The sequence below is a fragment of the Stenella coeruleoalba genome (assembly GCF_951394435.1).
Source record: "Stenella coeruleoalba genome assembly, chromosome: 5".
Lineage (NCBI taxonomy): Eukaryota > Metazoa > Chordata > Mammalia > Artiodactyla > Delphinidae > Stenella > Stenella coeruleoalba.
In genome coordinates, this window is record NC_137150.1 from 44472231 (window position 1) to 44616409 (window position 144179).

Below are 144179 nucleotides of genomic sequence, written 5' to 3' on the forward strand. Positions count from 1 at the left end.
AGCTAAAATTATGCAGCACATTCTACATCACACTATTAAATGTTGGAACTAGAATTCAAACTCAAATCTGTTTGATGCCCGACTTTAGCTTATTGGGTAGCCAAGTGCATAAATCACATATACCAGAGCTAACATGGGTAATGTGAGAATGGGCTAGGGGACTTGGCCTGCTAAATCTCTCTTTTCGTTTATTTGGAGAAACCTCTACAGAAATGTTAGGGTTCTTTAGGGGACAACACTTCTAAACCTCTAGTCTATACTATTCTCTCTCTCTTTTTTTTTTTTTTTTTGCGGTACGCGGGCCTCTCACTGTCGTGGTCTCTCCCGCTGCGGAGCACAGGTTCTGGATGCGCAGGCTCAGTGGCCACGGCTCACGGGCCCAGCCGCTCCGCGGCATGTGGGATCCTCCCGGACCGGGGCACGAACCCGCGTCCCCTACATCGGCAGGCGGACTCTCAACCACTGCGCCACCAGGTAAGCCCCATATTCTCTCTTTTTTAAAAAAAATATTTATTTATTTATTTTAGAGAAACAGATGTAGAAAACAAATGTATGGCCACCAAGGGGGAAAAGTGGCGGGGGTGGTGGTGGTGGTGGGATGAATTGGGAGGTTGGAATTGACATGTATACACTAATATGTATAAAATATAACTCATAAGAGCCTGCTGTCTAAAACGATAAATAAAATAAAATTCAAAAATTAAACAAATAAAATAAAACAGAAAAAATTTGTTTTTTAATAGATCTTTATTGGAGTATAATTGCTTCACAATACTGTGTTAGTCTCTGTCGTACAACAAAGTGAATCAGCCACATGCACACATACATCTCTACATCCCCTCCCTGCCGTGAAACTCCCTCCCACCCTCCCCATCCCACCTCTCCAGGTCATCACAAAGCACCGAGCTGATCTCCTGTGCTATGCTGCTGCTTCACACTAGCTATTTTACATTTGGTAGTGTACAAATGTTGATGCTGCTCTCACTTCGCCCCAGCTTCCCCCTCCCACCCCGTGTACTCAAGTCTACTCTCTATGTCTATATCTTTATTCCTGCCCTGACACTAGGTTCCTCAGTACAATTTTTTTTTTTTTTTAGATTCCATATATATGTGTTAGCATATGGTATTTGTTTCTCTCTTTCTGACTTACTTCACTCTGTATGACAGACTCTAGGTCTATCCACCTCATTACAAATAGCTCAATTTCGTTTCTTTTTATGGCTGAGTAATATTCCATTGTATATATGTGCCACATCTTCTTTATCCATTCATCCAATGATGGACACTTAGGTTGTTTCCATCTCCTGGCTATTGTAAATAGAGCTGCAATGAACATTGTGGTACATGACTCTTTGAATTATGGTTTTCTCAGAGTATATGCCCAGTAGTGGAATTGCTGGGTCATATGGTAGTTCTATTTTTACTTTTTAAGGAACCTCCATTCTCTAACATACTGTATCACTGGCAAGAACATAAATCTCATAAAGTTATTTTGGGTAGATAAAGAATCATAATTTAAGCATATTACATATTTAGTGTAATAGTTTTTAATTGCAGAATACGTTTTTTTATGAAAGTGTAATTGTTGTGCAAAGTGATATTAGTTTCATTTTTACAACACAGTGATTCAATATTTTTATAGATTGCACTTCTTTTAGAGTTATTTAAATATTGGCTATATTCCCTGTGGTGTACAATATATGTTTGTTATCTTACCTATTTTATACATAGCCGTTTGTACCTCTTAATCCCCTAACCCTATCTTGCCCCTCCCCCCATCCCTACTCCCACTGGTAACCAGTAGTTTGTTCTGTGGTACCTATGAATCTGTTTTGTTATATTTATTTATTTATTTTTATTTTTTAGATTTCACATATAAGTGATAACATCCAGTATTTTTCTTTCTCTGTCTGACTTATTTCACTAAGCATAATACCCTCCAGGTCCATCCCTGTTGTTGCAAATGGCAAAATTTCATTCTTTTTTATGGCTGAGTAATATTTCATTGTAAATATATATACATCTTTTTTATTCAGTCATCTGTTGATAGACATTTGCCTAATACTCATTTTGAACTTTTTTTTTTTTTTTAGTATTGCTAATATAGGTTGGCTTTTTATGGAATGAGGGACTGATTGTCAGTTCATGCTAATCTTTTGTCTTCACCTGAAGTTTGGTTCCAAATGCCAATATGATGTCTTATACATCTTTGTGTGTAGTTAATACTCAGTAAATATTGTTAATTGATTATTATAGTGCTTGCCATGGTTTGTCAGGTACAGACATAATTGTCTTTGGTCTAGTGTTTTTAGAATCCTTGGTGGAGCCTTATTTCTGATAGTGAGTTATTTTATCTGTCTGATTGTGTTCTGTTTGGCACATGGGTAAGTTTGGGGATAGAACAGACAGAATTTAAGATGGCTTTCATCATCATCACCTCCTGGTGTTCATGCCTTTGTGTAATTTCTTCCCCTTGAGTGTGAATAGAACCTTTCAATTCCTTTAATAAATAGAATATGACAAGTTTGATGAGATATAACTCCCATGATTATGTTATGTTATACAATACTCTATCTTAGCAGTCCCCAAATTTTTGGCACCGGGGACTGGTTTCATGGAAGGCAATTTTTCCATGCACGGGGTGGAGGGGGTGGGGTGGGGATGGTTCAGGTGGTAATGAGAGCAATGGGGAGTGGCAGGGGGGAGCAGCAGATGAAGCTTCACTGGCTCTCCCGCCGCTCACCTCCTGCTGTGCAGCCCAATTCCTACCAATCTGTGGCTTGGGTGTTGGGGACCCTTGCTCTATTTTGTTAGCAGACTCACTCCAGAGATTCTTCTTGCTGCCTTGACTAAGTGCCATGTTAAGGAAACACACATGGCAAGGAACTATGGGTGGCCTCTAGGAGATGAGGGCAATATCTAGAAGTTGAGTGCAACCTGTAGCTGACAACCACCAAGAAGGCAGGTCCTCAGTCCTTCTAATGCAAGGAAATAAAGACTACCAACAATCTAAGAAAGTTTGGAAGTAAATTCTTCCCCAGTGTAGTCTCAAGATGATAACATAACTCAGTCAACTTTTTTTTTTTTTTTTTGTGGTACGCAGGCCTCTCACTGTTGTGGCCTCTCCCATTGTGGAGCACAGGCTCTGGACGCACAGGCTCAGCAGCCATGGCTCATGGGCACAGCCGCTCCGCGGCATGTGGGATCCTCCCAGACCGGGGCACGAACCCGTGTCCCCTGCATCGGCGGGCGGACTCTCAACCAATGTGCCACCAGGGAAGCCCAACCCAGTCAACTTTTGATTTCAGCCATTGAGACCCTGAGCAGAGCAGCCTGCTAAGCCATGACCCACCTCATAAATCTTGGAAACTGTGAAATAATGAATCTGAGTTGTTTTAAGCTGCTACATTTGTAATAATTTTTTAACACAGCAATAGGATTCTATTATAGGGGAAGTTGTTTTGATACCCTGAAGTTCCCTAAGGTAAGTCAGTTCTTCCTTGCCTGGAAAAGGCAAGGAAAAATTAGTGGGTCTATTAGAGATATTATAAAGAGAAATAGTGGTGGCATAGAACAAAGGCATAGACATCCTCAGGTTGTTTAGGAGACAAAGTATAGAAATGTCATTTTTATATGGATAGCTGCAAGTAACTTATCATTCCCTTTTAAAATGTATACCTAGACGCCTTCACACTCATATATAAAGTATGACATTGAAAACAAAATAACAATTGCTTTAGTAATAATCACATTGAACCAGTTAGGTGTATATTGAAAGCTGATATGTTTTTAACTAATATTTCATTATGAGGACCAAAATTTCTTTTTGCAAAGTGACTTAGGTCTCATATAGGATATTGTCATTAGGAGAACTACCAGGATAGACACTATCTCCACTTCTTTGATACCATAGTCAAAATTGATGCCTTTGTGTTAATTATTTTTTAAATTAATTTATTTTTCTGGAGGTGGAAGGAATGGAGTAGGACTAAAGCTGCAATTGATTAAAAAAAGCAAGTCACTCATATTAACTTAGAGAAGCAGGTGTTTGTTTGGTATTTTGTGGTGGAGAGTCTTTCTATTGTTTTCTGTTCTCAAAATGTTTATGGAGTGGTCTTTTTATTGTCTTGTTCCATTGTGGTTACAGATGAACTTGTCTGATGTAAGTGTTCTGTGAAAAATACTTATTTTCACAGAAAAACACCACAGCATAATCTTTAGGACCAAGCTAACTTTAAACTGACAGCAGTCATTTTTTTTTTTCTTTTTCATCAATAAGAGGTGAGTATGCTTGTACATACGTCTTTTTGCACATCTGTGAGAATATCTCAAGGTGGAACCCTGGGCCAAAGGGAAAATACAAACAACTTTACTGAATACAAATGACATTATTGCCCTCCAAAAATGGCTGCACTCATTTATAATCTCATCTGTAATGACTGGATTTCTTCTCAGCATCTGGTTTTTTAATTTATAATTTGCTTGTCAATTCCCCTTAATTGTTATAATATTTCTTGGAAGTAAACTTCATTATTATTACTATTGTCATTATCATTATTGTTTTTCCTGTTCTTTGTATTCTGAGTTACCATAGCGATATTCTAATTTTATTTATTTATTTATTTTTAATCTTTTGACTCTCTTTACCCATTTCTCCCATTCCCCAGCCCTGCTTCTGGCAACTACCAATCTGTTCTCTATATCAATGAGTTTTTTGTTTGCTTGTTTGCTTTTTGTTTGTTTTTGTTTTGGATTCCACATATAAGAGATATCATATGGTATTGTCTTTCTCTTTCTGACTTATTTCCCTTAGCATAATGCTTTCAAACTCCATCCGTGTTGTCAAAAATGGCAACATTTCATTATTTTTTATAGCTGAATAATATCCATTGTATATATGTATCACACCTTCTTTATCCATTCACCCATTGATGAACACTTAGGTTGTTTCCATATCTTGCCTATTGTAAATAGTGCTGCAATAAATATTGGTGACACATATATTTTTCTGAGTTAGTGTTTTCATTTTCTTCAGTCAAATCCCCAGAAATGGAATTGCTGGATCATATGGTAGTTTTATTTTTAATTTTTTGAGGAAACTCAAAACTGTTTTCTATAGTGGTGGCATCAATGTACATTGCCACCAACAGTCCTCAAGGGTTCCCTTTTATCCACAACCTCACCAACACTCGTTTCTTGTGTTTTTGATTATAGCCATCATTATCATTTTATTTTTCCCTGGTCCTTGTATTCTGAGTTATGAATTGTCTTAAATATTTCATTATAACAATATTCTAATATTCTAATTAGGAAAGAATTATATCAAGTTACAGATATTAGTTGATTAAGTAAATTCAAAGCAACCTAAGTGTTAAAAAAAAATCAACGATTACTATTTTAGGCCATGACTTAGTCCTCCAACCTTAATGAATGAGCTAAGATGATTTATTCAACTAACTAAATAGAATAGATAGTAATATTTTTTCTCCTATCCATAAAGCAAAGTTAGAAGAAGAAATTTGGACTTTGTTATGGACTGAAGTTTGTGTCCCCCTATCCCAAATTCATATGTCGAATATCTAATCACCAGTGTGATGGTATTTGGAGATGTGCCTTTGGTACATACACAGTCATGCATGTGGAGCCCTCATTAATGGAATTAGTGTCAGAAGAAGTGACATCAGAGAGCTTGCATCCTTTCTCTTTGTTTTGTGCCATGTGAGGACACAAGGAGAATTTGGCTGTCCATAAAGCAGAAAGAGGGACCTCACCAGCCACCAAATCTGCAGATACCCTGATCTCAAACTTCCCAGGCTCCACAACTGTGAGAAATATATATTTATTGTTTAAGCCATTCATTCTATGGTAAATTGTTATAGCAACCCAAACCAAGACAATTTTCTTTTGGAAAATTTTTTAAAATGTACACTGTATGTACTTATATATATTTTATTTTCTCTTTTCTAATTAAATGTACATACTAAGAAATAATTAAATCTGATGACAATTATTAGTACATAACTCAAATCTACTAAACACTGAAGAAAATATATAAAATTACATAAAACTTTTGCTTAATTTAAAAATCACCTATTTTAATTATATCTTAATTACACACACATATATATTTAGTAACTAGTATACAGTTTTAGCTGATACTTAGCAAGAGTAACTAGAACAATTGAATTCTTCTAAATAGTTAAAACATTGAATCAAAGCCACATTAATATTATAAAATCAGTATTAATATTGTACACTGTGCAATAACTTTAGATAGATGTTATGAAAATCACATTTTACACAATATAAGAAATAAATGAAGAGGGTAAATAATTAGGGTGAATAAGTAAATAAGTATGGTGAAACTTAAATCCAGATGTTAATTTCTCTTTGACAGCTGGGACTGATGGTGATCTTCATGACCAGTTGATTTCTATTGGCTCATCTAGAGTAACGTTATTCTGTCTTAGATCAATGTTTAATATCTAAAAAAAAATAAAATGGTAATTAATTGCTTAATCAGAACCGTTTTTTAAACAAAAACTAATTCCATAAATAAATGCTCTATTAGTAAACAGGTATAGCTTGTTTTTCTTTTCCATTTTGATTAATTTTTTTTTCAGAGAGTTCACAACCATTTCAGTAATAGTCTCACCCAACCCACCCATTATACAGATGATGAAAATAAGTCTCAGAGGGGGAGAATCGTTGTCAAAATACAACTAAAAACTGAGACTATTAACCAATTATCTTATTTCTACTACTTTACTCTTTCTCCATGACTCCTAAATATGCAGTTATTCATAACTGCACTACATAGATCTCTATGCATTCCGCCCTCAAATATTATCCAGTCATCTAGAGACAAAACTTAGATTTTAGAAATATGTTTTCTTTTACATCAATCTTAAAGGGCTTTAACATGCTGAATTTATTGCCAATGATTTCATTGTGCATGTTACTTTCTTTCACTGGAGAGAATCTCTGTCAGACCATATAGGGACTAAGTATGGAGGTGACCAATTAAGCCACTGTACTAGAGACATCTAGAGACAAAACTTAGATTTTAGAAATATGTTTTCTTTTACATCAATCTTAAAGGGCTTTAACATGCTGAATTTATTGCCAATGATTTCATTGTGCATGTTACTTTCTTTCACTGGAGAGAATCTCTGTCAGACCATATAGGGACTAAGTATGGAGGTGACCAATTAAGCCACTGTACTCAAACAATCATCTGTAATCTTTTTATAATATGTCGATTTCATTAGATTTTTCCATTGCTCCAATAGACTCACATGACTCTCAGTGCCTTAGCTCAGAAAGTTGAATTCAGTCATCAAATATGCAAGAGAAGAAGAAAACCAACATTTCTTTACTGCTAAACAAATACCAAACACTCACTGGGGAATTTATAAAATTTATTCTTCACTAAAGCACAGCGTCTTAGGATTTATTTCCCATGCTTCATAATAGAAGAGTTTGAAAGGTAAATAATTTTTTTTAGTATCTATTAGGTTTGAAACTGATCCATCTTACACCAAAACCTAACTTAGTTCCTTTATATCAAAAGTGAAAAACAAGCAGCACCTCACATAGATTTTAATACCTGTACAGATGGCAACTAGGCATAATTGCTGCTAGGAAAGTGTTTTAAAAATTCTATTGATAGAGCAATTAAATGTCCTTTGCATATAATTTCTACACTCATGGAAAGCGCAACCAAAATAGAGAAAGAATTTGACTACTCCCTCCTTTTCCCATATATCTATAAAAACTCAGAAAACAGTAGATGCTCATAAATATTTGTATTATTTAAATACACTTAGAAGGGACTACTCCTTTGTTAGTAAAGTTAATATCTTCTTTTGGAATCATTGAGATAATGAACCATGTAAAAATTTATTCTTAATATTTAAAATTCTTTGTGAATGTGTTTGAAAGCAGTGGAATGAACTTTTCTTTATAAGTGGTGTTTTTTATGCCAAGTATTTGGTCAAAATTATCTTGAAATAATACTTGATATGTTAAAATATCTTGTTTGACCTTGTTCAGCTGACTGTATTTAGTTTACTTTTATAGTAAAAATTGTGAGCTTTATTTTTCACCATTGTTGTAGTAAATAAGAACAAGAAAAAATGTAAGGAAAACCAGTGTTCTTTAATCTCATTGAACATTGGGCTGTTCAGAAAAACTGATTTCTAATTATGATTGATAATCATTGACTATTCCTGAGGAATTAATTTTCCGTTTTAAAGATTCCATTTCTTAGTTTGCCATATAAGACCACTGGACTAAATCATTGATTCCCTTACTTTGGAATTTTATAAACAGGTGAAATTTTAAAAGAAGAAAAATGGTGGTGAGGTGGTGGGTTATCAACTTTTATTTTACCATGGAGGATCATTAAATATATAAAACTCTAATTTTCCAACCTTGATAGAATTTAAAGAAATAGAAGTATTTTAATGCCAAAGTAGTAATTAAGAAATAGTTGCATATTAAAGGTGAAATTCTGATTGCCTACAGAACAGCAATAACAATAGGATAGATGCTAAATTTCAATTGGAAGAAACGGCTTCTCAGGTGCTGTTCAACTCTTACATCTTGTACAATTTATGAAAACCTAAAATTATGCCCAAGATACAGTTACTATTTTTTTAAGTTGTAGTCAGACAAACAACTAGCTATTTTGTAAGTTAAATTCATCCAAAGTGTTTAGTTGATAAAAAGCTAATTGTTTTTATTCAACTTTAAACACAAACAAGTATGTGTACACACAGTCAAAGTTTTAGCAGTGCAGATGTAGCCTTAAACTTGGATCAAAGACTTTAAACAGTTAGCTGGCTTCTAGAATATATGTTCTTTGAAATCTACTTTCACAGAATTTAAGACTGGAAGGAGTTTAAGAGGTTGTTTACTTGCATATTCTTACTGAACTGTAAGGAAAAAGAAGTCCTGAAATTATTTATTCAACATAAAAAGCTCGTTACTAGCAGCAAAGAGATTTTAACATAAGAATCCTGACTCCTTTGGGTAAATCATATGCTCACGCAGCTCTATGTCAAATTATTCATAGATGCTAATAGACAGTTCTATTAATTTTGCAAGGATTTTCAAGTATATTTTATCTAAGACATATTAAATGTTCAAATGTGAACATTTTGGTTTTGAAAGGTATTAGCTTTTTTTTTTTTTTTTTTGCAGTACACTGGCCTCTCACTGTTGTGGCCTCTCCCGTTGCGGAACACAGGCTCCGGACGCGCAGGCTCAGCGGCCATGGCTCACGGGACCGGCCGCCCTGCAGCATGTGGGATCCTCCAGGACCGGGGCACGAACCTGTGTCCCCTGCATCAGCAGGCGGACTCTCAACCACCACGCCACCAGGGAAGCCCCAGGTATTAGGTTTTGAGGGATGAAAATGATTTAAAGATTTAATGCAAATTTAACTTTGCTTTGATTATATCAGAACAATTATAAAATAGATGCCCTTAGGTTGATTTATATGTTACCAAGGATGATAATATGGAAATAGATATGGATGTTTAATGAAAATAAATAAACAAGGAAGCAATAGTTGACCCATAATTATGTTTCTTTAGGGCTAAAAAATACAAGACATTCATGTAGACGTTTTGAATAGCTCCATTTAAAAAAGAAACGTCTTCTTACATCACTTACCTCCAGGTCTGGGTTTTCAAAGTTAACAGACTCTTTATTTCCATTATATATGAGATTAACCTCACTAACAGGAGTCTTTTCTTTCCCCCATATATGTATGTATCCAAGCCGCATTTCATTTTTGCTTATGTAACTATTTTTCAGTATAGTGCTTGTTAAGATGGTCTATAAAGACAAAGAAAAAGAAATTAAACCCTTCATCTAGCAAAAGCAATTAAATCTTTAAAAAGCATATATCTGTTAACCAAAATGTATCTCATAGTATAGCAAATTGTTTATTCATATATTTGAAAAGAGGTATGTTATATAATATATAAAAAATATGTAAATATAAAATACAGCATAAAACTTCAAATATTATTTAACACAATTGCAAATAAATGATCTGTAGTGACTACATACCTTGTTTAAATTAAATTGTACAAAGAAATATAGGTCTCTTTCATAGGTGTCTATAGAGAAAAAAAAAAGAGTGATGTATTTATATTTCCAAAGAAGAGCAATAGTAAATACTAGTACTGTATATTTTGCTTTTCTTTCACAGTAAAAGGGTACCAAATACCATCAATGTATATTTAATCTTCTCTAAGTTTATATATCTTATTTGAACACAGTCCAAGGAGCACTGAAATATGAAGGATGAGTCACCAGAGAGGGTACTAGATGGATGGGTAAGTTGGTGTGTGCCTGTTTGTATGTAGGAGAGTAACACTAACGCAGTGGCACATGTAAAATCACTTTCACACAGCTCTGGGAGGGTGGAAGAAGTGTAAGAATAAAGAGAATTGGGTGTGATAGTCATGGACACCTACTGGCCACCTCAGTGACTGACAATAAAATAATATTATAAAGAAAAGAGAACATGATGGTAACTTATCCTAGTGGCATTTGAGAAAAATATTCAATTGTGAGAGATTATTTCAGGTCAGCTGAAATCAAACTGATAAAACACAGGCTTTATACCCAGCTCTTTAAATAAGATGTAATCTTGCCAAATTTAAAATCAGTTTAAAAAATAATCTTAGAACTAAAATTTATTATTTAGTATTTGTTATTCTAAGTACTTTATCACAATGCTGTAAGAGACATGTATTATTATTACTCTCACTGTATAAAAGAGGAAAAGAAAAAAATACATGGCCAAAAGTGAAACAACTAATTATTATCAAGTCTAGACTTATGTCCAGTTTTCTCTGACTTATATGATTGTGTCATATGTAAAACCAAACAAACGTGTAAGACAAAAAGGCAAAGGTAGAGTCAAATGCATGACTAAAACAAGTATTAGGATAACACTGAAAAAGCAACAAATTTTAATTCTCTTTTCCACTTATGCATGCCAGCATTATATTCATTAATTCTCGGGAAAAAATTGCTTAATTTGAGACTAATTGTGCCTATATTAAAATTAAATGATATTCTGCCCCAAACTTTCTCTGTGTATATTAATGTATACATCACTTATTTAATATACATTTTGAGGCAAAATTTTTAGTCTTAATTTTAAATATATAATTATAGCTTAAGTTTTTAAGAGCAATTTTAAAAGTACAAATCAATGAGAGAAAACAAAAGTGAAGCTATTAAGAGGATATGAACGGTTTTGCTGTTTTGCTGTTTTCAATGAATAAGAGAAAGATACCACATATGAACTTAGTCCAGAGTAGACATATGTCTATTTCACTAAGATGAGTAGGACAAATTAATATTTTACTAAGCTACAATTTCATTAGCTAGAACAGTCAAAATTTACTTAATGTATACACATTTCAAAATAAGTTTATTTTGCTTTATTTTTTTTTTGAGAAAAAATATGTCTACAAATAATAGTGATTGGGACAGAGTAAAGGGAGCAAGTAGGTGATTAAATAGTTAATTCCAGTAGGTGATTGTAAGTAAAGGAAAAAAACCTGTAAGTTAGTGATCACTCAAGAGAGTAGGTTTGCTTAACCACAAAATCAAGCAGGCTTGCTTAGCAACAAAACCATACAGCATAAGCATGAGACATGCCCCAAAACAATAAAACAATGGTGGAATGAGACCCACATCCTGCCCAGTGAGGTCAGTAAGTTAATGATTCCTAGGACATGCTTTTCTGACCACACTAAAACAAAAATATAAGGAAAAGGTGACATTATACTGAAACCTGAGATGATTTACCATATTTTAGTATATGTTACCGCCTTTTTGCTCATTTCCATTGTGCCATGACAGTCCCGGTTTGACCATGTAGGGACCAGAAAACTTCCCAGCCCCATGAAGGAAGCTTGACATCTATTCAAGAATGAGGAAGAAGGTGGTCTTCTCCCCCTCCCCATTTTTCCTTTGATTATAAAACTGTAGCCCACTAAGTTCCCTGCGTGGCACCCTCTTGCCTGCCTGCTTGTAAACCTCACAAGCATCCTATTCTAATGAATCATTTCTTATCTATCACTTTGCCTCTCGTTTAATACTTTCTGTCCTGAGACATAAAGAACTGGAGCTCCTTGGAGCCCACCAAGACGTATTTCTAAGATTTCAATAGTATTCCGTAAATTTTAAATGTACTTAAAAAAGGAAATCATTTAGATATCATCTAGTTTATCGAGTAGATTGGCAAGCTTGCTGTGAGAGAAGACTTCTTTGGAGATTCTGATCTAATAAATCCAGAGACTCCGAGCATTTGTTATGTATTGTTTTTGCTGTTCACTCAAGAAATTTCAGGGGATTAGTTGAGATCTTTATACTTAATTATAACAAATATACTGAGATTGTGAAATGGAACCAAAAAAGTAAATGTAATGGGCCAGAACAATTTTGTATGCTTTCATGAAGAGAACAGAGAGAAATATATGAATTATGTTCAGTTACTTTCCAGTGATAAAACAAAAAATCTGCCATGAATCTTCCATAGGGTAAAGGTTATACCAAGTTCTTTCATCTGCTATCTTAGTTTGATAGAAAGAGCTGGAAAAAAAAAATTCTAAGAGAAGCTTTGTCCCCATTACTGTTAAAACAAATTAACTTAATTTGTTAGAGAGTAAGATTCAAATATCCCAAGACAAGCATGCAAATTATGTATAACTCAACTTTGCATCCCTGGGAAATTGTAGGCAAATTCAAAGTGCCTCTTGCCGGGCCCAGTGAGGCAGAAAGGTTGCAAACTTTTTAGAACCTCCCTTAATGTATTAATGAAGTTCAGGGCTCTGAAAACATATGATTTTAACTAATAGCAGTTGAGTTCTTCACCTTCTAAATCACAAAATACTAGGAAGAGGTAATTTTATTTTTGAGTCTTGCTTATTATCATATGATTCTTATATCACTTTCTGATATGCTTTACTCACTAATAAATTCCTATTTATTATGTTTGCAGAATATTAACTATGATTTACCTGAAAAGATGAAAGATGTCTTTGCTATTAATGAAAAATCTCTCATCTATGGATAATTTATTTAAATTGCAGTGAACTGCCCTATAGCTCCACACAGATGTTAGTTTTTAAGACAAAGATTTGTGTCAAGAGAATGCTCAGAAGTCCCATCTAGCAGAGCTGGCACTACTAATGGCAGTCAGTAAACCTAATCCTCTAACAGTGTTTATTTAACAGCATAATAATGACCTGGGGGCATTTTACTCAAAGGCAGATTCCTGGGCCTCTCCCCAGATTAATGGAATTTAGATGGGTCCCAGAATATGCATTCTTTACAAACTATCCCAGGTAGCAGAGCACGCACTGCTAAAAGTTTAGTAGTTCAGTCTGATTTTGAGGAGTAGCCATGGAGTAAACAAAGATTTAAGTTTAAATCTTTAAGCTTTTCATGTAAAAAACTGCTGAATATTAAAACAAAAACAAAACAAGAGCTATAGCCATTAAGCACAGAGAACAAGTTTGAGTTTTGTTTCTGAACTCTCATGTTTTAGAAGCATCCTTTGTGCATCAATATGTGCGCATGGGAACATGGATTTTCAGCTCAGTTGACCTCACACATACTGAGTGCCTATTATGTGAACAGCACTGGGCTAACTTCTGGGACTACAAAGATGATCAATATATCAGCCCTGCCCACACAAAACTCTTAGTCATCTAGACACTGATCACAGGGATTAAATATATTTAGGATAAGAAGAAAGTCTTTAAATATGTAGAAGTCTATTTTTTAAGTTGATTCAACTATTTATTAAACTCTTTTAGCTTTGAATAATATTATTGGCTTTTTATTCAGCTTCCAAAGTACTATAATAGGTAACAAAAAAGTAATGTGAGATAATATGTATGTTACCAGTTATATTTATCTCCTAAATGGAACACTTACCTATAGTCTCTCCATCATCCCAAAAGAGAGATCCTTGTGCCATCTGATTATCATCTGCAGCAACAATGAGCTTCATGTAATTTTTTCGACTATAAGAAAGAAATACAATTTTACCAAGGTTTATAGAGTAGCATATTTCTTGTTATGATATGACATCCATGTAAGTGTCCAAAGGAACACAGACTGTTTTAGGCAAAGAAAATAGAAGGATTTTCCTTTTTTAATGAGTTAATGGAAATTATACAAACCATAAAATCCTTCATATTTAATAGAAAATATCATGCATTTCTTTTTTTTTTTTTTGCGGTACGTGGGCCTCCCATTGCTGCGGCCTCTCCTGTCGCAGAGCACAGACTCCGGAGGCGCAGGCCCAGCAGCCATGGCTCATGGGCCCAGCCGCTCCGCGGCATGTGGGATCTTCCCAGACCGGGGCACGAACCCGCGTCCCCTGCAACGGCAGGCGGACCCTCAACCACTGCGCCACCGGGGAAGCCCGTATCATGCATTTCTTTGACATCAAGGATTCACCTACTGTAACAAATCAGAAGTGGCCTCATTTATAATTAAAACCATATTAAGTTTATTGATATATTTATTTATTCTTCTCTCTGATAATACTGTCATTGACCATTAAACATAAAGCTGTTTCAATAGCATGTTTTAATCTCATATGACTTAAGCTTTCCTCACATTTACATATATAAATCACTTGATTATCATTGGCAATTGTTAATAAGAATGTGAAGAGTAGCCAGAATTGCAAGTCTTTTCCTTGGATTGGACAGTACTTCCGAAGCTTGTGCCTACCATAGGCCTGTCTATGAACTAAATATCTGCTTCCATGCTCAGTATGCAAACTTGGTTTGACAGCCTCATATTGCTATGGAAGGATTTCTCAGACAAATGATGCTTAGCTATCTGCCTTTTCCAATCACAAGTGTTGAAGGTTATACTGCTATGGAAGTCTTCTAAAATATCCAGAATATCTAGAGTTCAAATCTCCACAGCAACTTTATATTTTCCATGTACAGATATTGGCATGTCTTAACATGCATGTATATATGCATTTCAATTCATAGTCACTGAGGTAAAAGATAAGTAGATCTTATTAGAAATATTAAAATCTGGTTTAACTCACAATTTCCTAACGTACTTAAAATAAGATTAAAAGAGTTTCACAAATTTCATTCTACCTTGTATATACAGTTGACCAATGAACAATGTGTATCCAAGTATCCACAGTTCCTCTGCATCCACAGATTCAACCGACCATGGACTGAGTAGTACTGTACTATTTACTATTGAAAAATATCCATGTAAAAGTGGACCCATGTGATTCAAACTCATGCTGTTCAAAGGTCCACGGTATACCTAAACCCAATATCTTATTTACTTTACCCACCTACACACACACACACACCCAGAACACCCAGAATGGCCTCTCTACTTGTCTCTCATAACATAAGGATTCCTCAAGACACAACTTATGAATGGTCTCCTCCATGAAACTCTCATTTCTCAGGTATAATCATTTTTCTCCTCTTCAACTGACATCAGGGTAAAATATTGATAGAAATGGATCTGGGTAGCTCCAGAAGCTAGAAAGAGTCTACTCATGCCAACTGGGGCTGTCAGCATGTAGATCACCACAAGAGTGAGTACAGCCTGAGATGAGAAGAGGAACAGAACTGAGTCCTCTAGAATCTCAATGTTTAAGCCAGGAATTTAGTCAGGGGAAATAGACTCTATGACTGGTCTCAGAAATTTGCTCTTACATCAGTCACAGGAGACAGAATGGACCCATGATCCATGGAAATAGGACATGTTGTTGACTGTGAAGGAGAGAATATCACATAAGGGGTCTTAGCAGATGATCAGTTATAGATGATAATGGATAGAAAATCTGAGTTACCTTTCATTGTTAAATGGGACAAGGTTGCTACAAATAGGTCTGGTTCTTCTGCAGACAGCAGAGGACTTAAATAGCGTGAAGGAGTAGTGATCTTGTCAATGGATATCTACATTTCATAGACTAAAGTGGGTCTGGGTATGTGTCACAGGACTGATGGAGGTAGAAAAGGGGGAGCGGAAAAGATGGAAGGAAAGAGAAGCCCTCTGAGCCATGTTTGCTTAAAGCTCACAGAAAAGTTCACTTAAAAAACATATTTTCATAAAGTAAATAATATTTCTTTCCAAATAGACTCAGAAAAAATGATGAGGTCTCACGTGAGACTGGCATTTAAAATACAAGACATCCGTTTATCAATACCTTTGCATGTTTACACAGAGGACATGAAGTTTCCACTGGTATTTTGGTTGGGGAAACATTCTATCATGTTGGAGGACAATTTTCCATGAGTTTCTCAAGTTTCTACATATTTTGCATACAGAAGCAATGACAGTTTTTCTGCCTTCAAAGCAAAGAATGGATGCTTTTGCTTACAGCCTATTATAAAAGATTGAGTTTCCAAAGTGTTGCCTTCCTTAGCTGTGACATAAGCCTCCTGGGTGGGCAGTATCCACCTAGGCCACTTGATGTCACCCATATGAGACTTGGGGGAAAGGGGCAACTGGAGCAAACATGAAGCTCATATTTCTTGCTATGCCAAGAGTAAGAAAGAACTTTGTCTCAGACCCAGAATCCATGAAACTGTGGCAGGCTAACCTGTAAGCTTGGAAGTAGGATAAAATCTCAGACCTTTCCCGGTTCTTGACAATTCTAGCATGCTGTCTCTCAAAATCTAATCTGAGTTCTGTGAACACTTCACTTACCTGTAAAATGTGTTTTGAGCAGCCTCTTGACAAGGTAGAATATAACCACCACGGACATGTAGATTTATTTCATATAAAGGAGCTGCAAATGTATGAAATTTTTCTCTGACACCAATATCTTTGCCCTGGAAATGACAGCGTTGGACAAAAGAACAAAACAATAAGAAGCAGAATCACCAGCAATATTGGTACTTGAGGGGGCACATTTATAGAATCAAATAATATACTTTTTAATTTAAAAAATAATAAAACCACAAACATTTATTCAGGAGCTCATGTTGTTAAAGCATGTACTTATTCCTTAGTTTATTGATAGCTTTGAAAGTAATTTACCACCGCTTGTTTTTGTGGTGCTCACATGAAGAAAATATATGGTTCTTGATGGGTCACAAAAGTTATTTTTGATTTGTCATATACATTATTCTTTAAAGGACTGTATTACTTTTAATGATCTTTCTGCATACCTAATAAAGGGCAATGACCTTTTTGTGTATACTGTATAATTTCCACGTTTATTTGGTAAAATAAATCAATGACTACATAAGAAACTATGGCAGAATAAATTAACTGTTTCACTGTTTGTTAATTTGATTCTGATATAATTAGCAAGAAATATCTTGCTCTTTTTAAGTGGAAAGGAAAACAAGTACGTTGTTAATAAAAAGGCTATAACTAAGTTGTTACCCATTTCTGTTTAGTCAATCCCCCAGAATTCCTTAACTACTTACTGTATGGTAATCAAACCACCGAGCATTAGGGACATAGCCTTCTACAGTGTCAGCGTACTAGAATTTAAAGACATAGTCATTAAAAACATATAAACCATGGAAAAATTATTTTGTGAACAAAAATATGTTGTAGGACTTACAGCTTCCAATACAGGGGTAACCATAAATGCTGGACCCCACAGGAACTGTTTGAATATATCCCAGGTTGGCTTTTCATTAAAGAACCTGGACAAAATATTTACAAAATTAAATCAAAGAAATTTATCTCTTCTGAATACCATAAAATAATTATTAAAATCACATTTTGCAGTATGGACTTTTGTGGATTGAAATGAAAATCAAAACATAAAAAATCAAAAACAATTTTATCACTTGGAATTCAGTGTGCAGTGTACAATACTTTATAAGTAAATCTAGACCATGACTAAACCTTCCAACAAAGCACAGAGTTGCCATGGATGTGTAAGACCGAGTGAGAAATCTCCTTTGAAGAGAACTCACATAAATTCAAATATTAACTTTGTCTAGTAGAAGATCAACAAACCAGGAAGCAAGAATTATAAACACTCTGGAAGAAAAGTGTGAGACAAATGTGTTTTAAGAATCTTAATTTGGTAACTTTAAAAAGAGTTTGCACATCCTATGTAAATTAAGCTAACTGAATAGTGAATTTATAAATCCTTAAATGTTCTTCCATTTGTTAATATTTTTCTGAGTTTGAGATATAAATGGCTGAAAAAACAAAATCTGCTTTTTATAGTTTGAGAATTGCAACTATTAAATGTCCACATTTTTTCTTTAATTGAAATGGAAGTATACATTTTTAATTTTTGTTCTTTTGTTTGTGTTTTGTTTTACTCTAAACTGAGATTAATGCTAAATTGGACTGCTGGGTTCTTCCTCTATGTACTTCCTATGGGAACAAAAACCCAGAAGTTCTCAGCAGGACAAGAGTCTGCATAGTTAATAATAATGTTTCTGGCTGGGGACTCAGACCAGTGCTGATACTCCAGCTCTTCTGGAAAGTTAATAGGGAGAAGACAAAGAGGAAAATTCTAGAAATAAAAGAGGAAAGAGTTTAATAAAATGTTACCAGAAATAAAGAAGGGATTACGGTAATAAATTACTAGAGGATAATTTGAACCTAGGAAGTATTTTTTTCCCTTTTTTTTGGAAAGTTGGATATTTTATTATTAGAACAGAAGGCATATTGATCTACTTATTATTTTGGTAATTTTATCTTGGCTACTACTGTTTAATTTGAGTAAATATTCGCTGTTTATTTTTTACTGATTTATCAATGGTGAAATCTAACAAATCACCCCAATCAATTACTCTGGTAATATAGGGCACACAAGAAGCTAAATATATCATGATTATTTCAAGGGTTTTTTTGTATTTATGGTTGAATGTGTGGGGGTTTTTTTTTGTAACATCCATAAGAAATTGCTTGTATTTGCCTTAAAAATAGAACAGGCTAAAATTTTTGCAACTATACTCCATAGAATAGAATTTCAATATTTGGTCATATATCAGTTTGAGCTTCAAGGAGTAAATCCAAAACAATTGTCACAGAGAATGGTAGAACTGTTCTAGGGTACCCAATTAGAACACCTCTAGGAGGAGTTGGATGGTCTTCTTAGTCAGGCATTTGTATATGGTGGATTTACTTAACTGCTGTAAACTTCAATTAAGTCAACCATAATTTAGAGATATACTTATTTCCAAGACCTTTTGTAAACACTCAATGTAATAAGGTATGTAAATTCTCTCAAACAATACCTGGTATACTATAGTTATTCCTAAGAATTATTACTTTTTAAAAACTGATTGTGTTTCATTTTTAATGGCATATATTAGTCTGTTTATTAGTAGATTTATTTATGTAAATGCTTATTAACCCAAAATGTACACTTAAATAACAATGAAAAAGTTTTCAATTTAAAATGTTTTATATGGCAGTATAACTGATTACTAAGTAAATTAAATGAAAGCTATCTCTCTCTGTGATAGGAAAAAAAAATTGTGCTTACTCATGCAAAAGGGGTCTGATAACAGTGCCACCATGAGCATGAATTTCATGCATCTGTGTATAGAAATAGGGCAATAAAGTGTATCTAATATTTAGAATATTCCTTGACATTTCAGAAAAAGTTGCATTCCAGGAAGCAGGATGTTTTCTCTGAAACAAAGCAAAATGAAAGTGTCATAAGCTGTTGTCCTTGTTTAAATCATAATTTTCAAATACATATTTGAAGAATAAAAAATAAGGCATAATTTAATTCACTGTCATGTGCTACATCACAAAAACCTTATGGAATAGTTATTTCTATCTCATACAGTGGAAAGAGAAAGCATAACTAATATTTTAATAAGAAAATGCAAATTAAGTCCATGGCTTGATTTCATTTAGGTGAACATATGTAAAGAGCAGTTCACATTTGAATAGGTGACAAACACATTGTCAACTGTGGTGATGCTCAGTGTAGGGTGAAAAGTCTAGGAGAGAAACAGAATGCTATATATAAGTGCATTGAAATAAACAGACATGCAGAGCCCATCATGGTGACCCTGCACATTGTGTGTTCTCATGAGAAACGAATAAGTTATGGTACTAAAGAATTAATAGTATAGGAGGAAGAGGGGATCTAATTAATGTTGGATAAAAAAGAACATGCCCATGTCTGCTCTGGAATATACTCTCCAGGTAAAAAGACTAAAATTGACACTGGAAAGATAAAAGCTTCTAAAAAATGTTATTGCACTTAGTGGCTAAAAAAAATAATAAGGGAAGTGATTAGTATTTTACATTCTAATTTATACCAAGGGAAAAAACAAGGCTGCTACATAACTCCAGAGGGCAACACTTGCAATGTTTTCTTATTGTTATCAATAGGAGCAGAGCCCTTAAGAGTGGTATCATATCTATGAAGATTCCAACTTTTCTAGATTTCAGTAGTAAGAACGTTTGAATGATGACCCATTGCTATCACTGGTACAAGTAGTGTTAGAATAGGCAAAACCTTGAAAGTGCAATGGTCCAAGAAATATTAAGCAATATATCAATATGATCCTACTGTTACTAGATTCAAAGTCAAGTTAGAAAAGGCAAAGATCATATCTGTTGCATACTGACTTTGTTGATGTTATTTCAGTTTTAACATGATAAAACACAAGCATTTAATTCTAAACCATACATTCCTAAATTCAATTATATTACCTCATAATTAAACTTAAGTTGAGTTCTGTAGATTTTTATTCAGAAGTACTTCGTCAGTCTTTCCCTCTCCCATTTCATCTTCTCAAAAGCTCCAGCCACATTCACATCTTGGAGTCTTTCACCTGTTCCCCAGAACTGGAATTCTCCCCCATATATATAAATTTGTTGCTTTCCTCAACTCAAGTCTCTGCTCTAATGCTAATGTCGCTTCATCCAAGAGGACCACCTTGAGAATCCCTTCTAAACCAGAACACCCACAAATCTCTATCATTTTAGCTTACTCTAGTTTTCCCTCATACGATTTATTTGTACTGCTGTTTTATATATATATATATATACATATATATATATATATATATATAATTGTCTATTATCTGTTATCTCTATCATTCCTGCATTATATGAAGTATTAGGGCAGGGATTTTGTAAATATTAAATAATAGATTTTCAATGAATTCTTGTTGAATGAATCCCTGTTCAGGATTTTATTGATTCATGCCTTACTCTCCCAACAATACAGCTTTCTGAATTTCATTACTGACATAAAGTTTTCCTGCTAAAATATTCCTATGCCATCAAGTTGTCTCTATTGCCCAACTTTCAAATTTTTCCAAAATGTGGTCCCATACTGCCTTCTAACTTTGTATAGATTTTCATTTTTATTTTTCATTTTCTAATATAAATTCTCCCTTCTATTCTGACAAAAAATTTCTCAGGGTGACATGAAGAATTCAAAACTCATGATGAGCTCTACCATTCGGTTACTATGGCTAGAACCCATCCTTAAAAGACCAGCTCTGTCTACAATTCTTCCATGAGGTGCATTTTGATAATTTATCTTTCTTCTATATGTCTTCACTGAAAGTATAACAAAATTTAGCACTTACTTATATATTGCTTGCAATTGTTTATACTTTTTCATAATTTTTATTATTGTCTCCAAAAGTTCTTCCAGTTTAGTAAAGTATATAGTAAAGTAAACAGTGTCACCACTCAGAAATTAGTTTCCATGATTCCCTTTTCCTTTTATTTTTTTCTGTTTCTCAACTCATTTTTAAAACATTTGCTTTTTAAATCTGCCCATTTCGGGCATTGATTTTAAATGGCTTTTCTAATTATTTAGTTTGAAACTGATTTTTTTTTTATCGTTCTGTCCAGGTTTGGAATAATTTCCAGAAGGAATTTTTTTTCTGGCTAATTCAAAATTATATAGAACAGCAGTAAGTATGCCAGCTAACCAAGTCCTGAAACCCAAAGTATAAAGAAAACCCAAGTCAGAAACTTCTCAGAGTGATGGGCTCAGTTGCCGTCAGTAAATGTAAAGAGATTCAAAACATTCATCTGGAAATCAGCCAGGAAGGGTGAATTCTATTCAAAAACGTTTAAGGTTAGTGGGGCAAAGGAATGAGAGTAAATGCAGTAATTACATACTCCAGTAAATGCAGTGTTGTGATTTCTTGCATTTGGATAAAATGCTCCAAGTTGCATCCAGCGGGCACAGAGCTGATATTCCGAATTGTTGAAGAAACCACAGATATCTGCTCCAGTCTAAAATACAGTTATATTTAATTAATTTTAATAGTTTGTTTCTTAATATTAACAAGTGATGAAGATAAAAGGAATAGAGCTACTTACATATGACATTCCAAACAAACTAAATTCCATCATACCTAAAAAAATTAGGAAAAAAATTATAGAAGGCCATTATTTCATATATTTTGACATTTTTTTTTTCTATTTATGAAGATGTTCTATTTCTAATACTGACCTCTAATTCAATGAAACATTTTTCAGGTTATTGATATACTTTTCTTTCATTTCTTCCCATGAAATTTATGTATTTTTTACTTTATAATGTTAATGACATTTATAAAAATAAGACACTCTAATAATGCCTCCTTGACACTTTCAAGATGACACATTTAGATCACAAAACTGTTACGAACACATTATAGTATGAGAAGAAAGCGTTAGTGATTCCTTTCTTAAAAAAATAAATTTATTTATTTATTTATTTTTTATTTATGGCTGCATTGGGTCTTCGTTGCTGCGTGCAGGCTTTCTCTAGCTGCGGCGAGCAGGGGCTACTGTTCCTTGTGGTGTGTGGGCTTCTCATTGCAGTGGCTTCTCTTGTTGCGGAGCACGGGTTCTAGGCACTCGGGCTTCAGTAGTTGAGGCTCGTGGGCTCTAGAGTGCAGGCTCAGTAGTTATGGAGCACAGGCTTAGTTGCTCCGTGTCATCTGGGATCTTCCCGGGCCAGGGCTCAAACCCGTGTCCCCTGCATTGGCAGACGGATTCTTAACCACTGCACCACCAGGGAAGTCTTCTTTGGTTTTATTTTTAAAATAAAATGCTGTCTTTGTAATTATTTAACCATAGGTCTCATTATATGAAACAAATTGAATTATCCTTATTAGCTAAAAATCTCCTGAGGAATGATCATTTTAATAAAATAGAAAGCATGTGAATTCCCAGCTCTTTTTTTTTTTTTTTTTTTTTTTTTTGCGCAGCGCAGGCTCTGGACGCGCAGGTCGCGGCCATGGCTCACGGGCCCAGCTGCTCCACGGCATGTGGGATCTTCCTGTACTGGGGCACGAACCCGTGCCCCCTGCATCGGCAGGCAGACTCTCAACCACTGTGCCACCAGGGAAGCCCCCTCCCAGCTCTTCTTTTAAAGGAATATTTCTAAACATTGATTGTTTTCCTTGAATCCTAATATAAATAGTAAAGAATTTTTATGTTTAGATATGAAACAGAAAAATATTCTCTTTAAAATAATATTTCATTTACTCTTTATCCAACTATTGTCAGAAAACTTCCAAAATTTGGTTTGAGATGTTTCATACTTTAGCATCTATGAGTGATTCTTATTCCCTAGAATCTAGAATTTCTAAGCATTTCTATTCTTAGCTCTATATGTTATCCTTCCCGTATCTTGCCCTTTCATAAAAGGAAACTGAGACCAAAAGGGATGAAATTATTTTCTCAAAATAAACTAGATCCTGCTTTCTGGCCCATTGCCTTTTCATTATGCTGTTTGTCATAAAATATGATGCCAAAAGTACATTTCAGAGAAGGACTTACAAAGTATATGAACTAGCAAAAGTGAATACCTAATAGAAGATTTAAAAGAATAATGATAAAGATGGTGACTCTCACATACCAATGATAGATTTGTCCAAATTGTCCCATTTTGCATAGCTGTCTCCAAGCCAGTGTCCTACCCATCTTCCAGCCGTAGGATATGTAGAACGAGAAATAACAATTCCTCTTTTGCCAGTTGCCTTCTGCAATGCACTAATATAGATGGAGAGGATCTATGAGTTTTTATATGAGGTATTTTCTTTGGATATTTCTACTTAGGACCACTTCATTAAAGAAAAAAACTATCCGATTTATGGTGTCTATGCTGTCTCTTATTACGACTAGCTCTTTATAAGTGAATCTTTGCTCATTATACTATAAAATCCTTACAAGCATAAAGGACATCTTTTTTCCTTCCAACATTTTCCAGAGTGACATGTCTAAGTGGCCCTTTATTTATTGGTTCAGTGAATACAAGTCAACTATTGATATTATCAAATCAACTAATTATATTGAAAGTTTTTGAATGAACACATTTTATTCTACTTAAATGTGTTCTCTTATAAAGATTTAGGCTCCATTAATTGCTCCAACCCTTCTTATTTATAATTTGTCAACATTTAATCTTCATATTACTCTGCAGAGAATATTTGCTATAATACTCCCTGTTTTAGGGAGTATTCATATATATATATTAATTGGAAAGAAAATGTTTATTTTTATATTACTTAAAATAATTTGTATATGAACAAGGACTAGAGAACTATATCAGGAGGAAATATTTCAAATACTTAATTAGGCAGATTTGTAACCCATTACCATGTTATAAACTGTATCTAATCATTTCCTTGTTAAAGATGGACCACAGTAATTGTACTGATTTGTTTATACATAAAGCTTCTTAAATGACACCTTGAGATTCTTGAGGTTAAGGACTGACTTAATCTTCTTTATATTCTTTACACCTAATACATATAATAGTAGCTTAAGAAACTTTTGAATTCATGAATATCTCAAAATTACAGGAAACTGAAAATATTTTAAACAGATATATGATGATATATTGAACCATCTGTTGATAATAGAAACAATATTGTATTTGCTAACTTAAAATTTCCTACTTGTATGTCTCTCTTAAAAAATCATATAAGAAAACGATCTTCACTGCTTCATTTTTTATAACAAATATAAAGGATCTAGTCAATTGAGAATCAGTAATATATTTAACATATGTCACACGTATTTGCAGACATTTAACAAGAAATGAATGTATATATAGGGAATGGAAGAACTGATGATCAGTTTAGGAATCTTCATGGAAACTTGTATCTTAAGTTTAGTTAATTGGTAAAGAAAATTCATTTTATTTAATTGATATAAAAATTATTTACAAGGATAGAGTTGTCCCAAATCTTTAATGTTTCCACACAGAAGAAATACATATTCTTGAAGGTTCTTTTCTTCTGCCTTATGTCTTACTTTTGCAAAAAGTCTTTACTGAGGCTTTAAGTTAATAACCAAATATATGCCTTTTTAGATTTCTGATTGAGAAGAATTCTGCATAAAATATTTTCATAACAATTTTCTCTTATGGGAAATGTAACCTCTTGCATTAGAAAAATCTCCTTTGTAACCCTTCACAGAATATTTCTTATTTGGTAAATCACTTGCCACCACTAAAACTATAATTTAAAATTACATAGCTATAAATATTTTGTAGACATTTCCATCATGCTCCAACTTTACAGATGGTTAATCACAATGAACTTAATTTAATTTTAAGAAACACTTTTCAACCATAATACAGTTTGTTCTCTGTTACAAGTTGATTTGGAAAATTTAGCTTATAAAAAGAATTTCAATATTGTGTTACAGAAACATTTTTATTACATGTTTATAATTGTCTACGTGAGCAGTTTTTTAAAAGTATTAGAAAAGTTATAAAAATATCTTATGTTATTGGGAAAAAAAAGTCCTTCTAAAGGAAAACAATGATTTTTAGAAAACTGTACATGTAGATTACAAATGTGGGTTATGTGAAAGGAGAATATTGAACTGAAAAAAAAATTAAATAGTTTAAAGCCCTAACAATAAATAAATATCTTTATTTTTGTCATGGTTTCTAAAGATAATAATTTCAAAATGATTAAGTTGACTACTGTTTTTAATTACTGATGAAATCAATTGGTAAATATACCCCCAATACTGCTGTCTCTGACTGGGTGATATTAAATTATTTTAGAATACTGACCGTAATGCTCAGAAAAGAGAAAGTTATACAGGATTGTTTCTCTCAATGTTTATTTAAAAAATCTCTTTGAAAACTAAAGACTTTTTTTGAATTATATTTTTAGAAAGCAAAAAATTTAGTATTATATATTTACTATCCATTAGAAATAGTAACTTGCCAGTTTCACAACTCAAAGAGACTCACCATTAGATCAGAAAATGTAATTTCAGTTTTAGAGTTGGATAACAAGTTTTTGTAAGCTGAAATATTTCCATTGTTTCTGAGTGTATAAGTAAAACTTAAACTTGAGATTTCTTTAGTGAGAAGAATGTGAAAGTCTAAACCATGGAAATGGTTTTAGGGATTCAGATCTCAATCTTTTTTAAACATTGATACCAGCTATATCAATGTTCAACTCAGCCATATTAATCAGAAAGTAATATCTAAGAGACACGTATTCCATATTTTTTCAAGTTACTAACAGTTAATTAGAGAAAGTTACAGCTAGAACCAAGAAAACTTCCAAATTATATATGACCTGTATAGTGTTTTTCTTTTTTTAATCTATACCGGTCTTATTTTTTGTTAAAAAAATTGCAAGAAGAGGTCACTTCCTATAGTACACAATTCTCCCAAAAAAAAAAGCCCCTCTTATTTTTCAGGTTAGATTCACTAAACATCGAAAAGCAACATAATTTTCCAAGTTGCTAAATAACCCAGTCTCTAGGAATATCTGAGAAAAGAACTTATATTTATTAACATTTTTATTTCATTCTAAATTAAGATTACAAAAATCTTGGGCATTTACTTAAAAATTGTGTACTTAACACAACCTGAACTTCCAAAGGGAGTCAAAGATTTTGATTTTTCTATGTTCTTTCTAATGAAAAATATGGAGTACTCTCAAAAGTCATTCAAGGTATTGTTGAAGATGAAAGTATGGAATATATAGCTGTATAATCCTTGGATAATTATCTGAGATTTGAACACACAATTTGAAATTTTAAAAATATATTTCTCCCTATATCTGAAGCATAGGCTTTATTTCAGTACAATATTGAATTTTAAATAAGACAAAGATCAATTGAAGACTGAAAACTTTTTGTATGGGATTTATACATGAAACTTCTTCATTTGCCACTGATCTCCAAGGTTTTTTCTATGAAACTGTTTGCAGTCTTTCAAGCTGATTATTTACCTCCTATTTCTGCATCCACTCATTCTGTTCTTTCCTTGTTTCAGTTGTTTGTTTCATGTTAAGTGAAGAGCACAATAACAAGAACTAGGTGAATGTCAAATGTGTGCGAATTTTGAAAACAGAAAATGAGTCACAGAAAGGAACAATAAAATGGTACAGTCTGAGTAACTTAAGAAATAAATTACACTCTTAATCCTTTCAGTTTTCTCAAATGATAAAAAGTCTTTACTCTCCATTATTTGCTTAAACATAATTTATTTATAGCATCCTTTTACATTTGTCAAGGTCTTAAACGTATAATGACTATATTTAATCTCTAAAATATCTGAAGGAGAGTTCAACAATTTTTTTTCTCATATAACTGAAAAAAATAAATAGTAAGAAAGTATTTAAAAGATATAAAAAGTCTATAGCTATGCATAAATTGGGCTTTTTAACTCAACATTTAAAATTTATTAATCTGTTTAACTTAAACAACAAATGTGGTTAAATTTTACTGAAAAATTTTATGGACAGGAGCAAAATTAACATTATTAAAGGGATGTTCTTTGGAAGATTGTACTGATATCTTCTTCATAATGTTATTTAAGAGTTAAAAATGGGTCTTAAACATCTCTAAACACCTTTGTATATCAACTATTTAGAAATTTACCTACTTTTGCCTTGAATTTATTTATATAATTTTGATAGTTGTGGTGAGATAAAAATTGATTCACTTACATTTACTAAACATCCTACAGTGTGTCAGGAACCATGCTAGATTCTGTAATGTGCTCCAGAAGTTCAATTTACTGCCCTCTATGAAAAAAAATATTTTCTTCCAATTTTCCTTAAAGTACATACTTTCATCTCAAGATGCATAAGTTTTGCCAAAGAGTTCATCACTCACTTCTCAATATTTTTGTTATGTTTAATATCTATAGCTTTATGGTAAAGTGAGGTTAGCTGAGGATAATTGTGTTCCAATATTATGCTCCAGCAGGGTTAACTAAAGAAGCATTTGTCCCAATAAAAAGGCATTATTGAAGACCAGTTTGTTTACTCTTTTTTTTATATTACAAAATACTTATTACGAATTTTTTCAAGTTGACATTGTTAGTGTTTCTCCAAAGTGGTTTCTCTTTATACACAACTTTGAATTACTGCATAATAGAATTTATAATCTTGAAGAGCCTCTATTTTGATGTTATTGTCAAACAACACAAAATTCTAGCACAAGACAAGGAAATTCATCCTCACCTCAGATCCTTATTTCCCAGGAACCAGCATTGTTTTATTTCCACTTAGCCAAATATATTTTAATTGATTATTATTCTTCTCTCCATGGAGATTTAAAATTCATTGGCATTGTCTAGTAACATACTGACACATTCATTAAATCCTAGAAGTGTGCCAACCATATCCTTGTCACAGATCGACAAAGAGCAAATCCATGATTCTTATCCAGAGATCCCAATTGTAGAAGCTATAATGCACTTATTATGGTTTAGGTGGCCATAGATATCCTAGAAATAGCTTATGACAAATTTCATTTACTTTCTTTGCCTTGGTGAAATGTAGTTTCCTTCCTTTACTCCCTAGCATATTTCTTTTTTTTCTTCAAGATCAGTTCAAATGATAACTTTTCTTTTGATGTCACTTCTATTTTCCTGATAGAGTTAGCTGAGCACTCTCCTTGTTTCTCATAACACTATTGTAGTATCTATCACATTACACAGATTTTGCTTTTTTGTCAGTTTGTTTACTCTTTTTTTTTTTAACATCTTTTTTGGAGTAAAATTGCTTTACAATGTTGTGTTAGTTTCCGCTGTATAACAAAGTGAATCAGCTATATGCATACATATAACCCCATATCCCCTCCCCCTTGTGTCTCCTTCCCACCCTCTGTATCCCACCCCTTTAGGCAGTCACAAAGAACCAAGCTGATCTCCCTGTGCTATGCAGCTGCTTCCAACTAGCTATCTATTGTACATTTGGTAGTGCATATATGTCAATGCTACTCTCTCACTTTGTTCCAGCTTGCCCTTCCCTTTCCCTGTGTCCTCTAGTCCATTCTCTGCATCTTTATTCCTGTCCTGCTGACGATCCTTAGTCTTTCTGTATGTTCTTAGTGCCCTTACATTGGGATTTGGTCAACAAATCTGTAGTCATTCATTCACGTTATAATATCTTAAATAATTCACATATTCTAGGTTGAAAAAGAATTTGGTGCTAGAAATAAGATAAGCATGTTTCACTAAGTGAGGAAATATTACCCATACCCTTTACTCCAAAATGCTTTTCATTCTTTTTCCAACTTCCGTCATATATTAGAACCATGGTTTTCAACCCTGGATACTCATTAGAACCACCTGGGGGATTTTTAAAAATTCAGATGCTTATGCTATAGTTCAGATTAATTAAATCAGCATTTATTAAAAAATCTTCAGTTTGAACTATATTTAAAATAGATAACCAACAAGGACCTGCTGTATAGCACAGGTAACTCTACTCAATATTCTGTAACAAGCTAAATGGAAAAAGAATATATATATGTATACATATAACTGAATCACTTTGCTCTACACCTGAAACTAACACAACATTGTAAATCTAATATACTCCAATATAAAATAAAAATTAAAAAAAATAATCTCCAGTTGATTACAGTGTGTAGTTAAGAACCAGTGATCTAGAGCTGCACTGTGTAATATAGTGACCACTAGCCATGTGGGGCTATTTAATTTACATTTATGAAAATTAAATAAGATTTTAAATTCTATTCCTGAGTCACACTAGCCACATTGCTCAACAACCATATATGGCTAGTGGCTACCATATTGGACAATAGAATTATAGAACATTTCTATCATTGCAGAACATTTTATTGCACAGTGTTAATAAAGACTTGATACTCAAAGAATGGCCTGTATTCCATCATCATTAGCCTCATATAAGATTTTGTTTAATATGGATATTAACGTTTAAGAAGCTTAAGGTCATTGACATTTATTGTTATTTGCTAATAATGGATTTAAATAGTAGATTTAGTCAGATTTCATGTTTTAATTAGTGACATCAAACTATATATTATTTACTCAATTATTCATTAAAAATTATTCTTTGAGCACCGACTATTTGTTAGGCATTTTGCTACTATAAGCTGGGTGCATACTGGGGAACAAAATAAAATGGTTCAGGGTTCTTTTGGGAATTGGATAAAAATTTAAAACAAAGATACAGAGAGAGAGACAATTATTCTAAGTGCCATGAAGGACCAAGTAAGATAAGGTCAGCAGGGAAGGACTCAAAAGAGGTAACATTAAATTTAATATCTAAAAAATAAGAGTCAGAAACGATGATTATGAAGATTGCTTACTCATAAGTAAGTTTCGCTTGTGACCATCCATATAGATTGTGAACATCATAATGCAAAACGGATGATCCATCACTAAGAATCTGCTCAGTTTCCATACACATGGTTCTGAAATGTAATCCATCAGTTCTTTTTGTGAGTTCTGGGGAGAATTAATCAAAAAAAATTAATATGTTATAAAGTAACTTATATTGAAATATGTAAATTGTAACTATAAATTATTTTGGCAAAACATTAATCATTGTTTGAAAATATTACTGATTTTTCAACCATTTGTGCACTTTGTTTATGCTAATTATAAATGAAAAAATGGTCTGCAATGTGATTGCAATTACAGTTGTGACTGGAAAATATGTGCACAATTTTACTATATTCAATAATAAAAATGTTACTAATTAACATGAACTCATAAAAAACTGAAAAGTAAGTGTACTCCGAAAAGTCTACTATATTTTATGCATTTAGATGAGAAATACTGATTAAATAGATTTAAAAAAAAAATCCATTTGCTAACATAAAGCCCTGGCATATTTTCTCAGTTTCAGATGCAAATTTTCAGAGCTTTGCCATCACTTTAGATGTAACTGTTTATGCAGTTTACTGCCTACATAAGAGCATGAGGATGAATGTTGAAAGACCGTACTTTTCCCTCCTAGGTCAGGGACAACCAAAGAAGTGTTGTTAGCATTGTTTCACTTTTTTCCTAATAAAGAAAAACTTTAAAAAATCTTTATAAAAGATTTTAATTTTTTATCTTAAAGAATATTTAGAATTCTCACATCTGGGAAGATTCTTAAGAAAATCAAAGTAACAACTTCAAATTTAGAAATCTATTCATATAGATAAAACATGTTTCTTGAGTTTTCTTCTCGAAGTAATGTTAGATGATTTAGATGATATTGGTAACGGGTTGAGATGTGGTCCAGTGTGTAGATGGGTAGTGAGTATTGGAAATGTGCATCCTGTTCTCTATGTCATAAGGTATATAAACCTGATTAATAAATAATAATAGCATGATAACAGCCAAGGCACAGCAGCAATATTGTACCTGGGAAATAAGGTGGATAATTTAGCTCTGTATTTCTGCATTGATTAGTAGTTGTTCCATTTACAAAGCTTGATGGTTCATTCATATCCTTAAAAAGAGAAAGAAAAGTAAACAAAAAACAAATTTAGGGCATATCTTCTTAAAAGAACTAATTCAGAGACCCAGTAAATTAAAGTAGGATATTTGAATAATAGTACTTTACTATTCTAAAAAGCAAAAGTATAAGGCATCTCAACAATACTAAAGCATTTAGTTTAGCTCAGTCTTTCTTAACATTTTACAATTCACATCTCCTTTTGAAAACCATAAAATGTCCTATTTTTCTCTGTAGATAAAATCTATATAAAAGTGAATTGTTTTCTATGTTTCTAGACATTAAATTATAATAGTGTATATTCCCCCATGTCTTTCCCTCCATTTCTGCCCTGGAGCCTTGTATCAATTTTTTTAAAACAATGGTTTGTGGTTTTTAAAACCACAAGATAATAGTTTCCAAATACAGAAAATTTCAAAGAGTATCTCTATTGAGTACACATTTCAGAATTTTAGTACCATATATAAACGGACCATCATATAAATATATAAATTAGTTGTCATTTAAAGGTGATTCCTCCATCATAAAAAGGTTATCTTTTCTGGATCAAGATATAATTATTGGGGATATATTTAATGGAATCCCTTATAGTACATAACTTTATATAATTAAAGAAAACTATCTTTATACAACTTTACATCCTCAAGGCTTATACATAACAGCACCCCTATAAGTTTCTTTAATTAAAAAAGTAAGTAAATTAATGCATACGTATTGAAAAATCAGCAGAGTAGAAATGTCACCTCCAAAAATCTAGATAATTATTATGTAAATAACTCCTGTATTAAATATTTACTTGTGATAAAGTAAATTCTTTTTATGTTATCTCAAAATTATATTAAAAATCTTATTGCCAGAATTTTAAAGTTAAAATTAGGATATTATTTAGAAGATGATTTTGCTACATCTGTAAGAGTTTATGACTTCTTATACCAAAGACTGACAGCCGAGTGTGAGGCATATCTATATTGAATGAAAATAAAATAAATATTTATAAGCATTTATATATCATTATATAAAGAGACTATTTTGGTCTCTTGGTCAAGTTGAATATATTCAACTTTAATATTCAGGAAAAAGCAACTAAATACTTAAACTGAATTGTTAAAACTGAATTTTAACAGTCTTTTGCATAAGAAAGTTCTATGGAAAAAATGAGTGAGCTAATTTCATAAAGAATACTTTGTTAACATTATTAAAATCTAGTAAGAATTTTGCATAATCAATACACAATAAATAACTTAAAATATAAATTTCTTGAAGTTTACTTACAATCCACAAGCCATCAAACTTCATCTGGTTATTGTAGAAATCTATAATTTCCCTTGTCCACCACTCTGCTGTGGAGTTCCTGAAGAAATCTGGAAAAGCTACATGAGCTCTGGAACCCTGTAAAAACAAAATTTAGACCCACATATAGAAAGTCATAAGAGAGACCAGTCAGTCACACATTTATCTGTCAGATTCACAAGTGATAGTGAAGGCAGCTTGATCTCAACTTTAATGAATGTGTATGATTTTCCTCCAGCCACTCAAGCCTATGTGTGTCCTTAAATCTAAACTGAGTTTCTTATAGACAGCATATACACAATTTACAAACTGTTAGCTAGACTAAGAAAAAAAGAGATGAGAATTACAGCTGATGTCACAGAAATAGAAAGGATCATAAGAGGCCATGATAAATAATTATACAACAGACTGGATAACCTAGAAGAAATGGACGCATTTCTAGTTTCAGACAACCTAACAATATCTGATGAGTAGAAATGCAAACATCCTCAACCAAAATATTAGCAATCACATTCAACAGCACATTAAAAGGCTCATAAACCATGAATAAGTGGGATTTTTCCCTGTGAGGCAAGGATTATTTAACATACAAAAATCAATCATTGTGATTCAGCACATCAACAGAATGAATGATAAAAATCACATGGTCAGGGCTTCCCTGGTGGCGCAGTGGTTGAGAGTCCACCTGTCAATGCAGGGGACACGGGTTCGTGCCCCGGTCTGGGAAGATCCCACATGGCGCAGAGTGGCTAGGCCCGTCAGCCATGGCCGCTGAGCCTGCGCGTCTGGAGCCTGTGCTCCGCAACGGGAGAGGCCAAAACAGTGAGAGGCCCGTGTACCGCAAAAAAAAAAAAAAAATCACATGGTCATACCAATAAGCAATGCAGAAACTCTATTTGATAAAATTCAACACTCTTTCATGATAAAAACTCTCAACAAACTAGGAATAGAAAGAAATTACCTCAACATGATAAAGGCTCTATAATAAATGCCCACAGCTAATATACTCATTTAGAAAAAAACTTTCAGAGTTTTAGTTCATATCAGAAACAAGGCAAGGATGCTCACTCTTGCCACTTCTATTTAACATAGTCCTGGCAATCCTAATCCAAATAACTAGATATGAATAAGGGGGAAAAAAAAAGCATCCTAATCAGAAAGGAAGAAGTGAAAGTGTCCCTGTTTATAGATGATGTAATCTTATATGTAGAAATCTCTAAAGAATACACACACACACACACACACACACACACACACACACACAACTATTAGAATTAACAAATACATTCAGGAAAGTTGCAGGATACAAAATCAACATGCAAAAATCAGTTACATCTCTATAGACTAAAATAAACTGTTTGAAAGGAAAATAATCTCATTTACAGTAGCAACAAACAACGATAAAATACTTAGGAATAAACTTGACTAAGGAGTTGAAATATTTGTACACTGAAAACTACAAAACATTACTGAAAGATATTGAAGAAGAAACAGAAAAATAGATAATCCATGCTCATGAACTGAAATAATTAATATTGTTAAAATGTCCATAGTATTGAAAGCAATCTGTAGATTCAATGCAACCCCTGTCAAAATCCCAATGGCATCTTTTACAGAAATATAAAAAACAATCCTACAATGTATTTGGAACCATAAAGTCCTTGAATAGGCAAAATAATCTTGAGTAAGTAGAACAAAGCTGAAGGCAACACATGTCCTGATTTCAAAATATATTACAAAGCTACAGTAATTAAAAGTATGGTCTTGGCATAAAAATAAACACATAGGCCAATGGTACAGAATAAAGAGCCCAGAAATCAATCCACACGTGTATAGTCAACTGACCTTTGACAAGGGTGCCAAGAATATACAATGAGGAAAGTATAGTCTATTTAAAGAATGGTGCTGGAAAAACTGGATATTCACATGTGGAAGAATGAAATCAGACCCTTATCTTATACCACAGACAAAAATCAAACCACAATGGACTAAAGACCTAAACGTAACACCTGAAACTGCGAAACTTCTAGGAAAAAACATAAGGGAAAAGCTTCATGACAATGGTCTTGGCAAAGATTTTATGGATATGACACCAAAAGCACAGGCAAAAAACCAAAAATAGACCAGTGAGACTACATCAAACTAAAAAGTTTTTGCACAGAATAAGAAACAATCAACAAAGTGAAAAGGTAACCTACAACCCAATAGAGAAAACACTATAACCCACTTAGAAAATGGGCAAAGATTTGAATAGACTTTTCTCTAAAGTACACGTACAAATGGCCAACAGATAGATGAAAAGATGTTCAACATCACTAGTCATCAGGGAAATGCAAATCAAAACCACAGTGAGATGTCACGTCACACCTGTTGGGATGTGTATTATCCAAAAAACAGGGAAAACAAGTGTTGGTGAAGATGTGGAGAAACTGGATGCCTGTACACTGTTTGTGGGAATGAAAAATGGTGCAGCCACTGAGAAAAACAGTATTAAAATTCTTCCAAAAATTAAAAAAAGAACTACCATATGATCCAGCACTCCCATTTGGGGACACTTATCCAAAAAGACCTAAAATCAGGATCTCGAAGAGGTATCTGAACTCCTATATTTATTGCTGCATTATTTACAAGAGTGAAGATATTGAAATAAATTAAATGTCCGTTGATGGATGAATTGATAAAGAAAATGTGGTATATACAATGGAATTCTATTCAGTCTTCAAAAAGAAGGAGATTCTCCAATACAGGGCAACATGAATAAACCTTAAGGACACTATGCTGAGTAAAATCATCCATTTATAGAAAGACAAATACTGCACAATTCCACTTATATGAGGTATCTAAAATAGTCAAACTCATAGAATCTGAGAGTTGAATGGTAGTTGCCAGGGTCTGGGGTTCCAGGGGTAATTGGGAGTTGCTATTCAATAGTCATAAAGTGTCAATTACACGAGCTGAATAAGTTCTAGTGATCTGCTGTACAACACTGTCCTTAGGGTGAAGGATGCTATATCTTAAACTTAAAATTTTAAGAGTAAGTATCATGTTAAGCATTCTTACTACAAAAAAAATTAAATAAAAAAAAGAATTGTTCCTTGGATTAAATACAATAAAATGTAAAATTGCTTCATAGAGTGACTGAAACATGTTGGTATTTAAAAAAATAAATAAATCTGATTTAATATGGTCTGATATAGAGAATTAGAAAATAAGCCATCACATTTTTTTTTTTTTTTTTTTGCAGTATGTGGGCCTCTCACTGTTGTGGCCTCTCCCGCTGCGGAGCACAGGCTCCAGACGCGCATGCTCAGCGGCCATGGCTCACGGGCCCAGCCGCTCTGCGGCATGTGGGATCCTCCCAGACCGGGGCACGAACCTGTGTCCCCTGCATCGGCAGGCGGACTCTCAACCACTGCGCCACCAGGGAAGGCCCAGCCATCACTTTTTTAAGGAAAGTATTAAAATTGAATTATTGGTCAAAGTCGTCATTAAATCCCAGTGCTGAATTTCTTTCAGTTAAATAGTTAATCAATATGAAACTTACATTAACAGCTTCATCTATTAGACTTTCATCTTTTGTTACATTTGGCAAACCTGGCCAAACCTACAAAGAGAGAAGAAATGGGAAACCAGTTCAAAATAAATTCAGTGTGGTATGACTGTTGTAAACAAAGTGTAATAGAGTTTTAGAAGCATATTACAGACTCAAGATCCCCAGATCAGTAATTCCTTCAATTATTTTTTTCAGTTTGTGTTCTGGTATATGTATCATTTGCAAACTATTCCCATTTTCCATATTAATCTCCTCTTTAGTAGGGCAAATAAGGAAAAGAATACCATCCTTTGTCGTCAGTAGCGATTTTGCAAGCAATGCATGTAACCAAAAGGTCTGGTCAAGAATTAATATGAAAAGCATATTCTAAATTTAATTTAATGTGGTATATTAAAACTCTTTCTATAATTACTCCAGGATTAAAATCTAAAAACAAAAATATATTTTTATATGAAAGGAATTGAAGATCTGAGTTGGATGATGCCATGCTGAGGCAAATATCTTCTTGGTTTTTGCAGTTAGTACTAAATCCTCCTCTTTCCCACACACCTACTCCAGCCCCTGCCCCCTGCCTACCAATGTTTTCTTCTACCACAACCACAAACACAGAACAGAGCCCAAATTCAATCAGGCCAAAAGCTCTGGGATTTAAATCTATGTTGTAGAAATTAAAATATAAAAATGTAAATAATCCACAGAGTTGTAATTACATACAAGGAATTAGTTGCTGATAGAGAATAGTGCTTGAAAGGTAGAAATCTGAGAAAATGTATAGAATGAGAAAATATAAAATGAGGAGAAAGTAAGAAGAAAAAAAACCCCTTTCTGTAGTCAGTACTGTATACCTGTAATGTTTCTTAAAACATGATTTTTCACTGTTTATCACATAAGTTTTTCTATTTTACTTTTACCTTTTTATTCTGAAATATTTTCAGACTTATATAAACATCACAAACATTATACCTAGTGTTTTTCTATACACTTCACTGTTCTTCCCCTAATATTAACATATTTATAACCACTGTACAATTATCAAAACCAAGAAATTAACATTAGTAGAATATTATTAACTAATCTACAGTCCATGTTCGAATTTCACCACTTTTATCACTAACATTCTATTTTTGGTCCAAGATCCAAAAAGGCTCCCATATTTCATTTAATTACATCTCCCATTATGGGATTTTTTTTCATTCTAGTTATGACTAGTGGATTTTTTCTTTACTCTTTATATATAAGCCAAATCAGGATGCTTTCTATAATGTGTTAATATACACAGGTTGGGATATTATTGCTTAAATGAAATACAATGAATTATATTCCCTGTTCAAGTCAGGAATACTATAAGTATAGCTTTTACAAACACTGTTTCTTTTATCAATGAGATGTTTTTAAGAGAAGTACAAACATTTAAATGACCCATGTAGTATAGAATAGTGAATAACCATATTATTAATGTCAGTTTTATAATAAAACACAAGAGGTACCAAGAAATACAATAAAAGACAATTTAAAGATGAAACAAATAGTATTTGGACATAGGACATATAAACTATTTCTTTGTTTCTAATAATTTGGATTGAACTCAAAGAGTATTATTTTATTACCTATTAAGTCATTACATCTCTCCCTCTGAATATGTTTTTAACTGTGGCTTAATTAAATAGAAACTTTCAAATAGTATTTTTACACTTATTTTCTTTCAAGATATCAATTCAGTACCTTTGCCCAACAAATATCATTGGTGTTAGGCCATTTGACAAAGACATCTTTCTCTTGTCCTCTTTCAAAGGCAGGGTAAGGCTTCGTTTCATTTCCTGAGATTGCTGGATCCTAAAATTAAAATGAAATACAATCCAGGTAACTATGGTATAAAAGTATAGCCACTTGAGTAGCTGTAATAAAATGTTACAATTTTCCATTATTAGATTATCATTATATTGTATTCTTACATGGACTGACAAAGGGACTGATGGCATAAACTTTTTTGTTCTAGTTAGATTGTCTTCTAAATTCCCTAGAAGGAAAATTTAAGAACTTTTGAAAATGTATTAGCTATGATTTCAAGCAAGATTACAGGTGTTTTTTGCTTTGGTTTTATATATCCATGGGATTTCTGGCTACCTACCTTGCTTTCTGTAACATATTGATGAAATATTCTTCCCACTGAATCACTAACTTTTAAAATTAAATTTATTTATTTATTTATTTATGGCTGTGTTGGGTCTTCGTTGCTGCACACCGGCTTTCCCTACTTGTGGCAAGCAGGGGCTACTCTTTGTTGCGGTGCATGGGCTTCTCAGTGTGATGGCTTCTATTGTTGCGGAGCACAGGCTCTAGGCATGCGGGCTTCAGTAGTTGTGGCACATACGCTCAGTGTAGTTGTGGCTCGCGGGCTCTAGAGCACAGGCTCAGTAGTTGTGGCGCACAGGCTTAGTTGCTCCGTGGCATGCGGGGTCTTCCCGGACCAGGGCTCAAATCCGTGTCCCCTGCATTAGCAGGAGGATTCTTAACCACTGTGCCACCAGGGAAGCCGCTGAATCACTAATTTGAAGGAAAATTTTTAAACATGACAAGCATAAGAAGCAGTCCCAGAGAATAAGTTGAGAATTGTATAGGAATAGAAAATCCATCATCACTTTGTGATAGTGTCTGTAAATTGAGACCAGTCTATAGCTTGGGTGATTACTAGAAAACAAACTGCCTTTGATTCCCAGCTTTATTTAGTCTTAAATCTCTAAGGATACACCTAAGAATGAAGGTAGCCTGCGGCAGCCATGTAAATGAAATGAAGTGTTAAAGGAAGAAAGATTTAGATTTGGGAGTACAATCCAAAATTATATACTTCATATTTTGAAACACGTTTTCCTTCCTCGTTCAGGAGAGAAATCTTAACAAAACTAAGATAATAAGGCTCAGATAGAATATAAAGTATAAACACTGACCAGGACAATAATGTATCTCATCCCCTCACTTCTTATTTTGTCAACAAACTGAGGAAGGTCACGGAATTCTTCATCAATCGTAAAGTCTAGTTGCCTTTCCATGTAATCAATGTCTGTGTATTGAACATCCTGAAAGGTATAAGAATTTTAGTTGCGTAAGATTCAATAGAGGGAGTTTGTCACATTCTGTTGTACTTATGAAAATAATAGCAATATGAAAGTTTCAATTCCTAAGAGAATTAATCAAGTAATGTAATGTTCAAGAAATAAAAGTAGCATGTATAGATGCAAAATATTCTAAGAGCAAGTTCGTGTTAGTGCTCTGTTTTGTTAGCAGTTCATTAAATAGTAATTTTGATTTAGAAGTACAAATTCTTTCAAATCAGTATCTTTTGTTATATAATTTCCAAAGGAAATAGGAAGACACAGGAGTAAAGGACTTATGAGGTTATGAAATTATATTAAATGGCAATTTGGAATTTTGTACAATATATAGAAATATGTATTGCTCTATTTCTGGAAACACAAAGCAAATATGGGATAATTTCAAATAATTCTAATATTGCCAAAGGGGAAGAAAGAATTATTAGTAAATCCATCAATAATTATAAAATTATTCTTTTATTATCCACCAAAGTCACTTTTGAAATAACAGCCCAAGCTTAAATAAGCAAAATATTGTTTACAAGTAGGTATTTACAAATATATTTAAAGTAATAAATGCTTTATGAAATCTTTAATTTAGGCCTAAATAACATTTTAAAACATTATTTTCTGTTAATAGACAATTTCTTCTTCTAGGTGTTATAAAAATATGGCTAGCATAATAGACCTAATAATGAAAAAATCTCCGTTTTTAAAAGATTATTTTCACTTGCGTATTGCTACATAATCAACCTAAACAATTAGTTTCCCTATAATAATGTATTCAGGAACCATATATTGGATTCTACTATAGGTACTGATGTCATATAAATAAGGTCCTTCTTACTCTTCTTAGAATGAGTTCTTATATACAAAGCATTCTAGATTTCAATGTTTAGATGTTACCAGGAGGATCCCTGAGATTCCTTACTCTTCCTAAAAAGTAAAAATCACAGGAAGTGATTATTTCTGGATACTTAAGAATATTTAGTTTCCCAAACACTGAGGGAAGAAGATATTCTGCAAGCCCACTAATTCTGTATTCTAATATGACAACTATTGTCTATTCCATGGCAAAAATAATTGTTTCACCTCGAATTCTTTTTCTGTAATTTGTCACATTAGTTGATGAAATAGGTTCCTATGGACTCTTACTCTCATTTAATGAGAAGAGAAGAAATGTGTTTGACTACGTACGAGACCCAAAGCTTCTGAGAGAAAAGCAAGTGCACAGTGACTTGTTTAGTACAACACACAGTCATGGAACAGGTGAGAAAGAAGGAAAAGGAATGGTATTATCCCTTTATGTTATCCATCTGATAAAGACTACTAATAAAATCTCATATCCAATTCATTTGGTGCTACTAACAAGCACTGATTTTTGCCAAATGCTTAAAATAATTTTAAAGTATATGTGCTTATTTCATTCTGATTTTATAGATGACATATTTAACACCGTTTTAAAAATTGATATACATACATAGGGGATCTGAGCAGCCACCATGTCATTATATACTTCTTCAACTTGTGAAGTATTTCTGTACCCAGAAAGACATAACTGGAATCCCAAAGCCCAGTAAGGTGGCATGACTGGTTGGCCGATTACCTTTGAAAAAAAAAATTATTTGTGAACAAAGAGAATGACTTTATATTATTAAAAAACTTTATATTTTTTTAAAATGTGCAATCATACTCTATGGTATTGCTTTGTTGCGACTTCTGGAGATGGGCCCAAAAACATATAAAAGTCCAAGATTCCTCCAGTTATGCGATATGTTAGAGCAGGAGTTGGTTGAAATGTAACATCTGGAAGTCCAAAATATGATTACATTTTAATCTGTTATTATTTTATTAAAGTCACATAAAATATGTTAAACTAAAAAAAATTGTTTTACCCATTGCATTGCTGTTAAGTAAGAGAACTCCATGAGCATGGCTCTCATCTTCCAGAGCCATGTAATAGGGATGAAATCCATAGGAATTAAGTTTATACTAAAATTTAAAAAAAACATAATATATATTTAAATAATAATAGAATGTGAATTTTGTAAATGTAATATTTAAATTCACTCTACGATTGAACCTAGGAATTTAAATGTTCCTTCATCGCACACACAAACTATGATTGAATTAAACACATTTTTTTAGAAAATAATTTATTATTTGAAGCATTACTGCATTAGAGAATGTGAATGAATATACAAATGTGTAACACTTACAAATACTGCCACATTAACTTATGTAAAAAACCATTGGTTTTAGAATAGTTGGGTTTCTTTTCACAGGTTATGTGTCTTAATTCATTTATAAATTTGTACTTCTTTTTTAATAATAGAATGTTCTATAAATGATTAAACTGATCAAAGTACTCAAACTCCTTAAGTACTTAATGTGATAATATTTAAGTTTATATAATATTTTGATAACATTTTAAACAATAATATGTTGTTTATATACAAAGCATTTAATTTCATTTTCAGCTAGATCTTTTCATTTTTCAGAATAGAAAATCTATACTCAGGGTCATGAAATACCTTGTCAAGGTTACAAAGCTTACAAGTTGATGATCCCTAATCAAATTGATATCATTGACACACACTGAATCTCAGTAACTGATTAGTATGTGAAAGAAAATTTATATATTGAGAATCAAGGTTATATTAAACTAATAATGCCAATACTAATGTTGAAGGGTTTTTTTTTTTTTTGGCCCCACCACAGGGCATGTGGGATCTTACTTCCCAGACCAGGGATTGAACCCATGTCCTGCAGTAGGAGCGTGGAGTCTTAACCACTGGGCTGCCAGGGAAGTCCCTGAAGGATTTTAAAGAGGTAAATTTTGGAAGAACATATTCTTTCAAGTGGAATAAATGAAAAACAGCCTTTATAAGTCTGAACTATTGTGATACAAATAAAAGTTGTATGAGCACCTAACAATAAAAAGCAGTTATGACATTATACACATTTATAATCTCATACTGAATATATCCTTTAAGTTCACATCACATGTGAAAATGGAAATGAGCTAGTGTTTTTATTAAAAAGTATTTTCCATTATATGTTTAGAATAATTATAGTTTATATCAATTGTGCAATGTATTAAATAGTCATGAAATGTACACCATTAATAAGACAAAACATTGGAAAAGTGATATGAACATATAAAAACATTTTCTAAAACTGTAACTTGCAATAGAACCTCATAAAAATGCACAACTGCAGCTTAGGGTAACAAAGGAAAAAGCATCAAATCTTTATCTAAGGAGTAGAAAAAAATTTCAAGGAGAAGCCAGTTATTTTCTATAAGCTGAAAGTAAACATGTATTTGACAGGGAATTCTGAATCTGAATGTTCTTTCTATGCAGTTGAGAGGGTAAGGAATTGGGTCACAACCTCACTTCTCACTGTAGTCAATGATGTTATCCATTCGATCCTCTACTTTCACCTGTAATTTATGGTGACTTTTCATTTGTTTTTCAGAAAATCACTCTAGCAGCTCTTGGGATCTCTAGCCCCCTTTCATTGCTTCAATATTTAAGTACAGGCCTACAAAGAAGTGGCTGGGATCTGAATCATGGTCTTAGTTGCCACTTGGGGTGGTCAAATATTGGTACCTACACCAGGTGGTTGGTCTCTTGTGAACATTCCCCAAGTATGCCAGTTCAGATCTCGCTTAAATGCTGTGTGCTCCGTTTCCCCAAAACCATATATATATTCTGATGGTAGGCGTGTAGATATTTGAATGAACTGGTTGTTAAAAGCAAATCCAGGAAGGCGAGAATCCCAACTGAAAACAAAAGAAAACAATTTTATTCCTGTATACACATACAAATAATAATGGTAATTCTTTCTTAGGTGTTATAAAAATCAATTGTATTTTTCTCTATAGGCCTATCATACCCAGATACAAATGGAAATAGATAATTTTTCCAATACATTTTTTTGGCTAAGTTAAGGAATATCTAAAATATGTTTCATATATTCATAATCATATTATGGCTACATGTTTGTCTTTAGACATATATTGCTTTTTAAAATAAAATTAATATAAAGTTATCAGTAATATATGACCTAGAAATAATATATGTCCTAGGAATTGAGAGTCCTTTATTGTCCCGTTCCCTTGAGATAATCAGTAAATTTTTACTACGTATAGAATAAAAAGAAATCAATATCAAAATAAACTATAAGGTATAATGGATATTTTAATTCTAAACTCTATTATTATTTCCAATCATTTTCTTCTTCTTTTGTTTTGTATTTATAAAACCATGTGTTTATGAAGAAATCCAGAAGAAATGTATTACAGAGAATGTCATTTGCAAGAAGAAGATAAAAGAAGAAGAAGAGAAAGTTGGCAGAGAAAGGAAACATAAGTATTAAAAAGAATTTGAGACATATTCAAATTTTTATATTAATGATTTTGGAAAAGTATTTACTAAAGAATAATGCTTCCTGAAAAACAATAAATAATGCCTCTGCATCAGGAATTTTCTACAAAATCATTTTGCTTCTTATCCTTTGGAACAAAACTATTATCATAACAACAAAATTTTAAAACAATATAAACATAATTTTCTTCATTATTTGTATCCATACTGACAATACCTGAACACATCGTGACAGTATCTTGTAAAGGATAGCAGGGCAAGCTTAAATTACATAGAAGTATCTTTTTAATACACTGTAGTTTGTAGAGCTTTTTACCAAAAAAAGGTAATATTTTAAAATTTATATTTATTCATTAGACATAAAAACATATCTATATGTGTACATCTTAATTTCCTTTCATCAATTCCTGACAAACATAGTATTAACTTTATCAGATTCCAGGACCAAAAAACTCCAATTTCAATAGTTCTAATAAAATATTTACATAACACATTTCCAACTACTAATTTTGACAACACTCATCGTGCTTTTCAATAGGAGTCTTGGTTCTCAACTTGATTAGAAGAGTGGGTCTCATATTTAATAATGAAATTCATCACATCCAAAGTGTAAATAAAATTTTACACCAACTGTTAATGATTTGCTGACTTTAGTTTTTAAATGTTAATATAAGCCAAATTATTTAATACATACACCTAAAACCACTTTTGGTGTGATGACATGCTAGCACAGTGAAAATACCCTTCATATCAAATAATTGAATCACTTACATAATTCTTCCTGTGCTTCTCCTTCGAATCTGGATGCCAAAAGGATTTTCCTTGATTTCAACATCATAAAGTCTATTTTCATAAGTACTTGTCGGTGTAGCTGGAATGTTTAATGGTACTGGAACTTCATATCTCTTATTTTGGGGGTCATAAATCTATTACAGAGAGATAATGAAAACATATGTTTAGTTCTTATTGCCAACATATTAGGTACATATAATTAACTAATTTAAATAATGGTTCAAACAAGAATATTTAGAATTCTTATCATAATTCCTAATTTTGTATCCATGGCCCATATATCTATATAGAATTCCATACACATATATAGATATGTAATGGACTCAAATTATGTACTGTATTTTACCTGTTTTAATGTTTTATAATTCATTTTTCCATACAATGAGAAATCTTCAGAAAGAGAACTTTAAAGCTAAATATTCATTTATATGCATACACAAAATTATTTATCACTTCATGGTTAGACAAAGTTGTTTCAATATTTTTGCCTTATATATGATCTTACAATGAATATTAATGCTAATTTATCTTCATTCATGTCTTTATTTCCTCAGTACATTACTTATAAGTGATAATATTAGGTCAGAGTATTCTAACATTTGTAGGATCCTTGATAAACTATTGGTAAACTGTTTTCCAGAATTAGTGTACTAATTAATATTCTCACTAAGAGGTGTACTCTAATACTGTTATATGTTAAACTAAAAAGCATTTATTTCTCAAACAGTCATTTATTTCCTTACTGATGAGGATAAACCATTTTCTACACAATTATTCAAATTTAGCTTTCCGATTCTTTGTATTTGCCTTTAGTTCCTTTTATTTTTAATGAGTATAATTACTTTAATATTTTAGTCCAAATTTTATTTCTTCTTCTGTTCAATGTCTGCTTGTGAGGTCTTAATATTTTCCTTGATTGTATGAGTTGAAATTGCTTTCCATTTGTCATATATGAGTCCATACTATTTCTAATAGTTTTCTTAATGGATTCCCTTGGAGCTCTTAAGTAAAAAATAATTGCTAAGTGTAACTATTGAAAGAAATTATCTCTTTTGTATTTCTTATTGCATTGGCCAGAAAATTCAGATCACTGTTTAAAAAGAAATAATGGAAACAGTAAGCATCTTATTGTGTTTATTTTTTTCTGTTTTGTTTATTTTAATGGGACAACCAACATAGTCCAATTCTAAGTGATTTATCAATTTATCAAGAATTTAAATAACTAAAAAATCACGACCATATGTTTAATTATTCACAAAGCTAGCAAAAACAAAAAATTTTATTTACTGTTCATCTAGCTATGAGCTTTGTAGGAAAAAAAAAGTTTTACTTTATAGAATTAAAATGTCATCAACCCAGTTAATAATCCTTAGTATTACATGAAAAATCCAAGCACCAAATCTATTTAAAATCTGTCTTGAGAGATGAATCATGCATTGAGATAGTTTATATTAAACATACCTTAAACTGCAGCATATCATCTTTATGATATTTCACCTCCACATGAAGAGTTGGGATGGGATCAGAAGGTAGCTTTATTCGAGCTTTTACAGTATCCAGCTGGAGGTCAGCTGTTATACCCACTGATGAGTAATGAGTTGACTGGACTAAGTAAGAGTTGTCTTCTTTAGGAAAGTAACACTCAGGTGCTTTGGATCCTAAAGGAGCCTAAAAACAAGACAAGTTCATTGTCAGAAATTGTAAGCATTGTAATATTTAAAAAAATAATAAGGTAGACATGTTAATCACATGTTGTATGATTTACAAATGTTATTGTTTAATACTAGAATGAAATTTCAGTCATAGCACAAAATATCTATTAGGCAACATGACACACCATGTACTAAAATGTTTAGAATATTTATATTTTGACTCTAAAGATAGACAGGTAGAGCAGAACAATCAAATGTCATAGTTTTTCAATTCAGAATATAGATGATTGTATTGTCTCTGAACATAATTAAGTATATTACTCATAACTTTTGATCCCAAGCTTGTTTTTACACTTCTTATTGATTACTGCCTTTTTTTGTGTGTAAAATGACTCTACAATAATCCTCAGAGTGGCATGAATATAAAGTTCTTTTCTTTTACTTATAATCAAAGTATATTATTCTTTATTTCATGACTGGTCTTTCTATTGGTTAATTACATCCTTACCAGTATTATAATAGGAACTGCAGCCAAAGATCAGGGCTAATTGGTCTTTCTTATTAAATTAATATATTGTTGGAAGAAGCAATGTGCCCATCTATATTTCCCAGTCTCTTTTGAGGAAGTTGTATGTGACACCCCCCTGCCAAATCTCCTTAAAAGAAAAGGATATAAGCTGATTAAATTAGGATAGCCTTTGCTCTTCCACCTTCCAGGCCTGGAATGCTGCATATGTAATTGTATAATAAAACTTTGTGGATGAAAGACAAATGATAAATAGGGAACATTGACAACATTTAGATACCAGAATATTAGGCCTGGGATTTTTTCTGTAATAGAAAAATAAATCCTGTCTTGTTTAACCAAATCAGATTTTAGGTCTCTGATACTTTCAGCTTCAGGCAATCCTTAACTGATAGGAATACTTCAGTATTCATTCCAAAGGCATGGAATCGAGTGCCAATGGAACCAGGAAAATGATCAACTTTAGAAAGTCTGTATATGTCTGCTTCATAGCTATCTTTCTGCCCAGTATCACTTTCCCTTTATCATTTTATGTTTTCTCATTTATCTTTCTTGGTAGTTTATCAGCATTGTTATTTTTTGTAGTTAGGATGAAAATAATCTTGTGATTTAATTTATGGAAACTGTATAAATCCCATCTAAACCACCCCTTTTCATATAATCTCAATCCCTATGTCCCTCACTTGCTTTCTTACACTCAGTTGCAAAACAACAATGCTGGGAAAATAACCTATCCTCTACATTCTCAGTGTCTACAACTGTGTGGCTGAATGGCTTGAAAAATGCACACAATCATGTAGACTGCTCTCCCTTTATATAATCATAAAAGTTAGAGTGGGTCCAAAAGATCAATCATACTATATTTGCCTAGTTCACTATCACACTGCCCTGAAAAACATTTTCCTTTTTTCTCCCATCACAAAAACCCTCCCTATTCTCATCATCTCCTAATGATTTTCGTTAGTATTTTAGTATGAAAAGGAAAGCAATTGGGAGAAAAATCAGAACAAAACACCACAACTACCCACCCACCTCTTTACCTCCTGTTACAAAATATGTATGGTCTACACCTCTATCTAAGGTGAACCATTTCATTCGTGTACCCAATCCCACGCCTCCTTGCCAATGAAGACATTTCTCCTGCAATTCTCAATTCTCTGTCCTGCATCACTAATATTCTACTTATTATTGGTTATTCTCAATGGCATAAACCAATTTGATTTCTCCCATCTTAAAAGAAACTGTCACCTCACTCATTTCTCTAATTACTGCTCTATTTTTTTATGCTTTCCTTAGAGCAAAATATAAAAGGTTCGCCATATTCACTATCTCTAATTTGTCTCTTCATTCTTACTGGAATCTCATTCTCACTCTGACCAGGCTTTAATTTTAACTCCCAGCACTCCATCAGTATTTCTCTTGTAATAGTTACCAAAGACTTCCATGCTGCCAAATCCATACTTCAGTTTCTAGTTCTTATTTTACTGATTTATAAGTATAATTTGCACAGTTGATAATCTTCTCTGTCTTGAAATGCCTTGTTCACTTGGCTGACAGGAAGCAACATTTTCTTTGTTTTCAACCTACTTCTTTTACAATTTGTTCTCAGTCTCTTTTCTGGTTCCTTATCACTTCCCTGAGTCTAAATGTTGGATGATTCAGGGTTTAGTTTTTGACTTTTCCCTTTTCTATTCAAGCTCATTCCTTTGATGATGTCCTCTCATCACATGATTTTAAACACTGTATATATGCTGACTCTAAATTTTAGATCTTACCAATGATATAAAATTTTCAGTTTCATTAGTTTACATCTCACAGTTGGAAAACTGCACTTGGATTTGTACTGAGTACCTCAACCTTAATTTGTCTAAATCTTAACTCTTTCCCTCCATGTTCGTTTCCGCACAGTTTTGTCCATCTTTGTTACTATCAACTTTCTTTTTTCCAGCTGTTTAAACCAAAAACTTGAAGTCATTTTTACTCTTCTCTCATATTCTATATCCAATCAAGGAACAACACATTTTGGCTTTATCTTAAAAATATGCAGAAAAGTCAAACACTTATTACTAATTCTACCATTACCACTGTGGCTCAATCTACCAATATTTTATTTTGATTACTGTAACAGCCTCTTTCCTGGTCTCCCTGCCTTATTCTTCTAACAGTCTGTTCTCAACACAGAAGCCATTATGGTCCTATTAAGATGGAAATTTAATTTTCTCATTCATCTTTTCAAAACTCTCCAGAAGTATTCTATCTCAGAGTAAAAATCTTAATCCTAAAAATGGTCTAAGTAATTGATCTACATTATTTGTTCCCATATGTCTATAATTTCATCTTCTGCTGTTCTTCCATTCACTCATTCTGTTTCAGACACGATGGCCTCCTTGCTGTTTGTGGACTATACCAGGTACATTCTTACTTCAGATGTACTTCAGATTGATGTATTTTCTTTATGGAATATTATTCCTTCCTTTCTTTCTTTCAACTCTTTTAACAAATGCCACCTTCTCAAAGAAACCTTCTGTGTACAATCATTAAAGTAACACCACTGTCATTCTCCGCCCCCCTTCTCCTTTTCTGCTTTATTGTTCTCCATAATACTTATCTAACATAAAACATAATTTTTTAGGTTATCTATTTGTTTTCCCACACTAGAATATAAACTCTATCAGGGAAGAGGGTTTTGTTTATTTTCTTCGTCTAGAACAGTGCCTAGAACAAAGTAGTTCTCAAGAATTTGTTAAATGGATCAATGAATAAACAAGATGGTCTAAAGAAACATAAATTTTCTAAATCATCATATTTAATGGACTTCTAATGTTAAAGCTTCACTTGTTTGACTTAAAAATCTATAAGGTGTTGAATAGTAATAGTAATGGGAAAAATAAAGTTTTCACATTTTCTTATTAGAAGTTATTGGAGCTTTAGTACCCATCATTTATATTCATTTTTTTAACTTTTATATTGGAGTATAGTTGATTAACAAGGTTGTGTTAGTTTCAGTTGATAATGAGAGTAAGTGACCACGCACTGAATGCAATGGAGAATGGGTATGGATTTGAATGAAGAGTTGGAATTTAAAAAGAAGATTTTGGAGGCATATTGGAAAGATACTTCACTATTTGGCTTTTATTGATTTCATTATCATTTCTCCTCCTCACTTCTTTTCTTCAATTCTTCCATAAACTTTCCTAATGGTAAGGATTATGCTACTTCATCAAGCAATGGAGAGGAATGAGGGCCATTTCTCTGGTGGCAGAGATTCTATATATTCCCTCATATAAGTGCAGACATTTCTGGGAAGTTGCTGGCAGATGTGTCTAGACTCTTCTCAGTGTTATAACACATGCATTTAATTTATTGATTATATGAAATAATTTCTTTTTTTGCTGACAAAACCCAATGATGTAACCAAAAGTTCAGAATTAAAAAAATAAAATGAGTGTAGCAAGAGGGGACTTTTCCCATATCCCCTTCTGTAAAAACGTCTACTATCAATGACCATCATTGTTGTTGAAAATGTTTTTCTTTTAATTAATTTATTTTATTTATTTATTTTTGGCTGCATTGGATCTTTGTTGCTGTGTGTGGGCTTTCTCTAGTTGCGGTGAGCGGGGGCTACTCTTCCTTGTGGTGCACAGGCTTCTCATTGTGGTGGCCTCTCTTGTTGAGAGCACAGGATCTAGGTGCGCAGGCCCCAGTAGTTGTGGCATGCAGGCTCAGTAGTTGTGGCTCACAGACTCTAGAGCGCAGGATCAGCAGTTGTGGCACATGGGCCTAGCTACTCCACGGCACGTGGAATCTTCCCGGGCCAGAGCTTGAACGCGTGTGCCCTGCATTGGCAGGCGGATTCCTAACCACTGCACCACCAGGGAAGCCCTGTTCTTGAAAGTTTGACCAAAATTACTGGCAGAAATTGTCACCTCTTAGTGGAACAGATACAGCCCATCAATCAATTTCAGAAATTTTAATAACTTGAGACAATGCTTTTGAAACACTACTCCCTACTGGCATAATACCTTGCTCAATTAAGCTAGTCAGCCACAACTAACATCTAACAAAGTGCAACAAATAGAGTTCTAGTTTATTAAATAAAGTAATACTATCCAAAATGCCTGGAAAGCAACTTACACATCCATTTAGTCTGGCTTTTACTAAATTATGTCTTTGGAGAATTAAGATAAAGATAAATTATCTATTAGAAGTCTTAATTTCAAATTCCAAATGCTTCTGTAGCTGAATTTAGTTTATATGCTGTAGAATTAAAATTATAATATATACGGTTTACTTTGAAATGTTTATGTGAAAGCCTTATCTTGAATAATTAAAATTCTTATTACCGTTTCCCATAAGCAGCCACGTTCTTCACAGCGTTGTTTAGTTGCAATGTCTGCATCTGGATAACAAGTAAACTTTTCAGCTTCCAAGAAAGTTTGATCCCATTGAACAGTAAAGTTTCTTCCAAGGTTAAACATGAGATTGTAAATTAGTAGATTCTTTGAAGAGAAAGAAAACATTAAAATATTTCTGACCACTGGACAATTTAAAAATACTTAACATTTTTAAAATGCAGCAACCCCACAGCAATTCTTCAAATCAAATCATTAATAATTTTAATATAATACTAAAAGAAAGAATAGAAAAGAAAAAACATGGCATGCCACTGAAATAGCTAGAATCTCAAGACAGTTCTCAAAACTATGAGAAATTATAGAATACTAATAAAAAACATTATCTTTAAATCCAGATGTGTTCAATTCTCAGTTCTGATACTTAATGCTCATGAATCTGGGGAAATTATCTACTCTGTTTTATCTTCAATTTCCTCCTCCTGTAAAATGGGGATAATGAATAAATGATCTGTGAAATTTAAAACACTTGGCATTATGCTTGGGGCATACCAGGTATGAAATAAATAGTAGTGCCCTCAATGAAGAAAAAGGGAAGAAAATGTTGACCACTTTGATTGATTTGGAGGCTCCCAGAGTCAGAGGAGGGGAATATTATTTATTTATTTTCCTAATTTTATCCACTGCTTATAATATTTGAGGGACAAGTTAGAGAGGAGATAACATGGTATTATGCAAAAAGAAAAAAAAGTGAAAGGATAGTGTCCAAGAACAGGAGAATTAGAAAGATGTATCTATAAGTGTCTTTGTAAATCTTTACATTAGCATAAAAATAGAAACACATATAAACTGGGATTGTAAAAACATATAATAAAACAATTTTGTATTATGCCACTTGATAATCTTTGTTAGAGTCATAAAGTTCTCAATACGCCTGTATTATTTATTGATTAGTTCTTATAGTCCTAGGAATATATACATTATAGTATACTTACTAATAAAAAATAATTAACCAATACATATCTTTATGGAAATTCCTAAGTGAAAAACTGGGCCAGAGGACTTAGAAGCTAGACAAAAATACTCTAAGAAAATGTCCTACATCTCAATTTAGAATTTATGCTAACATTACTAATATTTAGGAATATAGGAATGGTAGAAAAGTAAATGCCAATAAATATCACTTCCATGTTTTAAATTATTTTTGTCTAACATTTTAAATAATTAATTTTTTACCTGAAGCAACATTATGATTAAATATGACATTTTACATATGAGGAAGCTGAGATAATGAGAGATTAATTTATTGTGTTTAAATGCACAGACTGCAGGGCTGCAATTTGAGCCCAATTCTATTACTCCTTTTCCCCCTCTAGTACACTTGTTAAACAAGGCAAGAACGAGGATAAGAAAGGGACTACTTGAAGGGGAGACTGTAAACAAAAATTTGAAAGAGAAGTACAAGATATATTGAGGACAAAGGGAGTTCATGAAAGGAGAAGTAGAGAGAATTGAAGAAATGGATTCAATCATTACCTTAAGAAGTCTTAAATAAGAAGGTAAAACTTTTAGATTCTTTATCGTATGCAGTAGGTAAGAGTTCAGGGTAGGAGAATGGTATCAAAAAAAATATTAGAAAGGCATACATAAGTGATACACAAGATAAAATTAAATAGAGAGGGAGAAGTAGTATCAGTTCACCTTAAGGTTGATATCTCAACATAAATTGAGATAACCTAAAATGGAATATTGCCAGCAAAAGGAAAAGAAAAGAAAGATATGTAATGAAGAAAAAAAAAATCACAAAACCAAGAGCCTGAATGGTTATATAATGTTAAATATGAGAGTATGTGATAACTAAAATATTTTAAGATTGTATTTACCTGGTTGGAAGTATCATAAGTGAAATTGTAGTGAGCTCTCATTGGTTGATTATCTTCCATCACTGAAACTTCTGTAACAGTGTCTATCAACCCAAGGATTTTTATAGTCTCAAATGCTAAAGTGGTTCCTTCCTGGTATGACGAATGTGTGCATATAATATCTAATTTGTTCTGAAAAATGTATATAATATTATATATCAAGTAGAAGGTCATTGGATACAAATTAGAAATAACAAGTGTATTTATACTGATTAAATCTTACAGTTCTAAAAATGTATAAACTATAGTTTTTACTAAATAAAAATAATTAACCAATACATACTTTAATGAAAATTGCTAAGTGAAAAACTCTAGACAAGAGAGCTTAGGAATTAGCCAAAATTCTAAGAAAATGTTCTACATCTCACATAATTTAGAATTTATTTATGCTGATAATACTAATAAATTAGTATTATTTAGTATTAAATTATAGCATTATTTGGTATTTAATAATATAGTATAATAAGAAAAGAACCAATCATCTATCCCTCCATTCCCAACAGCTCTTCACATCAAAGTGCCCTATATAAATACACTTATTAGTAACTCTTTAAAATTGTCTTTTATACATGCTCTAAAATTATTTTCACAGATAAATTATGCATGACGCAAATCATGTATATTCCTTCTCATTCTCTTCATTGGTGAAGAATAAATTATCTTTGGCAAAAAAGAATATATGAAGAAATCTAACTTCTACAAAAAGCATTGCTACTAATTATTCAAAATTTAATCTTGTGCATAGCTTTTTCATTTTCACCCCAAATCCATGAAAGTCACTGCTGTGATTGGTATATTAAAACATTTTCAAATATGTTGAGATTATTTTCCCAGGACATATTGCTTAAACCAGACATAGTGCTACAAGAAGTCTGAAGATTTCTGTGCATCAATTTCATCAACAGAAACTTATCTATTACATTGAAATATAAAAATTTAAGGCAATTCATATATAATTTAATAATTTAAATTGAACAATTTATTTTGTTTCTTTCCACTGATTTCTGGAGAGAAATGTAACATCATTCCAAAAGGCACAATCTAGACATTAACAAGGTATTATATTTAGCTATGTGTTCAAGGAGAATGCTTACATTAGAAACTGAAAATGTATATAAAATGTAGTTGCCATTTTGGATGGTATCTGAAATGGTGAAAAAAAAAAGTTGTCAGATCAAAGTGTAATGTTAAATTCTGTTTTATTTTTACAGTTAGACAACACAGGGAATTTTTTAAAATAGATATTATTTATTAATGAAGCAAATTAAACAGATTATTCTTTTAAATTAAGGTTCTTAATTATCTTTAAATGAAACTATTTTGGTAGTTTATTTTCCCAGGAAGTAAAGGTAGTGAATGCATCTTTGCCCAGTTTGATTTTTCAAGGACTGCTAAAATAGTTCTGGAAATTCAGAGAGCACAAAACTTGTAATAAAATATATATAATTATAACTATTTTTTGAATGATATTTTATCTCTTTTTAGTAAACTGTGGAACATTCAGTTTATTTTGGGAAGCCATGGCACACCACAATTTTGTGTGTTTTTTCATTATTTGAAGAATGAGTGAATGTGGAGACATTAAAGTTTCAAATAAACTTTAATGAGAAAAATTGAAGAAAGCAATTATTTTCTGCATGATATATGTAACATAACTTTTTATCAACATGTTTCTTTAACAGGGAACTAAAGATTATAACTAAAATAATTAGGAAGAAAGAGTGGAAAATATAAAGGGAATACTAGGATTTATATACAATACTTTGAATAACATTAATTTACTTAAAATTTTAATCCTAGGAAATAAAAATAGAGTCAGAACCCAAACTGAAGCTCATTTTATTGTCTTGTGTTTGATTGATTATTCAGAAAATTTTGATTTTAACTTTTTAACACACTTCAGTATATAGATATCATATTAAATGTCTGATTAAATCATAACTCCATATTTTTAACCATTTTATATGAAGTAAATTATCAATATAATATTTTGCAAGTAGAAAAAAGGAATGAATTTGGAAATATTTATATAATCTGACAAATGAGAATAACCTTAAAATCAGGTTCCACATGCTACCAATAGAGGTATTATCTCAACAACATTCTTTACCTGATGATTACGAAACAATTTACTTCTGCTGCAATCCTCTCTTACAGAATTTCTATGTAGTAAATGCTTTGAATCTATTCTCAGGGCAGAGCTCACCCTAGTGTGTTTGACTCTAAGGTATTTGAGAAAGAGGGAGAAGGCTGGTGTGCTGGCGTAGAATGAGAAATGGAGAATGGTAGGGCACAGTGTGTGTGCATGAGTGTGTGTGCGTGTGTGTGTAAAATGTGCAGGACATAGTGAATGCTCTAGGTCTTGGTAAAGACTGTGGCTCTTAATTGAGTAAAATGGAAAATTGATACAGGGTTTTAAGCAGAAGTGTAATGATTTGAATCATCTTTTAAAGGGATCACTCTATCTGCTGGTTGGTAAATAGAATGTAAAAAAGGGGGATTGACAAGAGCTATTGACCTAGAGACCAGTTAGGGAGCTATTGCAGTAATTAAAATGAAAAGTAGTGATGATAATGGTGGAGTTTATGAGAGAACCAAGATCAAGGTGGAACCAAGAGAAATTCCTAGGTTGTGACAGACAAGAGTGAACTCTAAAGTTTTTGGCATCTTGCAGAGATGAAATTACCATCAACTGACAAGGGGAAGACAATATATCTGGTGGAGCAGATATATTGTGGTAATCTACATATTCATAGGAGATAAGACTTAAAAAAGAACAGAATTTTTTTCATAGATTCCATATTTTCAAAATTGTAAGAGAGCACACCAATACATAGGCTATTTCTTGGAGTTAATTTAGAGATATTTGGATGTTTCATATACTATAGACAAAGGCATATAGGGCGTTCTTTAATATATCTGAAAAGTAGTGAGCTATAATAGAAGGTAAACTATAATTTTTTATACATACATATATAAAACACATACCTAAAAAATATATATATATACTTTTTCAGATTCTTGTCCATTATAGTTCATTAAAAGATATTGAATATAGTTCCCTGAGCTATATATTAGGTCCTTGTTGTTTATCTATTTATATATACAGTATTGTGTATTTGTTAACCCCAAACTCCCAATTTATCCCTCCCCAGCTACATTAATTAACTAAAGCCTTAATATTGGTTTTCTTTTACAGTAATAAAACTTTAGTTTTAACCACTATAATCATATAAGATAGTTGAAAATAGGATGCAAGTTATACATCTGTGAATTTATTAACTATTTTAATTTTTATACAGTAATCTAATAAGATATTTATATTTGTCAAAGACTTTTTATGATAAACCAAAAGATAAAAACAAATATTGTAATTAAATATATATAATTTAAATACCAATGTTAAATTTCATAAAGTAACCTAAAATCTTAAGATAGATATAAAACAGCAATTAAAACTTGTGATATTTTTGTTTAATTTTATAATAAAGGCAAAACTTCCCATCATTAAAATGAACATTTAAAAGCATATCACTTTGAAACTTACCTTTAGTTTCTCCATCATCCCAGAAAAAGTCTCCTTTTGCTTTGTTATCTTCATCTAAAGCAACTATAAGTCCTAGAGGGTTATTTCGGCTGTTAAGTAAGTTTGGGTGCATATATGATTAAAAATAAATGTATAGTGAAATATCTTATAAATAAACCCATTTCAACATAAGGGACTTGTAGGAGTTCTGCATTCACATGAGAACACTGATATTAATAAAATTCATGTCTATACTTATTAGTAATTTATCAATGAGAAAAATAATTCATATGCTTAGAAAATAAATGAAAGGAATAAATACAATATGAAGGGCTTCCCTGGTGGCACAGTGGTTAAGAATCTGCTTGCCAATGCAGAGGACACAGTTTCGAGCCCTGGTCTGGGAAGATCCCACATTCCGGGAGGCAACAAAGCCCGTGCACCACAAATACTGAGTCTGCTCTCTAGAGCCTGTGAGCCACAACTACTGAGCCCATGTGCCACAACTACTGAAGCATGTGTGCATAGAGCCTGTGCTCCAAAACAAGAGAAGCCACTGTAATGAGAAGCCCATGCACCACAATGAAGAGTAGCCCCCACCCACGCTCGCTGCAACTAGAGAAAGCCCATGCACAGCAACTGAAGACCCAACGCAGCCAAAAATAAATTACTTAATTAAATTAATTTAAAAATATACAATATGGAATTTCTTGGGGGCCAAGACACCATCAAAATTGAAACGGTATAAAAATATTTCAATTCAAACAACAAAATTAAATATATCTTATAATTGCTCAATTCAACATGTATTTGCCACATACACATTAACCCTAAATTGCAGTGTACCAAGGTTACAAAACAATGAAAAGCACTACAAAATAAAATTTTAAATGCTAAGTGGAATCTCTAATAGTCTTACAAATGAAGCTAATTCTATCATGTGAAATGAAACATGATGAATATTTTTTTGTTATATATTGCTATAGGTTTTTAAACTTAAAATGAGGCTATACAGTCCAGGTAACTGCTCTATACAGAATACATTCCTTCCAACATGCACTCATCAAAGTGTATGTTTCTCTTGTTCAATACAGCTCTAGAGTATAACCAATTATTTTGAGAACATCATCATGAAACAGTTACAATATGAAAGTGATCAATTCTAGAAAACAAAAATAATTAAGTTACTAACACACATCCATTCACTTATTAATTTGTTCCTTCAACAAATATTTAGAGAAAATCAGGAGCCTATTCCATAATAGGCTGACACTATTATTGGTTTGGGGACTAAGGCAGTGAAAAGTCAAGTCTCTGCCTTCATGGAGTTTATAGTCCGGGGGAGTAGACACACTACATACAAGAAAAAGTAAAAATATAATTCCAGATATTCTTAATGTTATGAAGAAAATACAGCAGAGTAAGGAATAGATATCTATTGGGGTGTTGTAGAATATGGGGAAATGCATAGATTCAATATGACACATTCTGTCCATGTACCCAGAATGAATGTTGCAAGATAAAGCACCAGAATTTTCAAGTTTCTGCTTTTTTTCTAAATAGTTCTCAAATTTATTCTTACTGAACAACTTAGTTTCTATCTTGTTCTTTACTTAACAAAAATATCTACCTCATTTATTAACTTAAAACGTTTTAGCTGAAAGAAAAACATTGTGACATTTATGTATTGAAAATCCAAATATGTAACAACTGACACTTTAATCAATTATATAACTTACTTAATACTTCATTTTTTATTAAGAATCAGCAATTAACTTTAATTATACATATTCTTTAGAGAATGTCAGTACATTTTGGCATAGGAAATAAATTTCTAATCTATGCTTATTTTTTAAATCAAGAAGTTTGTAGTAATATACATAATTTGATTCTTCTTTTTATAACCATGATGGTTATATGTAGGAAGTCCTTACGTATATCAAATATCTTCTGGTGGAAAAGCTAAATATCAATATTTGATTCTTAATAAAAATGTGAAACATTAAAACTTGAATTATATTTCAGATTGCAGTTAATGCCTTTTCATTTTACCTTGCTGTTGTAGTTACAGCAGGTTGTTGAATGGGGATAATGTAACCTCCTCTAAGATGTAATCCTATTTTGTCTGCTGGAAGATACATATCAACACGTTGTCCTTTCCATGGTCTTTTTGCACCCTAATATTTGGAAGATAAAAATATTTTTTTCATTATTGTAAAGAATTTAAACCCCATTTTACAAGAATTACACATAGAAATAATTCTTACTATGAGAAATTCGTGTCATCTTAGTGAATATTAACATGTCATTTTCTAACTTTTAAAGAAAACTCTTTTTCAGTTTACTGATGAAAGCTGGGTAAAAATAAGTTTGGTTTCACAAAAAAAAAATCAACATAGAGCAATCCATTTCCCTTCTACAATAATTAACAATATTCTTAATTAGCACTATTTTTTATTCTTTGTTTTGGTTTAAAGTTAACCATGCCTCTAGAAAGAATTTTTTAAAAATCATTTCTTATAAAAATAAAGGGTTTGGGCTTCCCTGGTGGTGCAGTGGTTGAGAGTCCGCCTGTCGATGCAGGGGACACAGGTTAGTGCCCTGGTCCGGGAAGATCCCACATGCCGCGGAGCGGCTCGGCCCGTGAGCCGTGGCCGCTGAGCCTGCGCATCCGGAGCCTGTGCTCCGCAACGGGAGAGGCCACAACGGTGAGAGGCCCGCGTACCACAAAAAAATAAAAAAATAAAAATAAAGGGTCTGCTTAGCAAATATAAGTGCATTACAAAATACTTTCCTTTAAAATAAATATTCTCAGAGGGTCTTGGTCAATTAAAAAAAATAGGTCGTGTGTATGAATCCTGCTACGCTGCCTTTTCAAGATTGAGATGAAAATCTTTCCCAAACATTACAATATACATTATAAAAACAAATGTTTAAGATTAGCTTAATACTCAGTTCTTCTGGCCATAAGATGAATATGTAAAATAGGGAAATTATTAAAATAAGTTACTACTCCTTAAAATTACTCTTGACCTTTTATTTCCACAATTTAAAATGGATAACTCTACACTAAAGAATATAACTTTGTATTAATCACGTGCAACAAAACATATACTTTCTCACATGCAACAAAATGTACACCCGCACAGACTTCCACATTATTAAAATTTGGAATCATTATTTTTTGTAATAATAACAGAACTACTGAAAAAAAGATATGCTGTGTGTTTGGAGTTGTTTCCATGTACAGATGTTGAACAATATGTACTTGTGATCTATTATTATATTAAGGTTACTTACAGTTTCAAAATCATACCAAGTAGCATTAGGGATGTATGCACTCACTGTATCTGCTCCCTAAAATAAACAAGATAATTTATATATAGATATATATATATTACTTCAATATGTAATGGAAGAGAATCACATCAAATGTTAAGTTGGATTTTCATAGTGAAGAGAAAAGAAACTTCCTTTGTATTGTTATACTCCAATATTTTCTATATATAGTAATCAAAAGGCTATTTTACTAGCTTTAGATATTATAATGTAAAATATTCCTAAAGCAAAGATGAAATGAATTTAAGTGGCAACTAAAATAATGGATACATGCATTTGTATTTGTATTGCTGTAATCTACATGGTAATTGTGAGTATGAACACATTCATTTCCGTATATTTCCACTTTTAAATAACAGATAAAAAACATATAACTCATTCAACTATTTTTCAGCATTTTCATATGATCCACTGGTTTTCAAGTTCACCTTTATTTACAATATAGCAAAATTTCAATGTCTATGTCTACTTGAATGAGAATTCCTTGTTATTACTATAAGATTTGATTTGATGTCATAAATAAAGCTTTCCTTTTCAGAAGAATACTAATTTTATACAACTTTTTTCTCCCCAGTACATATTATATATTTGAACAGCATAAATCTACTTAATATATTTATAATTTGTCACAATTTCTTCTGCATTTTAGAATTCAATTTAACACTTATCAGGTTGAAGCAGTCTATTGAGTAACATTTATTACCCAGATGTTTTGTAATTTAGTGTGGATTTGATTACACAAAGTTTCCATTAAAATATAAATTTATTAAAATTGTATCCTACCTGTTTCAAGACAGGGGTAATAAGTAATGAGGGGCCCCATAAGAATTGAGTGTCCTCAATCCAGCTATTAGTATCCTCATAAAACCTAAGAACAATGACAATATTTACAATACAAAGATAAAAAATAAGTTTATCCAAATTCTTCATTTGGTTTATGTTTTAAGTTTCTCCCTGGGAATAATTATTGTCTTTAATTTTACTTATTTGATATGTCATTTTGAATCTATAGTTATTACATCCTTATGGTTCATCTGATACTCAAAAAAAGAAGGTAGAAAGGAAGGGAGAGAGGGGAGAAAAGAGGGAGAGAGGGAGAGAGGAAATTCATTCATTTGGGACTCAAAAAAATCCATCACATATGATAAGGCTCCTTTTTATCTGTAATAAACAACTATTCTGTTTAATTCATTTTTCTCCTGTAAGATAGGTCCATAAAGTACCAGAAATATTTCATATTCTACTTTCCTCCTTTTACACTTTTTTCTTTATAAACTCCTATTTTGACCTGGATTTGAAAGGATCTTTAGTCATTTCTTGAGGAAAGTCCCTGCCTTGATCAAGAAGTACAGAGACAAGCACAATTCATTGTTTTGTAACTATACTATACACTTTCTATAATTAGTTGATTTTTCACAATATATACATGATTACGTTTTCAGTATTCTATATTTAATATTGCTTATTGATATAATTTCTCAAATTATTCCACATATCTTTTTCCTTTTAAGTTCTATGCAGTTCTCACATTTCTAGATTAATCTTGTCCAATTCACCAAATTAATTATATTTACTACTATCATTCCACAGTTAATCAACTTATTTACATAAGTGTAAGAAAAAGCAGTAGAATTTACTTGACATCTTGATTTACCCCTATTAATTTTTCATATGTCTGAATATAATTTGAAAGACACTGAAATTCTTGAACACAGTACTCACTCATGAAGAAATGGCCTTGCTACTGTTTCTCCAAACATATGGGCTTTATAAAATAGAGTATAGAGGAAAGGTAACAAGGTATAGCGAATATTCAAATAGTGTCTTGATGAATTAACCAAAAGAGAATTCGGTCCAAAAAATGCTGGATCCTGATGCTGTGGCATAAATAGAGGAATTGAAATAAGAAAGTTAAAACATGAATGAAAATTAAAATAGAAGCATTAAATGTATTTTTGAAAACCAAAATGTATACATTTTACCTTGTTTGTAAAAAGTTGAGATTACTCCTATTTCATTATCAAAGGATATGAATTTCTAACTTTTATGTTTTCATTTGGATATATATATATATTAATTAAACTTTATTTTAAAGTGGACATTTCCCTTTTAAATATACATACTTAGAGAAGATGGAAACTATTTTAACAAAGCATTCTTCTCTTCTATTATTTGTGGTAGATTGAATTATTGGTCCCAATTTTCATGCCTTCTTGTACCCTCAACTTTTGCTATGTGACTTTGCACCTACCTCTAGCAGTGGATTGTACTTCCCCACCACTTGGCTTTGTGCTCAGCTATATGACATACTCTGGCCAATGGAGTCTTACTACATGTGACACCTTCAAGTAAGGGCTGGAAATGTGCTTGCCTGAGGACTTGCTGCCTTGTGCCTTGCCATTGCTATTAGAACAATAAGCCCAAATGGTCTGCTAGCCAAGGGATACAGGGAACAGAGCTGCCTGGCCAGCCTATAGGCTTGCAACTTGAAGGACAGCCTCCTTGCTGAGCTCAAGCTAGATTAGCTGACTCTCTCAGCCAAGGTTTAATGATGTGAGCAAACCTGCTTAGATTTCCTGCTATAGGTAACAAAATTAACTGAGCAAACCAGCTACTGCTTCCCTAGATTCATCATCATATTTACCACAAAGTCACATTTCCCTTTGGCTGCTCCCAGGAAATCAATGAGCAAGGTGGGACTACTATTCAGGCCCATTCCAGGGAGACACAGGGGTCTCCCAGTGGTCAACTTTACCTTGAGGACTCCCTACTGGACTGTAATTTCCTTAGAACTGGGCTGAAGTATATAACTCTCCCTATCAAACCTTCTTTGCCTTCATCTTCACCTGGTTCACACCTGAATTGTGATCTGAAGTCTCTCTCCACTTTCTCCTGCTTCCTCTCCTTTATCTACCACAAGTGCTTCACCAATAAATCTCTAACATGTCTAATTGTCTCTTGGCATCTGCTTTTTGGAGGACAGAGATAAACACAAATTATAATGTAATTCATATCAGGATCTCCCATGAACACAAATTTCTTGAAGCATCACTTAGGTAGATTAGGAAGTGACGAATACCCAATTTATATCTTTTACTTCTGTACTATCACACTTCCTTCCAGGCTGAGCTCTGAGTAGTTGTCCCTCTTCTCAAAGAGAATTAAGCCCCAGTGTGCGCACAGTGAATAATTTTTAACCAACATGTACTTAATTGACTTAATGCTTTCACCTAATTTCCTCATTCCCTTTGAGAAATATACCTATGAGAGCTCACTGCATACTGAATGCTCAGTTCAGATGCATGTTTTAAAAGCATTAGTTTTATTTTTTCCCCACCTGTCATTACAGTTTTACCTATTACAGAAAGACTATGGCCTCAAACTGCTTTGCAAGTATCTTTAATTTCTTGTGTATCTTTAATGAAAGAAAAACTGGAAATCCTTAATAGTATATTATATTTTTATGAAAGTTACCTGAACTTATATTGTTAGACTGTAAGAATCCAGACTCAAAAAGCTTTGTCCTTAACTTAAAATATTGTGATTTAACACATGTGTATATGCTTTAGGCTTAAATAAAATATTTATGCTATGACTATGTCTCATGATTTCCTTATTTGATCATATTTATATATACAAAATATTTATAGACCTTGAGAAGAGGACTTCCAACTCTTCTTTATGAATTATACTACAAACTTTCAGACCAGATCTTCTATAGATATAAATTTAAGTTTAAAATTATGTTTTATTTTGAAACATGGAGAACAAGAGGCATTTACCTCATATCCATCAGCATTATGGTTTCTGGAAAATGGATAAAAAGCCCCAAGTTGCATCCACCTTCTGCAAAGCTCTTCTGTGGTCTCAGCCACAAATCCACAGATATCTGCTCCAACCTAAATAACATATATATCTATTATTTACAGTGTAAGGATTCTCAGATTTGCCCAGAGCATCACATTTTATGCCTCAGCTGATTAATTTGCACTAACAATCTTTTTGTTTTACTGTCTTCATATACTCTTCCTTGGCCAAGTTTATTTTCCATTTTTGCCACATTACTTGCCACTAATTGAATGTATAAAGCTAAAATTGTATTATTAAAATGTGTTGATTCTTTTTTTTTTTTTTTTTTTTTTGTGGTACGTGGGCCTCTCACTGTTGCGGCCTCTCCCGTTGCAGAGCACAGGCTCCGAACGCGCAGGCTCAGCGGCCATGGCTCACGGACCCAGCTGCTCCACGGCATGGGGGATCTTCCCGGACAAGGGCACGAACCTGTGTCCCCTGCATCGGCAGGCAGACTCTCAACCACTGCGCCACCAGGGAAGCCCAATGTGTTGCTTTTTAATCGAAAACTCACCACCTATGATTTGACTTTTCCTATTTATAATATATTACTGTAGGAGTAAAATAGTATAAAAAAATTGCCAGATGTATGCTCATATATAATTGCATTCCTCATCATTCAAGGACCCTCCAGAGGGGGGAAAAAAAACAAAACAAACAAACAAAAAAACTATTATCCTTAACTTACTATCAATATTTACTGTTTACAAGCATTTCTTTATTTTTCTAAATAGTATATATGTATCTATAAACAATATATAACATTGTTTTGCATTGCTTATTAACTTTGTATAGATGGCATGTTGTATGCATTACACTGTATTTCACTTTTTTCTCAGTGTTACTTTTGTGAGATTCAATTATGTTAATATGGCTGTAGTTCTCTATTGTATGAGATCCCATCACTATAAAACATGCTTCTATGAAGTGTCTATATAGATTTCTTTGTGAATATGTAAAATGTAGTCTTATTCTGTAATATATATATATATATAGGATTATTTTCCTGATTTATTGGAAATGTACATTGTTTAATCAAAACTGGTTGTTACCATTTATAAGCAGTCACAGTACATAAAAGCTGCCATTGCTCCATTTTCTTGCCAATTTCTGATATTTTCAGACTTTTAATTTTTATCACCTATATATATTAAATGTATCTTACCAAAGTTTTTACTTGCATTTCTCTGATTACTAGGAAAGTTGAGAATTTTTTTCATATTTTTATTGAATCCATATGGATTTCTCGCTATATAGAATTGCTTGTATATATCCTTTGCTAATTTTTCTACTGTTTTTACCGTCTACAGATTTATAGTAGGTTCTTCAAATTAAATACTAATCATTTGTTGGTTATATGAATTGAAAATATAATTTTCCAGTAGTAGAAATGCTTTACTTCTAACTTTTTAAAACAGACTTTTGATGAACAGAAGTTTTCATTTTGTTGTAACCAAATTAATGTATCTTTATTAATTGTGCCTTCTGTGTTCTGTTTATGAAATTCTTCTCTTAACCTAATGTCATAAAGTTACCCACTTATATTTTCTTCTAAGATGTTTAAAGTTTAATTTTCACACATCGATTGGGTATGAGGTGAGACAGAAAGCCATTTTACTTTATTTTTTAAATGGATAATCAATTGTCCATATGAATGGTTGATACTTTCCTCACTGATCTACAGTAATAGTGCTACCATTAAACAGATTTCCATTAATGTATGGGCCCATGTCCTATTTTGCAATATTAATCTATTTGAATATTCACAGTTAAGTATCATTGTGTTATTATTTTATCTGGTAAGGCAAATACTTGTGCTCTTTTCTACTTCTTTAAATGTATTGTCTTCCATATGAAGTTTAGAATAATCTTTTATATTCTTCAAATTCCCTGTATAGTTTAAATTGGAATATCACTGAATTTGGATAATAGTTTGGGGAGAATGCATATCTCTAGTATATTGAGACTTCTTTTCCATGAAAATGGTATATCTTTAATTTACTAAGTTATTAAAATTTCTCTTAAAAAGTCCTACACTTAGTTTGAATATTTACTCCTGGTTATTGTGTATTAATTGGTTGCTATACTGTATAGTATAAGATGAAATACATCTTAACATTGCTTATTTTTTTCTTCTTTTTTTGCACAAAACTTGCCATGTATTGGTCTATTTTATTCAAACTTTCAGAGTCACCTTTGTACTTTGTTAACTTTTCTCTAGAGACATTGCTTTCATCGCATCCATTTCTTCTCTTTTTTTCATTACCTACATCTTTAGGTTTATTCTGCTTTTCTTTTTCCATTTTCTTAATTCATGCCCTTCATTAATTAATATTCAACTCTTTGTTTATAATCTAAACATTTAAGGTCAAAATTTTTCTTCTAAATACCAATTTAGCTGGTATCCAACAGTTCTGATATGAAGTACAATTGTTAGCTTTCAGTTTTAAGGTTTTCCTCTCATTTCCATTCAGTTTATTTTGGTGAATCATTTGGTAATATGTTTTTTTACTTTCCAAATTCAAGATGCTATGTGTGTGTGTGTGTGTGTGTGTGTGTGTGTTAGCTTTTTTTTGTTGGTTTGCTTTTGGTTTTCATTTGGTTCAATGAATATGAAAGAATAAATGAACAACTATAATTTTCTAAATGTTTTACATTTATTTCGTTATGTAATGACACTCTTTAGTGTTGAATATGAACATTACATAGTTCTTGTTTTTGCTTGATATAGAGACTTACCAAATTTCTTACATTTAGAATTGCATATATAAGTTTTCTCTGCTTTAAAAATTTGAAAATTTTCTGTCATTATTTTTTATCTTTTAAATAGAGGAAAGAGCTTTATTTTTTTAACCTAAACTGACAGTCTAGTATTTTAAATATATCTAGACTTTTGATATTTACTTTTATTACAATCCCAAATTTGGATTTTTCTCTACCATTTTCTCTGGTGCTTTATATTTATTATATAAGCTTTTCTATACTTTGTTTATACTGACATTTGTTTCATGAATTAGTTTGATTTGATTGAATTTTCTTCATTCTGTTTTTCTATTCTAATGGCTTGAGTGTTATAGACATCATCCACAATCTTATTTTCCTCATAAATTCCCTAGGAATAAAGACTTAAATTTTCTGTCACATACCTTTAATCATTTTACTGAAAATCATTGATGATAATACTACAAAATTAATTGTAATTACAGTGTTTATAAATAACATGGTATAACACCACTTACCAAAGGTATTCCAAACAAACCAAACTCCAGCATTCCTGTAATAGACCATTCCATTTGTTCCCAAGAAGCAGTATTGTCTCCTAACCAATGTGCAGCATAGCTTCCAGATCCAGCAAAAGTTGACCGGGAGAGAATAAAGCTTCTTTTATTAGGAAAAACTTTTTGTAGAGCTCTAAAACAAAATCAAATTAATAAATAACATTTACTTTAAAATAATATTGATTTTATAAATTCTAAAATCTTAATTTCAATGCATGTATTACAGCTCCTAGAGCCAAGCCATAATATTTGCAACTATTTTATCAATATTTTATATTAATGTTGTATTTAGCTATAAATATTTACTTAGTTAAATGCATTCTCATCAAACACAGAGAAAACAAATCTTCTAGAAAAGACTTAAACTTTGAATAATATTCTTTACCAAGTTAAGCATGTGCTTTTTTGTATCCACTCAATATTTGTTTTTGAAATGTATGATTTAAACCCATTGAAATCTCTTTACACTACAAAATATTTTTACAATACAACATATAGTAATCTGAACTTGAACACAATACACATTTTTGTGGTTCAATGATGTTAATTATACCTTAACATCTGCATTTTCAAATATTATCAAGCAATGTTGAAATAAAACTAATATATTTGACAGGCATTTATTTTGTTCTTCCTCATCCACCAATATTGGCATTATTCATCTCACCACTATTGGTACCTCGATGTTGTTGACAAATTTTTTCCATAATTGGAAAATAATCAGAAAAAAGATACAAAAGTTTAATTCAGTATCTAAAGTTATCGACTACCATAGTAAAAGTATAATAGTATTCTCATGTGCTTTTTCTATAATATTACTTATATATGAACTATAGTGCTCTTTTTTCTTTCTAGAATTTATTTACTTATACTCCATGACATATAATGCTCTGTTAAGTAAACAAACACTATGAAGATACTGTATAAAATTCTGATATCATGGTATGATCTGGGACCAAATATGGTTTTGAATTAAAATTTGGATACCGTTAATTATGAGAAAATTTTAAATTTATAGACACAGAATCTGGTTTTTATTAACTATAGCATTATAGATCCTTATACTATGCTTGGAAAAGAATAGGCAATCAATGTATGATTGTCCCCTTCCTTTGTTTTGTATCATGCTCCTTTTTTATATACAAGCAAGACATTCCATTAGAGAATTAATTTGTGAGATAATACATAGAAACCTATATATTAATCGAAACTCTTGTCATTTTTGTGTTATTTATTTATTTTTAACATTTTTATTGGAGTATAATTGCTTTACAATGGTTAGTTTCTGCTGTATAACAAAGTGAATCAACTATACGTATACATATATCACCATATCACCTCCCTCTTGCCTCTCACTCATACCCCCCCATCCCACACCTCCAGTTGGTCACAAAGCACCAAGCTGATCTGCCTGTGCTGTGCATCTGCTTCCCACTAGCTATCTATTTTACATTTCATAATGTATATATGTCAATGCCACTCTATCACTTCGTCCCAGCTTACACTTCCCCCTCCCTGTGTCCTTGAGTCCATTCTCTGCATCTGTGTCTTTATTCCTGTCCTGCCCTTAGGTTCTTTAGAACGATTTTTTTCTTCTTAGATTCCATATATATGTGTTAGAATATGGTATTTGTTTTTCTCTTTCTGACTTACTTCACTCTGTATGACAGACTCTAGGTCTACCTACCTCACTACAAATAACTCAAGTTCATGTCTTTTTATGGCTGAGTAATATTCCATTGTATATATGTGCCACATCTTATTTATCCATTCATCTGTCGATGGACACTCAGGTTGCTTCCATGTCCTGGCTATTGTACATAGAGCTGCAATGAACATTATGGTACATGACTCTTTTTGAATTCTCATTTTCTCAGGATATATGCAGAGTAGAGGGATTGCTGGGTCGTATGGTAGTTCTATTTCTAGTTTTTTAAGGAACCTCCATGCTGTTCTCCATAGTGACTGTATAAATTTACATTCCCACCAACAGTGTGAGAGGGTTCCCTTTTCTCCACACCCTCTCCAGCATTTATTGTTTGTAGATTTTTTGATGATGGACATTCTGACTGGTGTAAGGTGATACCTCATTGTAGTTTTGATTTGCATTTCTCTAATGATTAGTGATGTTGAGCATCCTTTATGTGTTTGTTGGCAATCTGTGTATCTTTTTCAGGAGAAATGTCTATTTAGGTCTTCTGCCCATTTTTGGATTGGGTGGTTTGTTTTCTTAATATTGAGTTGCATGAGCTGCTTGTATATTTTGGAGATTAATCCTTTGTCAGTTGCTTCATTTGCAAATATTTTCTCCCATTCTGAGTGTTGTCTTTTGGTCTTGTTTATGGTTTCCTTTGCTGTGCAAAAGTTTTAAGTTTCATTAGGTCCCACTTGTTTATATTTCCATTTCTCCAGGTGGGTCAAAAAGGATCTCGCTATGATTTACGTCACAGAGTCTTCTGCCTATGTTTTCCTCTAAGAGTTTTATAGTGTCTGACCTTACATTTAGGTCTTTAATCTATTTTGAGTTTACTTTTGTATATGGTGTTAGGGAGTGTTCTAATTTCATTCTTTTACCTGTAGGTCTCCAGTTTTCCCAGCACCACTTATTGAAGAGGCTGTCTTTTCTCCAACATATATTCTTGCCTCCTTTATCAAAAATAAGGTAACCAAATGTGCGTGGGTTTATCTCTGGGCTTTCCATCCTGTTCCATTGACCTATATTTCTGTTTTCGTGCCAGTACCATACTCTCTTGATTACTGTACCTTTGTAATATAGTCTGAAGTCCGGGAGCCTGATTCCTCCAGCTTCCTTTTTCTTTCTCAAGATTTCTTTGGCTCTTCAGGGTCTTTTGTTTTTCCATACAAATTGTGAAATTTTTTGTTGTAGTTCTGTGAAAAATGCCATTGGTAGTTTGATAAGAATTGTAGTGAATCCATAGATTGCCTTGGGTAGTATAGTCATTTTCACAATGTTGATTCTTCCAACCCAAGAACATGGTATATCTCTCCATCTGTTTGTATCATCTTTAGTATCTTTCATCAGTGTCCTATAGTTTTCTGCATACAGGTCTTTTGTCTCCCTAGGTAGGTTTATTCCTAGATATTTTATTCTTTTTTTTTCAATGGTAAATGGGAGTGTTTTCTTAATTTCTCTTTAAGATTTTTCATCATTAATGTATAGAAATGCAAGAGATTTTTGTGCATTAATTTTATATCCTGCTACTTTACTGAATTCATTGATTAGCTGTATTAGTTTTCTGGCAGCATCCTTAGCATTCTCTATGTATAATATCATGTCTTCTGCAAACAGTGACAGCTTTACTTCTTCTTTTCCGATTTGGATTCCTTTTATTTCTTTTTCTTCTCTGTTTGCTGTAGGTAAAACTTCCAAAAGTGTGTTGAATAATAGTGGTGAGAGTGGAAAACCTTGCCTTGTTCCTGATCTTAGAGGCAATGGTTTCAATTTTTCACCACTGAGAACGATGTTGGCTGTGGGTTTGTCATATATGGCCTTTATTATGTTGAGGTAGGTTCCCTCTATGCCTACTTTCTGGAGGGTTTTTATCATAAGTGGGTTTTGAATTTTGTCAAAAGTTTTTCTGCATCTATTGAGATGATCATATGGTTTTTCTCCTTCAATTTATCACATTGATTAATTTGCGTATATTGAAGAATCCTTGCTTTCCTGGGATAATCCCCACTTGCTCATGGTGTATGATCCTTTTAATGTGTCCTTGGATTCTGTTTGCCAGTATTTTTTGAGGATTTTTGCATCTATGTTCATCAGTGATGTTGGTCTGTAGTTTTCTTTCTCCGTGACATCTTTGTCTACTTTTGGTTTCAGGGTGATGGTGGCCTAATAGAATGAGTTTGGGAGTGTTCCTCCCTCTGCTATATTTTGGAAGAGTTTGTGAAGGATAGGTGTTAGCTCTTCTCTATAGTTTTTATGGAATTCGCCTGTGAAGCCATCTTGTTCTGGGCTTTTGTTTGTTGGAAGATTTTTAATCACAATCTCAATTTCAGTGCTTGTGATTCGTCTCTTTATATTTTTTATTTCTTCCTGGTTCAATCTTCGAAGGTTGTGCTTTTCTAAGAATTTGTCCATTTCTTCCAGGTTGTCCAGTTTATTGGCATATAGTTTCTTGTAGTAATCTCTCATGATCCTTCATATTTCTGCCGTGTCAGTGTTACTTCTCCTTTTTCATTTCTAATTCTATTGATTTGAGTTTTTTCCTTTTCTTGATGACTCTGGCTAATGGTTTATCAATTTTGTTTATCTTCTCAAAGAACCACCTTTTAGTTCTATTGATCTTTGCTATCTTTCCTTATTTCTTTTTCATTTATTTCTGATCTAATCTTTATGATTTCTTTCCTTCTTCCAACTTTGTAGGTTTTTTTTTTGTTGTTGTTCTTCTTTCCCTAATTGCTTTAGATGTAAGGTTAGATTGTTTATTTGAGATATTTCTTCTTTTTTGAGGTAGATTTCTCTTGCTATAAATTTCCCTGTTAGAACTGCTTTTGCTACATCCCATAGGTTTTGGATCATCGTGTTTTCATTGTCATGTGTTTCTCAGTATTTTTTGATTTCGTCTTTGATTTCTTCAGTGATCGTTTGGATATTTAGTAGCGTATTGTTTCACTTCCATGTGGTTTTTTGTTTTGTTTTGTTTTGTTGTTTTTACAGTTTTTGTTGTCTAATTGATATCTAATCTTGTAGCATTGTGGTCGGAAAAGATACTTAATATGATTTCAATTTTCTTAAATTGACCAAGGCTTGATCTGTGATCCAGGATATGATCTATCCTGGAGAATGTTCCAGGAGTACTTGAGAAGAAAGTGTATTCTGTTGTTTTTTGGATGGAATGTCCTATAAATATCAATTAAGTCCATGTTGTTCAATGTATCATTTAAAGTTTGTGTTTCCTTATTTATTTTCATTTTGGATGATCTGTCCATTGATGAAAACGGAGTTTTAAAGTCCCCAATTATGACTGTGTTACTGTCGATTTCCCTTTTCATGGCTGTTAGTATTTGCCTTATGCATAAAGGTGCTCCTATGTTGGGGGCATAAATATTTACAATTGTTATATCTTCTACTTGGATAGATCCCTTGACTATTATGTTGTGACCTTCTCTGCCCCTTGTAGTAGTCTTTATTTTTATATCTATTTTGTCTGATATGAGAATTGCTACTCCAGATTTCTTTTGATTTCCTTTTGCATGGTATATCTTTTTCCATCCCCTCACTTTCAGTCTTTATGTGTCTGAACAGTGTCCTTGTAGAAAGCATATATACAGGTCTTGTTTTTTGTATCCATTCAGCTGGTCTATATCTTTTGGGTGGAACGTTTAATCCATTTACTTTTATGGTAGTTATTTATACATATGTTGCTATTACCATTTTCTCAATTGTTTTGGTTTTGTTATTGTAAGTATTTTCCTTCTCTGTGTTTCCTGTCTAGAGAAGTGCCTTTAGCATTTTTTGTAAAGCTGGTTTAGTGGTACTGAATTCTCTTAAGTTTTGCTTCCCTGTAAAGGTTTTAATTTCTCTGTCGAATCTGAATGCGATCCTTGCTGGGTAGAGTAACCTTGGTTGTAGGTTTTTCCTTTTCATCACTTTAAATATGTCCTGCCACTCCCTTCTGGCTTTCATAGTTTCTGCTGAAAGATCAGCTGTTAACCTTATGGGGATTCCTTTGTATGTTATTTGTTGTTTTTCCCTTGCTGCTTTTAGCATTTTTTCTTTTCTATTTAATTTTTGATAGTTTGATTATTATGTGTCTTGATGTATTTCTCCTTGGATATATACTGTATGGGACTCTCTGTGCTTCCTGCACTTGATTGACTATTTCCTTTCCTATATTAGGGAAGTTTTCAACTATAATCTCTTCATATATTTTCTCAGTCCCTTTTGCTCTTCTTCTTCTGGGACCCCTATAATTTGAATGTTGGTGTGTTTAATGTTGTCCCAGAGGTCTCTGAGACTGTCTTCAATTATTTTCATTCTTTTTTCTTTATACTTTTCTGAGGTAGTTATTTCTACTATTTTATCTTCCAGGTCACTTATCCGTTCTTCTTCCTCAGTTATTCTGCTCTTCATTCCTTCCAGAGAATTTTTAATTTCATTTATTGTGTTGTTCATCATTGTTTGTTTGCTCTTCTGTTCTTCTAGGTCCTTGTTAAACTTTTTTTCTTCTTTCTCCATTCTATTTCCAGGATTTTGGATCATCTTTACTATGATTACTCTTAATTCTTTTTCAGGTAGACTGCCTATTTCCTCTTCATTTGTTTGGTCTGGTGGGTTTTTGCCTTGCTCCTTCATCTGCTGTGTGTTTCTCTGTCTTCTCAATTTGCTTAACTTACTATACTTGCAGTCTCCTTTTCGTAGGCTGCAGGTTCGTAGTTCCCATTTTTTTTGGTGTCTGCTTCCAGTGGCTAAGTTTGGTTCATTGGGTTGTGTATGCTTCCTGCTGGAGGGCACTAGTGCCTGTGTTCTTCTGGGTTAGGCTGGTACTTGTCTTTCTGGTGGGCACTACCACGTCCAGTTGTGTGTTTTGGGGTGTCTGTGACCTTATTATGATTTTAGGCAGCCTCTCTGCTAATGGCTGGGGTTGTGTTCCTGTCTTGCTAGTTGTTTGGCATGGGCTGTCTAGCACTGAAACTTGCTGGCCATTGGGTGGAGCTTGGTCTTCGTTTTGAGATGGAGATCTCTGGGAGAGCTCTCACCATTTGATATTATTTGGGGCTGGGAGGTGTCTGGTGGTCCTGTGTCCTGAGCTCAGCTCTCTCACCTCAGAGGCTCAAGCCTGACACCAGGCTGGAGCACCAAGACCCTGGTCTTCAACTTGCTGAGCCATCCTAGAAATTTTGGACTTGCCAGCCTCCATAACTGTGTGAACCAAGTTCAGACACTGGATCAGCAGGCACCTTGATCTTGGATTTCCTGGTCTCAAGAACTTTTTCTTTTCCTTTGTGCTTAAGCCTAGTTTCACTTGTTCACAGGGGGTTCAATGCTGAGGCCTCACACCTGGCCCTTCAGACCAGAGTTCCTCCTATGAAACAACTGTGTTGACACCTCAGCTTAGGGTCCCATGTGCAGAAGCCTGAAACTCTTGTTTTTTAAAAATAAAGACTTGTTTTAGAAGCATCATTCTCTCAGGCCAATTGTGGATTTCATGCTTAGAGCACATATTCAGAGATACCAAACTGAATCAAAATTTGGAAGGAAAATTTCAATTTATGAATTAAAAAAGAATCAGTTTTATTCATATATCATGTAGCTCTTGATAACTAAGTTTCAAATTTATGAAGATTAGTAAAAGAGGTGATGCTTTTAATGCCCTAATTTTTCACCATGAAAATATATTTTGTTGCTTTCCTACTCTTGTTATTTTCCACTATATGTAAATTACCAAATATGTTTCTAGACAATAAATATTAAAGGGCTTTCTGAGTGAAATTGCACTTACTTCTCTGTGGCTATAGCCATACTGTATCCATAGAGGCTGTGAACATCATACTGCTTCCCCCAGTGTTGCACAGCATCCATGCAAATTGTTTTGGAATACAGGATTTTGTCAAGAATATCTTAGAAAAAAATATAAGAAATAATTTCTTAAGGAATATTTTGCCATTTTAAACTTTATAATCCTTACGTGATGTACTATGTAATACCATATTTAGTTAAAAAGTAATGAAAGACACAACTTATGCTAAGTTCCAGTTGGGTCTTCACCCTTTACTCTTACTGATTAACAATTACATTTGCACTTACAATTATGAATACCCTGTTTCCTAACTTCAGTAATAAATAAATCCATGGAGAAAATAGACTTTAATATGCATATATAAATATATATATATTTATTATAAATCATATAACTATAGACCCATTTGAAAGCTTTATAATTTATTTAAATATAACATAATTCCACACATGTAGACCTGTTACACAATAACAAATCATTTAAATCTCTGTTTTTCAGTTTTTATTGTGCTTTAATTTGCAGGCTTATATTGTGCTGTGATAATTATTGTTATCTTTATTCAGGTCCTTATAATAATCTACTCCCCTCAGAGCACTTCTTTTTCTTTGGTGAAATTTTTTTTACCGATTTTAATGATGAAAACATGCTTTTTGGAATAAGTGAGATGTAACTATTCACATCAGGTACATCTAATAACTGCAGAGACTTAAAGCAAAGTGCTCAAGGAAAAATTTTGATCACTTAAATTATGATTTCAAACAAATTTTGTTTCTTTTCATTAATCATTTAATCATGGGCAGTTCATCAGAGGTAAAGACAAATCAATAATCTACACCAAAATTTAAAAACATGCTCCTTCTCTTAGACATAAATATTTTGGCCAGAAATAAAACAAAAAAGTAAACAAAATACCACAGTTATTTCAGGGTCTCAAAATTATATCAAAGTTTGTGATTTAAAAATATATGCTACAATTTAGCAGTAAATAAAGATAATTGTTCTCAATTAATGGTAAGGAGATAGTTAAATGAAATTTACCAGGAGTAAAAGCTGGGTAATTCAGTTTGTTGTCACTGCATCCTTTCTTTGAACCATGAATAAAGCTGGAAACTTCATTCATGTCCTGAATGGATATAAAATAAAGAACAGAAGATTTTAAGTAATTCTAAATCATATAAGCAGAAACTCTCTACTTGTTTGTAAATATTTTATCTTAGAAGACATATATAAGCTACCAACCTACAAACAAACTTGCTTAACTGTTCTCACTACTTGATTCCAAAATACTTCCATCATGAACAAGTCATTATAGCGAGAAAAGTAATATTATTTGTTTTTTCATAAATGTATATACCAGATAACAGAGGGTATCTTAGGTGGGATTAAAGGATTTTTACAACCAAAATGTATGTGATTTACCTAGTTTTAATTATACATATAAAGCATTAATTATATTACATTACATTAAAAGTATTAAGCAACTGTCTTTTCTAAATAGTTGTATCAGTCTTCTCACTGTGAGCCTATCATTGTACATATTTCCAGCACATTCATTTATTCAACATAGTTTATTAATTTCAGCTGGCATTTATGTATTTTCTATGATGTGCCTTGCTAGCAGCTAGGCACAACACTTTTTGCCTAGTACACAGCTCCTACACTTTCATGAGAGAATGAAAGTGAAAAAAGTCAAAGAGCATTTTAGTATTCTAATGAAAATGGTTATGAGCTTATTGAATCCTTGGAAGACTCTCAGGGAATCCTAGCACTCCTGGGCCACATTATGAGAACCAGTGACTTAAACATCTCTTGGAGTCAGAGTTGTGGGGTATTGTGTTTATGGATTTTCTTGCCTTGTAAACTGAGGCCCCCATATTGTCTTGCTGTTTACTAGTTCTAGTCCATAACCAGTTAAGTAAAATCTTTGGACTAAAAAAGATTATTCATATAAAATCATATATTATACTACACATGCTCAAGAAATGTGTATGTCTTTCTCCAACTCTGTTAATGGCACCAAAGAATTTTTGAGCCTTATTTCCCACATCTCTATAATACGTTCTCTCTGCTCTCACAAAGGCATCACACTCATTCAAGTCCCTTGTTAATTTTGTTTTCCTCAGAAGTATATTCTCTTTATCACTCTTCCCTTCTCCCATCAAAATGATGCCCAGATGGAATTAATGTGAGAAATGAAGGCTGCTCAAGGGAGAAAAGAATAAATTTCTCATTGTGAAACAGATTTTTGTTTTCTTAATAGCCACAAAGGACAATTATGTAGTTATTCTAAAGTACATATTGGGGTTATTTTACTAAAATGACCTGATATATTCAATTTTGTTGTCCTATGTTCAGTAAAATTAATACAAAGAGATACTACAGTTGTACAGCCAATAATTTTAGATGAACCTAAGTATTTTTTCTTCATGAATGTACCAACTGAATTAAATTCAAAAACAGCTTCAACTACTGAAACTCATAAATGGAACTGACTTGCATTATCTTAAGTTTTAAGAGTCTTTTTCTAAACCATTTTATTACCTCTTGTATATAATATTCACCAAGGAAGTGCAAGGGCAAAACATTTAACTCTAAAATTAATGTTATTTTATTTGAACTAAGTATTTGCAAACTTGAAATAAAATTCACAAGCTCTTATAGCACTCACTCAAAATAGGCTTTATTTTATGTAATTTAAGAATAAATAAAAGAATTTAATAAATGTAATATAATAATAAAATAACTTAAAATAAAATTTAATCACTTTTACATGATTTTAACTATATTTAAAACAAATAAAGCATTTAATATTTGATTATTTTTATTAAAATGTCTATTTGACAAGATTATATTATTAATAGGTTAAACTTACTACTCATAATTTAATAGAATTTATTTGTATCTCTTTTAATGTATTTTGTATTTTTGCTTCTTTCAAAATTCTGAAAATATTTTTCTCTAACCTATTCAAGGATTTAAGTGATGTTATGTTTATTTAATGTCATGTGAAAGTGAATTTGATTAGTATTGTCAATATTACAGCCAGTAGATTCAAGCATTGTAAGTCATGAGACAAAGGACTCAATGGATTGATAGTAATAAGTACTCCTACAGTATCATTAAAATCATCTCAAGTCTAGTAATGACCATTTCTAGGAATTGTCAATACCATTTTAAGGAATATTTCTTTAAAATCTATTGAAAACTGTATAAAAATCTGGTGGCATTTCATAACTTCACTTTTAAACTAAATCTAAATTAAAATAACCCTATTTTCAATTTTTAAATAACTGATTTTTTTTTCTAAGAATCCTTTAAAATGTACAGATAATATATCCAATTAAGCCCCCAGTTATTTGGATATATGAATGTGTTTGGATATATCGTCTCAATGAATTTTAAGTTTCCCAAAACTATATGTTAAATTATTCGACTTCTTTATGGAAGAATTCTGCTTGTTAGATTTTAAAGAATAAAATCATAGTAACAACATGATCACAAAAATATGCTTACTTTTTCAGAAAAATGAAAATATTCTTTGAATTTTAAAAATACTAGTGTTCTTATTTTGAAATCACAGCATTAGTCTTAATTATACCAAATAAAGTAGGCTCTTATTTTTCAAATATTAGGAGATTATCTTAAGAATGATACAAAAAAAGAGAATTCAACCATAATGTGTGTTTATAAGCAAAAATCTATTTTTTCAATTACAATTAAGCTCATATCATTTCCCAAAATTATTGTAATATTTAAACTTAAAATTAAAAGCATTAGCATTGAATCTAAATTAAAAACCTAGAAAATTATAAAACTAAAAATTTGACATGAAAATAAAATTTCATCAGTTAAATAACGCTGCTTTACTATATATTCATTCTGTCAGAAAAAAAAATCTGAAGAAAGAAAAAGAATTTGAGAAACAACCTAGCAGTAGGGTTTGGCAATTATTCAGGTAAGAGCTAGAAGCAGAATATTCACTGCTTATACATAGCATATATTAATTCAGTGATATTTAGTGAGCTTTGAGATCATACTAGTTATCATAAGCATTAGTCAAAATGCTTCTGTATTAGTATCATAACTACTCTGTTTTTCTCAGATGCTCCTCTTCTTCCCATCCCTCCCTCTCTTTGGAGATGAATCGTGTATTTCAGTCTTCAATGGATGTAGGAAATGAAGTATATTCTCTATATGTAGCACAATCAGATTCTTTTTCACTATCCCTAAATGTAATTTATACTTGTAACTCTGCTCTAATGGATTCAAATTTTTCCTATACAAGAAAAAGAAAGAAACAAATGAAAGAAAAATAAAGGAAAGAATGTACTTTTAATTTAAATTAAATAATATAATTGAAATTGGAGCTAGAATTAAAAACAAAATGCAAGAGCAGATTGCAATTTTTTTTGTTATTTCTACCAGCAGCTAGGTATCATCACTGCAATCTCACTGATTTTGTGTCAAATAACAAAGCCTCTCCATCTTCATTCTATTACCTTCATAGGAATTCTGACGGCTTATGTTAACCTTCTACTCAACTCCACGTTTTCATGATGATGCAAAATAAACACTTGTAATTGATTGAATAAATAAATAAATAATTTAAATAATGACTGAATTAATAATGAGAACTTTAGGAAAGTAGAGATACTGTGATCTAAACAATCAAAAAATTTAACTATTCCCAGATATCCATTATCTCTCCTTCCAAAATTCCGTACAGTTGTAATACCTTTGAAAAACATCCCTCATGTTCTCTCTGTGCTCAAGATTATTACATATTTTTTTCTGAAATATAGAATTCTGGGATCACCAAGTAGTTTCATTCCCCAAATATTGTTACAGTTTCCTTAACTGTAAGGAAGCCCTAAATTATAAACCTATCAGCAGGCATCAATAGCTACAGATATAAAACTTCATCCAAAGAAACTTTTAACAATTAGTGTGTTGGGCTTCCCTGGTGGTGCAGTGGTTGAGAGTCCGCCTGATGATGCAAGGGACACGGGTTCGTGTCCTGGTCCGGGAAGATCCCACATGCCGCGGAGCAGCTGGGCCCATGAGCCATGGCTGCTGAGCCTGTGCATCTGGAGCCTGTGCTCCAGAACGGGAGAGGCCACAACAGTGAGAGGCCCACGTACCGCAAAAAAAAAAAAAAAAAAAAAAAATAGTGTTTTCCTTTAATAACTTTACCAGTAATCTAGGATATTATTTGTTTGTTGTTGTTGTTTACCTTGAGATAAAACACTTAACCTATTGCTAATTTTGATTTGTTCCACTTAATAACTTACTAAAAAGAAAGTTTCTAAAGGCTGAGAGCTTATTTAAGTTCATGTTGCTGCAATTGCTTGACTACTGCAGACTTTAGTAAAAGTTTTTGAAGTTGCACTACTATAGGCTAATCTCCAAATTTTGTTAACTCTTTTCAACATAAATTATTAGTCATAAAGGTACAACACCTTAGTGACAGAAATGAACTTTATCCTATAAAGTATATTACTGGATAAGAAAAATCTCAATTTACAGTTTTAGGTTTGTATTCTTTTTCTGACCCATGAACATGACAGGTATGATATTTATACATTCTAGAAAAATATAAGAACATTATTTTTATGTTCAATATGTTATAAAATATTTTTGTCAACTTAATAATCATTTTTATGGAAAAATAATTCTGTGCTCATTGTCCAAAATCACAAGTCTAAAGTAACCACTTACAATCCAAAGTCCATCATAATTCACTTGTTGATGGAAAATACTGCATTCATTTGCCCACCATTCTATGCAGTTTGGATTAGTGAAATCAGGGTATACTGTTAATCCTGGCCATACCTGGAAGAATAGATCATTCACATATATACATAAATAAAAGGAAACATAAATAAATGAAAATTCAAAAATTAATGAAAAATCAAATTGAGTGAAGAAGAGTAAAAAATTATTGAAGTTATGACATTGTACTTCTTTATGTATATGTGATCCATGCACCATCTATATTTACAATAATCTCAGGTCTACTTTAAAGTTCATTTAAGGGAAAGTTTTGGTAGTTAAAATAAAGAGAGAACGAGAACATGAAGCATTTAAGTTGGGAAAAATATAAGAATATGGGATGCAGCTGCTATTTTGACTTCACTAATTTAGTTTTTAGCATCTAGTGGGTTAAGTTAAAAAACAAATAAACAAAAACTGTATAATATATTCATTGTCTGATAAAAGAAATTACATTAGTTAATTTCCAAAGACATTTGTTTCCAAGAAATTCAAGCAAAAGTATTCCTTGTGTATTTATTTTTATTTAACAAGTGTGAATATAACTTTTATTGTGTGCTGGGGACTGTTTCAAGTGCTTTTAGTTATTAATTCATTAAATCTTCATTAGAACTTTAGGAGATAGGTACTAATTTTATCATCACTTTACAGCTGAGGTAAGTAGTATAATTAAACCCATTTTACAGATGGGAGAAGTGATGAACAGAGATGTTTTTCAAGGTCACACCGCTACTAAGTGGTACAGAAGGAATTCAAATCTAGGCAATCTCATATCTGATTCCACACTATTAAACACTACATGTACTATGTTACCTCTTTATGATTTATGCTTCTTCAAATTATTTTACTTACTATTTAAAATAATGACATTCAACAAGAGGAATTCAATTTCAGATATATTGGGATAAATAATATTGTTTTATATCCAAATTATGCATATTGGCTATCTGATCTGTCCATATTCAATAGAACAGGTCATAACAAAATGTATTCTGTGAGATATTAATGGACATTATGGGGAGGAATATTGTGTTTTGTTTCCTGATGGAGCTCATAATTATTTGAAGAAAACTTTCAGTAGTAATTTTAACTTTGATGAATGTGATGGTCAGGATATTCTTTATTATTGTAAATAATTATTGTAAATAATATAATAATAATATTATTATTATTGTAAATAATAAAATGTTTTTATAAATTGATATTTTTCTCCTGTTTTATTTCCTTTGATTAAATAACAGAAGTGGAATTATCAAGTCAATGTATCCAGAATCACGTTTTTTTTTTGTTCCTTTGTTTTATTATTCAAGCAGAAAGTCACAAAAATTATAATCATCCTCATCAGTTCACTCAGTCCCATGTAATTAATTTTTTTTATCTTGATCTTTTGTTCGCACTTTTATGAATTCATCAGTTTTCCATTAGAGTTCTGAAAATGCTTATTCATTCAGTTCAGCAGTATAGTCAGTTACCAGAAGCCTGTACTTGTCAGAGTCTTATCCATGAATTCCTTGAAGATGAAATCCTTTCATAGGAACACTTTTGCAAAAGCAACAGAGTACACCCAGAACTATCTCTAAATGACAAAAGACTTAAAAATGACCACAGTTAAAAATTTGAAGAAAGTTCATAATAATGCAATTGACAAGGAAATTTAGTTATTTCTGAGATATACATTTTAAGGTAATAACTAGAATTATGACATAACATTATACCAGAACATATAAGATTTTTAGGAATTTCATGTAATATCTGAAACATTTATATTAACATATTTCCATACAAATAAACCAAAGAAAGTTTAGTTCTTTTTTTAATTTTATTTATTTTTTTATACAGCAGGTTCTTATTAGTCGTCAATTTTATACACATCAGTGTATACATGTCAATCCCAAGCGCCCAATTCAGCACACCACCATCCCCACACTCCTGCGGCTTTCCCCCCTTGGCATCCATACGTTTGTTCTCTACATCTGTGTCTCAACTTCTGCCCTGCAAACCAGTTCATCTGCACCATTTTTCTAGGTTCCACATACATGCGTTAATATACAATATTTGTTTTTCTCTTTCTGACTTACTTCACTCTGTCTGACAGTCTGTAGATCCAACCACATCTCAACAAATGACTCAATTTTGTTCCTTTTTATGGCTGAGTAATATTCCATTGTATATAGGTATCACATCTTCTTTATCCATTCATCTGTTGATGAGCATTTAGATTGCTTCCATGACCTGGCTATTGTAAATAGTGCTGCAATGAATATTGGGGTGCATGTGTCTTTTTGAATTATGGTTTTCTCTGGGTATATGCCCAGTAGTGGGATTGCTGAGTCATATGGTAATTCTATTTTTAGTTTTTTAAGGAACCTCCATACTGTTCTCCATAGTGGCTGTATCAATTTACATTCCCACCAAGAGTGCAAGAGGGTTCCATTTTCTCCACATCCTCTCCAGCATTTGTTGTTTGTGGATTTTCTGATGATGCCCATTCTAACTGGTGTGAGGTGATACCTCATTGTAGTTTTGATTTGCATTTCTCTAATAATTAGTGATGTTGAGCAGGTTTTCATGTGCTTCTTGGCCATCTGTATGTCTTCTTTGGAGAAAAGTCCATTTAGGTCTTCTGCCCATTTTTGGATTGGGTTGTTTGTTTTTTTAATATTGAGCTGCATGAGCTGTTTATATATTTTGGAGATTAATCCTCTGTCTGTTGATTCATTTGCAAATATTTTCTCCCATTCTGAGGGTTGTCTTTTCATCTTGTTTATGGTTTCCTTTGCTGTGCAAAACTTTTAAGTTTAGTTTCCTTAGGTCCAATTTGTATATTTTTGTTTTTATTTCCATTACTCTAGGAGGTGGGTCAAAAAAGATCTTGCTGTGATTTATGTCAAAGAGTGTTCTTCCTACATTTTCCTCTAAGAGTTTTATAGTGTCTGGTCTTACATTTAGGTCTCAAATCCATTTTGAGTTTATTTTTGTGTATGGTGTCAGGGACTGTTCTAATTTCATTATTTTACTGTAGCTGTCTTTTATGTAGCTGTCCAGTTTTCCCAGCACCACTTATTGATATTGAAGAGACTGTCTTTTCTCCATTGTATATCCTTGCCTCCTTGTCATAGATTAGTTGACCATAGGTGTGTGGGTTTATCTGTGGGCTTCCTATCTTGTTCCATTGATCTATGTTTCTGTTTTTGTGCCAGTACCATATTGTCTTGATTACTGTAGTTTTGCAGTGTAGTCTGAATTCACGGAGTCTGATTCCTCCAGCTCCATTTTTTTCCCTCAAGACCGCTCTGGCTATTCGGGGTCTTTTGTGTCTCCATACATATTTTAAGATTTTTTGTTCTAGTTCTGTAAAACATGCCATTGGTAATTTGACAGGGATTGCATTGAATCTGTAGATTGTTTTGGGTAGTATAGTTATTTTCAAAATATTGATTCTTCCAATCCAAGAACATGGTATATCTCTCCATCTGTTTGTATCATCTTTAATTTCTTTCATCAGTGTCTTATAGTTTTCTGCATACAGGTCTTTTGTCTCCCTAGGTAGCTTTATTCCTAGGTATTATTTTCCTTTTGTTGCAATGGTAAATGGGAGTGTTTCCTTAATTTCTCTTTCAGATTTTGCATGAATAGTGTAGAGGAATGCAAGAAATTTCTGTGCAATAATTTTGTATCCTGCAACTTTACCAAATTCATTGATCAGCTCTAGTAGTTTTCTGGTGGCAATTTTAGGATTCTTTATGTATAATATCATGTCATCTGCAAACAGTGACAGTTTTACTTCTTTTCCAATTTTTATTCCTTTTATTTCTTTTTCTTCTCTGTTGCCGTGGTAGGACTTCCAAAACCATGTTGAATAATAGTGGTGAGAGTGGGCAACCTTGTCTTGTTCCTGATCTTAGAGGAAATGCTTTCAGTTTTTCACCATTGAGAATAATATTTGCTGTGGGTTTGTCATATATTGCCTTTATTATGTTGCGGTAGGTTCCCTCTATGACCACTTTCTGGAGAGTTTTTATCATAAATTGGTGCTGAGTTCTGTCAAAAGCTTCTTCTGCATCTATTGAGATGATCATATTGTTTTTATTCTTCAATTTGTTAATGTGGTGTATCACATTGATTGATTTGCATATATTGAAGAATCCTTGCATCCCTAGGATAAATCCCACTTGATCATGGTGTATGATCCTTTTAATGTGTTGTTGGATTCAGTTTGCTAGTATTCTGTTGAGGATTTTTGTATCTATATTCATCAGTGATATTGGTCTGTAATTTTCTCTTTTTCTAGTATCTTTGTCTGGTTTTGGTATCAGGGTGATGGTAACCTCATAGAATGAGTTTGGAAGAGTTCCTTTCTCCATAATTTTTTGGAAGAGTTTGAGAAAGATGGGTGTTAGCTCTTCTCTAAATGTTTGATAGAATTCACCTGTGAAGCCATCTAGTCCTGGACTTTTGCTTGTTGGAAGATTTTTAATCACAGTTTCAATTTCATTACTTGTGATTGGTCTGTTCACATTTTTTATTTCTTCCTGGTTCAGTCTTAGAAGGTTATACCTTTCTAAGAACTTGTCCATTTCTTCCTGGTTGTCCATTTTGTTGGCATAGAGTTGCTTGTAGTGTTCTCTTAGGATGCTTTGTATTTCTGTGGTGTCTGTTGTTACTTCGCCTTTTTCATTTTTAATTTTATTGATTTGAGTCCCCTCCCTCTTTTTCTTGATGATTCTGGCTAATGGTTTATCTATTTTGTTTTTCTTCTCAAAGAACCAGCTTTTCGTTTTATTGATCTTTGCTATTGTTTTCTTAGTTTCTCTTTCATTTATTTTTGTTCTGATCTTTATTATTTCTTTCCTTCTGCTAACTTTGGGTTTTGTTCGTTCTTTTTTCTCTAGTTCCTTTGGTGTAAGCTTAGATTGTTTATTTGAGATTTTTCTTGTTTCTTGAGGTAGGCTTGTATAGCTATAAACTTCCCTCTTAGAACTGCTTTTGCTGCATCTCATGGGTTTTGGATCATTGTGTTTTCATTGTCATTTGTCTCTAGGTATTTTTTGATTTCCTCTTTGATTTCTCCAGTAATCTCTTGCTTATTTAGTAACGTATTGTTTAGCCTCCATGTGTTTGTGTTTTTTACGTTTTTTTCCCTGTAATTGATTTCAGGGAAATCAGCATTGTGGTCAGAAAAGATCCTTGGTTTGATTTCAATTTTCTTAAATTTACTTAGGCTTGATTTGTGACCCAAGATGTGATCTATCCTGGAGAATGTTCCATGTGCCCTTGAGAAGAAAGTGTAATCTGCTGCTTTGTGATGGAATGTCCTATAAATATCAATTAAATCTATCTGGTCTATTGTGTCATTTAAAGCTTCTGTTTCCTTGTTTATTTTCATTTTGGATGATCTGTCCATTCGTGTAAGTGAGGTGTTAAAGTCCCCCACTATTATTGTGTTACTGTCGATTTCCTGTTTTATAGCTGTTAGCAGTTGCCTTATGTATTGAGGTGCTCCTATGTTGGGTGCATATATATTTATAATTGTTGTATCTTCTTCTTGGATTGATCCCTTGATCATTATGTAGTGTCCTTCCTTGTCTCTTGTAACATTCTTTATTTTAAAGTCTATTTTATCTGATATGGGTTTTTGATATGTCTTATAAAGTTGTCTCCAAAAGAATATTTGTCCTGGTTAAAAATTATGCCTTTTGGAGCTAGGTTGTTTCCTGACACTGCTCCTTATTAATTCTCTGACATGAGGAAAGTTACCTTACCTCTCTCAAATTCACTTTTTTCCACATGTAAAGTAATAATTTTAATCATAGCTATCTTATGATTTCATTGTGAAGATGTACACTATAAATCTTATTACCCAACATTTAAGTACTCAGTTTATACATACAATTATTTTACATCAAATGATCAGAATTTTACAATAATCCAAATAATTTATCATATTTTTTACCATTAGTTTTGTTTATGTCACTGAAAATTATCTTTCTACAAAAACTGTTTTAGAGATAATTGAAATATTTCCTCTAAAATTTCTCTATGCAGTTAAATATCAAATCCAGATTTGAAAGGAAATAAAAGCACACACACACACACACAAACTCACACACACACACACACACACACACACACACTCAGAAACACTTTGATGTTGCACAACAGAAAATCTGAGCAACACAAACTTAATGAATATCATGCTTTACCTCTCCAATAATTGCTGTAGTCCCATCTGACTCATTTACCCACACATTTTGTGCAGTTCCCCTTTCATAGGTTTCATATGCTGCTCCATTGGCACGTTTCTCTATGGAAATTGCAGGGTCCTAATAATTGAGAAAAGAAACTATAGAAAATCAATTAATTTACAAAGGTGTAAATAGTAAAAATTAATATATATAATCAATTATTACCAAGATGATGACATATTTCTGCCCATGGTCATGCAAATCTTGAACAAATTCAGGGAGGCCATTAAATGCAACTTGATCATAAGTAAAGTCTTTCTTGTCTTCCATATAGTCAATATCAGTGACCTGTGTATCCTGAAAATTAGCAGAGTATATTTCAATAAACAGTACTGAAAGAAGCCTCTAATCACCTCAACCTTTAAGTCCAAAGAATTTATATTATAAATATAATGATTAAAAAGTAAATGAACTTAGGGCTTCCCTGGTGGAGCAGTGGTTGAGAGTCCGCCTGCCGATGCAGGGGACACGGGTTCATGCCTCGGTCTGGGAAGACCCCACATGCCGTGAAGCAGCTAGGCCCGTGAGCCATGGCCACTGAGCCTGCACGTCCGGAGCCTGTGCTCCACAACGGGAGAGGCCACAACAGTGAGAGGCCCGCATACCGCAAAAAAAAAAAAAAAAAGTAAATGAACTTAGATATCTTTTATTTCACTAAAGACACAATGATATTGCTTATAAAACTAGTTTTTCTAATTCTAAAGTACAAAAGCATTAAATGATTATTCACATTTGTTTCAGTTATGATCACTGGGTATGTATTAGGTCAATATATATACATATATATATATGTATATGTACATATATGGGTTCTTTGTATAAAAAACAAAACTGCACATTACATAAAATACATTAAAATTTTATTACATTAAAAAGTATATAAGCTCTAAAAATAAAGTATATTTAAAAAACTGACTATAATTTTGTTCACACTTCAACATGTGTTCTAGTGTAGTATAACTCATAATCAGTTCTCAAAATTCAGGTAGGCCTATACATTGCATACGGACATAATGTGTACTTTATCATTAAAAAAGCAGCTTAATAATTTATATTTATATCTATATCTATATGGTATATATGATAATCCTGACAATTTCCTACACTTATTATTATATGACAACATTTAACTTGAAATATATTCCCACAAACCCTTCATCCTACTTACAAATGGTATGCCAGCTTCCCGATTTCTTCGTACCACTTCTTTCACTACATCAAGTGACTTATAATTCCAGCGACTAAGTTGGAATCCAAGACTCCAATATGCTGGCATTGTTGGTCGTCCAATGAGCTTGAAGTAAATGGATATTTAATTAGTCTCAATAACGAATATTAGAAACAAATATTAATATGCTTCTTATTGTTACATCTCTAATATTGATTTGAGTTTAACTATATATTTTAAACAAAGATTTTGTGTCTGCATTCTAAATGTGTCCTGGATATTCTCTTAGAATTTTGTTATGAAACACTTAGCAAGTTTATGTTCTGTCACTCATCTTTTGTTAATTTTGTGTTAAAAAATCAGAAAGGTAGCACTTAAAAAAGTAGCATCTACAAAAGTATATTTTGCCCTGTGTGGAAAGTTAAAAAAGAGAATAAAATAATAGCATTAAAGAGATTTGAGAAAAAGAAAATTGTCCCACCATACTCCCACTTCTTGTAGCAACAAAATGAATGAATGAATGAATGATCATCACATAAGAAAAAAATGACGTTTAAAAGTATACAATTTCTATTCCCTTGCATTTTGGCACTTATTTCTCTCTGAGTTTGCAAAAATATTAATAAAATATATTTCTACAAGGATCCCAGGCAGTTATTTCATAAGGTACTTGTATTCCCATGTAGGATATTGGTTTCTTCCCTCCACCAAGGACCAAATGGGCCCTTCTCCTCCCACTCTTTGGTGGCCCAAGCAGGCTCACTGCAAACTCACAACAGAGCACCAGTGTCTCTTCACAACAGAGCACAGGATTTTGCACATGGAAAGATGAGTGCAATTGATATTAAGTTTTTTCACCAAAAACTAAGTATTAGGTTACATTAAGACAAATATCTTATTTGGCATGATGGGTTTTCTTTGGTTTAGGTATTTATATATATATGTTTATATATATGTATCTTTATGTAATATACATTTTTTTTGGATCCATGATTTCTTCATCATATATGTCTAAAAAGTGCTATGGGCAAGACGGGAGTAAAGACGCAGACCTACTAGGGAATGAACTTGAGGATATGGGGAGGGGGAAGGGTAAGCTGGGACAAAGTGAGAGAGTGGCATGGACATATATACACTACCAAATGTAAAATAGATAGCTAGGGGGAAGCAACCGCATAGCACAGGGAGATCAGCTTGGTGCTTTGTGACCACCTAGAGAGGTGGGATAGTGAGGGTGGGAGGGAGGGAGACGCAAGAGGGAAGAGATATGGGGATATATGTGTATGTATAACTGATTCACTTTGTTATAAAGCAGAAACTAACACACTATTGTAAAGCAATTATACTCCAATAAAGATGTTAAAAAAAAGTGCTATGTAAAAATTAAAAAAAATACTCAGGTTATTGTATTCTATTCAATTTAAGCATTAAATTAATTTTTAAAAACTTGGTATCAAATAAAAATCCCCCAAAACTCAGTATGTTTAAACTCTATTCATAAACACCTTATGTTCCATTGAACTTCTTTAAAGATTTGGACATGTGATTAAAATTTCTGTGTGTGTGTATGTATTATATGTATCACATAATTTATTTTCATAGAAGTGTATAAAACATATTTTATTATATATTATATTAATTTATGTACTATTCATCTTATACCTCATATGTATATATTATCTTTAAACCTTATGAAACGATCTAGTCATTCAAATGCATTATGTTTTAAATGTTGACATACTGGGACCACTAATGTATTAATTTATACAGAGAGGATAATTTGTTTTTCTTCAAACAAGAAGTAGTTTCTTTTGCTTCTCTCTACATAATTTGAGCCCCATTGAAATGCAGCAGTGATTAATAGTGCTATATTCTATACAAGTCATTTATCTTATTCTTTAAATTCAAGCTTCTACAAGTCTGCCCATAAAATGATGTATGCAAGTGGACTGCTATATCACATGAATGCTGCATTCTCATGTCAAACATGACTCAAACTCAACTACTGCTGACCACAGACTTTACCCAGTATGTAATAGACAACTATCCCAACTAATACTTCACAAATAAAATATCAAATTCTTACAAAAATGTGCTGTCCCCTCTTTTGATGGTGTGATAACTGTATATAATAACCATGATTTCATATTATAGAGACTGTAAATCTTGTTGCCTTTCTGAAATTCACATTTATGAACAGCAATTTGGGAATTGCTAGACATTGTAAATTACTCAATTGTGTAAAACTCTACCTACACTTATTTCAGGTTTTTAAATTCTAACTAAAGTTTTTGATAGTAATTGCTTCTCTTTTGAGATCATTTTGAAAATGGGACTTATATATCAAGAGATTTATCAATAAAACAAGATGTTATAAATAGGCACTATTCTTAAATCTTGTATCTATAAAAATGATTTTTCATATCACCAGAAATTATATACACTAACAGTCACAGGAGAACAATTTACATGGGAGAAACATCTAGAATTAGGCTCAAAATAAGCCTTGGATTCCTCAACTTTCTAAGGTCCATCTTGGGCTCAGGTACACTAAGATGCTATTTAACAGGTAAATGAGAGTTGTTTAGACATAACCTCAAGAAGTTAAGACTTCAGACTATGTTTCAATATCTGTCCTTCTAAGCCTGAGTGTCAGAGCCAATTTTCCTGGAATTTACCTATGGTACATTAACAGCAAGTTTCACTAGGCTCCCTCATAACTCACTTGCCTCTGAGATTCTTATCAAAGGGATGTATGACCTATATGTCAATTATGTATCCTCAGACTTGAAGATAAGATACTTCCTTTTGTTTTATCCCACCAAAGAAGGTCATGAATAAGTAAAGATTTAATATGCAACATCTCAAAGGAATCCAACTACTGAACTCACCTACCTAGAAGCAAGAAAACACTTGATATCTGAAATGTAGACATCTAAATATACCTAGGTGTCTCACTGTATAACAAAAACAAAAATAAAAACCACTTTCTCATATCTGAAAAATGGTACGGTTTAAAAATGTATTTAGCTAAGAGGCCTCAAATATCTTAGCTAAAATCATTTTAATATGTAGACATGTTTGAAAGTATGGTAGAAAAAAATTTATAAAATAAACCTGAAACACACCTCTTGATACTGTTGAACTACTTGTTCTGGAGTATCTCCTAGAAAAATGTAAAAGTCCAGAATGCCACCTGTAACTCTGTAAGTTACTATTGGAGTAGGCTGGATGAAAATCTCTACAAAACAAAAATTGGAGAAGCATATGTAAATAGTAAACATGTACATATGATAAAATAATTGCAATGTCTATTTAAAGTACTTTGTATTAATCACATAGTTTTACAGTTTTTTTAAATGATTAAGATAAGGTATTTAAGATAAGAATATAGGAGAAAAGTGGAATGCCACCATACATGAGGTTTAAGATAGGATATTCCAGAGCTGCCTTTTACAGATGTTGGCAAAAGCTCCTCTAGAAACTGCTTAGCAGGGGATAGAGGATCCATCTTTTTACAACAAAAAGATTTCTTTTCAAAATTGCATTTCAATTAGTTATTTTAATTGAAGATTCTGTGAAAGATCATATTATCACATGTTGATTTCTAAGAAAAAAACTACATAGGTTTTTAATTTGTCTATATGCAAGACATAGTAATTGTCTGTATAGCCATATGGTATACAGTTCTTGCTTGAATTTTTGTAGTTTTTACTATCACTGATTCACCTATCCAATTGAGGTATTGCATTATTCACAACATTAAAAAACAAAAGGTTCTACACTACTTGAATTATGATAAACTTAAAAAAAAATCATTCTTCCTTCTTTTTATACCCATATAGACCTTTCTCTTTTTTATCTGGAGTGACATATTAACTTATCTTAACAAATGAGGCTATGTGAATGGGAATATTCATTTGTATGGATGTGTTCAGTGTTCCTCTGCAGGGAAAATGAAGTGCCCGAATATCACAATACAGCATACTTTCCCCCAGACAGAAGCACAGATATGCAAAAATCCATGTCTCACTAACTACAAAACATGCTTATAATAATTTCACCTTCTAAATCAGTAACAACAAAGTTTACTCTGGTATACAATACCTATGATTGGAATAAAGAAAGCAATTAAAACATTTCAAGTCTCATTTAAATATATTATCAGATAAATTACTCTTACCCATTGCATTGCTGTTCATTAAGAAAACACCAAATGACTTTCCAGAAGTATCTTCAATGCACATGAAGAATGTTTGATGGCCATATAAATTATTATTATTCTATAAGGCATAAATTTATTTAAAATAAAAAGATTATACACTGAAAATGGACTTTATTGATTCCAATTTATTCTTATAATTTACTCTTCATATTTAACTTACTCCCATACTCCTATAACAATTTTCTCTATATAAGTGCCATATGAAATATTGTAGCACAAAAAACATTGAACATATTTTAATTATTAATACATTAAGATATAAATGTATAACTATATATTATACTATTAATAATTTACTTTCCTTTATGTTTTATTATGATTAAATGAGTTTTAATAAGATATTAATCAACTATACTTCAATTTAAAAATAAAGCTGTCTGTGATAGGGTAATAGCATGCTTATCCATTATGTCTCATGTATGCCCAAGGTATTGCAGGGAATTCCAAAATGATGTCCACCCTCATAGAACTTTTGCAGTACAGTGGTTGAGAGCTGATGAGTAGATGAAGTGGTGGAGGAAAATTGGAAATGAACTTAAAAAGTGAAAGAAGAAAGGCTTCTTGACTGATTGGGTATGGAAGTTCAAAGGAAAGATGTATGAAAATAGCTATGAGGTATTTATTAGCCTGGTGTTTATTATAGACAGTGATGCTGTAAACAAAGATTGGCAAAATTTATTAATATTTTTGTACGAAATGAGGGTCTTTAAAACAATAACTCACCTTCATTTTGAGGAATGAAAGAGCATCAACATTTTAAAAATCATTAACATTTGACTCAAAGCAATCATGAATGAATAAAAAAAGAGTTTTTTTTAATGGTATGGTCTTTGTCCCGAAGAGTCACATATTCTAGAAGTACAGACAAATGTATATACAAATAATACACTGTGATGGTTATCATATTAAAATATGAATAAAGGGTTAGAAAGTAAAGATTAATTCTGCATGGAGGAGTTTGGGAAAAGTTATTATGAGGTGAAACCAACCGAACTATCAATGAATTGTATAAATGATAAAGAACTTCAAGGTTTAGCACGTACAAAGAGAACCAACCTCTTGTGAAAATATGTGAACTTAAGAAAGATGATCATATGTTATGGTAAAGGAAAAAGTGGGTATAGATGCAGAACATGATGTTCAATAGATAGGCAGACACTATATCATACGAAGCCATGTAGAACAAGGTGTTTGGAATTATTCTTGTGCAATAACTAACCCTGGATAGGTTTAAGTACAAGAGTGGAATGATAAAATATAAAAGTGAAAATCAAAAGAAAACATTCATAAATTGGAAATATCTTTTTAAATATTCACGAAATCAGTTGGTCACTTATTTATTTTAGGACTTTGATATCAATCCTCACCCCTAAAGTAAACAAGCTTCTGGAATGTGTATCACTGACATCAAATAAATGATGGTTTCTAATAGGCTAAAATTATCCTCAAATATACCTATTTTATCTATAACAAGAAAGAGAGTGGCTTACATCACCAGGAAGTTGATCCCGAGTAAAAATTGGCCATGTTTTCCAATATAAATCATGACGAAATCTCTTATGAATATGTTCCCCAATACCATAAATATATTCACTGGAAAGTCTGGCTGAGATCTGTAAATACTGGTCAGAGTATACCAGTGGACCAATGCTGGTGTCAAACCTGTAGTATGAAATAAATAAATAAATGAGCTAGAAACATATAAAATGTTCTACTAAATACAGGTCTATATTATCATCCAGAATATTTCATTTTAAATATGTCAGTCTTTAGCTGTGATCAATTCTTAGTAACACATGAATTTTATACCATAACCAGAACTTGTTAATTCCATCAACACAATTTGTTTCGTCATCATCAATATGATTCTTCACATGCATTCTCTCCTTTTATCTTCACCAAAATCCTAAAGCATAACTACCATTATAAATTTCATTTCACAAATGACACAAATTGGACAAATTTATTCATGTTTTCAAGGTTAGGCAGCAGAGCCAAATTTCAGACATAGTTCTGCTTTGCTACAGAGACAGAGCTTTAAAATACAGTACTATACTGGTTTCTGCACCTCTAATATACATATTAAAATTAAGTTCAAAATTATTTTTCCAAAAATAGAAAGGTTACATGTTTTATGCATATCAAATATATACTATGAGAAATGTTAAACAGCATTTCTTTTGTGATTTAACATAAACTCAATCACAAGTTACTAAAATATATTTACAGAAAATAATTGCTGAGATTCAGTCTTGACAATTGTTTAGTTAACCTTTCTTGGAGATTCAAGAGCTATAATCTTGAAAGTTATTAAATTCTTTGTAACAAGTATCCCTCAAAATACATTTATAATGAAGGCATTCAGGTAATATTTAAATTAATATATGTATAGTAATTTAAATTTATTATATGTTAATATATACTCAATTTAATTTCATACATATATATGAAAAATCCTCTAATTGTACTATGGAAATTCATCACTCTCTGCTTAGTAACTATTTGACGCTACAAATTGACAACAGAATATGATAAATACTGGGGAAAAGACACAACAGGAGTTTTAAGTATGCAAAAATATAAACAAGGCTTAGATTGTATCAGTGATGCTCTTCACCTTCAACTTTGGTTGGCCCCATTTCTATACTTTCATTCATGTTCTTGTTCCTTTCTTCCATGAGAAATTAAAATCCCTTTAACATTATAATCTTTAAAACATGTACACCCACCCTCTTTTGGAAGGAAATTTAATCTTTCTGAAAATGCCCTAAAATTAAGACTTTCATAATTCTATGATAATATAATAAAAGTGATCAATTATTTAATCTTTTATTAATATAAAATAATTACTTACAAAAGTCTATCATTGCTTTTTCTATAAACTTTAATGCTAAATGGATTGTCTATAACCTTCACATCATACAATGTATCAGAAGCTGCAGTTCCACTAAATTCTTTTACAAACTGATGAGGAACTTCATATCTTCTATTATTTGGATCAGTAATCTGCAAAGATTTCAAAAAATTAGCATTATTTGATTCAAAACTGTTATTTAATTTTTCAATTCTGAACTAAGTATTAAATGCGAGTTCTAAACACGAAATAATAAATTTAATAATTTTATAGATGAGCTATTAATCTAGTCATAAACTTAACTTTAATATTGCTGAATGGATATGTACAGAATAAACTGTAAAAGAATTAATAGAATTACTTGGTCATAATGGTACTAAATCAAATAAAAATTTTTATTGACCAATATAAAAAAATGATAGTATTACTACATATTGATTCTTGAATACTGGGATTTTGTAATTTAGTTATCCTTGTTACATTTCAGTGATCACCTGCTTAAAACTCCTGCAAGAATTTTGAATTTTGTTTAAAATAAAATCTTAATTTTTGTGAAATTGTGGCTAAAAGGTAATGTACAAAGGATATAGTGTTTTCACTGCCAAATCCAAAAGACGATACTAATAAACTACTTGGTAAAATAATAGCAGAAATTAATTTCTTTACAATCATGACTACAGCACTCCCTCTTGTGAGAACACTGGAATCACAACTAATTAATGAATAGTCATCAGCAGGAAGACATTGGAACTCACCAAAAAAATACCTGACATCCAAAGACAAAGGAGAAGCCTCAGTGAGATGGAAAGAGGGGTACAATTACAATAAAAATCATATCCCATAAGCACTGGGTGGGTGACTCACAAACTGGAGAACAATTATACCACAGAAGTCTACCCACTAGAGTGAAGGTTCTGAGCCCCACATCAGGCTCCTGAGCCTAGGGGTCTGGCAATGTGATGAGGAATTCCCAGAGAATCAGACTTTGAAGGCTAGTGGGATTTGATTGCAGAACTTCAACAGGACTGAGGGAAACAGAGACTCTACTCTTGGAGGGCACAAACAAAGTAGTGTGCATATAAGGACCCAGGAGAAAGGAGCAGTGACTCCTTTCAGCAGAGACTGAACCAGACCTACCTGCTGGTTTGGAGGGTCTCCTGCAGAGGCGGGGGGTGGCTGTAGCTCACCATGGGGACAAGGACACTGGCAGCAGAAGTTCTGGGAAGCACTCCTTGGCATGAGCCCTCCCAGAGTCTGTCATTAGCCCCACCAAAGAGCCTGTAGCCTCCAGTGCTCAGTCACCTCAGGCCAAACAACCAACAGGGAGGTAACTCAGTCCCACCTACCAGCAGACAAGTGGATTAAAGTTTTACTGAACTCTGCTGACCAGAGTAAAACCTAGCTCTACCCACCACCAGTCCTTCCCATCAGGAAGCTTGCACAAGCCTCTTAGATGACCTTATCCACCAGAAGGCAGACAGAAGAAACAAAAAGAACTACAATCCTGCCACCTGTGGAAGGAAAACCACATTCACAGAAAGAGAAACAAAATGAAAAGGCAGAGTACTATGTACCAGATGAAGGAACAAGATAAAAACCAGAAAAACGCTAAATAAAGTGGAGATAAGCAACCTTCCAGAAAAAGAATTCAGAATAGTGATAGGGAAGATGATCCAGGACCTTGGAAAAAGAATGGAGGCAAAGATTGAGAAGGTGCAAGAAATGTTTAACAAAGACCTAGAGGAATTAAAGAACAAACAGACATAGATGAACAATACAATAACTGAAATGAAAAATACACTAGAAGGAATCAATAGCAGAATAACTGAGGCAGAAGAACGGATAAGTTACCTGGAAGGCAGAATGGTAGGCTTCACTGCCATGGAACAGAATAGAGATAAAAGAATGAAAAGAAATGAAGAGAGCCTAAGAGACATCTGGGACAATATAAAATGCACCAACACTTGCAATATAGGGGTCCCAGAAGGAGAAGAGAGAAAGGACCCGAGAAAATATTTGAAGAGATTATTGTCAAAAACTTCCCTAACGTGGGAAAGGAAATGGCCACCCAAGTCCAGGAAGTGCAGAGTGTCCCAGGCAGGATAAACCCAAGGAGAAACCAGCCGAGACACATGGCAATCAAATTGACAAAAATTAAAGGAAAAGAAAACTATTAAAAGCAACAAGGGAAAAATGACAAGATACAAGGGAAATTCCATAAGGTTAACAGCTAATTTCTTAGCAGAAACTCTACAAGCCAGAAGGGAGTGGCATGATATATTTTAATGATGAAAAGAAAGAAAAACTATTTTCTTTCTAAAGGAAAGAACCTGCAACCAAGATTACTCTACCCGGCAAGGATCTCATTCAGATTCGATGGAGATATCAAAGCTTTACAGACAAGCAAAAGCTAAGAGAATTCAGCACCACCAAACCAGCTCTACAACAAATGTTAAAGGAACTTTTCTAACTGCAAAACACAAGAGAAGAAAAGGACCTACAAAACAAACCCAAAACAATTAAGAAAATGGTAACAGGGACATACATATTGATAATTACCTTAAAAGATATGGATTAAATGCTCTAACCAAAAGACACAGATTCACTGAAGGATACAAAAAGAAGACAAAGAAGATATGCTGTCTACAAGAGACCCACTTCAGACCTAGGGACACATACAGACTGAAAGTGAGGGGTTGGAAAAATATTCCATGCAAACGGAAATCAAAAGGAGTAGAAATATTATATCAGATAAAATAGACTTTAAAATAGAGAATGTTAGACGAGACAAGGAAGGACACTACATAATGATCAAGGGTTCAATCCAAGAAGAAGACGTAACTATTATAAATACATATGCACCCAACATAGCAGCACCTCAATAAATAACAGCTATAAAAGAGGGAATTGGCAGTAACACAAAAATAGTGGGTGACTTTAACACCTCACTTACACCAATGGACAGATCATCCACACAGAAAATTAATAAGGAAACACAAGCTTTAAATGACACAATAGACCAGATAGATTTAATTGATATTTATAGGACATTCCATCCAAAATCAGAAGATTGCACTTTCTTCTCAAGTGCACATGGAACATTCTCCAGGATAGATCACATCTTGGGTCACAAATCAAGCCTCAGTAAATTTAAGAAAATTGAAATTATATCAAGCATGTTTTCTGACAACAACGCTATGGGATTAGAAATCAATTACAGGGACTAAAACGTAAAAAACACAAACACATGGAGGCTAAACAATATGTGGCTAAATAACCAAGAGATCACTGGAGAAACCAAAGAGGAAATCAAAATATATCTAGAGACAAATGACAATGAAAAAACGATGATCCAAAGCCCATGGGATGCAGCAAAAGCAGTTCTAAGAGGGAAGTATATAGCAATACAATCCTACCTCAAAAAACAAGAAAAATCTCAAACAGTCTAACCTAAACCTAAAGGGACTAGAGAAGGAAGACCAAACAATACCCAAAGTTAGTAGAAGGAAAGAAATCATAAATATCAGAGCAGAAATAAATGAAATAGAAGCAAAGAAAACAATAGCAAAAATCAATACAACTAAAAGCTGGTTCTTTGAGTGATAAACAAAATTGATAAACCTTTAGCCAGACTCATCAAGAAAAAGAGGGAGAGGACCCAAATCAATAAAATTAGAAATGAAAAGGAAAAGTTACAATGGACACCGCAGAAATACAAACATCATAAGAGACGACTACAAGCAAATTTATGCCAATAAAATGGACAACCTGGAAGAAAAGGACAAATTCTTAGACAGCTATAAGCTTCCAAGACTGAACCAGGAAGAAATAGAAAATATGAGCAGACCAATCACAAGCACTGAAATTTGAACTGTGATTAAAATCTTCCAACAAACAAAAGTCCAGGACCAGATGGTTAAAGTGAATTCTATCAAACATTTAGAGAAGAGCTAACACCCATCGTTCTCAAGCTCTTCCAAAAAATTGCAGAGGAAGGAACACTCCCGAACTCATTCTACGAGGCCACCATCACCCTGATACCAAAACCAGACAAAGATACTACACAGAAAGAAAATGACACGCCAATATCACTGATGAATATAAATGCAAAAATACTCAGCAAAATACTAGCAAACAGAATACAACAACTCCTTAAAAGTGTCATACACCACATCAAGTGGGATTTTTCCCAAGGATGAAAGGATTCTTCAATATACACAAATCAATCAATGTGATACACCATATTAACAAACTGAAGAATAAAAAACATATGATCATCCCAGTAGATGCAGAGAAAGCTTTCGACAAAATTCAACACCCATTTATGATAAAAACCCTCCAGAAAGTGGGCATAGAGGGAATCTAACTCAACATAATAAAGGCCATATATGACAAATCCACAGCAAACATCATTCTCAATGGTGAAAAACTGAAAGCATTTCCCCTAAGATCAGGAACAAGACAAGGATGTCCATTTTCACCACTATTATTCAACATAGTTTTGGAAGTCCTAGCCATGGCATTCAGAGAAGAAAAAGAAACAAAAGGAATAAAAATTGGAAAAGAAGTAAAACTGTCACTGTTTGCAGATGACATGATACTATACATAGATAATCCTAAAGATGCCACCAGAAAACTGCTAGAGCTGATCAATGAATTTTATAAAGTTGCAAGATACAAAATTAATTCACAGAAATCTCTTGCATTCCTCTACACTAATGATGCAAAATCTGAAAGAGAAATTAAGGAAACACTTCCATTTATCATTGCAACAAAATGAGTAAAATACCTAGGAATAAACCTACCTAAGGAAGTTAAAGACCTGAACTCAGAAAACTATTAGACACTGATGAAAGAAATCAAAGATGACACAAACAGATGGAGAGATATACCATGTTCTTGGATAGGAAGAATCAATATTGTGAAAATGACTATTCTACCTAAAGCAATCTACAGATTCAGTGCAATCCCTATCAAATTACCAAAAGCATTTTTTACAGATCTAGAAAAAGAAAATTTTAAAATTTGTATGGACACAAAAGACCCTAAATAGTCAAAGCAATCTTGAGGGGAAAAACAGACCTAGAGGAGTCAGACTCGCTGACTTCAGACTATACCACAAATCTATGGTAATCAAGACAATATGGTACTGGCACAAAAACAGATCAATGGAAAAGGATAGAAAGCCCAGAGATAAACCCACGCACCTATTGTCAACTAATCTATGACAACGGAGGCAAGGATATACAATGGCAAAAAGACAGTCTCTTCAATAAGTGGTGCTGAGAAGACTGGACAGCTACATGTAAAATAATGAAATTAGAACACTCCCTAACACCATCCACAAAAATAAACTCCTAATGGATTAAAGACCTAAATGTAACACCGGACACTATAAAACTCTTAGAGGGAAACATAGGAAGAACACTCTTTGACATAAATCACAGCAAGATCCTTTTCGATCCAACTCCTAGAGTAGTGGAAATAAAAACCAAAATAAACAAATGGGACCTCATGAAACTTAAAAGCTTTTGCACAGCAAAGGAAACTATAAACAAAATATAATGACAACCCTCAGAATGGGAGATAACTTTTGCAAATGAATCAACAAAAAAGGATTAATCTCCAAAACACATAGACAATTCATTCAGCTCAATAAAAATAAAAAACAATCTAATCAAAAAATGGGCAGAAGATCTAAACAGACTTTCTCCAAAGAAGACACGCAGACGGCCAAGAGGCACATGAAAAGCTGCTCAACATCACCAATTATTAGAGAAATGCAAATCAAAACAACAATGAGGTATCACCTCACACCGCTTAGAATGGGCATCATCAGAAAATCTATAAACAACAAATGCTGGAGAGGGTGTGGAGAAAATGGAACCCTCTTGCACTCTTGGTGGGAATGTAAATTGATACAGCCACTATGGAGAACAGTATGGAGGTTCCTTAAAAAACTAAAAATAGAACTACCATATGACCCAGCAATCCCACTACTGGGCATATACCCAGAGAAAACCATAATTCAAAAAGACACATGCACCCCAATATTCATTGCAGCACTATTTACAATAGCCAGGTCATGGAAGTAACCTAAATGCCCATCGACAGACAAATGGATAAAGAAGATATGGTACATATATACAATGGGATATTACTCTCATAAAAAGGAATGAAATTGGGTCATTTGTAGAGATGTGGATGGACCTAGAGACTGTCATACAGAGTAAAATAAGTCAGAAAGAGAAAAAGAAATACTGTATATGAACGCATATATGTGTAATCTAGCAAAACGGTACAGATGAACCGGTGTGCAAGTCAGAAATAGAGACACAGATGTAGAGAACAAATGTATGGACACCAAGGGGGGAAAATGGGGGTGGAGGGTTGTTGTGGTGGGATGAATTGGGAGATTTGGATTGACATATATGCCCTAATATGTATAAAATAGATAACTAATAAGAACCTGATGTATAAAAAAAAATAAAATTCAAAAAGAAATCATGACTAGAAGTGATATCAGTAAAAAGAACTAGAGAGTGTGTCACATTGATATAGAACAATTAACATCTTTCTCAAATTAAATTTTAAACTAATGTTTTATCACAGTCTTTAGTTGAATAACAAAAATTACTAAAGTTTTTTGAGTGTTTATTCTCAGGACACTGTACCAAATATTTTACATTGACTATATTATTAAATTCTCCAAAAACTACTGCCAGAGAAAAATTTCTTATGTTATATTTGAGTAGACAGTCTCAGAGAAGTGGAGTAAAGAGTCTAAACTAGTTCTTTGCTTTGGAATAAATATTTATTAAGAGGGAAATGTCTTGTTGGGGTGGAAAGTCTATTCATAATGTGTTTTATAATAACTTTTCTTTAGAAATCTCAAAGACCAAACCTTGAACCGGAAACGCTTGGGTGTCTGACTTTGAGTTGTGAGGAGAACAGTGTTAATGTCATTTCCAAATAGTGTTGGTGAAGGTATCCTGTTTAATTTGGCTTCAAGTCCTTAAAGAAAGAAAAAATGTTTGCATGAATTATGACTTTATTTACAAAGATTAATAAGTATTAAATGTTTTCACATTTTCTAATTTTCTTTCCTGTCACATATAATGACTTTTTTTTTTCATTTGGAAGATACAATCATGCAAAAAATGTCCTTAATATACCAAATTGAACATTTTTGTGTACATATTTCCCATTTGATTTTATTTAAGATATCTTTCCAAAGAAAATTTTTAAATGTACTGTTTTCATTCAACTTAAAATATGTTGGATCATCATGATAGAACACTTCTCACCAGTATTTGTTGATGTTGTTCCCTCAGCATTATAGCCATGGTTATCTACGAAGAAGCACCAAGGAATAACAGAATTATTCCATGGTCTCCAGCAGCAACCTCGAGCTGCACAAAGTGTCTGATAAAACATTTATTAAAGGAATCATGGGGTTAGTATTGATATCATATGGGTCAATCTCTACTTTTTAAACATAAACTCATTCCAATAAATGTCTGAGTGAATGTTTAAAAAAAATCTTATTTCTTCAAATATATAATGTGCTAAAATATCATTTATCCTTTTGTTCCTTTCACTTGGAAGAAATATAAATATTTGATGAATTGAATTAATTACACCCAATCAGAGACTGATGTTCTGAGTTGTGATTTATCAAATTTACATAGCAATACACATTATTGTAAGCTTATGTTATTTTAAAGGTTCCTGCCCTCTGGATAATTACAGTCTATTCTGTTGTCATGTAGTCAATGCAGAAGAACTAAAATATTTATTGTGTACCAATGATGTATCAAGTTGCAAGTGAGGCTATAAAGATGAAGATATGGCCCTAAACTTAAGTCTACATAAAATGTTTAAGGTAGTTATTTCCAGAAAATTAGTAGTTCAATATGATTTAAACTAGTTTGTGCCAGTTGTTGCAACATCCAATGAATAAAGTAAAATACTAAATTCTCAGTAATTTCATGATCTATGTGGAAAGTTTATATGAAGTGGAAGAAAAATTATATATGTTTATAGTAAAAGTTGAGTCACATGGTGCTGCTGTGTGTTAACATTGGTATAATCAAAAATCCATTTAATATTTAAATTTATTAGTGTGACATGTTTTCATAATTTGAATGCTTGTGAGCTTTTTCTTCTTGGCTATTTGTCTTGAAAAAAATGTTAAAAGCCTCCACTTTCACCAGCTGACGGTATACATGTTAACTTCTCTCCTATTTTTAACATCAAATTAAAATGGCATCAGGTACACATACACACACGCATTCACCCATACACATGCAAATATGTATATTGCAAATGAGAGCAAATAGGAGCTGAGCATTTTGGAGGGTCATTACCTAACAGAATCTAAAGTATGTGTGACTTTTGATATAGACATTGCAAAATGGGAATACACACACACACACACACACACACACACACACACACACACACACAAATTCACTCATTGACATTTTAATCCCATGCAAGTTATGAAGACCAAGGGAGAGTCAAGGTTATGTGAATCCATTCAGTTACACTTAATTTTCTCCATTTGAGCCCCTTCTCCCCAATTACCAAATAATAAAAATAAATAATTTTTAAAAATTAGAAGAATCAACGTTACTTTGTTTTCCACAGGTTATTCTTAATGTTATCATCACAAATACTTTAATAAAATGTAGATATCTTTCTCAAATGTTCTATATTGTCAAAGGTTATACATTTTTTTAAGAAGTAGATTGGAGAGGATAGAATTTCATGAAGATTTATATTTTAACAATAGCTTGTTAAGCATGGGAAAATATTAACTTGTTAATTTGAATTGAAAGGAAGTACAGAAAAGCAAGCTCAGTAATTTCCATTATCTCTCATCTGTTCATACATAAATACAATAAAAAGAAATGCAGCCTAATTAATGGCTAGAGTTTTAAAAATATGGAATTGATCCAATATTAAATAATTATCTTAATATAATTATCTTACTATAATTATCATACTATATATCTATTCATAAAAATATTAAAGACTTTTGTTGCAGACCTGTGTTGGAAATTGTTCTGGAATGCAGTTTATTCTCTCATTGATGAGATCATTTAGCACACTTGGACATTTTCCTGAACCAGGATACACAGTGGTTGTGTGAATGGTAGCAGGGGTTGAAGTAGAACCACTGACTTCTGGGAAAGAAAAAGGTCAATAAAAGAAAACATCGTTTTAAATTAATTTTTCAAGTAACAAATACATTGAAAGTATTCAAAAATGTATATATAATGAAAATTAACATAAACTTTGCATTTAAATAAACCCCACAAATTCAAATCCTAGTCACCAAAAGGGAAAGATCCAAATGATATTTAAAACTGTCAAAGCCCTGTTGACTGTTCCTTCAGAGAATCAAAATACATTCACAGGAGGTCCTGAGGTAGATTCAAAAGGAAACAAAATGTATATTCCCACTGTGCTTAAAAATTGTGTTTTAGAGATGAAGAAAGAAGGTGGAGAAACATGGATAGAAATATTCAGAAAAAAAAAAGATAAACGTTTCAAGCCTGTTTCATTCCTGCTACCTGTTTTTCTCACACAACGTCTCTCTTCTTAATAAAAAATTAAGCCTATGACAAAGAGATTATCCCCCTAAATTTCTCCCCCGCCTCCCTGCAGGTGTCTGAAACCCAGAGCAAAACCCCACTAATGAGATTTCCTACTAGTTAGAAGAACCTCACTGGTAACTATAGATGATTATTCCACTGTTCATTAACATCCTGATCCTTTTGCCTCTTTGCTATTTCTTAAGGAACACAATATGGGGAAGGCTATTAATATCAAAGCACATAGATTCCTTAATTAAATGATGCTTCATTGAAAAACCTGCAATATAATGGATAGAAAAAGTTGGAGTAATTGTGTAACGTACCTGAGACCTTTCTTCATGCATTTCATCTCATATAGATTACTTTTCAAAATCCACAATTATTATGTAGTAAACTTTATCTCAACCTCACTATAATAAGTATTTTCAATATTATTTACCTTCAACAGCAGGTGTCTTAGTTGCTAAAACAGCAATTAGGGCAATAGCTATTATTGTAACTATAGCAAAGAGGACAATCAGAGAGATTTCTAATCCAGTAAATTTCTTCCTTGCCATCTAAAGAAAGAAAAGGAATATATGTTTGAAATGTAGAATATACAACTACAATAAGTGACCATTATTAATATAAAATTATACATATTTGGTTTTTTTGTCTACTAAGAATAACACAAGCGGAGCCACAGACAGCTCTATCAGTTTATAATCTAAAATAATACACATTGGCAAAAGTGTAAACAAAACATGCAGTTTTAAGTAAAAAGAATGAATTAGTGATGCACATTATAGTAGTACACTAAAATGAAAATACAAAAGGAAAAAGGTCTCCAAGTAGGTGCATCTTGCTCTCTCATTTTAGAACATTTTTTCAAGTCAAAGAAAGCTTATGCTTGCATTATGTTCCTTAATTCCACAACAATTGTATGAAGGAGATGCTGTTATTCATATTTTACTTATTAGGGACTTCAGGCTTAGAGAAAATATTATATTTTTCAAAGTCTAGAAATCCAGTTCTTCGTACTATAACTATTGCGCTCCAATTCCAACAGTGCTTTCTTATACGGATATTGTGGAAAAGAATATAAATATAAATATGTGGTAAAGAAAATAAATAGAATTATATAAAAGAATACAATACAAAATGTTGTAAAATATATATACACCACACATACACACACACACACACACACACAGATATATATATACACACATACATATGGTATATATTTAGGAGTTGTTTCTTAAAAAAATAAAAAAATTAAACTACATGCTCTCCAAGTTCCACCCTTAAATAGCAAATAAAATATACCAAACTCTCATATCAAAAATATATATTCATTTCAGATAACATTATGCATCTGAGTTAGCATCCAGAGGTGCCTAAATGTAGGTAGGGAAGAGCTATTCTCTAGTAATTATCTTAAAACTTATTTGTTTAACTTAGTTTTGACCATACATCTCTTATCTCTCCTAGTCTTTAAGTTTCCATGGCTTTTCTGTATTTTATGTTTTTATATGTTTTAATTCAATGGCATATACATAGATAGAAATTCAGAATTTTCACAGTAATTGCTCTTATAGATTGGATTGCTGGTTTTAAAATAAAATTTTTTGCCCTCTCATACCAGTCCCTCCTCCTGTAGCTATCTATGTCAGCTCACATACTCAGTTGTTCCAACCTAAAAACTTCTTTTCCCTCTTTCATATCTTTCTACCACATTAAATTATTCAGCAAGTCCTGTTGATTCTACCTCCAGAATATTTTCAGAATTATACCCTTATCTTATCCCCACCAATGAAATATCTGTTTTTTTGAATAACATGTCTTCTTAGTAAACGCTGTTTAATCTTTCTTCAATTCTTCCACATTTGTTCTTCTGGGTTAGTTCCAATTTATGTCCAGTTCAAGTGCCATGTCATCTGTGAATGTTTTCCTACTTTCAGAAGCAGAGTTTATCTATCCTCTTCCCATTTTACAATAGCACATAGTATATCTATTGCAATTATTTAAACATGTGTTAATTTCCTCCATTGGATTGTTATATTCCTAATAGCAAGAATCATGAAAGTAGTTCAGAGTCTGACATCGAATAAGTACAAGCTCAATTTTTAAAATATACCTTATGATTGAATGTTTAAAGATTAGCATTCAATTTTAGCATATGATTTCCTGTTATAGATATGTAAACTGTTTATTACATCAGGAATCTTCAGAGAACCTGAATGAATGTAAGCTAAATTTAAATAAAGCTACATGATCTAAGCAGCTGTTTAGAAAATGAAGCCCAGTTGCTCAATGTTATGTGAGAAACAACACAGTTGCATTCAATGTTTAACTTTAAATAAGTTTAACTATCACTCAAAGTAATTTCACTTTGAGATCAAAAAGCCAATAAAAAGGATTATGCATTTCTTTTGTTAAGGGAAATCTAAGAAAAAGTGCATTGTCCTGAAGCTAACCCTCTTTAAGCTAAAATAATCAGAATAAAATTAATGTACCAAAATTAAATTATTCATATGAGTACTTATAAATGATCAGTACTAAAGCTGTTCATATGCTGTAGGTGGTAATTACAGTGATCGTATTTTGGATCACAGTAATTTTAAGCAAAATATTTTTGGGGAAATTATATATTGATGTCCTTTCTCTGTATATTTATTTTCAAAATGAGTAATACTTTATTAGATGCTAACTTGACTGATCTTTAAAAGATCAGATACAAAAGATTAAATGCTTTAATAAATGTAGCATTCTATTCTGCATATATATTTTTCTTAAATAAAATATATTTAATCATACATAGAGTATTTCTTTACATTTCAAAATATTTTTGATCTTTATTTTCATCTATATAGAGCAATTCAACTAAACTTGCTATGATTCTACTTGAGTCTGACAAAAATTTTAATGAAGAGCTGGGCAAAGAAAATATTCTCTTTAAAGAAATTTAGAAATGTTTTTTCCTGTTTTAGTACAAGGGGCTATATATTTAAAATGGCAAATGAAAATATGTTATAGTTGCTATTTTAAACAAGTGCAGATAGACAGGAATATTGTTAACATGAATTAAAGGAACACACAATTACTTGGAAACACGAAAGTAACGAAGACATATGATTGGTAAACTTACCTTATTTCCTAGTCTGGTCTTTTTGCTCTGCTGTACCAGAGCTGGGCAAGGCTGCCAAAGTAATGATCAGAGAAAACTGCTCAGCTATAAATTGAGCTACTCATAATGTTTTATTGCACTCTCACCAGCCTATCAGTATTTAATAAACTTCTGCTAACGTGCAATCTAAAAAAACTTAACCCTGAAAACAGCTTGTGTAAATCTCTCTCTCTGGGAATCTAGTTAATTAATAATTGTGCTCTCAGATGCTCTTTGATTTCTGGAAGCTATGAGCTAGCTTAAGAACATAAAAGTACTTATTTATATTGTTTTTTTCTCTTTTCAAAATTGTATTTCTTCTACTATTTGGATGTTGCTTTAATTACTATTTTATCTCGTGTGAAATTTAAACTCTCACTGGAAAGTGGAAACATATTTGTAAGCTAGGGTTTGAAAAACATTTGCAGAAACTAACAATTAGCAGATAATATTTCATAAAAGGCAATTATTAAATAAGTTATCTCCTGTGTCTTATTATTAAGGCTGAAGAACTGACAAAATCCGTAAGAATGAAAGGTAAAAGTAGAGCTATATAAATAAGTAATACAGAAATAAAATCAACATTTTATTTATCTATTTATTAGTTATAGCACTAATTTTATTATCAAAAATTATAGTGTAAATACAATTTCATACACAAAAAAAATGTGCTATCAATTATACTGCTGGTTTAAGCTAGAATAATGTTTAAGAGCAAAGGGTTTGATATAAGAGACTTGGGTACAAATACCAGCTGTACCACATATACTTGAGAAACTCTGGGCACATTTGCTAATTTTTTCAAGCCTCAGTCTCTTTATCTACAAATTAGAAATAAAAATACTTATTCATAGGTTCACTGTGAGAATTATATGTGCTTACATAGTCTATTACCATTATTACAGCTCTGCTACCACAAAGAGTACAATTTGACTCTGAAACAGTTAGTACTTGAATGCTGCATATAATCTGGGCACTACCTTTTCAAAGGAATATATATTAAAATAATGTGGTCACATAGAGTAGATTGACTCGTTTTTTGAGGTATCCTGAATATGAGTTTAAAGAGAAACAGTAAAAGAAGCAGATGTATGGAGTACTGGGGAGATATAAAGGAGAACTTCCAGTATAGAAAGAGCAGTGATATGGAAATAAGATAAGAATCATTCTAGAATAGTCTCAACAGGCAGAACTAAATCCAATGTAATAGAAATTTTAAGTGATTTCCTCTCTATTCACAAAGCACATAATTATACAAGTGGAAAATCTCATTAAATCTATCCAAATCTTCTAGAACAAAGATGTGAATGTAGCCAAGTCACAGCATATAAAGTCAATGTACAAAAGCCAATCATTTTCCTACATAAAAGCAAAGAATGACTGGAAACTGAAACTAAAATATAGATAGACAGATAGGTAGATAGAAAGAATAGATATAGCTATAAATATTGGTTGGCCAAAAAGTGCGTTCGGGTTTTTCATGTTATGGAAAAACCCGAGCAAACTTTTTGGCCAGCCCAATATTTAGAGAGAAATAAGTAAATAGATAATTTATGATAGTATGAAAAATAAGTACTTGGGTATAAATCTAACAAAATATATGTAGAATCTCTATTCTGAAAACAGCAAAATGTTGATGAAAGAAGTCGAAGATGTAAATAAATGGAGAGATAAACCATATTTATGGATTAGAAAACTCAATATTGTTAAGTTCTTATTCTTAACAATTAGATCTATATATTCAACATAATTTCAGTAAAAATCCCAGCAAATAGATATAAACAAGTTGACTGTAAATTTTTGGCATCTGTGTTTATAGCAACTTTATAATTTCCCCAAACTGGAAATACCTCAGGTATCTGTCAACACCTGGCATATGTATACAATGACATACTAATCAGCAGTAAAGAGTTATGAATATTGAGTCATGCAACAACATGGATCAACCTTAAAATTCAAGTTAGTTGTTTTCCCTGCAATTTCAGTTTTCTGACTGTTTCAAAACAAAGTAATTAATTAGCAGTTTGTCCACCTTTTTTCCCCTTTTTTAGGAGTAAGAGCAAACACTCTTTCCAGTTTCCGACATCTCTGAATTGAAACTAAATCTGTGTCAAGTTTTAATTAGTCATCTTTTAGATTTTCTTTTATGTGTAGACATATTTTAAGTAACAGTTTTTGTGCTATTTAAAAAGCTTCATGTGATTTAAAATTTTTATATCTTCAATTTTGTGTCCAGATTTCCCTCTCTGGTGCTATGAGCTGGGCTTTGCTTTGATTAGTTCCTTTTGCTCCCTCTGTTCCATACATCCCCCCACCCTAGATCTGGTTCTATTCATTAACCTCACCAATAGGGAAGCAACGTGTTCATGAATTGCTTAGAAAGAAAATTTAGACAAAACCCCAGTATAAGGGTACTCAATTATAGATATAGGGAAATTATATACAGCAATGAAAGAAGGCATTTTAACTTAAAATATATTGTTTTTCTTTAAAAGCAATTATAAGTTTAAAAATTTTACTTTTTAATATACAAATTGTACAAACAGTTAAAACTTAATGAAGTAAAATAACAGAAAAATTGAGTTGGGTAGGTAATAGGCAAAAAAAGTTGTAAAAACCAAGAGTGAAATTAAACCATACCTGGTGATTGACACTTTTAGTAATCAGAACATTTAAGTACTCTCTTCATGGACTTTGCTGTATGTATTTCAGTATAACTTATGTATATCAAACATACACTTTAGGTTAAAAGTTATATGATTTAATATGCTAGTTTCATGTATTGCTGGCCAGCAGAATGCAACAGAAGAGAAAAATCTGATTTTCACAGTGATGATGCAGAGGTACTAAAAAAACCTGAATTACAAAAATGTCCTATTTCTTTCAGAGGCCTATGAAAACTCTAGAAGGAAAATGGCCACATGGGGAGAGGAGAAGGAATGTAAGCAGGTTCTAGGAATTGTTAAATTTGTTTGAGTTGTTACCTCTAGAAGCCGGAAGTAGGTAGAGTAGATACAAATACAAAGAGAGAAGCCAAGCTTCCTGCTTTAAGACACATATGAAACATTGAATGCAAAGGAATTTAGAGGACAATGTAAGGAGCTAGAGGCCAGCAACATTAGAGAGACCATGATCAGTGCTGGTATCCCAGTCTAATCACTCACTGATAAATTGCACAGCTGACTCTCCAGTTTTTTTAGCTCTAGATATGGCTATTCCTCTCATTTTTAGACCCAAGTTTCCAGATAACTCATCTTCAGCAGATCTAAATCAGAACTCATTACTGTTTCCATCAAGAGCATTGTTTATCTCTCTGTCTTAATATCTCCACTTTTCTCCAAGTCATGAAAGCTCAAAATTTCAGCTCCTTTTTGTTTGGCATCATATGTAGACATTTAATTCTGTAAGTGCTTCTCTCTCAACATCTTATATGCAATCCTTTCTTTACTGCTGCTGCTGTAATTTATAACTTCAAACCTACATTACTATAATTCTTTCTTAACTTGTCTTCCAGACTCCAGATATTCTAATTCTCTCTCTTTTCCCTAAAGTATCCACCTACCTCTTCCCAACAAAATAATGCAACTTGTTTTAATCTCAAGGCAGTATTCCAGTATCACATATTGCCTGGAGATAAAGATCTAAACTTCTTAATCTTATATTTAAAACTCTAAATTTGGTGTCTACCATTTCATCTTACATCCTCAATCAACCCACACTCCTGCCATATCCATCTACTATGCTCTTCTATTTTCTTACTCACATCTGTGCTTATTTGGTCCAGAAGCTAGATTGCCCTTCTTCAATATAAATTTAACCTATCTTTCTAGTGTCAGTTGACATCACTCTTCTTCCAAAGGGATTATTCAAATTTTTCTACTTGCCCTTAAGAGCATTAATTAATATCTCCCCATTCCCCTCCATAACAGTGTATTTTATACTTGTGTTACAGTACTGTCTTAGTTTATCTCATATTACAGGTATCCATGCTTCCTTATATTGCCCACATGAGACTGAGAACATTTAGAGAGCAAGGACAATGTCTTCCTCCCCTTTACTTAATTCACAATAGTACACACAACATTTTATGAAGCAAGATATAGCAGTGACTACCAATTGTATACCTATATCGATTCTCCCTTGTCAAAGCCAACCAGCCAAAGACCACAAGGAACATGACTGAATTCAAACAAGGAAGGGAAAGGTGTCTCAGACAAAGTTGGGAGGGGTTTTTTATAGGATTTGGACTTATGCTAAGTGACTACAAAGAGAAATTAGAGAAGGGGGAGGGACTAGGTCTGGATTGGATAATGTCCAGAAGTGAGGGCAATTCAACAATTAAATATCCTAATCCTTGTTCAGGAGGTGGGAAGAACAAAATGGAGCTGGCGAACATCACTGGTTCCCATCAAAAGTCAGTTTTTGCAACAACAATATGGTTTACTTAAAAACATTGTTTATCAGTATCACCAGCAACAGAGCCAATTTTTCATTTTCTCTGTGTTCTCTCTTTTCTTCTTTTAGTGGCAGAGAATCCCCTAAATTTATTAAGGTACATGCATATCTACAGACTACATTTTCCAATCTCTCAGATGTTGATTTTGATGATATAAGTAAATTCTAGTCAGTGAGATGAAACCAGAATTCATGCATGCAACTTCCACCTTACATTTTCAAGAAGAAACTGCTTGTCCTCCACATCCTCTATTTAATTCTTTCTATGAGCATGTGGTTCTGTAAGCCAGCTTTGACCATCTATCCCCAGTGGAGTACAAAGTTAGAAGAGATTTAAATTCCTGGATCATCTTGTGAACCAGAGGAACCTATCCACCCTATCATTAACTTTCCTCTGAAATGTTAAATGAGAGAGAAGTAATCTATCCGCTTTGAACCAGTGAAGGTTTGACCGTCTTTATTAGAGCACTTAATACACATCCAATACAGATGGTAAGAATAGAAATTGGCTATTGAATTATGAATTCTAATGATAAAATGTTAGGAGTGTCCACTATAAATCAAGAGGTTGCTAGTTGGACTATATGTATTACCTATTACCTCCTCTGGCTTTCAGTTGTGTAGATTGCCAAGTATTTTTACAAATCAGGAAACGATATGCATACATACCCTGCATAAACATCTAGGACTAATAAAAAATAATAAAATCTTAAAAGGACTAATAGAATCACTATAAATTGATTGCCAAAGGAAATAAAATTCATTGTTACTTTATTATTCATGCTTTGCTATTTTGGGGGGAAAGGTTTTGTTTTTGTCAAATTTGCATTCTTGAAATGTGAACAGTGACTTGGATGGGAAGGGCTGGTTCATTTCAAATATAAGTTCTCAAAGAACTCCTAGTAAGTTAATTTTCAAAATCTGTCATTTAATCATCACTGGAAAAAGTCAACAAGATAGACTGCTATTATTAAATTTCAATCATATGATAGTAAAAAAATATTTTGTCTGTGTAATATCAGTCTATGCAGTTCAGATAAAATGGAACAATAAAAATGAATGCCTGAATCTTTCTGATTATTATTGTTTGTATTGCAAATATCATTGAAATGATATAAATATCAAAATGATATTTAGTTTATGAAAACAGTCCTAAAATTTCCAACTTATTAATAATTTTCTTGACCCTATTTCCATATTTTGATTCTAGGGAATTTATTGTAGGAAAAACCACTTTTTGATGATGGAATATTCATTCACATATTGGAAATAGCTAATAATAAAAAAGACTAGTAATGAATTCAAAGTAAACAGACCATGATTTCTTTTGAATGGCTACTTAATGTATATATTCCTTCAATAGTAGTTCCATGAATAACAATAAAGAAAAATAGAATTAAAGTGACTAGAGGATGCTCTAAAATTAATCTGATTCCCTTAGCACTGTGAGATTTACCTACTTTAAATAAATATTTACTAGAGAATTAAAGCCATTTTTCTTTGGCAAATAAAATACGAACACTGAAGCCAGATTAGAAACTTAACTTTCTAAATCCTTCTGAGGTAATTACTATACTGTTAAGAATAATTAGTAAAAATTGCATAGAACTCTGTGTTCAACAAATTTCCAATTCTAATTCTATAAAGGCTTCAACAATGACAGTAGTTTCTCAGTGAAACATGGACTAAATATTTCAGTTTCTCATTTCTTCACTCATAATGTAATTCAAAAAATATTTATTAGTTTGCAATTACTAAAAGTGAATTTTAAATCAATTTAAATACAAATTATTTGAAGGTAATGAAGTACCCCAATGAGTGAGCATCTCCAAGATGTAATCTTTCTAAATTTTCAATTAAAATTATATCAGGTATTTTCCAATATTCATTTTATTATTCACCTCTATCAGAAATAGTTTCATGAAATATAAGTTTTTAGGAGGAAAATATAGACTCAAAGCTCATTTAACTCATAAGTTTTCCAAGCTAATGAGCAACCATTAAACTAAGAAATTCTGCCCAACTCTAATATTCATATTCACTACATTTTGAGAATTTTATGATGTTCTTTTTTTTTAACATCTTTATTGGAGTATAATTGCTTTATAATGGTGTGTTAGTTTCTGCTTTATAACAAAGTGAATCAGCTATACATATACATATATCCCCATATCTCTTTCCTCTTGTGTCTCCCTCCCCCTCACCCTCCCTATGACCATTCTAACCAACTGATATGTTACTAAATGCCAACTTTGCATTAAGGAGGATAAAGTGATGAATGGTACTCCCATTTCTACAATCACTGCCTCATAAAGTATGTGAGACTTTGCACTGGGTACAAAAGGCTTAAGTTATGAAACTCTTTATGACACAATAGGAAAACTGTCAAATTAAAATGAGAAAAAAGACCAAAGAGATAACATTTTATATTATTAGCAAACTTCTCTGATGTTTTCAGAATATACAAAACAAAGTTTACAATACTAATATTGTAACTATTTCTTCCAGAATGTCTGAGACTCTATACCTACAATATAAAGTAAAACTAATAGTTGGGGTTAATTTTAGGTTTGGACTACATTATTTGAATTACATTAAAAGAAATTCTAATCCAGGAAAAGTCCATGTGTTGCATGTCACCTATAATACACATATCCAATTAACTGCTCTGCTCTTTCCCAAGTAACAGAGGAAAACAACTCAGAAAACATGTAATGCTTTTGATAGCCACAAGGTTGCTAGCACGAAACTGAAAACTCCTTGCACCAAGACATATTTCATCAGCTTCGTCCATTAACACTGAGTTGCTAAGAATTTCTACTTTATGATAGGTCAATTTTAGCAACATAATTTCTTAAAAAGAAGTTTGTTTTGCTTACACTTCAAAATGTGGAGATTCTTACTTCTGCCTGGAATAAGGAAATCTGGAAAGATCATAATGCTACCACTTTTTAAACAACAAAAAAGTTGACTACTCTGAAAAACCACAACTTTTCTTGAATTTGCTGGACAGTTGTTGGTTACAGGTAAGTTTAGTAACTTGAATCTAAGAGGAATGCAAGGAGACACAGGACCCAACTTTTGCTTACCTAGATTACATGGACACCAATGCCATACAAACCAGTAAGGAGAATTCAGCTAAAATTTGTAATGAATTGCTAGATGCTGCATGTGGCTATCATGAGAATAACCCTGGGAGCCAAAGACACAAGGGAAATTTGTACCTATTCACAGGCTCTTTTCGAACATAGGACTGGGGACTAGATGGAGAGTCTTGGGAAATCCTCCCTGGTGAGGCAGGCATAGTGGAAGGGGATGGCTGCCACAGCAAGAAAGGCATAATATTCCACCTTCTTCCATAACTCCCCTATAGAGCAAAGGCCTTAAGACCCTAGAAAAAGGCAATAAACCCTGATATCTTTGGAGCACAGGTAAAGAAGACCTGTTGAATCTGGGGAAAGGGGCACGAATATGTCTTGGACCCAGACCATTAGAAATGTCTTCCTAAATCTGAGAATGGGGCAGAATCACTGAGAAAGCCAGGCCTGAGACTCAGGGACACAGTAACTGCCCAAAATAGAGGGTGAACAAGAACAACAGAGAATATTCCCTGCCACCAACCTAGCTAAAGGCCACTGAGATACAGGAAACAGAATTCTGCAGTTAGCTGAAGATATCAAGAGCATGCAGACAGCTTACCTTCTCTCAGGCACAGAGGAAAAGCAAGACCTAAAGCTGAGGGTGGAGCAAGCACTGAGAACATACACTGTAATTCAATACTTCCCCTCCCTTCTTTTGAAGTAAGGACAATTCAAAAGTAAGGTGACTCTAAAGAAATGTGAAGCTTGTGATACAATTAGGGTGCCCTTAGAACAACAAAATCCAAACTCACTTTAGCTCCTGACTTGATTGACACAACATTCCACAATAAAAGCCAAGCAAGGGTCAAGATGTACCCATTTTCAGGCTGAAATATTGTTTATCTTGGTCTCTACTATACAACAAATATCCCAGTTTACCTTAGTATTAGATTTACATTTAATTGTCCAAATAATGCTTAATAATATACTTCTGTTAGATCATGTATAGTGTATTATCTCTTTTTAATTACCTTATTTAATAAATTTATTGTTAATAAAATATTTACTAATTAAAATTTTATAGTGAAGAAAAAATTTTAGTGATGCAATTAGAGATATGTACATTCTACTAAGTTTGAATTCCAAGATGTATTTTACAGGAAAAATGTTAACTTATGCCTATATGTATTGAAGGAATTAAAATTTTGCATAAATTATTTTTAATCAAGATAATGAGGAAAAAGTGAACGTTTATCTAAAAGAAAAATTAAAACTGAAGCAATATGATTCATAAGCAGCCTGTTGGAAAAATAAAACCTTTATATAACATGAGCCAATCATAAAGATTGCCTTCAGTGGAGACCTAATATTTGTCTTGACTAATTTCTGACTAAAACATTTTTTAAAACATTAAGAAAAAGAATAAGTATTCCCACCCAACGATATTAAGAACTTAACCTAAATTATTATCAGGATTCAGGTTATATAAGGCCAAATTGTCTTGAGAAACAACTTTCTTCATTTGATATAATAGTCTCTAGGTCCACCCATGTTGCAGCAAATGGCATTATTTCATTCTTTTTTTTATGGCTGAGTATTATTCCATTGTGTTTGTGCATTATTCCATTGTGTTTGTGTATATACATTATTCCATTGTGCTTGTGTATATTCCATTGTGTTTGTTTATATACACACACACACACACACACACACACACACACACACATATATATATATATATATATATATATATATATATATATTCCACATGTTTTTTATCCATTCATCTGTCAGTAGACATTTACATTGCTTCCATGACTTGGCTATTGTAAATACTCCTGCTATGAACATTGCAGTGCATGTATCTTTTCTAAATAGAGTTTTTGTTCTGGATATATCCAGGAGTGGGATTACTGGATCACATGGTAGCTCTATTTTTATTTTTTTAAGGAATTTCCATACAGTTTTCCATAGTGGCTGAACAAATTTACATTCCCACCGACAGTGTAGGAGGGTTCCCTTTTCTCCACACCCTCTCCAGCATTTATTATTTGTAGGTATTTTGATGATGGCCATTCTGACAGGTGTGATGTGATATCTCATTGTTGTTTTGATTTGCATTTCTCTAGTAGTGATGTTAATCTCTTTTCATGCGTCTGTTAGCTATCTGTATGTCTTCTTTGGAAAAATGTCTATTCATGTCTTCTGACCATTTTATGATTAAGTTACTTGCTTTTTGATATTTAGTTGTATGAGCTGTTTATATATTTTGGATATTAACCCCTTGTAAGTCACATCATTTGCAAACATTTTTGTACTTTCTGTAGGTTGTTTTTTCCTTTTGTTGATGATTTCCTTTGCTGTGCAAAAGCTTTTATGTTTAATTAGGTCCCATTTGTTTATTTTTGCTTTTGTTTCTTTTTTCCCCACACACTGGCCTGTATTTAACTTTTAAAATATTTGCTTTTGTTTCTTTTAACTTAGAAGACAGATCCAAAAATTATTGCTACAACTTATATCAAAGAGTGTTCTGCCTATGTTCTCTTCTAGGGTTTTTACTGGGTTCAGGTCTTATATTTGGTCTTTAATCTATTTTGAGTTTATTTTTGTATGGTGTGAGGAAATGTTCTAATCTCATTGTTTAACATGCAGCTGTTCAGTTTTCACAACACCACTTAATGAAGAAACTGTCTATTCTACATTGTACATGCTTACCTACTTTGCCATATGTTAATTGACCATAAGTATGCGGTTTTAATTCTGGGCTCTCTATTCTGTTCCATTGATCTATGTGTCTGTTTTTGTTCCAGTACTATGCTATTTTGATTACTGTAGCTTTGTAGGCTGAAGTCTGGGAGGGTGATACCTGAAGCTTTGTTCATTTTTCTCAAGATTACTTTGTAAATTTGGGGTCTTTTGTGGTTCCATATGAATTTTAGGATTATTTGTTCTAGTTCTTTGAGAAATGTCATAGGTATTTTTATAGAGATTTCATTAAATCTGTAGATTGCTTTCGGTAGTATGGACATTTTAACAATATTAATTCTTCCAATTCAAGAGCATGGGATATCATTCCATTTCTTTGTATCATCTTCAATTTCCTTTATCAATGTTTTATAGTATTCAGAGTACAGGTATTTCACCTCCTTGGTTAATTATATTCCTAAGTACTTAATTATTTTTGATGCAATTTCAAATCGGATTATTTTTTAGTTTCTCTTTCTGATAGTTTACAATTAGTGTACAGAAAAGCAACACATTTTTGTATATTAATCTTGTATCCTGCTACTTTGCTGAATTCATTTATTAATTCTAATATTTTGGGGGTGGAGATTTTAGGGTTTTCTATATAAAGTATAATGTCATCTGAAAATAGTGACAGTTTTACTTCTTTCCTTCCAATGAACTTTTATTCATTTTCTTATCTGACTGCTGTGGCTAGGACTTCCAATAATACGTTAAGTAGAAGTGGTGAGAGTGGGCATCCTTGCCCTGTTCCTAAATTTAGAGGAAAGGCTTTCAGCTTTTCACCATTGAGTATGATGTTAGCTGTGGGTTTGTCATAAATGGCCTTTCTTATGTTGAGATACGTTCTCTTTATACACACTTTCATAAGGGTTTTTATCATAAGGGTTGAATTTCATCAAACACTTTTTCTGCATCTCTTGAGATGATCATGTGGTTTTTGTCTTTTCTTTTGTTGACATGGTGTATCACATTGATTGATTTGCATATGTTGAAGCATCCTTGTGATCCTGGGATGAATCCAACTTGGTCGTGGTGTATGATGTTTTTTATGTGTTGTTGGATTCGGTTTGCTAGTATTTTATTGAGAATTTTTGCATCTATATTCATCAAAGGTTTTGGATTGTAATTTTTTTTTGGTAGTTTCTTTGTCTGTTTTTTTGTTTGGTATCAGGGAGATGGTGGCTTTATAAAATGTCTTTGGAAGTGTTCCTTCCTCTTCAATCTTTTGTAAGAATTTGAGAAGGATCGGTATGAGTTCTTCTTTGTATGCTTGGTTGAATTCATGTGTGAAGCCATCTGGTCCTGGACTTTTGTTTGTAGGGAATTTTTTTTTTTTTTTTTACAGATTCTATTTCACTTCTAGTGATCAGTCTGTTCAAGTTATCTATTTCTTCTTAATCCAGTTTTGCTGAGCTGTATGTTTCTAGAAACTTGTCCATTTCTTCTACGTTGTCGAATTGCTGATGTATAATTGTTCATAGTATTCTCTTACAGTTTTTTGTATTTCTGTAGCATCAGTTGTGATTTCTTCCCTTTCATTTCTTATTTTGTTTACTTGGGTCTTCTCTCTTTTCTCCTTGGTGAGCCTGGCCAGAGATTTGTCAATTTTTTTTACCCTTTCAAAGAACCGGCTCTTGGTTTTATTGATTTTTTCTATTGTTTTTTTAATCTCTATTTTATTTATTTCCTCTCTGATCTTTATTATTTCCTTCTTTCTGCTGACTTTAGGTTTTATTTATTCTTCTTTTTCTAATTCTTCTGGTGGTGGGTTAGGTTGCTTATTTGAGATTTTTCTTGTTTCTTGAAGAAGGCCTGTATCACTATGAACTTCCCTCTAAGAACTGCTTTTGCTGCATCTCATAGATTTTGTATGGTGTGTTTTCATTGTCATTTGCTTCAACATATTTTTTAATTTCTTCTTTGATTTCATTGTTTACCCATTGGATTTTTTTAGTAGCATGTTGTTTAGTCTCCATGGATTTGTTTTTCTCTCATTTCTTTTTTTTTCTAGTTTCATGCCATTATGGTCAGAAAAGGTGCTTGAAATAATTTCTATTCTCTTACATTTGTTGAGGCTTATTTAATGCCCTAGTATGTGGTCAGTCCTAGAGAATGTTCCATGTGCACTTGAAAAGAATGTGTATTCTGTTTTTTGGATGCAATGTCCTGAAAATATCAATTAAGTCTAATTGTTCTATTGTATCATTTAGGATCTCTGTTGCCTTATTTATTTTCTGTCTTGAAGCAATGCCCATTAATGTGAGTAGGGTGTTAAAGTCTCCTGCTATTATTGTATTCCCATAATTTTCTCCCTTTTTGTCTGTTAATATTTGTTTTATGCATTTGGGTGCTCCTATATTGAGTGCATATATGTTGACAAATGTAATATCCTCTTCTTGTATTGATCCTTTTATCATTATATTGTGTCCTTCTTTATCTTTCTTTCTACCCTTTGTTTTGAAGACTATTTTGTCTGATATGAGTATTTTGACCTCCGTTTTCTTGCTTTTTCTGTTTGCATGAAATATCTTTTTACATCCCCTCACTTTCAGTCTGTGTGTGTCTTTAGCCCTGAAGTGAGTCTCTTATAGGGAGCATATTGTAGGATTTTTTTTTTTTCTTAAATCCAATATGCCACTCCGTGTCTTTTGATTGGAGCATTTAGACCACTGACATTTAAGGTAATTATTGATGGATATGTATTTGTTGCCATTTTAAACCTTTTTTTCCCATTGATTTTATATTTCTTATTTGTCCCTTTCTTTTTCTTTTTCCTTTTGTGGTTCGATCATTTTCTTTTGTATTATTCTTGTGTTCTCTTCTTTTTGGTTTTTGTGAATCTATTGTATGTTTTTGATTTGTGGTTACCCTGTTTTTCCACCATGTTAACCCCTTCCTATATCTATATCTGCTTTAGACTGGTAATCATATAGACTCAAACACATTGTGGGAAAAAAAAATTTATATTTTGTTACTCTTATCTCCAATATTTTATGATTTTGATGTCTTCTTTTACATCTTCATGTTCATCCTTTTGCTGTTCATTGTGGTTATCATCACTTTCATAGAAATTTTTTTGATTCTTTTTTAATCTGTGTACTGGTTTATTTAAGTGATTTACTTTCCAATTGTGATTTCCTCTTTCCTATAGCTTCCTGCTGCTTTTTTATTTAGAGAAGACCTTTAATATTTCCTTTAGGATAGATTTAGTATTGCTGTAATCTTTTTAGTTTTTGCTTGTCTGAGAAATTCTTTATCTCTCCTTCTATTCTAAATGATAATCTTGCTGGGTAGAGTATTCTAGGTTGCAGTCTTTTCCCTTTCAGGACTTTAATAAATCTTGCCACTCCCTTCTGGCCTGCTATGTTTCTGCAAAGAAATCGCCTTATGGGGGTTCCCTTTTAATTAACTCTTTGTTTTTCTCCTGCTGCCTTTAGAATCCTCTCTTTATCTTTAACTTTTGCCATTTTGTTTTGGTGTAGGTCTGTTTGGATTCATCTTATTTGGGACCCTCTGTGCTTCCTGTACCTGGATATGTTTCTTTCTTTAGGTTTAGGAAGTTTTCATCCATAATTTCTTCAAATACATTTTCAATCCCCTTTTCTCTTTCTTCTCCTTCTGGGATCCCTATTATGTATAGATTCGCATACTTTATATTACACCATAGGTCTCTTATGTTGCTTTCTTTTTTTTTTTAATTTGGTTTTCTCTCTGCTGTCCCGATTGGGTGATTTCCATTATTCTGTCTTCCAGATGACTTATTTGTTCTTCTGCATTATTCATTCTGCTATTCATTGCCTTTAGCTCATCTTTCACATTGGCAAATGTGATTTTTAATACTTCTTGGTTCCTCTTTATAGTTTCTAGTTCCTTTTTACAGTAACCTTCATTTCTATCAATAGCCCTTCTTAATTCCTTCAGTATTTTCATTATCTCCTTTTCAAACTCGGTGTCTACTAGACTAAAGCGGTCTGTTTCATTGTTCTTTCAGGGGAATTATTTTGATCTTTTAATTGGGAGTGGTCCCTTTGCTTTTTCATTTGATTTATATTTGTCTTACTTCATGAGTTTAGGATAAACAGTTATTTACTGCAGTCTTGGAGGGCTATTTTTTATGTGGGAATGTCCTTGTGTGGCCTGTGTGGGTTTAATATTTTTGGTGCAAGGGCTGTTTTTAGTATGGATGCCTACCATCTCTTTCCTCAGTGTGTGCCAGCTATTATCCCCTTGATAGGGGGTGTGACTGGTGTCATGGTGACCAGAGCCTGCACTGGCTATTGAGTGGGGTCTCTTCTTTTTTCTGTGGTTGTCACTACCCTGTCAGGGGCAAGGTCTGCTCCCTAGTTATTAGAGTAGAAGCCCTTAGATCTGTTTCTGGGCTACAGTGTGAGATAGGTGCGACTGGATCACTCTCACTGGGAGAGGAGCCTCTGAGTATTCCTTTGCCAGAGTTGTCCACTGGGGAGTGTGCTCCATGGTGTTGCCTGTGTGTACTCACAAAGTACACTACTGTTGGCACTGCCACTGTCTCCACCTCCACTGTTGGAATGCAGGTAATCTGCCCTGGTTTCCCTCAGGTGCTGTGTTCACAAAGCTTCCAGCAGAGATCCTTAGGCACTGATCCACTGAAGAAGTCAGGTACCAGGAGCACAGTACCTGGACCTGCTGTGGGAGCTATGGAAGCAGCCTAGACCCTTGCCCTTCCTCTATGTGTACACTCCCACAAAGCCCACAGATGCTAAGGCTGGACCTCTCCCAGCCATGGGAGTATGTATTTTCCTGCTCCCAGAGCTCACAGAGGCAGCACTGAGAAAGAGGCTGCCATGGCAGGTCCAGCCCTTCCCTCACTTGTGCATTAACAGTGGGATTTCAATGGCTATGCATGTCTGCCATGAGCACTCCGAAAGTGAGGCTGCTATGGTAGGCCCTGACCCTCCCATCTTGTGCTCCTTAGCGATGGTTCACTTCTATGGCAGGGCCAGGCTTCCTCCATGTACACCCCTGGTTGCGGACTGTACCACACTCCAGCCCCATCAGGCTGTCTCTGTGTAGCCAACCCCAGTCTTCTCCTGAGGTCTGTCCTATAAAGCCCAAGGTTCCACACCCAGCCCCTGCATGTACCAGCAGATGTGTGTCTTGGTCTGGGGATTGCAGCAAGGTAGCAAGGATCCTCTGTGCCAGTCTCTCTCTGTTCTGCCTGACACCAACTGGCCATTGCACTCTCCTCCAAGCCTTTGAAGCTCCCTTTCTGTCCCAGCTGATCTCCCCACCAGTGAATGGGCTTCCCGGGGTGCGGGAACCTTTCCTCTTTTTCAGCCCCCTCTCAGGGGTACAGGTCCTGGCCCAATTCTTGTTTTCTTTTTTTATTTTGTCCTACCTGGTTACATGGAGATCTTTCTTGCACTTCTGAGTGTCTGATATCTTTTGCCAGCATTCAGTAAGTTCTCCTGTGAGAATTATTCCACATGTAGATGTATTTTTGATGTATTTGTGGGAAGAGGTGAGTTATACATTCTTCTATTCTGCCATGTTGATTCCTCCCCTAAAGTAATTATTGATAATATGTACTTATTGCAATTTTGTTACTTGTTTTCTTGTTGTTTTGGTAGTTCTTTTCTGATCATTACTTTTGCTTTTTATTTCTTCCCTTGTGGTTTGATGATTTTCTTCAGTAGCATGCTTGTGTTCCTTTCTTTTTAGTTTTTTTGTAACTATTGTAGGTTTTCACTTGTGGTTACCTTGAGGTTCATACATGTTGACCTATAACTATATATCTACTTATTTTAAATTGGTAGTCATTTAAGGTCACACACCTTCTAAACGTTCTATATTTTTTACTCTGTTCCCCTAGATTTTGTGTTTTTCATGCCATATTTTACAACTTCATGCTTATCCCTTATCCCTTATTTTAGTTATAGTTGCTTTTACAATTTGTGTGTGTGTGTGTTTTTAATCTTTGTACTGGCTTAAGTGTTCGATCTTCAGTCCTTACTATATATTTGTCTTTCCAAGTGGGATTTTCCCTTTCCTATAGATTCTTACTTCTTTCCACTTAGGACATTTTACCATTTCTTTTAGAATAGGTTTAGAGTTGATGAATTCTTTTAGTTCTTGCTTGTCAGAGAATGTCTTTATCTCTTTTATTCTAAATGATAATCTTGCTGGATAGGTTATTCTAGGTTACAGGTTTTTCTCTTTGAGCCCTTTGACTATGTCATGCTACTCCCTTCTGGTCTTCACAGTTTCTGCAGAGAAATCAGCTGATAGCCTTATGGGGATTCCCTTGTAATTAATTGTTTTTCTTGTGCTGCCTTTAGAATAATCTCTTTATCTTTAACTTTTGTTGTTCTAATTATATGCCTTGGAATGGGGGTCTATTTGGGTTCATCCTGCTTAGAACCCTCTGTGCTTCATTTACCTTGATATTTGTTCCTTTCTTCCTGTTTGGGAAATTTTCAGCCATAATTTCCTCGAACCCTTTTTTTTTTTTTTTTTTTTTGCGGTACGTGGGCCTCTCACTGTTGTGGCCTCTCCCGTTGTGGAGCACAGGCTCCGGACGCACAGGCTCAGCGGCCATGGCTTATGGGCCTAGCCACTCCGTGGCATGTGGGATCTTCCCGGACCAGGGCATGAACCCATGTCCCCTGAATCAGCAGGCAGACTCTCAACCACTGTGCCACCAGGGAAGCCCCCTCGAACACATTTTTGATCACCTCTCTCTTCTCCTTCTACAGAAAATATGCAAGTGTTTGTACACTTAATGTTATCACAGAGACCTCTTAAATTGTTTTCATTTTTTAAAATTTGTGTTTCTTTTTGCTGTTCTGATTGGGTCATTTTGATTATTCTATCTTCTAGACCACTTATGCATTTTTCTGTATCATTTAGTCTGCTATTCATTCCTTCTAGTGTGTTTTTTTATTTCAGCTATTGCATTCCTCATTTCTGATTGGGTCTTTTTATATTCTCTAGTTCCTTATTAAAGTATTCACTGTGTAAATCAATTTTCCCCCCTTAATTCATTTAACATTTTTATTACCTATGCTTTCAATATTTTATCTGGTAAATTGTTTACTTCTGTTTCATGATTTATTTTTTCAGGGCTTTTCTTCTGTTCCTTCAATTGAGAGTACTTCCTCTGCTTTTCCATTTTTCTTACCTTTCTCTGCCTCTACGAATTTAGGTGAAACACTTACCTATTGTGGTCTTAAAAAGTTGATTTTATGTGGGGGCCTCCCTATGCAGACTGAGTGTGCCCAATGCCTTTGCTGGGAGAGCTAGGTATGATTTGGATGCAAGTAAAATCCTTCCTCAGGGTGTGCTGGCAGCTATCAACTAGATAGGAGGTGGAGCAGGAGATGAAAGGGATAGAGCTGGAGCTGGGTATGAGGTGGGACTTCCCCTCTGCTCAGTGGCCATTACCACTGTATCAGGGGTGGGGTCTCATCCCAAGTTGCTGCAGCAGAAGCCCTGAGGATTGGACCCAAGCTGGTTCTGTTCCCTTTAACTATGTGTTTTTTACTCTCCCTGTACCAGAACTTTGCCCCACAGGGGGTGAGTGAAGAAACAAGTGAGACCTGTGTGGGCTCTCAGCTTGTGTAGGCCACAGAGGTCCAATGAGCTGCCTATGCAGCCACCCACTGCTCTGCTCGCAGTCTTGGGTGCAAGTCCCCTTTGGTTCTCACAGTCAATCACTGCCCCGAACCTCTGCTTCCCTCAGCCTGTTGTGGAATTTTTCCACAGGCCAGATGGGGCCCACATGGCCTCTGGCCATGTATCAGGGATAAGCTGTGGTGAAGTGGTCACTGTGAGAGCTCTGGGCTGCTTCTGACATTTTGCTTGAGTAAGTATCAACAATGGCCTCTGCTGCTTCACCCAGTCTTTGTTCCAGGACTGGGTCATCTCTGCGTCCCACTGTTGAGTCTTTTCCCCAGTCATGGCCATCCCATATCTAGTGCTATGCTGTGATGTGGAGTGAGCAGGGCCTGAGCATTCGCTTGGCTTTGGCTAGGGTGTGTGATTGGGCAGTCATGGGAAACCAGACAGCTGCTAGAGCAGACCTCTCTCCACCCTGCCTCAGGTGCGAGTGTGCATATGCTCTTCATGAGTGGAGTCCAGGATTCTCACTGGCCTTCTATTAGTCTCAATGGTCCTCCAACCAGAGAAGAGGGCTTGTCTCCTCCACTTAGGACCCCAGGACTGGGGTGCCCAATCTGTGGCTCGAGGTGCTCACTCCCCAAGGTGGATGTCAACCTGTGTAATCTCCCTTTTCCTCTGAGTCCCCTCCCAGGGGCACAGATCCTGACCCAATCATATTTCTCCCCTTCTTACCTGATTATGTGTGTATCTTTCTTACAGCTGTGGTTGTACAGGAGTCCTTCTGCCAGTTTCCACTTAGTTTTAGGAAGTAAGTGATTAGTAGTGTCCATGAGAATATCTAATAGTTCAACTGAAATAGGGAAGTACAAATCAAACCCCTCAAACTTTCCTAGAAATAGGATCAATCAATTGGAAGAAAGGAAAAAAAAAAACAACAACGAAGAAAGCATAGACAATAATTATTTTCCTTATATTTCCAAACTTTCCGTGAATGTAGATTTTGAAAAACACGTTTAAGACAGAAACATTTATAAAAGAGGAAATAACTTTCATCTTTGGCCAAAGATAAAGGACAGGCAATAGAAGAAAGAAGAAAGTATGTAAGTGGCCTTTGATATTTATTCCAGGTTATGTAAGAGTTTTGTCATAGTAGGCACTCAATAAATGTCTCTTGAATGAGAACAAATTATTGGTTAATTAATGGAATATTAAATGCTTTCTTCATGTCATAACATTTCAAGAATAGTGAGGTTCATTTTGTTGTTGTTGTTGCTTTTCCATGTGTTTACTTCTAAAACTGGCATAAAGGTGGGATAATTAATATCACCCTACCTCATACTCATGGCAACTTGCTCTCCTGTACAGCTAACTGAATGTTGGACTGGGAGATATCTCTTGCTGAACTAAGGAATACTTAAATTTGAGACTAAGCAAGTCTTTTCACATTCCCTTCAATTTTCTCATCTATAAAATAAGTTTCATTTTAATTAAAGATCTATCAGATTTAATTTTTTCATCTCAGACAAACTGTTTTTCAATGCTTCCTGTCCTTGTTTCCAGAATAAAATACCAGGACTAAAATTAGGAAATTCTTATTTGTATGTATTTCTATTTGCATACATTTCTTGAATAGTCATAAAAATAATGTTTTTGCATCTACCTGTCTGAAGTAGATAAAATAATTTCAGATACTTGAACTTCTCTTCCTGCTTTCCTAGATTCTTGTTTCTGTATAGCTGTCCTTTATAAGGATGCTAATATCAGTTCTGGCTCACTAACCCCTTTCCTTTCCCTCAGTCCTATCACCCCACTGATAGTATGCCCACTGATGTCTACTAACAATTATGTTAAGTTTTGCAGTTATGGTGACTGGGGTGTACAAAAGGGAGCAGACATTGAATAAGATGATTACTATTGTTTGAGCACTTTATAGATTAGAAACACCACAGATATCAGTCAGATGTGACTGGGATAATATCAGAAACAAGGATTGTACATTCAGATTATAATGAGTAGAGACATCAACAGTCAAATCTCTTGATATGGACCAAATAATAAGAGAATTGTAATCATACAGAACTACCTCTTGTCCTTAAAGTATAACTCCAGAAATCAAGAATGGAAACCTATTTCAAAAAATACTATATTCATTTATTAAATCATCATTTTCTTGGTTTCAAGATCAGCTGTAGGACACAAATAAATGCAAGAAAAGAAGCAAAACAATAAAGCTGGATGTAGGGAGGTATAAATTTAAATAAACCTCATTCTACATGCATTTTGTTGTGGTACCTAACATCTAAATTTATTTCCTACATTAAGCAAGAAATAAAAGTGTGCAATTAAATCAGATTAAATTCATTTTGAGTATTCTGTTGGTCACTTTGTGCAATAAAGGGGGGGAGTACATGCTATTTCTTTGGAGAAAATCTGTCCTACTATTGCAACATCAACACTCAAGTTAATGCCAACAAGACCAAATGAATTGCTTTTAAAATGTCATGAGCCGGAGGAGTTTCAAGATGGCGGAGGAGTAAGACACGGAGATCACCTTCCTCCCCACAAATACATCAGAAATACATCTACGTGTGGAACAACCCCTACAGAACACCTACTGAACACTGGCAGAAGACCTCAGACCTCCTGAAAGTCAAGAAAGTCCCCACGTACCTGGGTAGGGCAGGGGTGCAGAGGGCAAAGTGGAGAGATTCCCGCACAGAGGATCGGTGCCGACTGGCACTCACCAGCCCGAGAGGCTTGTCTATTCACCTGCCGGGGCGGGCGCGGCTGGAAGCTGAGGCTCAGGCTTCGGTCGGATCGCAGGGAGAGGACTGGCGGTGTGAACACAGCCTGAAGGGGTTAGTGCGCCACGGCTAGCCGGGAGGGAATCCGGGAAAAGTCTGGACCTGCCGAAGAGACAAGAGACTTTTTCTTCCCTCTTTGTTTCCTGGTGCGCGAGGAGAGGGGATTAAGAGCACTGCTTAAAGGAGTTCCAGAGACGAGCACGAGCCGTGGCTAAAAGCGCAGACCCCAGAGACGCGCATGAGACGCTAAGGCTGCTGCTACAGCCACCAAGAGGCCTGTGTGCAAGCACAGATCACTATCCACCACCTCCCGGCAGTCTGTGCAGCCCGCCACTGCCAGGGTCACGTGGTCCAAGGACAACTTCCCCGGGAGAACGCACAGCGTGCCTCAGACTGGTGCAACGTCACGCTGGCCTCTGCTGTTGCAGGCCTGCCCCGCACACCGTGCCCCTCCCTCCCCCCCGGCCTGAGTGAGCCAGAGCCCCCAAATCAGCGGCTCCTTTAACCCCGTCCTGTCTGAGCGAAGAACAGATGCCCTCAGGCAACCTACACTTAGAGGCAGGGCCAGATCCAAAGCTGAACCCCGGGAGGTGTGCAATCAAAGAAGAGAAAGGGAAATCTCTCCCAGCAGCCTCAGAAGAAGTGGATTAAAGCTCCACAATCAACTTGATGTACCCTGCATCTGTGGAATACCTGAATAGACTACGAATCACCCCAAATTGAGGAGGTGGACTTTGAGAGCAATGATATATATATATTTCCCCCTTTTTCTCTTTTTGTGAGTGTGTATGTGTATGCTTCTGTGTGTGGATTTGTCTGTATAGCTTTGCTTTTACCATTTGTCCAAGGGTTCCGTCTGTCCGTTTTTTTGTTTTTGTTTTTGTTTTAAGTATAGTTTTTAGGGCTTGTTATCATTGGTGGATTTGTTTTTTTGGTTGGTTGCTCTCTTATTTATTACTTTAAAAAATTCAATAATTTTTTTTTTAGTTTTTATTTTAATAACTTCATTTTATTTATCTTCCTCTTTCTTTTTTTTTTTCCTCCCTTTTCTTCTGAGCCGAGTGGATGACAGGCTCTTGGTGCTCCAGCCAGGCATCAGGGCTGTGCCTCTGATGTGTGAGAGCTAAGTTCAGGACATTGGTCCACAAGAGACCTCCCAGCTCCACATAATATCAAACGGCAAAAATCTCCCAGAGATCTCCATCTCAATGCCAAGACCCAGCTCCTCAATGACCAGCAAGCAACAGTGCTGGACACCCTACGCCAAACAACTAGCAAGACAGGAACACAACTCCACCCATTAGCAGAGAGGTGCCTAAAATCATAATAGGGCCACAGACACCCCAAAACACACCACCAGACGTGGACCTGCCCACCAGAAAGACAAGATCCAACCTAATCCACCAGAACACAGGCACTAGTCCCCTCCATGAGGAAGACTACACAACCCACTGAACCAACCTGAGCCACTGAAGGCAGACACCAAAAACAATGTGAACTACGAACCAGCAGCCTGCGAAAAGGAGACCCCAAACACAGTAAGTTAAGCAAAATGAGAAGACACAGAAACATACAGAAGGTGAAGGAGCAAGGTAAAAACCCACCAGACCTAGCAAATGAAGAGGAAATAGACAGTCTACCTGAAAAAGAATTCAGAATAATGATAGTAAAGATGATCCATAATCTTGGAAATAAAATGGAGAAAATACAAGAAACATTTAACAAGGACCTAGAAGAACTAAAGAACAAACCAATAATGATGAACAACACAATAAATGAATTAAAAATTCTCTAGAAGGGATCAATAGCAGATTAACTGAGGCAAAGAACGAATAAGTGACCTGGAAGATAAAATAGTGGAAATAACTACTGCACAGCAGAATAAAGAAAACAGAATGAAAAGAATTGAGGACAGTCTCAGAGACTTCTGGGACAACATTAAACACACCAACATTCGAATTATAGGGGTCCCAGAAGAAGAAGAGCAAAAGGGACTGAGAAAATATATGAAGAGATTATAGTTGAAAACTTCCCTAATATGGGAAAGGAAATAGTTAATCACGTCCAGGAAGCACAGAGAGTCCCATACAGGATAAATTCAAGGAGGAAACATGCCAAGACACATATTAATCAAACTATCAAAATTAAATACAAAGAAAAAGAATCAGAAGCAGCAAAGGAAAAACAACAAATAGCACACAAGGGAATCCCCATAAGGTTAACAGCTGATCTTTCAGCAGAAACTCTGCAAGCCAGAAGGGAGTGGCAGGACATATTTAAAGTGATGAAAGGGAAAAACCTGCAACCAAGATTGCTCTACACAGAAAGGACCTCATTCAGATTCGACAGAGAAAATAAAACCTTTACAGACAAGCAAAAGCTAAGAGAATTCAGCACCACCAAACCAGCTTTACAACAAATGCTAAAGGAACTTCTCTAGACAGGAAAAACAGGAGAAGGAAAAGACCTACAATAAAAAACCCAAAACAATTAAGAAAATGGTAATAGGAAAATACATATTGATAATTATCTTAAATGTAAATTGATTAAATGCTCCAACCAAAAGACATAGACTTGCTGAATGGATACAAAAACAAGACCCGTATATATGTTGTCTACAAGAGACCCACTTCAGACCTAGGGACACATAAAGCAGAAATATAGATCAATGGAACAGGATAGAAAGCCCAGAGATACACCCATGCACATGGTCACCTTATCTTTGATAAAGGAGGCAAGAATATACTGTGAAGAAGAGACAGCCTCTTCAATAAGTGGTGCTGGGAAAACTGGACAGCTACATGTAAAAGAATGAAATTAGAACACTCCCTAACACCATACACAAAATAAACTCAAAATGGATTAAAGACCTAAATGTAAGGCAGACACTATCAAACTCTTAGAGGAAAATATAGGCAGAACACTCTATGCCATAAATCACAACAAGATCCTTTTTGACCCACCTCCTAGAGAAATGGAAATAAAAACAAAAGTAAACAAATGGGACCTAATGAAATTTAAAAGCTTTTGCACAGCAAAGGAAACCATAAACAAGATGAAAAGACAATCCTCAGAATGGGAGAAAATATCTGCAAATGAAGCAACTGACAAAGGATTAATCTCCAAAATTTACAAGCAGCTCATGCAGCTCAATATCAAAAAAACGAACAACTCAATCCAAAAATGGGCAGAAGACCTAAATAGACATTTCTCCAAAGAAGATATACATATTGCCAACAAACACATGAAAGGATGCTCAACATCACTAATCATTAGAGAAATGCAAATCAAAACTACAATGAGATATCATCTCACACCAGTCAGAATGGCCATTATCAAATAATCTACAAACAATAAATGCTGGAGAGGGTGTGGAGAAAAGGGAACCCTTTTAAACTGTTGGTGGGAAAGTGAATTGATACAGCCACTATGGAGAACAGTATGGAGGTTCCTTAAAAAACTAAAGATAGAACTACCATACGACCAAACAATCCTACTACTGGGCATATACCCTGAGAAAACCATAATTCAAAAAGAGTCATGTACCACAATGTTCATTGCAGCTCTATTTTCAGTAGCCAGGACATGGAAGCAACCTAAGTGTCCATCAACACATGAATAGATAAAGAAGATGTGGCACATATATACAATGGAATATTACTCAGCCATAAAAAGAAACGAAATTGAGTTATTTGTGGTGAGGTGGATGGACCTAGAGTCTGTCATACAGAGTGAAGTAAGTCAGAAAGAGAAAAACAAATACCGTGTGCTAACACACCTATATGGAATCTAAAAAACAAACAAAAAAAATGGTCATGAAGAACCTAGGGGCAAGACAGGAATAAAGACACAGACCTACTAGAGAATGGACTTGAGGATACGGGGAGGGGGAAGGGTAAGCTGGGACAAAGTGAGAGAGTGGCATGGACATATATACAGTACCAAATGTAAAATAGATAGCTAGTGGGAAGCAGCCGCATAGCACAGGGTGATCAGCTGGTGCTTTGTGACCACCTAGAGGTGTGGGATGGGGGGGTGGGAGGGAGGGAGATACAAGAGGGAAGAGATATGGGGATATATGTATATGTATAACTGATTCACTTTGTTATAAAGCAGAAACTAACACACTATTGTAAAGCAATTATATTCCAATAAAGATGTTAAAAAAAAATGTCATGAGCCTACATTTTCTCTTTCAAGGCCACTAACAGCAAAAGAATTTTAAGAAAAACCATCAAAAGGAGGTAACCCTGCACAGGAAAAGGACTGAAAGTCATGTAACATAGACAAAATACCATTCAAAACATAAAGAAATATCATAAATCATCATTTAATCACTCAAAATGTACAATGTTATGAGATTCTAGGTTGCTTTTTATTAAAAATTAATATATTGTTTGAAATATTATTAATTACTTGAAATATTTTGGATATTTCAGGTCATGTTATAGTTACCTTGCTCTTAAGGAAAAAGGAATTTGTATTTAAAAACTAGTTTCCACAAAAAATGACTTCAAGTAATAAAAATATTTTAAAATGATAATAACATATTAGGAGAGTTATTACAGCAAATTGTTGAAGTAAGGTAAAACATCTGTTATTATGAAATAAAAAGTTTCTAGAAGAGGATAGAAAAGAAAGGGAGTTCACATATACTAAGCTTTCGTGTAAAACACTGTGCTATTCCTTTCTCATTATTTTAATTTATCAAAAAAAAAAAAAAAAAAAAGAGCATTAAATGAACAACTGCTCCAGAGTTAAAGGTGGGGAAGGCAGAGTTCAATGTACACAGCATGAAAGCATGAATAACTGGAGTTTAGCCTATCATATATTTTAAGCAGTAAATAACATGTTCATGCGCAATATGGGCACGAATAAGCTCCGTAGAACTATCTGAATTACCTGGGTGAAGTCTCAGAGTTCATCAGGTCATTTTTATTTATAAGGATATCAGCTTGATAGAGAGAGTGTATATGCAGGAATCACATGTTACAGTAGGGACTAGTTTCCAATGAGGCACTTTGTTAAGGCATGTTTTATTTCTCTCTCAACTGTGGTGCCTGGAGATGTGGCAGGGCAGTACAATTTTCTGAATTAAGTAGATAATTAAAAATGCATGTAAAAGACAAATATTGGGCTTCCCTGGTGGCGCAGTGGTTGAGAGTCCGCCTGCCGATGCAGGGGACACAGGTTCGTGCCCCGGTCCGGGAAGACCCCACATGCCACGGAGCGGCTGGGCCCGTGAGCCATGGCTGCTGAGCCTGCGCATCCAGAGCCTGTGCTCCGCAACGGGAGAGGCCACAACAGTGAGAGGCCCGCGTACCGCAAAAAAAAAAAAAAGACAAATATTGTTTCAGATCAGGAGTGTCTGTACAGTTGTAAATATATCTAAGACTCCCCAACCATCTCCAGAAATTCTAAACTAATCCATATTTAGATAAGCCTGTGATAACAAATACCAAATACCAGCTATAATGTTTACTTTAATGATTGGTTCTTGCCAGGAAATAAATTACTAAACGTGTACTACTGTGATGTTGGGGAAGCTAGTAAAGTAGTAGAGGTGGCACTAGGCCTCTCTCTGACCAGACAATGATGCTAAAGCTGGCTGCATGCCAAACTGCTGAGCTACACCCAGGCCAGCAAGGGTGGCACCAGCACACATTGTAAACCATTAGATAAGACAGGGAGTAAGTCATGTGACTTCTTGCACCTTGAGGGTTTGGCCAGTTCCCTGGGATCAAGAACATGCCACCACTTATGAGTTAAGACCAAGCCATTTATGACAATAACCAGAGCTGCAAACTTGCACGTAGGTTGATTGTCATCAGCCTGTGGCCTGGTGCTAAAAGCTGGGGTCCTTCGAGTGGCAAAATGAAGTCTCACGTGTGGGGTGGATGCACCGCCTGGGACCTTCCCAAATGGGACTCCAGATTGCTGTTCAAGGGACTTCCCAGCACTGCTTGGATCTGGATGTAGCTGCTTCCCCAATTTGGTGATGTATAAACCTGCCTTTACTATTCTTTCTTAGTTAGTTATACTACCCTTTTCTTAATTAGTATACTGCAAACTTTGTTAATTCAATAAACTCTCTCTAAATTCTTATTTAACTGAGTGTAGAGTGGTTATTTTGCCAGTGAGTCCTATGAACCTTGAAACCAAAAGTAAGGCTTTTGGCAAAACATGTGACACTCAAGACTGTGACATTCAAGATTTTTCATAGATAGCGCTTCCCTTTGCTGACTACCCTTTCTCTTTACTCTGAATTATTACCTAAATCTTGTTTATAGAAGTTGCACTAGATAAACATTTAAGTCAACAACTGAATATGGTCAAATCAGTCCATTACTGCTTCCAAGGTAACTCAAGGGCTTAGAAAGTATTACAATGTCTTCCTGACATGTGCTAAACTTGGTTAACAGAGGGCAGATAGCTCTTTAAATAGTTTATAAAATACTTAAAAAAAAAAAAAAGCATTTATGAACCTTAAAATTTTTGTTTCAGATCTGTGGGGAAATAAAAGATTATTCCATAAATGGTGTTAGAAAAAGAGGGCAGTAACCTGGAGAAAAACAAAATGTGGGATTTTTACCTCACCTTTACTCTAAAATAAGTCTCAAATAAATTGATTTTTTAACATAAACATAAAATTACTAGAAGAAAATTAGTTTACTTAATCATTCTCCTCTCCTTTTTAAAAATAGAAACTGAGCAGAAAATGCATCTAAGTATATTTCAAAACGCAGAAGCTATAAAGAAAACACATTGATAAATCAACTACATAAAAATATAAACAATCTTCTTTGCTCAAAACACCCTAAACAAAGAAAAGATTAAAAGACAGATTGAGAAAATTTGGGGAATTCATATAAAATGCTAAAGTTTACTTTCTGGAATGAAAAGTTCCTACAAATAAATAAGAAATAGACCAACGGACAAATTGAAAAATGGCAAAAGATACGAATTGACATTACCAAGAAAAAAAAATGGCTCTTAGAAAATAAACATGCTCAAAATCACTCATGATAGGAGGTATAAAAATTAAAGCTGCCAGATCATGTTTCACCCCTGAGCAATAAAATAACTGGAAAACACTGTGATGGAGTATGTGTAGGAAACAGTCATTCTCATACGTGCAGCTGGGTAGGAAATTGGTGCCAGCTTGGTGAACAGCAATTTTGGGAATATGTATTAAAATTTTAATGTATATGTTTGTTCACCCAGCAATTACACCCATAGGTCTTTTTCTTAATACATATAAAATTGCATACATTAAAATGATGTATATTCCCTGCAGTTTTGTTTATAATACCAAAAAACTGGAATTTTTAAGTTCATTATTTTATTCCATTCATCAGGAAAACCCAAAGCATGTTTCTTTCCTATAACATTTTGATGATCTAATTCCTCTATCCCTTTTCCTTCCAAGCAATCTTTGTTTTAAAAGAATTGTGCATCTTTTCCAGTCCTTTCTTCTTACTCACATTCTTACCATTTTTCTTTTCCTTAATAGCTTTTTGCCGTAATAATTCATTTTCATTAATGATTTTTGTGTTCTCCCAAGCATAGTTATAGCAGAAGGGCAATTAAAACCTTGGGCATGACTGTCAGCACTTCTTTCCCTTAACTCCAGGTCTGTAGTCTGTTCTAAATTAGAACCAGTTCTGCATTCTGAAATATATTGGCCTAGAACATTTTATCACAGGCATTCTTTTTTTTTTTTTTTGATATTGCAGACATTCTTGAATGGGAAAAAATTGTGGGCTAGTTAAATAACTTATGGTACACATATAAAACAGAATATTATACAACCATTTAAAAGAAAGACAGATATACAGTGACTTCTATGTCAGGACTTCCAAGAGAATAAAAGCAAGAAGCAAAATAGTGTGTATAATATGCATCGTGAACATATATTACAATTTGAAAAAAAGCTGGATCTACTGGATGTACATTTATAATATATATATGGTACATATATGTACAATACACACACACACACACACACACACACACACACACACACCAGGCATTGTTTTTAGAGTCTTTTGCTTCTAACTCCCGCTGAACTTCATGAGACATTCACTGTGGTAGGCAGCTTGGTGCAGAAGAAAGAACTAGAATCAGAATAAGAAGCTCTGTATGCAAGTCTCAGCTTTGACATTTATTGACCATATAATCCCGGATAAGTACTCTAACCTCTCTTTGTCTCAGTTTACCTCACAAAGATAAAACCTTATTTTAATGAAAGACAGTGTGTCCTAGTCAGTCAAGTCATGGGATTTGAGGCTACAAACCTAAGTCTAAGGTTTTGCTCTGTTAGTTCTTGGTTTTGTGTCCTTGACAAGTGACAAGCCATTTACACTTAATTTTCATAATTTATAATATGAGGATAATGTCTATGTCCTAGCAGTGCCAATGAAGACACTGAGGTTCAGAAAGTTTAAATGATTTGTTTAGAGACATAAGATTGTTACAGACAGAAAAGACTAAAGCTGTTGTCTGCTTAATTTTAATAACCTATTCACGAGTATATTTTCAAACAGAATTTCCTTGATAGAAATATAATAAGATAAGTACACACATAAATTTTCTTAAATTGCTCTTGATTAACATGAATATTGTAGTTATAATTATATAACTTAAAAGAATCTTACATACTTTGGGGATTTACAATATGTTGACTTTAGAGTTACTTATTAACATTTAACTTCCTTAAAAACAGTAAAAGCTTGAAACATCATATCATTCATTTTTATGACACAATTTTCACATATCTTTAAAATGAAGTATTATTTAGCAAAATAATTTGAAAATTAAAATACATAGGATTTAATTTTGTATTGGATTCTTGTGGGAGATAGGGTTTTGGAGATAACCCTCAGGATAACTAAAGATAAATAGCACAACATGGACTGGAAATTAGTAACTTGAAATATTTTAGCTTTGGTCAAGAGCATATAGCCCTTTCCATGCATTCTTTAATTTCAATTTGTTTTGGAATATTTGAAATAACTAATATTTGCTTTCCTCACATTAAAACAGTACAACAAACACTATATAATAAACATGACTGTGGCTGGAGAACATCAGCAATTCACAGTTAATCTGGCTAAGAAACTGTACACTAATTCATACAAATGGTTATCTTGAAGAAGTCATATTTAGAGCATGAATGTAAAATACATCCAGTGCCAAACCCAAATTTAAGGCTACCAAATAGTTTTGTTGTTTAAATTTTCCCTTTGTCCCACTACCATCACATTCATTTAGTAAGTTTATTTTATCAGGATGAACTTACACCTCATCCTTACTATCTAAAAGATATATTTTCACAAACATAAACATCAGTCAGAAATCAAAGTTAGATTATGGAAAGTCCTTTGAACAAAGACAGAAAACTAAAGGGAATAGATGACAGTACCATATGCCCATAATTACTAAAAAATAAATTTTGAAAGCCTAATTGATAGAAAAACATAATTCAATAGGATTATTGAAGATCAGAGTAGAAAAAAGTCTTAGTACAATGTAGTGAACTATAAAAGGAATTCTTTCCATTCAGGTGAAAGATGTTTTAAGTAAAAGACTAAAAAATGAAATAAACAGCACTACAGGATGGACCATAGACATTTATTTAAGGCCCAAGTAAATAACCATAATACATTCCTTACTTCCAAGCTCTGCCCAGAATTTAGAAACTTATATTTGAGAAAACATTTCAAGATCTAGTGAGCATTCTTGGTCACTGAGTTACAACATGTTCTTAACTACTGAACCTATGCAATAATTAATGATAAGATGTAGATCAAGAATATCTATTTATTGAATCAAAGACATACCAAGTTTACTTTTATTTGTTAAGCAAATATAAATGAAATAAAGCCACACATTAAAGGGTTGTTAGCAGTGGTTTTGGTTTTTTATAGGCTTGCTGGGTAAAGATCCAAATTTGATGATGCTTGATAGTACTGTTTACCCTCTATCACCTATTCAGTTCACAACTCCTAGAATAAACATGTCTTGAATATCCTAAATGATTGTGAAGTGAAGGAGTTACATAATTTTAAGAAATAACAAGGCAATATACATGGTATTATGTGGTTTCAGCATACATACTCATAAATTTCTCCAAAAGTAGATAAAAAGCATTCTGATTGTGATTTATAAAGATGCTTTCCACAGCATTCTTTACTTCCTTTGTCAAAATTGTTGCGACTGTCATGTGTTTTTTAATACTATCAATAGAATAAACTTAAATGTAATTATTGGATATTATGCCTTCCAGGATAATGTCTTCAAATGTGGAACTTCAAATGAAGACTTAAAGAAGGGCATGTAAGAGTCCCATGGAAAATAATTTGTTTACACAAAGACTTAAGCAATCAGATTTGAAGGCAATCATATTATCACAATAGGCAAACTACCAGAAGCTATTAACAGATGTCCCAAGCCATTCTCTGAGGCTATCTGTTATAGCCTTGTTATAGCCTTGATAACCTTGTTATCAAGGTTTAAAAAAAAAATCAAAGGGAGAATTATTTTCAGTTTTTAAAGAGTAATAGATATTTCCTTAAAACATTAATATGTACCAAGTATTGCATCACTATAACTGTATAGAGACAAAACTCATTCAAAGGTTCACTTAAAATGGGTACTTTTTATTGTATATAAATTTCCTCAAAATAAAGTTGCATTTAAAAAGTTTATAGGGATTAGAGAAGCACTGTGAATAAGAATCTAAGACTCACCCATATTTGGTGGCCAGGGTCATGAACTCCTCCCAAATTCAGCTGTGAAGACTTTCACAAACATGCCTTCATCAAGCTAACCATCATTAATTCTGTTTCAGTATATACCAAACTTGAGTGGTCATAAAAAGGCCTGTGTAATTGTTAAACACATAGATTTCCGGGTCCACACATAGATTTTAAGACCTATCAAATCTGCATGTTTAACATCTATACCACATGATTCCTAGAATTTGCACATTTGAGAAACAGGGCTTTTGTTTCTCCAGTCCTTCTTAATAATCATTTTTCTACTCAGTTTTTCAAGTGAAATCTTCCAGCTCAAATTTCTATTACTCTGTGAACTGTCCCAAGTTTTATGGACCTCTGCTTTCCAGAATTCCAGATATTACGGTATGCACTGACAACATCCTAATCAGGAATTCAAAAAAGAACAAATTCAATAAAAGACTAAAGATCTCCTACTTTGGTTCATTACATCAGGTAATGAAGTGAAAGAAAAGAAGAATATGGCATCGGCTTCCAATGTCACCTTCCTAGGTATAACAGCAATAAAGCTACGTACTTTGCTCAAAAACAAAGAAAAAGCTTCAAGCATTTTGAAAGCGATTTAATTTACTAATTTAAAAAGGGAACTGTAGGATGTCAAGCAACTACTGATTTTGAGTCCAAAGGAATGCATTATAATACCCACTTGTTTTGGTTATGAACACTTATTCAGGTTAAATGTACAGTGAATACAGCTCTCATTGAATAATGGGGCCTCACTAATTTTAACTATTTTTGTCATCTTCCCCAATTCCAAATTACTGAATCATTTCAATTATGGTTACAGAAAGTTGTCCAAACTGAGTACAGATGCTGACAAATGCCTGAAATTTCTGAACTCAGAATAGGAATGACCAGAGAAGCAGCCTCCTGGTTTGTTATCAGCAAGGCTTATTTATGTTTTACTAAAATAGTGGTAAAGAAGGCACATAAGAATCACTTGGAATACCCACAAAAAACAGACCCCTGGAACCTGCCCCAGAAATAATGGATCCAAATCTTAAAGGCAGTGGCCCAAGAATCTATTTCAACTAGGCAATTCCTAGGCAATTCATATGCTGAAACAGTTTGGGGAATCTCTTTACATTTTAAGAACTCTAAAGCTGTTCAAGACAGGATTATTCTGCTATCACTGAAGTCACAACGACTATGTTATGACACAGAAGCACAGATGGATCTGAGTGTTATGTTGATTTTCTATAAAATCATTTCTTCCAAAGTAAACAAATAATAAGAGAATCATCAGAAAACCTTCCTCAGCACCATCTGACATTGATTTTTGGCTACAACTTTGTGGCTACTCATTAACACCACAAACTGAAAGAAGCGATAAATTTTTCCTTGAATGACACAATTGCTAAAGCATCGTCACTCACTTGTTAGTCAACTGTTAAATATATATATATTGTGTGTGTATATATATATATATTCCTCCTTCTCTCCCTTCGTCCTCTCCATCTGTCCACACACAGAAGCAGTTTTTCAAAAGTATTTCCTGGCTGGCAAAACTGAGTTGGTAGTAAGGAAGAGGAGGGGTCTTACAAATGTAAGAACAGTGATGCAAAGTTTTTAAATTTTAACATCATCACAAATATTGAGGAAACTGGGAAAAAGGGACCAGATAAGTAAGAAGTAACAAGACACCATTTTGTTGAGATCTTTTTGTTCTTTATCTGTCTATACATAATATTCTGTTTCCTGCCTACCATTGCTCTCTTTCTTCTCTCTTCCTGAATCCTGACTTTTCATTCTACTGTACACACTTTTCTCGTTTTTGCATTTATTAATCCATATGTAGTATGATCATTTTATCTTCAGGTGAACAGTTTATCAAATTTTTACAGTATGTACTTTAAGTATTTTGGAGGACAAGATTTGACATAAAACTGATTCCACTTAATAACAAGCCATATTATAACAGCATTTACCTCTGCTTGTTTTAAATTGATCTTTCTCCAGTACACAAATCCTATGATAATCAGCCATAAAAATGATTAGATAAGACACATAATTAGGGGTCAGCTTTTCTGCACATGGCTGGAAACACGTGATTTTACGAGGCACATGCGTTAATTAAAACACAAGACTCAGAATACAGATACAGGGACTTCCCTGGTGGCGCGGTGGTTGGGAGTCGGCCTGCCGATGCGTGGGGGGCACGGGTTCGTGCCCCGGTCTGGGAGGGTCCCGCGTGCCGCGGAGCGGCTGGGCCCGTGGGCCGTGGCCGCTGGGCCTGCGCGTCCCGGGCCTGTGCTCCGCGGCGGGAGGGGCCAGGGCAGTGGGAGGCCCGCGTGCCGCAAAAACAAACAAACAAGAAAAACTAATACATTTGGCATATAAATCTATCTGTCAAACTTAGCAAGGGAAAGAGAACTATTTCATTCATTTCATTTATTCTTGTCTTTTAAAAATAAATACTTTTCAAAATGGCTGATAAAGAAGAGCAACTAGCACTGGTTTACATAGAAATTGATGCTCTGTGAAGCCATTTACTAAACAGCACCTTGATTGCCTGAGTCAATGCATCTTATACAGAGAGGTTTCTAGGAAGCACGGAGTGGGTCTAGCAGAATATTTATGCAGTGCCATTTTAAAATAGGCTAAATAATTGGTTAACATGGCTTTTCTTTAACAACATTTTAAAAACAGAATGCTCTTAAAATTGAATAATCATTTTAGCAAGGTGAATCCTTCAGAGATAACAGAAAAAACTTGAAGAGATGCAATTAAAATTATGACAAAGCACTAATTAACAACTGAGCACATATTCCAGTATGAATGCTTCTAAGATACAATTTTGAAAACAAATTTACAAGCTGTTATTGCTTAGACAATGTCATTTCATAAAATTACTAACTTTTTCTTATGCTCATTTTATTTTTAAATCTTAGATAATGACTTTTAGTTCCATGTTTATTCATTTGTTGTTAAAATTATAAAATTACTTTCTCATCCACAATGGTTTTAGTCTCCAGTTTTAATTTTGATATTCTCTTAAGTTTCAGAAAATATATACGTATGTACAATATTAGTAGGTATGTATGTGTGTATATGTAATAGGTATACAGGTATATGTAACTAGATAAAGTAATTATATAGGTATGTATATATGTATAGTAGCCATATAAAGATTATAGGGTGGTGCGTGTATGTGTGTGTGTGTGTGTGTGTGTGTGTGTGTATGTGTGAATGTGTTGACAGGGGCTTTGTTTTGACTCCATATCCTAGTATAATGTAAGTTCTCAATAAGTACGTGATGAGTGACTTAAGTTCCAAAATTTAGTGTTAAACTTTAACTGTAAAATCTTTATATATCCTTGAAAATAAACTCTTCAACTTCAACTATTCAAGTGTGGCTGTTTCAGCTATAGTCAAATATAAACGTTCGCTTTGAATCTCATGCCACACGCTTTACCATTTTCTTGGGATGAATTTTTATATTTTAAATATACTCTACATTGAAAATTTACTAGTGCTTGATTAACACCCCTAATGAATTTTACTCTCTAAAAATTAAAACAGATACCTCTCTGTCATATGTTTTGTTTTTTTTTTCTATGTTTGACTTTTTATTTATTTTTCTGGTTGAAGTACACTTGATTTACAGTGTTTCAGGTGTACAGCAAAGTGATTCAGTTCTATTATAGATTCAGATTCTTTTCCATTATAGGTTATTACAAGATAGTGAATATAGTGCTCTGTGCCATACAGTAGGTCCTGGTTGTTTATCTATTTTATATATAGTAGTGTGTTATCTGTTAATCCCAAATTCCTAATTTATTTCTCACCCTTTTCTCCCCTTTGGTAACCATAAGCTATTTTTTTTTTCTATGTCTGTGAGTCTATTTTTGTTTCATAAATAAGTTCATTTGTTTCATATTTTAGATTCCACACGTAAATGATATCATATGATATTTGTCTTTCCCTGTCTGGCTTACTTCACTTAGGATGATAATCTCTAGGTCCATCCATGTTGCTGCCAATGGCATTATTTCATTCTTTTTTATGACTGAATAGTATTCCATTGTATATATGTTCCACGTTTTCTTTATTCATCTCTTGGTGGACATTTAGGCTGCTTCCATGTCCTGGCTATTGCAAATAGTGCTGCTATGAATACTGAGGTTCATGTATCTTTTTGAATTAGAGTTTTCTCTGGAAATATGCCCAGAAGTGGGATTGCTGGATCATACGGTTAACTCTATTTTTAGTTTTTTTAAGGAATCCCCCATGTTTGACTTATGTATAATCATTCATTATCTGTAGGCAGAGTGGTACCTATACCGTTTTCTCTTCTTTCTGTGGCCTTGGGAGACTTTTCTTTCTTCCTTTACCTATCCTTCCCTTCTCATCTGTTCCCTCCCTTTCTTCCTTCCTTCTCTCCCTCCCTGGTTATCTACCTCCTTACCTTTCTTCCTCTTTCCATTATTTTTTTTCTTTATTGGAGTATAATTGCTTTACAATGGTGTGTTAGTTTCTGCTTTATAACAAAGTGAATCAGCTATACATATACATCTATCCCCATAACTCTTCCCTCTTGCGTTTCCCACCCTCCCACCCTCCCTATCCACCCCTCTAGGTGGTCACAAAACACCAAGCTGGTCTCCCTGTGCTATGCGGTTGCTTCCTACTAGCTATCTATTTTACATTTGGTACTGTATATATGTCCATGCCACTCTCTCACTTTGTCCCAGCTTACCCTTCCCCCTCCCCGTATCCTCAAGTCCATTCTCTAGTAGGTCTGTATCTTTATTCCCATCCTGCCTTTAGGTTCTTCATGACCTTTTTTTTTTTTCTTAGATTCCATATATATGTGTTAGCATACAGTATTTGTTTTCCTCTTTCTGACTTATTTCACTCTGTATGACAGACTCTAGGTCCATCCACCTCACTACAAAAACTCAATTTCGTTTCTTTTTATGGCT

General features: G+C 33.3%; 1 protein-coding gene across 1 annotated transcript; it reads right to left on the bottom strand.

The window, feature by feature from the left end:
• Positions 1 to 6416: 6416 nt before the first annotated feature.
• On the bottom strand, positions 6417 to 105178 carry SI (sucrase-isomaltase; the record flags this gene model as incomplete). Its single annotated transcript, XM_079923371.1, has 47 exons — positions 6417 to 6485; positions 9682 to 9846; positions 10084 to 10133; positions 13978 to 14066; positions 16750 to 16874; positions 17478 to 17534; positions 17618 to 17702; positions 19511 to 19659; positions 22129 to 22245; positions 22333 to 22367; positions 23861 to 23994; positions 30568 to 30706; positions 31613 to 31700; positions 32979 to 33095; positions 36541 to 36600; positions 38272 to 38382; positions 39495 to 39623; positions 41119 to 41244; positions 41332 to 41444; positions 41534 to 41630; positions 43257 to 43425; positions 44801 to 44955; positions 46283 to 46489; positions 51343 to 51498; positions 53235 to 53405; positions 54368 to 54417; positions 56821 to 56909; positions 58852 to 58976; positions 60100 to 60156; positions 60922 to 61006; positions 61861 to 62015; positions 63921 to 64037; positions 67227 to 67398; positions 74735 to 74852; positions 75791 to 75875; positions 80471 to 80584; positions 86728 to 86847; positions 86935 to 87066; positions 87938 to 88063; positions 91066 to 91178; positions 92121 to 92220; positions 93653 to 93824; positions 95017 to 95168; positions 101921 to 102030; positions 102324 to 102441; positions 104071 to 104207; positions 105061 to 105178. 47 exons carry the CDS (start codon positions 105176 to 105178, stop codon positions 6417 to 6419), a joined length of 5478 nt encoding a protein of 1825 aa, XP_079779497.1.
• Positions 105179 to 144179: the final 39001 nt, after the last annotated feature.